General features: G+C 41.3%; 1 protein-coding gene across 7 annotated transcripts; it reads left to right on the forward strand.

Annotated features, from left to right (window-relative positions):
- The first annotated feature begins 11,582 nt into the window (after window positions 1-11,582).
- On the forward strand, window positions 11,583-109,104 carry LNPK (lunapark, ER junction formation factor). Of its 7 annotated transcripts, XM_089690462.1 has the most exons (14): window positions 11,643-11,726; window positions 31,007-31,058; window positions 42,882-42,955; window positions 51,531-51,572; window positions 63,451-63,638; window positions 71,894-71,952; window positions 73,958-73,998; window positions 81,016-81,099; window positions 82,280-82,334; window positions 95,498-95,722; window positions 100,128-100,233; window positions 102,404-102,474; window positions 105,767-105,934; window positions 108,129-109,104. In XM_089690462.1, exons 3-14 carry the CDS (start codon window positions 42,929-42,931, stop codon window positions 108,299-108,301), a joined length of 1,239 nt encoding a protein of 412 aa, XP_089546588.1. In that variant the 5' UTR covers window positions 11,643-11,726; window positions 31,007-31,058; window positions 42,882-42,928; the 3' UTR covers window positions 108,302-109,104. The 7 variants fall into 7 exon arrangements, with proteins under 7 accessions (XP_089546587.1, XP_089546588.1, XP_089546590.1 ...); XM_089690461.1 differs by lacking the exon at window positions 31,007-31,058 and having other exon boundaries at window positions 11,583-11,726; XM_089690464.1 differs by lacking the exons at window positions 11,643-11,726; window positions 31,007-31,058 and adding an exon at window positions 13,891-13,909.
- The last annotated feature ends 35,075 nt before the right edge of the window (window positions 109,105-144,179 follow it).

Below are 144,179 nucleotides of genomic sequence, written 5' to 3' on the forward strand. Positions count from 1 at the left end.
ATCCAAGATCAATACTTTATCCAAGATGGTAATTGCCAATGCTACCCCTGGCTGTGCCACCCCTAAGGAGGGCCTAAATTTATACTGAGTTGTTTGGGGGTATTGTCAATCATTTAGGAATGCATAGGAGAGACACATGGCTAGCAGGGCAAACTTCTCACACCAAAGGAGGACTACAAGAGACAACAAGAGCAGGAGGGCAGAGCTGTAAAGATTAGGATCAGCTCAAATTTGGGTTAGACAATAAGAGCAAAATAATCACCACAGTAATATGGACAAAGTTAAAGATTTTGGAAGCAGTAAGAATTACCAATAAGAACATTGATAGTTATGAATCAGCTTCAGTTAGAGGTGGGTTTTTAAAGCAGTACAGATTACCATATAGCACAGCAGGATGAATTAGTATTCATATATGGCATGGGCAATAGCACAGATGGATATTGCTCGCAGACATTTACCATATAATACAAAGGGTCTGGTATGTACTTTTTGGGTTCTTTTAATTTTTCTGTAGAATGTGTTATAGAAATAATTAAAAAAATAAATAAATATTGTAAGTTGCCGGCAAATGAGATCATTGCCAGCTTTTTTTTTTTTTTAAGCAGCTCAGCTCAAACACTTCTAAATGTCCCCCAAAATACATAGCAAACCTTTGGAGAGGTCTGTGTGCTGTTTTTTTTTTCAACCACTTCAAGTCCAGACACTTACCTCCTTCCTGTCCAGGCCAATTTTCAGCTTTCAATACTATCACACTTTGAATGACAATTGCACGGTCATGCAACACTGTACCCATATTTTTTAGCATTTTTTTGAGACAGATAAAACTTTATTTTGGCGGAATTTATTCACCACTGGGATTATTTTTTTTTGCTATATAAATTAAAGAGTCCAAACATTTTGAAAAAAGGGTTTTTCTTATAAAATTTTGCACATAAATAATCTCTTCATAAATCTTGGCCAAAATGTATTCAGTTATCTTTAGTAAAAAAAAACCCAAAAAAAACCACCCAAATTAGTTTATAGTCAAAAATTATAAATTTTCTAAATTTATTTGTTTATATTATTAATGTTGTTTTTAACATACTGTCACCCTAGCAGTACAGTGTCACCATAGTGACACTTGTGGGGGGTGATGAAGATTTTTTTTACACTGATTGCTTTTACACCCATAAAGGCTGTAAAAGCAAAAATTTCTCCTTCTCCAACTAGATTCTTGCAGTCATTGAGAAATACTGTGAGAGCTTGTCACATGGTACAAGGCTGTTGTGAATAGCCTTGTACCATGTGACCTCTGATCATTCACAGATTTCACTAGTAGTAAGCAATGTCAGCAAGTGACATCTTGCTTACTATTATTCATGTGATCACTGATTGGCCAATCAGTGGTCACATGATTGAGACCTCCAACAGGTCCTGTACAGCGATTGGTGTCCCAGGGAGCGCACACAGGCTGTAAATGTGGGTGCCATTTATGAACGGCAATCCGCTCCTGCACTGCTCCCATCTTGCCGTTTATGTACATGGGCCGGATGGGAAGTGGTTAAACAAAGACATGCTGTTTTCGGGAATTTAAAAAAAATGTTTTCTATGTAAATGTCAGTGCTGCTGCAGCACTCTGTACATCACAGAAAATCACACCTTCACAGGCAGAATAAGGACATTCCTAGGCATGTTATTTTAAGAATATAGGCAACTTTGTTGCAGATTATTTTTTTCATTGGTACATGTTCCCCAAGGGAGTCCCCCTCCCCCAATGATTTTTTTTTTTTTTTTTTTTTTTTTTTTTTTTTAACAACTGCTTCTCAATTAATACTAGTCATTCTCTGATTGGTCTAGTTGGAGATTGTGACATCACTGTCTCACCGCTCCATCTTGACCATCCAGGGAACACCTTACATTCATGGATAAAAGTGCAAGGTGTCCTGTGAATGGTAAGTGACCCCCCCCATGGTTACTAAGCAGCAGGGCCCTTGGCATGGGACCCTAAAGACAGCAAGGATCAATATAGTAGCAGCGACTACTAAAGGAATTTATAGTTTCTAGGGGGATCCTACAGGTACAGAATATGCATATACATACTTCCATTGTTCCAAGCTAGGCCAATGCAGCTATGCAATACAAAAGGATATCTGGACTTCAGCTCTACAAAAAAATGCATTATATTGCTGCATATCAATTTCTTGTAGTGTCTGCAGTAGTTCCCCCCCCCCCCCCTTTATTTTTCCTGGTGATCTGGCTAGTAATGTCTTTCCTGTCTTAGGGTGTCTCATCTTTGGAAGGAGGGGCAACAAAGATACCTTTGGAATGCAATATTGTAAGTCTGCAGAAGGGGGGGGGGGGGGAAGGGTTGTGTAGCGCTACCCCCAAAAGAGCCATCTGGTTATTTTGGTTTCACTGTTCTGCGCCTCGATTCCAAGAACACCCTCAGCTCCTCATGCACACCTAGTTGAATAAATCACTACCATAAAGTAAACTCACACAGATTGGAGTAAACCGTTATGAGGTTTATAGCAAACTTCAATGTGGCTTGAATTACACTGCATAAAACAGGCGCAGAGTCAGTTGTTACTTGTATTAGCTTTAAACAAGGTAAAAAAACGCTTATCACAGAGTCTCAGTATCAGCAGGCCTGCTTTTCAGAAACTAACCCAGCATCTTTAACCTGAGGTGGCTTTACAGTCCCCAATGAGCAATAAGAACTAACAAACAGGTAGACAAGCTCACTTCAGGCCCTCAGGACCTGATGGCAGGGAGGTAGCCTGAAATAAAAGCTCTTTACCTCGAAACCACCAATGTTCTCTTAAACATGGTGGCGATGAACATTCTGCGCATGATGGGGCCCAGTTGGTGCACAACGAGGGAAAGTGAATATTGGTCCTCTGAAGAACAATACAAAAAGAAAGAAAGAAAAGCACCCCCCCTGAAAGCAGCTTTAAGACACTGGTCACTAGTAGATCTAAAGCAACAAGATGTTAAGCTGGCAGAAGTGATTGTAGATGCAGGGTGGCTCCTCTATAGACTGCAAGACTATTGTCACAATAGGAAAAGATCACTTTAAAAAGGGGTCAGTTTGGCTTGTTGAATGGCTGTCCTGCTATCAGTGCTGCTAAGGCTGTGTCGAGGATAGCTGCAACCTCACTACAGTTGTGTTAGACTAGCAGATTTAGATGGACTTGACTAACAATTTGAAGCTGGACTTACACTAATATTTAAGCAGTTGAACCAGTTTTTCCACCTTTTAGGATAAGGTTTTACATAAAGTAAGAAGAGCTAATCCTCTCTCACTGTTACCTCTTCCCCCTGGGATAATGTCATATGACGTCCTGGGGTTTAAATGGTTGTACAGGAAGATGCCTGCAGCTACAGGAATCATGCCGGTATCAAAATTTTCAGCCGGCAAGTTTATTTGTCTTAGAAGTGAAAAAATGTCAACATCCACCATTTTATTCTCTATGGCCTCTACATTAAAAAAAACACAAAAAAAATTTATATATATATATATATATATATATATATATATATATATATATATATATATATATATATATATATATATATATATATATATATATATATATATATATATAATATGTTGGTGCTTCTAAGTAATTTTCTAGCTGTCACGGTCAGAGGGTAAGACCACCTGGGACTGTAACACAAGACCTAGTGGGCCAGTATAAACAGGAGCAGTGTGACCGCATTTAACACAGTGGTGTGTCAGAGTCACAGGATTAAGGAGCCACCAAGTCTTCACCAGAGCCACTGGAGATGTGGATGTTGCGCAGGCGTGACAGCCCCCAGGTTGTGGCTCTCTAACCAACCTGTATAGACACAGTGCAACCAAAATAGCACACTAGAAGGACATGGGGTGCACACAGCATACAAGGAGCCAAAGTAGCCAACTGCAGCAAGCTGGGAAGGGGCTGCAGGCCAAACAAACAAGAAAATGCTGTGAAGGACACACAGCAACAGGGAAGGAAGTAATCCAGGGTCAGAGAGCAAAGGGAATACAACTGTACAGCCAGGGTTAAAAACACTGAGAACAAAAGACAGGATCAAACACAAAAATATTGGAATACTCAAAGGCGGTGAACACCACAGGAGTCCAGCTTTTCATGAAGACACTGTGCTCCAACACTAACACACAGGTGCAAAGGATTAAAAATACCTAGGTTCAGGGCAGATAGGCAGGAACCCGAGCAACTGAGACAGGAGAAAAAAACCTGGTGCCGGATCGATGTGCATGGAAGCTTGACACTAGCAAAACAATGCTGATTTTTACATATATGTGAGAAGTGTCAGAATTGGCTTGGTATTGAAGTAGTTAACGTGTAATTAGTATAACTAACAAGCACCCTCGTATATCATTGAGAACTACAAGCCGTCAGCTGCAATGGCTGATGGTACTTGTCTATCCATTCACAGGACACTGAATGAATGACGAAGTTGTGTGGGTAGAGCCCTGCGCGGACATACTGTTTCTTTGTGCGTTCCAGTGCGGCGTGCTTTGGGTCACCCATTAATTTCAATAGGTTGCCGAATGCATGAAAATGCACAAAAAGTAGTGCATGTGCGATTTTTAAATCATACCGCACCAAACTGCAGTACCATGCGTTTTGGTTGTCACAAATGCATGGCGGTGCCATTAAGAGTTAATGGCACCTGTGCGTGTCTACAGAAAGCAGCGTGTTACTGTGAGGAAAACACACTTCCATGAATGTTCTTGCACTAAAACTAATATGAACAAGGCCTAACGGGTGTAAATAAAGGAAACAAGACCAAAAAAGAAAATAAATACAGTCACCACATCTAACAATTGGTAAGCTGAAATTTGAGAATTGTTTTTGGGTTTTATACAGCTTTTAAGTCAAACCATTCAAAATGAATGGGCTGCCAACACACTGCAACATGCTTAAAATTGCACATGACCCTCTTTCTACCTCTTCCGTGCTACAACGCAGGCGATTTTCCTCAGTGTGTTGGAGTGCATAGAGCTTTCTTTTGGTGGTATTTATTCACTACTGGGTTTTTTATTTTTTGCTAAAAAATAACACACACACACACACACACACACACACACACACACACTTTTGCAAATAATTGTTCTTCATAAATTTAGGCCAAAATGTATTCTGCTACATTTCTTTAGGGAAAATAACCCAAGTCAGTGTTTATTTTCTGTAGGAAAGTTAGAGTCCACAAACTATGGTATATACACAAGTGAAACTCAAAATATTAGAATATCGTGCAAAAGTTCATTTATTTTAGTAATGCAACTTAAAAAAAAGGTGAAAACTAATATATGAGAGAGTCATTAGATGCAAAGCAAGATAGTTCAAGCCGTGATTTGTCATAATTGTGATGATTATGGCTGACAGCTCATGAAAACCTCAAATCCACAATCTCAGAAAATTAGAATATTGTGAAAAGGTGCAATATTCTCTGCTCAAAGCATCCCACTCTAATCAGATAATTAAGCCATAACACCTGCAAAGGGTTCCTGAGCCTTTAAATGGTCTCTCAGTCTGGTTCAGTAGGAATCACAATCATGGGAAAGACTGCTGACCTGACAGTTGTGCAGAAAACCTTCATTGACACCCTCCATAAGGAGGGAAAGCCTCAAAAAGGTAATTGCAAAAGAAGTTGGATGTTCCCAAAGTGCTGTATCAAAGCACATTAATAGAAAGTTATGTGGAAGGGAAAAGTGTGGAAGAAAAAAAGGTGCACAAGCAGCAGGGATGACCGCAGCCTGGACAGGATTGTCAGGAAAAGGCCATTCAAAAGTGTTGGGGACTTTTGACAAGGAGTGGACTGAGGCTGGAGTCAGTGCATCAAGAGCCACCACACACAGATGGATCCTGGACATGGGCTTCAAATGTCGTATTCCATATTCAAAGCATCTAACCTGGGCTAAAGAAAAACAGACCTGGTCTGTTGCTCAGCGCTCCAAAGTCCTCTTTTCTGATGAGAGCAACGTTTGCATCTCATTTGGAAACCAAAGACCCAGAGTGTCACGCTCTGGGTCAGGTTCAGAGACCAGTTGCTACAGCAGTTGTAAGGCTTACCTGAAACCAGCAGGATTGGTACACCAGCGGCCCACCCTGGGAACGATGCAGGCTCACCTGAGGTGCGGGGTCTAAGCATCCACCAGTCTTCCCCAGAGCTCCTAATGGTGGAGATGGATTTGGCTACGTGTGAATGCCAGGTCGCAGAGCTCAGGATCACCCCACCAGGGAATGAGTAGGCTGGAAACCAAAAGCGGATCAAACAGTTCAGGGATCAAACAGAAGTGGAGTCAATCACAAGCCAAGGGTTGGTCACCAATGGTAGTAGATAGGATGAGGCAGAATCATAGTCAGTAGCAAGCCAAAGGTCAGTAACATAGATGACGCCGGCAGCAGGACCAGTAAGCAGGATATTGGCTGGTAAAACACAATCTGGCAACCAGGAAGTGCAGAGACATGGCTTTTATAGGAAGTTCATGGGAGGAGCAAGGAGTTCAAGACAAAACAGGGCAAAGGCAGGATCATCCAAAGAATTGTCAAGGGAGCTGTACAGCATTCCAGGTGGCTCAGTGAGAAGAAACACAGTCTCTCACTGCAGAAGGCCCAGGTTCAATTCCAGGCTCTGACACAGAGTATGGAGAAAGAATGGAGAAGCACACACTGCAAGATGCTTGAAGTCCAGTGTGAATTTTCCACAGTCTGTGTTGATTTGGGGAGTCATGTCATCTGCTGGTGTTGGTCCACTGTGCTTCAATATGTCAAGGCAGCCACCTACCAGGAGATTTTGGAGCACTTCATGCTTCCTTCTGCAGACGAGCTTTATGGGGATGCTGACTTCATTTTCCAGCAGGACTTGGCACCTGCCCACACTGCCAAAAGCACCAAAAGCTGGTTCAAAGACCGTGGGATTACTGTGCATGATTGCCAGCAAACTCGCCTGACCTGAACCCCATAGAGAATCTATGGGGCATTGCCAAGAGAAAGATGAGATACATGAGACCGAACAATGCAGAAGAGCTGAAGGCCGCTATTGAAGCATCCTGGTCTTCCATAACACCTCAGCAGTGCCACAGGCTGATAGCTTCCATGCCACGCCGCATTGAGGCAGTAAATGCTGCAAAAGGGGCCCACACCAAGTACTGAGTACATATGCATGCTTTACTTTTCAGAGGTCCGATATTGTTCTATGTACAATCCTTGTTTTATTGATTGCATGTAATCTAATTTTCTGAGATTGTGGATTTGGGGTTTTCATAAACTGTAAACCATAATCATCACAATTATGACAAATCAGGCTTGAACTATCTTGCTTTGCATGTAATGAGTCTATCTCATATATTAGTTTCACCTTTTAAGTTGCATTACTGAAATAAATGAACTTTTGCACGATATTCTAATTTTTCGAGTTTCACCTGTATATGAAAATCGATCAGTCCTGATGCACTGACATCCTATCTCATTTTTTGAGGCCCTAAAATGCCAGGACAGTACAATTACCCCCCAAATAACCCCTTTTTGGAAAGTAGACAGTCCAAGGTATTTAGTAAGAGGCATGGCGAGTTTTTGAAGTTGTCTTTTTTGTTGTAATGTTTTGGAAAATGAAGTACAACGTCATTATATACAGTGGGGATCGAACGTTTGGGCACCCCAGCTAAAAATTTGTATTAATGTGCATAAAGAAGCCAAGGAAAGATGGAAAAATCTCCAAAAGCATCAAATTACAGATCAGACATTCTTATAATATGTCAACAAAAGTTAGATTTTATTTCCATCATTTACACTTTCAAAATAACCGAAAACAAAAAAATGGCGTCTGCAAAAGTTTGGGCACCCTGCAGAGTTAATATCTTGTACTGCCCCCTTTGGCAAGTATCATAGCTTGTACACGCTTTTTGTAGCCAGCCAAGAGTCTTTCAATTCTTGTTTGAGGTATCTTTGCCCATTATTCCTTACAAAAGTCTTCCAGTTCTTTGAGATTTCTGGGCTGTCTGTCACGCACTGCTCTTTTAAGGTCTATCCATAGATTTTCAATTATGTTGAGGTCAGGAGATTGTGAAGGCCATGGCAAAACCTTCAGTTTACGCCTCTTGATGTAATCCCCCATGGATTTCGAGGTGTATTTAGGATCATTATCCATTTGTAGAAGCCATCCTCTCTTTAACTTCAGCTTTTTCACAGATGGCATCAAGTTACCATCCAAAATTTGCTGAAATTTTATTGAATCCATTTTTCCTTCTACTCGTGAGATGTTCCCTGTGCCACTGGCTGCAACACAACCCCAAAGCATGATTGATCCAACCCCATGCTTAACAGTTGGACAGAGGTTCTTTTCATTAAATTCTGTGCCCCTTCTTCTCCAAACGTACCTTTGCTCATTACGGCCAAAAAGTTCAATTTTAACCTCAGAACTTGTTTCCAAAATGCATCAGGCTTGTCTATATGTTCATTTGCAAAGTTCAAACGATGATTTTTGTGGTGAGGACGTAGAAGAGGTTTTCTTCTGATGACTCTTCTATGAAGACCATATTTGTACAAGTATCTCTTTATAGTGGAATAGTGTACCACAACTCCAGTGTCTGCCAGATCTTTCTGGAGGGATCGTGCAGTCAAACGTGGGTTTTGAATTGTTTTTCTCACAATCCTGCGAGCTGTTCTGTCTGATATTTTTCTTGGTCTTCCAGATCTTGCTTTAACTTCCACTGTTCCTGATGACTGCCATTTCTTAATTACATTCCGTACAGAGGTTATTAACATCTGAAAACGCTTTGCTATCTTCTTATAGCCTTCTCCAGCTTTGTGAGCGCCAACTATTTTCAGTTTCAGTTTTCTAGACAACTGCTTAGAAGAACCCATGGTGCTGATTGTTGGGGCAAGGTCAGATGAGTCTGGGCATTTGAAACCTTTGAGATTGACATCACCTGGTCTTCCCAGACGATGATTGGGAATAATTCATGACACTGGCAGGTCTCAGCTTTGCAAAGGGGGCAGTGCATGCTATAAACTCTGCAGGGTGCCCAAACTTTTGCAGCCACCATTTTTTTGTTTTCTGTTATTTTGAAAGTGTAAATGATGGAAATAAAATCTAACTTTTGTTGACATATTATAAGAATGTGTAATCTGTAATTTGATGCCTTTTGGAGATTTTTCCATTTTTCCTTGGCTTCTTTATGCACATTAATATAAATTTTTAGCTGGGGTGCCCAAACTTTCGATCCCCACTGTACCTGGTGTGGCTGTGATCAGGGACACTGACTAGTGACAGTACAAAAAAAAAACCCTAAGAATTTTTCTTTCAATTGTTTTTTTAACACACTGTGACCAGAGCAATACAATGTTACCATAATAACATGGTACTACTCTGGGGAAGTGATCAGTATTTGTTTTGTTTTTTTTTTACACAATATGATTGCTTATAGCAATGAATTTCACTTTTACAGGAAAGCATTTTACTGAATAAAATTGATTCATTCAGTTTTTGTTGTAATCACATGATAAAGATAGGCTGTGATTGGCCCTGTCTGCACCATGTGATCACTGTGACCAATCACAGCTAACACCACAATCGTAACATTGAATGGCATAAATTTAAGCCATTGTTTTCAATTGTCTGTGATTGGTCACAGCGATCACATGGTATTGACAGCGGGCCAGTACTCTGATCAGTCATTGACTGTGTCCAGTGGACACAGCCAGTGACAGATCGAGCCCGTATGCGAGGTTTATTCTGGGAGTACGTCATATGACATCCACGCGGAACGACTAAAGTCTCACCCAGCCATCAATTTGGTATAGGCCGGGCAGGAAGTGGTAAATATGATTTCTTTCTCAATCTGCAGAGCTGTAATTTTCTGTTAAAATCAATATGGCAACCTGGAGGCTTCTGCACATAGCTGGTGTGCAGAACTTCCTCAGAAATGTCATTTCCTGCATATGTGACTGGCTCCCAGTCTTTCCCCCAAAGTCTGCACTAAGATACAAGTCACATGTTAGGCATGCTATGCAAAAACAATGTTATTTTTGGTGAGATACTCCCAAAGGGTTGATCATTTCTGAAGGGATGCTGACCCTGCAGCTTTCCTCTGCAAGAACCACCCTGCAGTGTATCAGCTGATATGTAATGACAATCACTCCCATTCAAAGTCACTCTGCACACAACAGCTTTTTCTTCAGAGCAGAAACAGGTTTGTTAAAAAAAACCCTGCAATGTACATTGATCACCCAGAGGGGATTTTTTTCTTAAAGTGGAGTTCCAGTAAGTTTTGTGTTTATCAAAAGTTAGCAGCTAGAAAAACTGTAACAAACACACACCCACCTGTCCCTGGGTCCAGCGATGTGCTCACCTGCGCTGTCCCTTCTCTGCCTCTTCTCTCCCCGGCATCTTCAGTGTTGGCACATGGCTGACAACTTGTGGCTTCACAGCCGGGTGCCCACTGTGCATGCGTGAGTCGCATTAGTCTTCTGGGACCTGTGAAGGGACCCAGGAGACTGCAGGAGCTGAATATCTGGCTCACTTCGCCATGGCGAACTGAGCTGGAAGTGGGAGCGGGTACCTATCAAAAACAGGTGTCCGCCCCCCTCCCCTCCAAAAGGTGCCAAATATGGCAGTGGAGGGGGGGAGGCAAATAAGCAGAGATTCCACTTTTGAGTGGAACTCCGCTTTAAGAAAAGTGGAGTTACTTTTTAAGGCTGTACTCATGCCTGTGCGTTCCAGGAATGTGTGCAGAAACACGTTTCAGGAATGTGCAAAAAATTATTTATTAATGGCACCACAAAACAGCTAGCAAATGTGCAGTAAAAAATGTATGTGGCTCAATGCTGGAAATGGATTAGGAGCTTCTTTTGGCGTGTTGGTTGAGCATAGCGCAGCCATTGGAAATTAAAAAAAAATGCAATGCAGTGGTGTGAATGGGGCCTAAGCAGGGGCGGACTGACCATTTGGAAACTCGGGCACTGCCCGAGGGCCTGGGGTCAGTAGGGGGCCCCATGAGATGCCCCTGGTACCTTTTTCATAGGCTTTTTTGAGTTTGGGCAAGGACAAAGGGGCCCCATGATCCCCTATTGCACGGGGGCCCCATGAGTTGCCAGTCCGCCCCTGGGCCTAAGGCTTCATTCACAACCACCACAACACATTTGTCAGTTTTGCTATGCCGAAGGTCCCAGTCACAGTGCAGCATTTCCATAGAACAATATAGACAGACGAGTAATCTGAAAAGCGAGAAGCTTCCAGCATCGACCTTCACATCTCTTGTGACAAAACACGCATTTTCTGGCCATATTTGGTATGTCATTAATAATGGCATCACATTCACGATTCGCATTCTTTTTTGCACGTTCATGTGTGAATGCAGCCTAAAGCCAAAACTATACTCGGGAAGTAGACTTTGTTTCTTCATGTTCTCCTAACACAGTCTTTCCATCCTATTAGCGGCACCCCGCCCTCGCCTCTCCTGTCACACGCTCTGACTGATCGCCTCATACCAGGTCACGTGTGATCACGGCTTCTCCCCCTTTTCCCGCCTATTTCAAAAGCGCCACGTCACGAGGGGAAGCCGCATCACGCTTAGTTCGGGTCTCGCTCTCTGATTGGCGGCTACTTCTCGGTGTGTGCCCAACGTGTGACGTGCTGTGTCAGCTGTAGGGGCGGGGCTGAGCGCTCCAGTGTTGGTGAATTAGTGTGTGGTGGAGGTGCGGGAGGAGGCGGCTGTGCTGAAGGCGCGGCAGGTAATGCACGCTCCGCTGTGACGGTGGGAATGTGGAGCCGTGTGCTCGGTGTGCGGCTTCCTGGGAATGGTGTGACTGACTCCTAACATCCCCACCCGGCCCAGTGACAGCATGGCCGCCCCTTGTCCTCATGTCACGGCTGCTGTATTATTGTGTCTGTGAAGTGTTCCCTCTCCTCAGTGTTTCTTGGTGCAGTAGATGTTGGTGCTTGGCGGCCGTCCACTGCTGCAGGGGGTGGCCAACACCAGGGAGGGGCCCTGATTGTGCGTGCCGTGGTGCATGCTGGGACTTGTAGTTGCTCCACCTTTCTTTGGCCACAGAAACTCCCTTTGATGGACGTCCTGTATGTTCCAGCCAGTATTCAGCACTCCTGCTGTATGTGGGTGCTGGGGTGGGCTGTACCCCACAAGGCTGCTCTGGATTCTGCGTGGGGCTTAGTGTTACATTTCATATCCCACAGTTATGCCTGCTGTCCGTGTTCTTGTATGGAAGGGTGTCCAGTTCTCTTTAGATTGCTTCCTTTGTGTGAAACCCCTGCTGTTCCTGCCAGTTCCTCTGCTTTCCTATCAAAAACTGACCACACTAAGCAGGAGAGCACAGCATGGTCAGTTTTCTGGCTGTGCCTGAGAACTCGGCCTACTCTGCTCTGATGATCAGACATATACTGACATTCCACCCCCCTTTCCCAGAACAGACATTCACTGGGAAGACCAGTGTACTGCTTCTAATCCCCCAGTTTTCTGAGCTGCTTTTTCAGCTGGGAGCAGAGGGTATGTGTGAGAGAGAGAGATATATTGCCTTTCATTTAAATTTTAACCACTTGCCCTCCAGAGGATTTACCCCCCCCAGGCCACTTTTTGCAACATGGCGCTGTGTTCCTTTTAACTGACAATTGCACGGTCATGCAGCGCTGCACCCAAATTAAATTTCCCACAAATAGCATTCGTTCAGTGGTATTTGCCTGTGCGTTTATTTTTTGTGCTATAAACAAAAACTGGCAATTTTGAGAAAAAAACTATTTTTGACTTTTTGCTATTAAACCTGTCCAGTAAAATAAAAAAAAATCTAATTGTTATAAATTTGGGTCAAAATGTATTCTGCGACATGTCTTTGCTAAAAAAAAAAAAAAAAAAATCCCAATACGTGAAAATTAATTGGTTTACATGAAAGTTTATAACGTTTACAAATGGCGGTATATTACTGGGATTTTTTATTTTTACTAGTAATGGTGGTGATCAGCAACTTATAGTGGGACTGTGGTGGGCATTCTGACACTGGGGGGGGAACTGATTTGGTATCATTGACTTCCCCAGTGACACCAATACATTGATCTGTGCTAATTAATAACACTGTCACTGTACTAATGGCACTGAGCAGGAATGGGTTAATTGTGTGCTGTTGTACTACTTGGGCTGTGTCTGTGTGCTTCACTGTAAGCACACTGCATTGTATGACTTCTAAGCAGAGCCATGCAAAGCAGTGTGCAGGAGCTGACAGATCTGTATTCTTTACATAGAGGTCTCTCCCCTGTCAGAGATACTCGGTGATCACTGGGTGCCGACGAGCAATCATCGGCCGGGACCTGGTGATTGACAGCCAAGGCCGCGAACGGCAGCACAGGTCGGGCGTGTGCACGCCCCCTACCTGGAACTGCAGAATTGTGTGTTTATATATATATATATATATATATATATATATATATATATATATAGTGATTTTGCGCAACCGTGCCGCCCTGTAGCAGTATTTCTGCTATAGGGTGGAGGGAAAGTAGTTAAACCAAATGGGTTGTTTTGGGTGAAGGGTTCACATATACTTTAAAGTGGTTGTAAACCTAAACACAAGTCAACCTATCTTACAGTTGAATAGATTTTTACATTTACTAAGCATTTGAGCTTAGTTTTGTATGTTGAAGCAATCCCCTTCTCCAGAAATACCCCTGCTCTTCTGAACAGAATAAATCCGACACAAGCAGAAAAATGGTGTCACCACTCCTCTTCTCCTTTGAGTGATAGGCTGTGCTGCAGATGAGACCAGCATGAGCCTCCTTGTATTATACTGCAAAGTGATGGGGGATTGGGTGTCCTCTCCCTGCTGGTCTCTGCCCTTACAAGATTGAGAACTCGGCACCAGTGATATATGACATAGATCGGCATCACTTCAGTAATGCTGTACTTATCTAGGTGAGTCTGCTGACAGCCGATTATTGTCCTGCTATATTCATAGCACCTATCTTGTGAATTGCTGTTTACAGAGTTTTACATGAGAATGTTTCCTGGTCCACATTACCACTTCAGGTTGCAGGATTCCTAGGTTTTTTTTAACATTAACCCCTTCCTACCAGCTTTCTCCTGATTAGCACAGATCGTGCACTGTCAGCAGAGCTGACAGTCACTGTCACCTGTTTATTCCACTGAATGCACTCATGCTCGTAGGCATAGAGATGTCACCTGTGCATGTTCTCGAGCCGAGGCTGGGGGATTGTGTGACATCACATCTCCGCCTAATATTCTATGGTCCTAAGCCACGCCCACAGATCAGGAGTTCTTGAAGGGCTGAGACAAGCTAAGGGAGTCTTTTTTTCTGAGGTACACTCACAGCTGTATGTATGTTTACAGTAAAACGTAATCAGTTATGGCAAAAAGTGTATGTGTGTTTGTGTGTGTGTGTATGTATGTATGTATGTGTGTATATATATATATATATATATTTCTCACTTTAAGCTGCCCACTCGGAGATCAAAATTCACCTGGTTTGGAAGGGATCAGCCAAATTTCAATCCACATAGGGCCAGGGTGGCTGTACTGAATTTGATCTACCGATTGACTTTTGTACAACAGTCCTGTGGGATGGTTGCCAGTTTCGGCAGTGCTGGTGGTTATATCCGGCAGTGTTGATCAGTGTATTTTGATGGTGGGGAAATCTCTACAGTGTCGAATACAGTAGCTTGGTGCGAGGATTGAGTGTGTGGATGGGGAAATCAGATTTCTTTTTTTTTTTTTCTTTTCATATAACCTGCTGGTTAAATGCAAAAAACTGATTAATGTATGGGCTGCCTAAGTGCTCCTCCTCCTGACTATCCTGATGTGGATTTCCTGCACAGCACACAAAGCTCCCCCGAGACTTGAGGTGGAGGGGCAGCTCGAGACATTAGCCTAGTATGCTTGCATGTGAGGAAGGGACCTTAGGGTTACTGTGCACACTACAGTCTGACCATACAATCTTTGTACAATCAGCTATGTGTAACTAACAATGTTTAACCACTTATTATTATTATTATTATTCAGTATTTATAAAGCGCCAATAGTTCGCTCAGCGCTGTACATTACAAAGGGGGACAGAACATGTGACAGAACAATACCAATACAATGCAAAACATGAGGGGATCGAGGGCCCTGCTCTTTCAAGCTTACAATCTAGGAGGGAGGGGATGGTGGCACAGGAGGAGATAGCTGTGGGGGATGGAGTGGTAGGAAGAGTGGAGGAGGTCGGCAAGTTAGCAGGGGGCGGGGTAGGCTTCCCTGAAGAGATGGGTTTTCAGGGTGCGCCTAAAGGAGAGGAGAGTAGGTGATAATCTGATGGGTTGGGGCAGGGAGTTCCAGAGGATGGGTGACACCCTGGAGAAGTCCTGGAGGCGGGCATGGGAGGAGGAGACCAGGGAACTAGAGAGAAGGAGGTCTTGTGAGGAGCGGAGTGTGCGTGCTGGGCGGTACTTGGATATTAGGTCAGTGATGTAGTTCGGGGCAGTATGGTGGACAGCTTTGTACGTCAGTGTTAGGATTTTGAATTTGATCCGTTGCGCAATCGGAAGCCAGTGGAGGGATTGGCAGAGGGGGGTGGCGGAAACGGAGCGGTTGGAAAGGTGAATGAGTCTGGCAGCCGTATTCAGGATGGACTGAAGCGGGGATAGCCAGCGGCGAGGCAGGCCAGTGAGGAGGGAGTTGCAGTAGTCGAGTCGCGATATGATGAGGGAGTGGATGAGCTGTTTAGTGGTTTCTGGAGTTAGGAACGTGCGGATTTTGGCGATGTTGCGGAGGTGGAGTCTGCATGAGTTTGTTAAAGAGTGGACTTGGGGCTGGAAGGATAGGTTGGAGTCCAAAATGACACCAAGTACTCTGGCCTGCGGGGCGGGTTTGATGGTGGCGTTGTTGGACATGATGGAGAAGTCAATGGGGGGTGGTGTCCGGGCTGGAGGGAAGACAAGAAACTCGGTTTTGGAGAGGTTCAGTTTAAGGAAGTGGAGCGACATCCAGTCTGATATGTCGCTCAACAGGTGTGTGATTCGGGCGGAGACCGAGGGGGTGAGGTGGGGGGTTGAGAGATAGATTTGTGTGTCGTCGGCATAGAGGTGGTAGTTGAAGCCGTGAGAGTGTATGAGTTGGCCAAGGGAGGAGGTGTAGATGGAGAAGAGAAGGGGCCCGAGGACAGAGCCTTGGGGGACCCCAACAGAGAGGGGGAGTGAGAGGGAGGTGGTGGCATTATAGGTAACGCTGAAAGAGCGTTGTGACAGGTAGGATGAGAGCCAGGAGAGAGCAGAATCTCTGAGGCCGAGGGAGTGTAGTTTTTTGAGGAGGAGGGGGTGGTCGACTGTGTCAAAGGCCGCAGAGAGGTCAAGGAGTAGGAGCACTGAATAGTGGCCATTAGCTTTGGCGGTTAGCAGGTCGTTGGAGAGTTTGAGTAAGGCAGTTTCGGTGGAGTGTAGGGGACGGAAGCCGGACTGTAGGGGATCGAGGAGGTTGTTGTCGTTGAGGTGAGAGCATAGGCGGGCGTAGACTAGGCGCTCGAGGAGTTTAGATGTAAATGGGAGCAGGGAGATGGGTCTGAGGTTGTTCGGGTCATTGGGGTCCAGGGAGGGCTTTTTAAGTATGGGGGTGATGTGTGCATGTTTCAGAGGGGAAGGGAAAGTGCCGGAGGAGAGGGAGAGATTGAAGATGTGGGTGAGGGAGCGTAGGATGGAGGGGGAGGGAGGTTGTAGGAGTTGTGTGGGGATAGGGTCAAGGGGGCAGGTGGTGAGGCGGGCATCAGAGAGGATCTTGGAGACTTCTTCGATGGTAGTAAGGTCAAAGGTGCGGAGTGTTGGGGGAGCTTCAGTATGAGGAATGTAGGGTGGGGTGGGAGAGGAGGTCAGAGCAGTGGTGGGGCCGTGGGAGAGGGGTGTAGAGGGGGTAGCTGAGTGAGGGGGAAGGGGGTTGGAGGGAGTTTGAGCAGCGACGAAGTCCCTGTGGGTTATGTCGAGGGGGAGGGGGGATGAGGGGGTAGCTGTGTGAGAGGGGACGGGTTGAGAAGGCGTGTGAGTTGCGGCAATGTCCTTGCGAATTGTGTCAATCTTGTTTTTGAAGTGATTGGCAATCTCAAGGGCAGTGAGTGAGGTGCTGGGTGGAGGTGGGGGTGGCGAGAGTAGAGAGTTGAAGGTGGAGAAGAGTCGGCGAGGATTGGAGGAGAGGGCCTTGATGAGGGTCAGGAAGTAGGCTTGTTTGGCAGTATGGAGGAAGGAGGTGTAGGTGTGGAAGGCAGATTTGTATCGGGTGAAGGCTTGTTGGGATTTGGTTTTGCGCCATAGTCGCTCCAGGGCACGACTGTGTCGTTTGAGGGTTTTGGTGTGATCAGTCTGCCAGGGCTGGAGCGGTCGGGGTCTGATGTTGCGTGTGGTTAAAGGCGCTAGTGAGTCAAGGGCTGTTGACAGCGCATTGTTGTAGGCGGTCATAGCCAAGTCGGGGCAGGACAGGGGGAGGATGCGGTCATGGAGTTGATCAACTGCGGAGTGGAGGGAGGCAGGGTTAAGGTTGCGGAGGTTACGGCTGGTAGTAGTGTGACATTTGGAGGGGTAGGCGTTGGAGGATGAGGAGATAGAGAAGGTGATCAGGTTGTGGTCAGAGAGAGGGAAGGGGGTGTTAGTGAGGTTGTGGGGAGCGCAGCGGTTGGAGAAGACAAGATCAAGGATATTACCGTCGGAGTGGGTGGTGGATTGTATGCACTGTTTGATGACACCGCGTAGCAGATGTACTGCTACAGGGCAGCTGGACTGTGCAAAATCATGTAAATATATGTGTTTTTGCATTTCCGGGTAGGGGGCGCGCATGCCACCCTAGCCGCGCTACACTTGGCTCCTGTGGATGTCAGTCACTGGGTCCTGGCCACCTATTCCCGGCCGAAACTCGATTTATCATCAGTGAAGCTGAGAGGGGAGAGATCTGTGTGTAAACATAGGTCTCTTTCCTGTCAGCATGGACGCTCTGCTTTCTATCTCTGCACAGCAGAGAGAAAGCCGCAGGTCTCCCTAGTAAAACAGCACACACTTTTCACAGTAAAACACAAACGGCACACTGTTAACCCTTTGATCACCCCAGATGTTAACCCCTTTCTGCCCAGTGTCATTAGTACAGTGTCAGTGCTTTTTATTAGCACTGATCACTGTATTAGTGTTAGTGGCAGTTAGTCAGTTCCCACCCAGGTTCAGAATCTCTGCCACATTCCCACAGTCCTGCTATCAGTGGCTGATCGCCGCCAAAAAAAAATACAGAATACATTTTGGTTTAAATTTATGAAGAAATTTTATTTTAAATTTTTTTTTTTTTTACATTGGATATGTTTTATAGCAAAATGTCATAGTAGTTTTTGAAACTTGTCAGTATTTTTGTTAATAGTGCAAAAAATAAAACCTGCAGAGGTGATAAAATACTACTGAAGGAGAGCTCTATTTGTGGGAAAAAATAACATTTATGTACATTATTGCATGTTCCAGGCAATTGTCAGGTAAAGTAACGCAGCGCCGTATCACAAAAAATGGCCTGGTCAGGAAGGGGGTCAATCTTCTGAAGGGCAAGTAGTTAAAGGGATTCTAAAAGGTTGTAATTTTATTTTTAAACAAACAAGTTATACTTATCTGCTCTATGCAATGGTTTTGCACAGAGCAGCCCCATTGAGCTTTTTTATTTGGTCCTCTTTCCCCCCCCCCCCCATGCTGAGTGCCCCCAGTAGCAAGACCCTTGCTGTGGGGGCATTCAAGCTATCTCACTCCTGAGCTGTACTCCTGTGAAAGGACACTGTCAACACACAGAGCCTGGCTTGGCCCTGCCCACGCTGTCTTACCATTGGGTCATTGGGCCAATGGCTACTGCTTTCATGCACATAGCTTGATCGAGATGTGGCTCACTTAAGTATAGGGGGGACTGGGGAGCTGCACCCAGAAGGTTTTCTTGCCTTAACGCATAGAATGTATTAAGGTAAAAAAAAAAAACGCTTTAAATCTAAAGTTTGAGCCCCAGGTGGACTAGATGCTTATTTGCTGGAGAAGAGCACAGGCTTATATCCAGTCCCACTGCTGTTAGCCTGTCACATGAGAGGCTGCTAGCAACTATGACTGGACCGTGCACAAGCAATACTTCTATTTTTGGGACAGTATGCACCCAAGGATGAATGCCCAGAACACAAACATCTTACATTCTAGGCATTTTTCCTTGGGGGCATACTGTCCTAAGTGAAGTATCTCTAGGTGCCACTGTTCCACCCTATATCCAGCAGTCTGCCAAACACTTAGAGGCTGCTGAGGCTGGACAGTGCACCTAGTGGTCCTTTAGGGCAGTATGTGTCCAGGATCAAATGCTTGAAACTCAAGAAGTTTTGTGTTTTCCAAGCATTCGTAATTAGGTGCTTACTGCCCCAAATGGAAGTATTGTAAGGTGCACTGTCCTGTCAGAGCAGCTGTCAGTCTCTTTGTTTCTCAGACTACTGGCAGAGGGGCTGGATGGTGCACCTATGCCTTCCACCCGTAGCTAAACATCAGAGCCACATGCGACAGGGTTAAATGCTCAATGTGCATAGGGCCTTAGGTATGGCAATTTTTCCAAAGTTAGTGTTTCAACTTGGACCATTTTAAGCGTGTTTATGCCATACCTGTAGGATCACTGTGGTGGGCACCGCTGCTTCATTGATTTGCTCTAGCTTCCAGGTCTCGTGCAGAGATACTGCCCTGCTGCTTACTGAACACGGGAGGTTGCTCGTTTGGTGCAAGCGCCCTTTAGAGAATGCATTTTCATTTTCTCATGCAAGGCATTCTCTGATTGAAGGAGGTAATGAGGCAAAGTGGTGAAGTCACGTTCTCTGTGTGGCAGTGGTGTGGTCCTGTAAGCTTGACCAACGGGTGTGGGGGGAAAAAAAAAAAAAAAAAAACTACTTGTCCAAGGGACTAAATCTGGGTCACAATCTACTTGTCCTGTTAGATTAAAAAAAACAGCTGTATTTAAATCTGAGGTACTTTTTAGGAATTTCTGGGGCTTCAGAAAATGAAAAGGGCTTTATGTTGACTTTTAATATTTTTAACATTGCGATGTTTATCTCCTACTTGCCTCTCTGCCTGTCTTCAGCACCGCACCCAGGGACTAGCAGGGAGGGGAGAAACCTTGCAGTGTGACAAGCACCTATTGGGTGTTCGGTAGGAAAGGGGAGTGTTGGGTTCTCTTAACACTCAGCAGAAGCGCATCTGCTGAGCGAGTAAATTAGGTGCTGGCCCCAATGAGAAAAATAAGAAATAATAAATGCACATTTTTTTGCAGGTGAAAAAAAGTGCACTTAATTTTATTTATTTTTTTAAATTTTTTTGTTAGCCTGGAAAGCTCCTAAAGTGACAGCTGGTACAGGGAACCTCTCCCCATACTGCTATCACACTGAGGGCTCGGATAGCCGAGCTGCAGCAGGAGCGTGTTGCATGTTCCCAAAGGTGAACTTATTTTTTTATCCCTTTCGCTGCAAGGGCCCTTTTTTGCGTTTTTTGCACATGTGTACAAAAAAAAATTGCATTAGGCCTGAAGATTACATAAACCCAGAAAACGTATATTTTCTGAAGGCAGACACCATAGAGAATAAAATGGCAATAGTTCCAATTTTTTATGCCACACGATATTACTGCAAAGGTCTAGGAAATGCAACATTTCAGTAAAAAACACACTTGAGGTAATTTTAGGGCACAAAAAGGCAAATTACGCATTGTTTTGCTAAAATATAAAAGATGAGGTTGCACTGAGTAAATGGATACCCAACATGTCAAACTTTAGGAAATGGCAACAAACTGTAGTATCCTATATCTTTGATAGGTCATGAGTTTAGTGTTATGGAGGAGATATTGGTGCAAGAATTATTGCTCTTGATCCGGTGTGTGCATTGATATGTACCACGTGTATCACGATTAACAGTTTTACAGAGACTCACTGATGTGAGCGTTTATGTTTGTGGGGGAGACCTCAATTTTTTTTCTGGAGAGGGTGGGGGGATGTGCTTGGGTGTAACTTTGTCCTCCTATGTTTCAAAAAAAATTTTTTTTTCGTTGTAAAAAATGACAAAGTCCCCTACGTGATGATTTTTAGTAACAGGTTCTCTTTGCAACATCTAAGGTCTAAAAGACCCTGCATGTCTCCCCTGTGCTCCATTGAATGTAATGCAATGCAGATCGCACTGGTTGGGAGTCTGGCAATTGCAGCGCATCGAAGCAATCAGGTTGCAGCATTCAGATGGTTGTGCTGCCAACTAGACCCTGCTGCTTACCCGCAGGGCTAAGTATTAAAAAATAAATAAATTCTGTCCGGAACTACATGTCCTGGCTGTTGGGTGGTATAAACTGCACATCCCTGACCAATGTAACTATTGTCAATTTTCCATAATCCTTCTTCAAAATGAAGAAAAACTGCCTCACATACCCCATTCATGGCCATCACCATATCACCCATGTGAATGTAACCTTAACCACTTCCTGTCTGCCCTGTAGCAGATATACTGCTACAGGGCGGCACGGGTGCGCAAAATCACGTGTGTGTATGTGTGTGTGTATATGTATGTGTGTGTGTGTGTGTGTGTGTGTGTGTGTGTGTGTGTGTGTGTGTGTGTGTGTGTGTGCGTGTGTGTGTATATATGTATATATGTGTGATTTTACATTTCTGGGTAGGGGGCGCGTGCCCTACGCGCTCCGCCATTCGTGGCAATAGCTATTAATCACCCTGTCCCGGCTGGAGATTACTCACTGGTCCCCAGTGATTGCCGAGGATCTTTGCCGGGGTGGGCAGGCAGGGGAGAACTGTTAGTAGACAAAATAGTTCTCCCTGTCAGCTCGTGCACACTGCTTTGAATGGCCGTGTGCTTACAGTGAAGAAACAGACACAGCCCCACAGTAAAACACCCCCAGCACACAGTTAACCCTTTGATTTCCCCACATGTTAACCCCTTCCTGCCCAGTGCCATTAGTGCAGTGTCAGTGCTTTTTATTAGCACTGATCACTGTATTGGTGTCACAGGGGATGTCAGTGACACCAAGTCAGTTCCCCCCAGTGTCAGCATGCCTGCCGCAGTCCCGCTATAAGTCGCTGATCGCCCCATTACTAGTAAAAATTATAAAAAAAAACCCCCGCATATACTGCCATTTGTAAACGCTATAACTTTCACGTAAACCAATTAAATTACACGTATTGGTTTTTTTTTTTTTTTTTTAGCAAAGACGTAGCAGAATACATTTTGGCCTAAATTTATGACAAAATTTTGACTTTTTTTAACCACTTCCCGTCCGGCCCATGTATATAAACGGCTGGACGGTGACAGTGCAGGGTTGGGTGGCCGTTTATAAACGGCCTCCCCGCCCCCTGCTTGTGTGTGCTCCCTGGGAACGCACAGCACTGCGATCCGGACACAGTGGAACACCGGTCGTCATACGGGACCTCTGTGCGAGGTCTCGATCATGTGATCACTGATTGGCCAATCAGTGATCACATGCAGAGTAGTAAGCAAGATGTCACTTCTGACATCATTGCTTACTATGTGTGAAATCTGTGAATGGTCACAGAGATCACATGGTACAGGGCTATTCACAACAGCCTTGTGCCAGGTGACAAGCTGTGACCAATCACAGCTCACAGTATTTCTCAATGGCTGCAAGAGTGCAGCCAGAGAGAAGGAGAAATGATTGTTTTTACAGCCTTTACCAGTGTAAAAAACAAAAAAAAAAAAAAAAAATCTTCATCAACCCCCACAAGTAGTGTGGTGACACTGTACTGCTAGGGTGACAGTATGTAAGTTTAAAAAAAAAAAAACATAAATATTAAAAGTAACTTTTTTTTAAAAAAAAAATTATTTTTGGTTATAAGCTAATTTGGGTTATATATTTTTTTTTTAATTTTTTTTTTTTTTACTACTAAAGATAACTGAATAAATTTTGGCCAAGATTTATGATGAAATATTTATTTGCAAAATTTTATAAGAAAAACATTTTTTTTTTCAAACTTTTTGGACTTTCATTTATATAGCAAAAAAATAAAAATCCCAGTGGTGAATAAATACAACCAAAATGAAGTTTTATCAGTCTCAAAAAAAATGCTAAAAAACTCATATGGGTACAGTATTGCATGATTGCGCAATTGTCATTTAAAGTGTGATAGCGCTGAAAGCTGAAAATTGGCCTGGACAGGAAGGGAGTAAAAGTGTCCCGACTGGAAGTGGTTAATAGCGCAAAAAATAAAACACGCAAGCGATCAAATACCACCGAAAGCTCAATTTGTGGGGGAGAAAATGATGTAAATTTCATTTGGGTCAGCGTTGCATGACCGTGCAATTGTCAAAGTAACGCAGCGCTGTATTGCAAAAATTGGCCTGGTCAGGAAGGGGAGGGGGGGGGGGTAAATCTTCTGGAGGGCAAGTGGTTAAAGCTAAATTCTACTATGAGTCAATATTGTCTAAATACATGAGGTGTTTGTATTCTTTTATTTCTTCCAGACCTGTGCAGTGATTCAATGTAAGGAAGCTGCCTCTGTGCAGGAGCATGCTGTAATAAAGACCAGTCACTGCTGCTGTTTCTCCTTGTGCCGAGTAACTTCCCCTATATCTGCCCCCTTCCTGTAACTTTCTGCTGGCAGCCTGTAGTGGGTGGAGCTTTTGGGTCCCTCCCCCAGTGTTGCTCTCTGCACTGGCTGCTATTTTTACAAGGTAATACCTGCATTTGCAAAGGTATTTGGCACACACAGTGAATTTATATTATTTGTGGTTAAGGGATATGTTTAGGAGAGTTTTTGTGCCTGGATATTGGCTTTAGGTAATCAAGAAAGATGTGCATCCTGGATTGATGGGTCTGGAGTGAATTTTGAAGTCTGACAGTTTGGCTTCCTGTATCATGTCAATGTTCTAGCCCTGTTTCTGACCGATTAGCAAGCTGCCTTCTGTTGAGGCACATCCATCAAGTTAATACCACAAGAAGAGTGAGGGAGATGACCGTTTGTTGGTGATCTTTTGGATTCTATTTTGGATTGATCTGTGTCTTGAATAGGACTTTGACATTGACAGTAAGTATGAGATCTTCACAATCCTGAAAGACCAGCTGCTTACATCAGTCTCTGGCTACCGTTTGCTATGCACTTCTATGGATTGCCTGCATTTAATTATGGTTCTAATTGGATATTGAAAAACAGAAATGGCATGTATGTGGTCTTCATATGGCTTTCTATTTTTCCCATGCAAAACATCAGAACAGGTTGGATTTTGTTATGTTTTGATAATTTTTTTTAAATGGACTAGGTAGAAGTTCAGTTGCAAGGATGTGTTCTGTTTAGTGTAATCTGCATCCTGACAGTGTTGATGCTTTCAGATAACAAGAAGGAAAGAAAAATGTACGCTGTCAGATAAGAAGGAAAGAAAACGAACAGTCTAGCCTTGTAACCAGTGTAACGTTGTTGCCTTTTGTAATTTCTTAGCTGTATTTAGAAGCTGTTCCTAAAGAGAACTGAGCCTGGCATTGCTTTATGAATGACCTCCTTTACCTTATGAGTAGATCAGATATCGGTGGAGGAATGAGTTTTGCGATCTATAAATAGAAATGAAATGCTAAGAATGTGCCTTGTACTAAAATGACTAAAGTGAGTATACATTCAGATTATGTTGGGAGCTTAAAATGTCACTAAGGCTTTATGCACACTGCCTTCTATTGATGCTTTTTTTTGTTTTTCTGCAGGAGTTTAGCAGCATAGTAAAAAGCTGCATTTTTGCATGCTCGTTCACATGTTTGTGTATTCCTGTGTCTAGCGTCAATACATTGTATTGGCTTAATTTTGGTCATTAGAATGCATTAACTTGGGGACATGCCTAGTGTGTATGCCTGTTTAGGTGCTTTTTGAGCTTTTTTTTGTTTAACTAGTTGCTGACCGCAGATAGCCGAATGACGGCTTCACTGCGGCCGGCCAGTTCTGGGTGGACGTCATATGACGTCCCCCCAGAACGCGCTCTCCTGCGCGCCCCAGGGGGCGCGCACCCAGCAATCTCCGTGATCGCTGTGCCCTACGGACACAGCTGATCACGTGATGTGGTAAAAGGCCGATCCCAGAGGCCTTTTACCACGTGATCAGCGGTGTCCAATGACACGCTGATCACAGGGAAATGCAAGTGTCGGTTCTCGGCTGCACTTTCCTCACACTGTCAGATCGTGAGGAAAGTACTGCCGAGAACCGGCAGTTGTCACAGCGGGGATCGGCACCGATCATCAGGACACTGATGATCAGTGCCCTGATGATCGGTGCCCAGCAGTGCCACCCGCAAGTTCCGCCCACCTGTGCCCAGCAGTGCGCCCACTAGCTCCGCCCACCTGTGCCCAGCAGATCACCCACCTGTGCCACTCTGCAGTGTGTCACACCTGTGCCCAGAAGTGCCACCCACCTGTGCCCACCCACCTGTGCCACCAGTCAGTGCCGCCAGTCAGTGCCGCCAGTCAGTGCCGCCAGTCAGTGCCGCCAGTCAGTGCCGCCAGTCAGTGCCGCCAGTCAGTGCCGCCAGTCAGTGCCCAGCAGTGATGCCAGTCAGTGCCGTCTATCAGTACCCATAATCAGTGCCGCCTATCAGTGCCGCCTATCAGTGCCGCCTATCAGTACCCATAATCAGTGCCGCCTCATCAGTGCCGCCTCATCAGTGTTGCCTCATCAGTGTTGCCTCATCAGTGTTGCCTCATCAGTGTTGCCTCATCAGTGTTGCCTCATCAGTGTTGCCTCATCAGTGTTGCCTCATCAGTGTTGCCTCATCAGTGTTGCCTCATCAGTGTTGCCTCATCAGTGTTGCCTCATCAGTGTTGCCTCATCAGTGTTGCCTCATCAGTGTTGCCTCATCAGTGTTGCCTCATCAGTGTTGCCTCATCAGTGTTGCCTCATCAGTGTTGCCTCATCAGTGTTGCCTCATCAGTGTTGCCTCATCAGTGTTGCCTCATCAGTGTTGCCTCATCAGTGTTGCCTCATCAGTGCCGCCTCATCAGTGTTGCCTCATCAGTGCCCATCAGTGAAGGAGAAAAAATACCTGTTTGAAAAATTTTATAATAGAAACAAAGAAAAAAATTTTTTTTTTCAAATTTTTGCACATTTTTTTTTTTATAGCGCAAAAAGTAAAGCGCCCAGTGGCAATTAAATACCACCAAAAGAAAGCTCTATTTGTGAGAAAAAAATGATCAAAATTTCATATGGGTACAATGTTGCATGACCGCGCAATTGTCAATCAAAGTGCGGCAGCGCTGAAAGCTGAAAATTGGCCTGGTAAGGAAGGGGGTATAAGTGCCTGGTAGGCAAGTGGTTAAAAGGTACTCTAGTGGATGCACAAGCGACTTTTTTTTTTTTTTTTTTCCTAACTCGACCCTTGTGTGCATGGACACACGTTATCTTTTGGGCCGTTTTTAAGACCAAAATAAGAGACCGCTCAAATGCCTGTAAAAGCAGCATTTTTGAGCTCAAGTGTGCATGAGGCTCAATTCATTCAATCAATACATCTGTTTACCTTTTTACTTGTAATGCTGATAGTGCACCTAGAAAATTCACTTCATCAATCGATCCTTCTGTTATCAGGGTGGCTATGTTGGGTTTATATCTCGGTATTGGTATGCTGCTGCCTTAAGAGTTCCCTTCACTGGAACTAAGGGACCAAGACCAACCCCTGAAAAACAACCCCACACTATAATCCCCCTCCGCCAAACTTTACACTTGGCACAATGCAGTCAGACAAGTATTGTTCTCCTGCCAACTGCCAAACCCTGACATGTCCATCAGATTGCCAGGCAGAGAAGCAAGATTTGTCACTCCAGAGAACATGTCTCCACTGCTCTAGAGTCCAGTGGCGGCATGCTTTACACCACTGCATCCGCCGCTTTGCATTGCACTTGGTGATATAAGGCTTGGATGCAGCTGCTCGGCCATGGAAACCGATTCCATGAAGCTCTCTACGCACTGTTGTGCTAATCTGAAGGCCACTTGACTCCGCTATTGACTTTCGGACAGTTGGTGACTTCTGCGCACTGTGCGCTTCAATATGCGCTGACCCTGCTCTGTTATTTTTACGTGGCCTACCACTTAGTGGTATTATAACAAAGTGGAAGCAAATAGGAACAACAGCAACTCAGCCACAAAAAGTTGATAGTTGAATATTTAGTAGCAAGGACATTTCATGGATGGATAACCTATCACGGTACCACTCTTCAAATCACTGAGCTCCTGAGAGCGACCCATTCTTTCACAAATGTTTGTAGAAGCAGTCTGCATGTCTAGGTGCTTGATTTTATACACCTGTGGCCATGGAAGTGATTGAAACACCTGCATCCAATGATTTGGAGGGATGTCCCAATACTTTTGGCAATATAGTGTAGGAGCGAGCTAAAAAGTTAGAAGCCAATTTTTTAATTATTAGCCTAGCATGGGTTGTCAGCGCCTGGGGCAAGGCAGCTTTTGGGGACAAGCTTCCCGTGATGTGATTTGCCGTGCGAAAGTCACATCAAGACTGCACCGTGTTTTAGGTACCATTGAAAATAATTACACCTGAACCTTTTTGTTTTGCATAAGCAGAGATTCTGCTGTGATCTCAAAACACCCAGGTGTGAATGGAGCTGCCCTGATTCACACACATGCTAACCTGGATATGTTTTCAAACTTAGATTTGCATGGCAGGCTAGATAATGTATTCCTATTAAGGTGGTTCACACAGATGTGATCCACACGCTTTGCATTATGAGTGCCCTTACAAAAAGGGTCCTGTACGTGTTTGTAGTGGTGCCTTCCAGACTCGCAAGTGATAGTGGCATGCCGAGATAAATGTTTACATAGGATTGATATGAGCTTTTGCATTGAAGTCAATGGGAGGCAGTTGGAGAGAGAGAGATGGAAAAATTGCACATGTACTGAAATTACACAGAAACTGGAATGACATTGCGGTTTTTCTGTACACGTGTGCACCCAGATGCCAGGACACAGTTTCTTTAACCGCTTCCCAACTGCCCTATAGTAGAAATACTGCTACAGGGTGGCATGAGTGTGCAAAATCACATGTATATACATGATTTTGCAGTTCCGGGTAGGGGGTGCGCACCCTACCCGTGCCGCCATTCGCTGTCGCGGCAGTCAATCACTGGGTTTTGGCCAGTAATTACTCGCAGGTGCCTGGTTATTTCCGACAGTCACCGACTGGGAGGAAGACTGTTTTGTTTACCAACAGTTCTCCTCCCTGTCAGCTTGGGCACACTGCTCTGGATGGCTGTGCAGTACAGCGTTATCATATAACTGGCATGGCGGTGATCAGGGACACTGACTGGTGACAGTATGGGGAAAAATTTTTTTTTTTCACTTTTTATTTATTTATTTTTTATTAGTGTGTTTCAACTTTCGCAGCCAGATTGGGATAACTCCTAATTTGTGTTTCCATTCACTTAGCATATCTTAAAATATTTAAAAATTGCTGCTTAATTACTTTCTGTTTTCTTAAAAATTCACAATGAAGTTTTCCCCTGCTATAAATTGTTAGTGATTTCTAAAGACTTATTTTTTTTTTTCTTTTTTTTAATTAATAACAAAAATTTTATATTTACCTGCCTGGCATTGCACAGAGCAGCCCTGACCCTCTTCTGGCTCCTACAACCCCCACTTGCTCCAATAGCTAGGTGCTTGCTATGTGTGCACTTTTGTGTGCTTACTCCTGAGCCCCACCCTCGCTTCCGCCTCACTGGCTGTGATTGATGGCTCCTGCTGCTGTCTGTGAACCAATGAGGAGGCAGAGAAGCTGGGACAGCAGCCACTCTTAAGCACATCACTGGATTGTGATTGTGCTCAGGAAAGTCAGACTCGGATGTGGAAATTTATGAAAAAAAACTTTGTCTAGGGATTAAATCTTGTCCCACATAATCTACTTTTCCAGATCTATATAAAAAAAAAAAAACAACAAACCAAAACTGTTTAAATCTGAGGTGCTTTTAGGCATGTCTGGGGCTTTGATGACTTAAACATAAAATTTTTTTAACATTGTGCTATATATCTCCTCCTCACCTCCCTGCCTGTCTACAGCACCGCACCTGGGTACTAGCAGGGAGGAGAGAGACCTTGCAGTGTAATGAGCACCAATTGGTTGCTCCTCCAGAAAAGGGGCGTGTTGGGCCCTTTCGCTTCCAGAGCAGTTTTTGTGTTTTTTGCACACGTTTAAAACATCATTTTAGGCCTGAAGATTACATAAAACCGCTAAACATTATGTATTTTCTGAAAGCAGAGACCCTACAGAATAAAATAGTGGTAGTTCCAATTTTTCATGTCGCACAACATTAGTGCAACATTTCAGTAAAAAAATTAATTAATTTTAGGGCACAAAAAAGCAATAAATTACCCTTTATTGTAAAATCTAAAATATCAGGTTGCATCGAGTAAATATCCAACATGTTGAACCTTAAATTTACGTGCTTTCGTGAAATGGCAACAAACTTCAGTACCCTATATCTGCTATAGGTGACGCTTTTAAAGCCCTTAAAGGTCATCAGTATAGTGTTACAGAGGAGGTCTTGTGCTTGAATTATTGCTCTCATTCTGGCGTGTGTGGCGGTATGCAACGTGTATTGCAATCAACGTTTTCATGCGTATGTACCCCAGCATGTACTTTTACATTTGTATGTATGGAGGGAGCTCAATTTTTTTTTTCTGTTTGAGGGGATGTGATGTGTTTTTACTTTGTCTCCTATGTGATGATTTTTGGTGACAGGTTCTCAGACATCCAGGGTCTCTAAAAAAGAAAAACCCCAATATATCTCCTCTTAATGTAATGCAGTGTACATCGTACTGTATTACATTCTTTCTGGCCTCAATGGCTGGGAAATCTGAATGAGGACCCAGAAGTGATGTCATAACGTCACTTACGAGTCAGGACAGGAAAGGAAGTGAACGTGTCTGCTCTCCTCCCACCCCTCTAGTTGTCGGCGCACGCTGAACCAGTCCCGGGCCCACAGATGGGCAAGTGGAGCCCGGGAGCCATAGCGGGCAGAGGGAGGTTCGCACGGGAGGGAGCGGAGGCCGGCATCTTAGTTGGCTGTGTGAAAGCAATTGGGTGGCAACGTAGCCCACCAAATGCTTTCACGTGACAGGTGAGCCCTGCTGCTTGCCTGTAGCAGGGCTGAAGTTTTGGGGGAAAAAAAAAAACTACCTGCCCGTAACTACATGTCCCGGGTATCGGGCTATACAAATTCAACATACCTGTAGGTATTGGGGCAGCTGAGAATAGAATGCTTGAAGGTAAAAACCTTCAGGCTTTACAACTACATTACTCTAGGTTCACACCTATGCAAACTGCGTTTGAGCAGTTTCTGGACTGAGTTTTGTTTTGTGTTTTTTGCACCTGTTTGCCTAGCAGCAAGAAAAAAATGAAAAGAAGAAAAAAAGTCATCAGATTTAAAATGCAAAACGTGGCAAAAACGCATTAAACCCCCCCCCCCACAAAAACACACTACTTGCTTTTCTGCAGTGTTTCCATTGAAGTCTAGAACCAAAACCACAACTTTTTGCCTTCAAAAAAAGTTCCTGACCCTTTCCAAAAAACGCACCCAGTGAAAACGCAGAGATGTGAACAAGTCCCATAGGAAATCATGTTAAATGGGACTGTACTGCGTTTCTGCAAAAAGCTGCAGAAACTGCTGTGCAGAAACGGGACATGTTCACATCTCTGCGTTTTCACCTGATGAGTTTTTTTTAGAAAGGGTCAGGGACTTTTTTATTTGAATGCATAAAGTTGTGTTTTTGGTTCTAGACTTTAGTGTAAACGCTGCAGAAAAGCATGTAGTGTGTTTTTTTGCTGCATTTAAAGCTGCCTAGCAACAAGAAAAAATTTAAAGAAAAATAAAATCGTCAAACGTAGGTGCAAAAACGCAATACTTAAAACTCTGCAGAAACTGCTCAAATGCAGTCTGCATAGGTGTGAACCTAGCCTTAAGGAAGGGGCTGGGGAGTTAATGTTTACCATAATTCGCCCTGTTTGTACTGTGCTCATAGATCTCATCAGTTTACGGTCTGTCCATACACCTTCCAAGAAACAACTTGAAAGGTAAGAAATATATTTTTAAAAAGATTATTTTTAAGCATGCTGTGTGAATAGGAACATATAACAGTGGAGTTCTCTCAAATTTGACTGCAAAAGTGCAAATACACTTTAAGGATCCATTATGTGTTTTCAGAGCTAATGACGAAATTCTTGTAATGAGAATTTGTTGTGCAGAGTGGCATACCCACAAATACGTAGTGAAGTCTGGTGCTGTGCCACATTGAAGTCCATGCAGATTACAGCTTAGTTTTGGTGCTGATTCTGCAGTTTTTCTGTTCAGTATATGGTTCTGCTAATATAATTTGACATTTTGTGATCATGCCTCTTTGTAGGGGGAAAAATACAAAACGCTCTCCCTACTTTGTACCCTGCATAGTAACCCAGTCAGAGTAAAATGTGGGTTTGTGATTCAAAAGAGCACACTCTGATGTGAGAGCTGCCTGTATTTAGCCACACTGCAGAATTGTAAATCTGAAACCCAGGAACTGATGAAAGTGACATGCACTAGCAAATTAAACTGAGTTTGACTTTGGCATGCAAACAGGGTTGCTATAGGGGCACTCGAGCAGGCATGCTCCCGAGTTCACGGCTCTGTGTCTATTCACACAGAGCCCCTGCCTCTTCCCTCTTCTGATTGGCACACTGGCTCAGGTAGTCAATCACAGCCAATCAGGAGTGAGGGTCCCCGTAGCACCGAAGCTGTTGTGGACATTGCTGAATCAGGATGGGACTCGGGTAAGTGTTAGGTGGGGCTGCTACAATACACAAAGTAAAAACTTTGACCCTTTAGAACCACTTTAATTTTAGTTGCCTAAAAATAAAAACTATTCAAATGACTAAAATACGACTTTGGCTACTATCACACTTTTTACTGCGCTTTCTGAGCATTTTTAAAGGCCACGTGACTTGAAATCTGCACCAAAAATGCTTCTCAGAGGTGCTTTTGAGGTGCTTTTCATTTATTTCAATGGGAAGAGGTGTGTTTTTTTTTTTTTTTTTTTTTTTTTTTTAACTGACCTGCAAGCAGGAGTTTGCCAAAATTGACACTGCACAACCTCATAAGACTAAGTAGGGGGTATCTACTAAGCTGCTGAAAGGAGAAAAAAAAGGCTTTTTACTCCAGGATCAGGAGTATGAGTGTGGAAATTCTAGAAAAATGCTTAAATAATGCATTGCACTTTAACTAATCCCATTAGATTTCCGTCAGCTAAAATGTACTGGAGATTTTAGTCTACGGCTAAAACAATTCAGATGACTAACATAGGACTACAGTAAAATAGCATTTGGTGTCAAAATTAACCATTAGCCGCCCGGCCAATGGCCGTTTGGCGGCTTCAAAAGTGTCTCTGCACTCCGGGTGCATGCCATTTGGCGTGCTCCCGCACATGCGCAGTTTGCGCTAATGCAGAGCGGCGCAGCAGTGCGATCTGTCACCGGCCGTGCACCTCGGACACGGCCGATGACAGATCCGAGTACCGGCTCCCGTTGCTGGTACCATGTGACCTGCTGTGACCAATCACAGCAGACCTGCTGTGACCAATCACAGCAGGTCACATGACAGTTGTATACAATGGATGGCTTCATTCATGATGCCATCCATTGTATACTAGTGCCTAGCTGTGAATGGTCACAGCTAATCACATGCACATGTCATGTGATTAGCTGTGACCAAATCACAGCTAAGCACACAAAAAAAAAAAAAAAAAAAAAATACTGATCACTTCCCCGAAGTAGTACAATGTTACTATGGTAACATTGTACTACTTTGGTCATAGTAAAATATGAAAAAAATCTTAATGTAATAAAAAATTAAATATAATAAAAAAATATATATTTTTTTCATACTGTCACCAGTCAGTGTCCCTGTTCACCGCCATGCCAGTTATGACGCTGTACTGCACTGGTGACAGTATGTAAAAAAAAATAGTGAAAATAATTTTTTTAATTTATTCATTTTCCGAAAAATTATGACAAAAAAATACAACTTCAAAAAACTCGCCATGCCTCTTATGAAGTACGTCGGACTGTCTACTCTGCAAAAAGGGGTCATTTGGGGATATCTTTACTATTCTGACATTCTTGGACCTCAAGAAATTAGATTGGCTGTCAGTACTTCAGGACTGATCAATATTCAGATCTATACCATAGTTTGTGAACTCTATAACTTTCCTACAAACTAAAAAATACATCCTAATTTGGGTTATTTTCACCAAAGACATGTAGCAGAATACATCTCGGCCTAAATTTATGAAGAACAATTATTTATTTGTAAACATTTATAACAGAAACAAAGAAAAATGTGTGTTTTTTTTCAAAATTTTTGGTATTTTTTTGCTAATTTAGCAAAAAATAAAAACCCCAGCGGTGATTAAATACCACCAAAAGAAAGCTCTAGTTGTGTGAAGAAAATGATAAAATTTTAGTTTGGGTACAGTGTTGTATGACCGCGCAATTGTCATTCAAAGTGTGAGAGTGCTGAAACCTGAAAAATGGCCTGGCCAGGAAGGTGTAAAATTGCACAGTATTGAAACGCTTAACACTGCGTGCAAACTCACCAGTTACTGTAAACACCTATCCTGCATGTTCATGAGGGAAATAAGTATTTGATCCCCTATCCAGCAGGATTTCTGGCTACCAGGTGTCTTTCATACAGGTAACAAGCTGAGATTAGAAGCAGTCTCTTAAAGGGAGCGCTGCTAATCTCATTTTGTTACCTGTATAAAAGACACCTGTCCACAGGAGCAATCAAACAATCAGATTCCAAACTCTCCACCATGGCAAAGACCAAAGAGCTTTCCAAGGATGTCAGGGACAAGATTGTAGACCTACACAAGGCTGGACTGGGCTACAAAACTTGGTGAGAAGGTGACAACAGTTGGTGCAATCATTTGCAAATGGAAGAAACCCAAAACTGTCGGTCTCCCTAGGTCTGATGCACCATGCAAGATCTCACCTCGTGGAGTGTCAGTGATCATGAGAACAGTGCGGAATCATCCCAGAACTACACGTGAGGATCTTGTCAATGATCTCCAGGCAGCTGGGACCACAGTTGCCAAGAAAACAATTGGTAACGCAATACGCCGACAAGGATTTAAATCCTGCAGTGCCCGCAAGGTCCCTCTGCTCAAGAAAGCACATGTCCAGGCCCGTCTGAAGTTTGCCCCTGAACATCTGAATGATGCAGAGGAGGACTGGTTGAAAGTGTTGTGGTTAATTGAGACCAAAATGGAGCTCTTTGGCATCAACTCAACTCGCCGTGTTTGGAGGAGGAGGAGGAATGCTGCCTATGACCCCAAGAACACCATCCCAACTGTCAAACATGGTGGTGCAAACCTTCTGCTTTGGGGGTGTTTTTCTGCGAAGGGGACAGGACAACTGCACCTCATCAAAGGGATGACGGACGGGGCAATGTACTGTCAAATCTTAGGTGAGAACCTTCTTCCCTCAGCCAGGGTAATGAAAATGGGTCATGGATGGGTGTTTCAGCATGACAATGACCCAAAACACACGACCAAGGCAGCAAAGGAGTGGCTCAAGAAGAAGCATATTAAGGTCCGGGAGTGGCCTAGCCAGTCTCCAGACCTTAATCTGATTGAAAATCTGTGGAGGGAGTTGAAAGTTCAAGTTGCCAAACATCAGCCACCAAACCTTAATGACTTGGAGAGGATCTGCCAAGAGGAGTGTGCCAAAATCCTCAATCTCATGTTTAGAGAATTTTTGCAGACCTGTTCTTTGCCCTTAGTGGGCAAAGCAGTTGGTTTGCCTTAAAGTTAAACCAAAGTTCACTTGGTCAGGATAGGCTCCTGGCATAATGTGCAAGTGTCTGTCCTCAGCTTGGTGCCGAGAACTACCTAGTACTCCTGGGTGTAGGAAAGGCATGTAACTGCACTGGGTCAGTCAACCTGGGCAGACAGTTCAAAGCCCTGTCATTGCTTCACCTCATTGCCTACATAGGGCTTTTTCATTTCTTTCCAGAGGTTGGACCAAACTGTAGAGAAGCAAAGGCCATGGGCTGAGTTCAGTAGGGCTGTGATCTTTCCATTCAGAAGAGATCAGATGATCAAATCCAGACTTGTCACATAACTAGCATAGAAGTGTGATCATATGCAATACTGCAAAAATACACTATAATAAAGTGCTTAATACCTGTTGTAACGGTGCATTAAAGGACTGTGCAATGGAACAACTCCATATAATCCATCCTACATAGGCTATATGGAGTTGTTCCATTGCACATTTATTTAATGCACATTATAATAATGCACATTGATATTGCAGCAAATGTTTAGCACTTTATTGGTGTTTTTACAGTATTGCCTATGATAGCACTTTTATTGTATATTTTGGTTGCACATGATTGCATATGGCTTGATTTGATGCTTAGCACTTTATAGTGCAGCATCGAGTTTAAACTGTAATACACTGATTAAAAAAATTATTCCTTTAATTTTATTGGAGCAGAGTATAGCATCAAACTCCTGGGATATTGATCTGGTCAGTTAAATAGCAGAATAGGTTGTTAATCAGTTTCAGCTGCTTTGATGTTAATGAAATTAACAGGTGCACTAGATGGGCAACAATGAGACGACCCCCAAAACAGGAATGGTTTTATAGGTGGAGGCCACTGACCTTTTTCCTTACTCCCATCTTTTCTGATGGTTTTTCACTAGTTTTGCATTTGGCTAGGATCAGTGTCACTACTGCTAGCATGAGGCGATACCTGGACCCTACAGAGGTTGCACAGGCAGTCCAACTCCTCCAGGATGGCACATCAATATGTGCCATTGCCAGAAGGTTTGCTCTGTCTCCCAGCACAGTCTCAAGAGCATGGAGGAGATTCCAGGAGATAGGCAGTTACTCTAGGAGAGCTGGACAGGGCCGTAGAAGGTCCTTAACCCATCAGCAGAACCGGTATCTGCTCCTTTGTGCAAGGAGGAACTGGAGGAGCACTGCCAGAGCCCTACAAAATGATCTCCAGCAGGCCACTGGTGTGAATGTTGTCTTTTACCAAACAATCAGAGACAGACTTCATGAGGGTGGCTTGAGGGCCCGTCGTCCTCTTGTGGGCCTTGTGCTCACTGTCTGGCACCATAGAGCTTGATTGGCATTTGCCATTGAACACCAGAATTGGCAGGTACGCCACTTGCGCCATGTGTTTTTCACAGATGAGAGCAGGTTCACCCTGAGCATGTGACTGACGTGAAAGGGTCTGGAGAAGCCGTGGAGAATGTTATGCTGCCTGTAGCATCAGTCAGCATGACCGTTTTGGTGGTTGGTCAGTGATGGTCTAGGGAGGCTTATCCATGGAGGGACACAGACCTCTACAGGCTAGACAATGACACCCTGGCCGCCAGACTGCCATTCGGTATCGGGATGACATCCTTGGACCCATTGTCAGACCCTACGCTGGTGCAGTGGGTCCTGGGTTCCTCCTGGTGCACAACAATGCCCGGCCTCATGTGGCGCAAGTATGCAGGCAGTTACTGGAAGATGAAGGAATTGATACCATTGAATTGCCCCCACGCTCTCTTGACCTAAATCCAATGGAACACTTCTGGGATGTCATGTTTCCGTCCATCCAACATCGCCAGGTTACACCTCAGACTGTCTGAGCTCAGTGGTGCCCTGGTCCAGATCTGGAAGGAAATACCCTAGGACACCATCCGTTGTCTCGTAAGGAACATGCCCCGACGTTGTCAGGCATGCATACAAGCACGTGGGGGCCATACAAACTGAGTACTGTTTTTGAGTTGCTGCAATTAAATTTCAGCAAAATGGACTAGCCTGCTGCATAATTTTTTTCACTTTGATTTTCAGGGTGTCTGAATTCAGTCCTCTGTAGGTTGATAATTTCCATTAAACGATGGGGCATCCTTACGTTCCTAACACATTACCCACCCAGTCCATATCAGTATAGATATCTAGCATATTTTTCCCCATTGAGATCTTTTGTATTTTCAAAGTGTTCCTGTAAAAACGTTTTTAGCAGTGTATATTGGTACTATTGTCCATGAGGACAATAGGAGGTGCTTAGCTGTAGTTTAGTGATTGGAATACCATCCATAAGTGCATCGTTTGATTATCTAATTGTTCGCGTGGAAGAAGGTACAGACCAGTAACTTCAGGAAAAGTAGTAATGTAATTATTATAGCTTTTTAAGTATCAACTGCAGCAAGACTATTAGTGTAGCTCTAGGTTAACACTTTACACTAAGGTGTCCGTTTATGAACCAGCAGTAATAGATCGCTGCTCAGTTCTCCGGCATTCTCGGAGAACACAGTTCTCCTGTGAATGCAGTTTATGAAGCAGTTTATGAAGCAGTTCTCCAAACGAAGGGAGAACGGTCTCCAAACGCTGGAGAACGGTGTACAAACTCTGAAAAACGGCTCATTTTACTATAATCTCACGAGATTACAGTAAAAGATCAGTTTACTAAACAGAGGTAAATTATCTCTGCTTAGTTTTCGGTCCCTCTGATTCTCCAGCTCTGGGCTGGAGAATCTGGAGGGAGAACACAGATCTCCAGTGAACGGCTGACATGATCTCCTGAGTGTTATAAACTGTGAATGACCAGAGAATAGCTGAGATCCGTTGAATCGCAGCTATTCTCTGTGTCATAAAAGGACACCTAAGTGGGTTAGTTACCTCTTAATGTATCGGTACCTCTGTGACTCTAAACAAAAACTGTTTGAGCTTCACAAAGTTAGAATTTATAGCTAAGCTGCCATTTGAAAATGGCTGGCATCCAAGACCAGTGAAAGAAATGAACAACATGTGAGGAGCACAAAACCATCCATTCCCTACATTGACAGGTTGACATTTGGACAAAGGCAATGGAAGCTTTTAAAACTCTTAATGATGGTGGGTTTCTCTAATGATAAAACCGGCAATCTTGTGGAATGCTTTGTCTGATTGCTTTGACTAGACATATAACTAAGGAATATAAGGACATGACCCTGTGATGTAACTGAGTGCCTCATGAAGGTCCTTTACGATATTTCTCTTAAGACCCCAGTCACACTGGGTGTGACTTGGCATGTGATTTGCATGCCATGCGACTTGCCAATTGCATGACAAGTCGCACCCTCTTTGTCGCAATTACAGCGGTCATATTGGTGCGGTTCTGACTTGGTCAGAGCGCCACCGATTTAAAAAATTAGTGCATGCACTACTTTTGGTGCGATTTGCATTAGACATCTGTCAGATGTCTTGCAAATAGCAATGACATCCTGACTTTCAAATCGTGCAACTTACAGTGAAGTCAGGATCGATGTGACTGGGGTATTATAGAAAATTAAAGTCAAATGGAGTTGTCTATTAAACAGGATAAGGTACCTCAGTTGTTGTCCTTAGTCCTAGGATTCAGAAATATTTGAAACTTATGAACAGAGGAGTGCGAAATGGAGCTTTAATCCCCCAAAGAACTGAGCTATTCTTGAAGAATGGCACAAATATGTGGCTAATCCACCGTGTGTGTGTGTGTTTGCTTTCCCCACTCTCTACTTGTCTTAGGCATTGGTGACTAGTATTTATGGCCATGGTGTTCAACCTGAAGCACATTGATGCGGCATCAGAGTAGCTGTTTTTCTTTGTGTTTGGGAATCTTCTATATACAGCAAACCCTTCTGCTATGGGATAGAAGAAAGTAACTTGCAGGACCAAAGCCTTCCTCAGAATTCATGTAAAAACTAGTCCTGGAAATTTGATCTGATCTGTTATTCAGATCTTGACCAGTGACTATTAAGCTGATCTGAAGGCATTCAAGCTCTGTACTAGACTGTTTTATCTCCACTTCTCTGTTTAAAGCACTTGTGTATTGTGTGGTAATATGGCTATGTAGTCTGATAGGCACCAAATCTATTGCTCTCAGTAACTCTTGCTGAGCTGATCTGGAATAAGTCTGTGTGAGGACACTTGATGAGAGGGCTGTTACTCAGGAAAACAGTAGTATGAGCGCTAGAAGTAGCATTTTTACAGAGCGGAAAAGGTCTGTTAAAGCATTTCCAGGCAAAACAAATTATAACATGCTGGGTTACAGAATGATTACAGTCACATACCTTTCATCCTTTTATTAGACTTTAGGAGGTCTCATGGATCAGCAGTGATGTACGGAAAGTACCAGAATAGCTAATGAAGTCTTTGAAAACTGAACGCCAGTGGTTTCTGGGCTTTCAGGGTCCACAGTTTGTTGTAAAGAGCAATGATGATGAATACAGATTTAACCTTTCCAGGCTGCAAATTGCAACTTTGAATCCTGGAGAGAAGATTAAAAACCAGTGTGTCTGTCTGGTTCTTAATCATGTAATCACCATAATTTGCCGATTTATAGTAATTTAAGGAAAACTTTACTACAACAAGTTCAAATTGCTGACATAGCTTCTTTTTCTATTTTAATGTGTTTATTCCTTTTCATAGAGAAGTACATAAAATATAGGTAGATGCAAAACACTGTCTGTATTTCTCAAACAATGTACTGTTAGACAGGCCATAGATTCATAAAATTTCTTTCCTGCAGCCACAGTTTGCTAGAAAGAAAATTGTTTTTTTTTTTTCCCTCCAATCAACAGCGGGTGGGATCCCTCCTTTCAGAGGTATCGTGTTATGCTGTAAGGGATCCTTCCTGACCGGCAAAGCACAATGAATACTACTAGCGGCTATAGCTGCCAGCAGTAATTGCATCTGAAAAAAAATCTTGATAGGTTGGTTGTGCTGAAGTTGATTGACGGATTGCCTTCAAGTACAACCTGCCTGCCCATAGATCAAATATCAGCTGGTTCCAACTGAACTGGCTGAGATTCGATCCATCTGTGGCCAGCTTTAGCCTCCGACTGATAATGGGTAGGCAGAGACTACCTAGAGAATAGCGAGCAGTGAGATAAAATGAATCTGTCCTCAAATCAGTAAATGGGGCCACTGGGACCTACTGTAGTCGCTTTTTATGCTGGGCTTTACCAGTATGTAAAGGAAGACCTGTCCTTCCCTTTTCTCCATAGCAAAGAACAATTGGTACCCAGTTTCAGATGGATTTTCCTTCAGTTTGGAAATTTTGAATAAATTCTTCCTTGTTCTCACGCAATAGTTGCAGATGTCTTAGATTGGGATTTCTCAACAACCAGTGTTCTACCTCTGGTCACTGTTGTAACAGATTTACATGTCATTGGAGTACTGTTGGTTAGGTATCAGCCCAATGGTGTTCTTAGAGTTCTGGATCCTGACTCTACCCTGTAGTGGCCTGGAACTTGAGGAGCAGTCGCAAAGCCAGCAGCAGCAGGGATGAAAGGAGAAACTCATGCCTACTAGATCTGCTATCTATTCTGATTTTGACATATGGCCAGTCTTAAAAGAACTAGTAGGAGTTTTTTTCTATCTTGTGTTTTCTTATCTTAATATGTGAAAAGCTAGTCCAGCAATTCATTTAAAAAAAGAAAAATAAAATTATTTTTTGTGCATTCCACATATATGTATGCCCCCAAGGAGGCACTCCTTTAGATTAAATAGAAATTATTTTATTTTGTGGATTAAACCTATTTAGGTATTTTGTTTTAACATCCACCTTAAACTAACCAAATGATGTGTTGATGTGCTAACTTGTTTGCTCTATAGACTAAACACTCATTCACATGTTTTCTTTGTAAAATTACCTTAAGTTGGCAAGGGGAAGAAAAATATATTTATATACATAACTAAATCTTGGTAATGGTGATTGGTCCGGTCACAACTACCCCTGGATGTAAAGGGGTTTGTATTTGCTGTGGCATTCTGACACTCTGAGTTTTATTGTACAGATTGATAACTAACTGATAAAACTTTAATGTAGTGTTTTCCAAACCTCTCTTCACATTCTTTTGCAGGTAACATCACATGGCTGTTTGTTGTGTTTTTTTTTTTTTTTTTTTTCTTGCATTGTTTTTAGTCAGTTCTCAAGTGATGCAGTGCTGTACAAAAGCTTTAGGTAGTTGTGAAAAAAATTCTATAAATTTTAAGAATACTTTCAGAAATAGAAGTGTTTTAGTTTATTGTTATTAACAAAATGGAACGTAAATGAACGGAAGAGAAATCCAAATCACTATTTGCCTTCACAATGGCATCAATTCTTCTAGGCACACTTGCACACAGTTTTTGAAGGAACTCTACGGGTGGGTTGTTCCAAATATCTTTGAGAACTAACCACATATCTTCTGTGGATGTAGGCTGCTGCAGATCTTCCTCTGTCATGTAATCCCATACAGACTTGATGTTGCGATCAGGGCTCTGTGGGGCTCACTTCCAGGACTCCTACTTTATGCTGAAGATCATTCTTAATGGCATTGGCCATATGTTTGGGGTTGTTGTCCTGCTGCAGTATAAATTTGAGGCCAGTCACATGCCTCCTTGATGGTATGGCATGATGGATAATTAGCTGCCTGTATTTCTCAGCAATGAGCACACATTGGTTCTGACCAAATCTCCAACTCAATTTGCAGAAATGCAGCCCCAAACTTGCAAGGAACCTCCCATCATGCTTTACTGTTGCCTGCAGGCACTCATTGTATTGCTCTCCAGCCCTTCGGTGAACAAGCTGCCTCCTGCTACAGCCAAATATTTAAAATTTTGACTCATCAGTCCAGGGCACCTGCTGCCCCAATTCCTATATTATCATGCATAGTTGAGTCGCTTAGCCCCCCCCTCTAAGTTAGTTAACCATGTCTACTTTGCTTATCAGATGACTGTTTTCCGGATACTGTATATGCTGTCATAACCTTTGATGCTGTACATCGCGACACGGCAAATAGATTGGCAACTTCAGTCAGAGGTCCCAGCTAACTGGGCAACAACAATTTGCCCTCCTTTGAAGCTCAGTGATCTGACACAACACCGTGTTACTAGCAGCGCACACAGTGAATTATTATGAAAGTGAGGCTTCCCACCTGTTAGCTAGGTGTCTTATCACACAGCAGAAGCAAAAGAATGTAACATCACTTCCAATGCGAAACGTCACTTTCACACATGAAAATCATGTAGCGTTTCCATTTTTTAAATTATTGTTTCACTCACTTTTTTTCAACTGCATTTTAAGTTGGGTTTCAGGAAGGTAAAAAAGATAAATAAGGTTTACCCATCCGACTTGTGTAAATTTAAGAGAATCGGGCTGTCCTTGTCAAAGATTCTAAATTTGACCACCTGAAATGGATTGGGCTTTCTTACTAATGAACAGTACAGCATTTTGTTCCCGTGTCTAGAGCCAATCACTTGCAAGTAATCGCTGCATGAGGGATTACATGTGAGTGGCTGTGATTAGTTGCAAAAAGCAGCCTCCCTTTGCTTTTAATGGAACTGCCTCTCGCAGCTAATCACAGGAATCCCCTCTGGGATTCTCACATTTAATCACAGGCATGGTGCATTCACAGGTGTAAATCTACCCTTAATCAGCAGTTTGATATGATCAAAAAGGCACCAACCTGACGCTGTAAAGAAATAACTGAATGCTCTGCAATGAAACAAGGTTTTTGGTAATATAGGGCCTGTTAACACTATGGCGTTGCAGTAAATGCTCCCATTACAACACACTTTACCACAACGCATGATATATGTGTTGATTTAAAGGCCTGCACTGTGTGGTGTTTGGTTTTTTTTTTATTTTCTTCCAGTGCACAAAAGCATTGCCGTGTGTATTGCAGTACGTGTCCTTCATACCGCACCAGTGCATTTAATGGGCAATGCAGCAATGTACGCATTTCTGCAACGTCATGTTAATACTACATTTTCCTGTTCTCTAAATGCTAATTGTGTAGCACTGTAATTTTTGACTGTATTTACACTGACAATATTTGTCCATTTTGATTTTAGCTGTGAAACGGACTGCTGGTTACTCAGGATTTGGCCTGTGTTCCATAATGGGTGCACTTTTTTCCAGGTGGAAGGTAAGCCTAAACTGTTATTTATATTTTTGGAAAAATCCAAAGCTGTAAACTATACTGTCTGTCTAGTTTCTGTATACTCTGATTTAAAAGAGTTGTTTCTTAGGCCTTGTTCACACGTGGTGATTTGATCCATGGCCCATGCAGGCCTGTGTTCACCACCACACCTGAGCATCCCCATATCGGCACTCCCATAGCTCTCAAGTGGGACACATCGGCTGCACGGTCACAGCCGCTAATGTGACATCTGTGTGCACCTTGGGTGTGTTTTGAAGCTGTGCACCCGCATGGATGTCATATTGGGAGCAGTGGCTGTGTTCGTGCAGCCACTGCATCTCGGTAAACAGCTTTTTTTTTTTTTTTTTTTTTGTATGCAAACAATGCAAGTACTGGGATTTCACCTCAGGGATGTGCAATTTGTATTGCCTGACGCACAGGATATGTAGTTCCGGGTGCCAAGCAGGTTGTTTTTGTCAGGTGGGAGCATTTGAGTGGCTCCACTGCCGCTTGATTGCTTGCATGTAGACAGGGAGGGCTGCAAGAGATCAGCAGCACTGAGATGTAACAAGGGATGAAGAAAAGTAGTATATTTGTTTCATTGAGGGACACCGTCATTTTATGTAATTTTAATAAGTGCAAAAAAAGTTTTATCCTGTCAGAAATCTCATCATCTGATAATATCCTGTTCTCTATTAACATTATTCCCAGCTGTCTTTGAAATACAACACACCCCTTAAAACAAGGAAGCTGGCTACTCCGTAACGTCCATTACAACAATTCTTTATTGGTTACATGGCAGGACACAGCAGTAACATGCTAACGTGTTTGGGCCAAAGCCTTACTCGTAGCATCATATACAAAATAATGCAGCCACCAACAGCTAAGGCTGGTAACTGCAATATATTACATTTTTTTTTTTTTTTTTCTTTTTTCCCCTTTAAGTTCAGATATAATTTTAAGATGCCCTGTATAAAGTATTGAGGTTTGTTAGGTTATGTTGCGGCCTTCAGGAGATTAGACACTGGCAAAGCTGCAAGGACAGCCCAGGAGAGAACTGCCAACTCCTAGTCTTGTGTGTGGGTTTTTTTTTTTTTTTCCCCCTCCCTCTTCATGTCCTAGAAGAATGGACATCTTCACTCTGAAAGAATAAAAACCTATTTTTTCTTTTATCAAAATTCTTTGTCTTGTAAGTTTCTTCAGTGTTGTAGGACCAGAAAGGGCTTATTTTGCAGCTCTGTGTTGCCATGGAAGGCTTACTTGGAACCTGCTGAGGATAGTCAGGGCTTGCCTTTGATGTATTCTTTGGCAATGAGCTCTGTTAAAGGCAATTTACATGTGTGCAGTGTGTGCGGCAGCCGTGTCCAGGGTCGTGGTGCACCTGTCTGGTGGAACCCTGTCCCCTTTTTCTGTTTTCCCTTGTGTGCCTGTTGGGAACTTCAAGGCCTTTTTGAGGATTTATTCTCTGGTGAGTTGGGCTTTTTCCTTATTTTCACCATGCTTTTGCATTTTTATCCTAGCTTTTGCTCCCCCTAAAGTTAAATTACAGGGCTCTGACTGACCCTTTTTGGTTGCATGGCTAGCGGCAGGAAGGGGTAGCTGCACTAGATTTGGTAGCCTTTCTTGATACTCCCACCTCTTCATGGAGGGTCATTTGAGTTGGCAGCCTTTCTAATGCTATACAACGACAAGGTTGTCCTGAGGCCTAAAGCCTATCTTCTCTATAAAGTGCCTTCCGCCTAATGGCCTCAACCAGGATATTGTCCTACTCTGAAATCTCTCAAGGATATTTGGCTCCACTGTGTTGACGTGGTACCATGCGTTGAATCTACCTCTAGACTACATCCTCTTGTAGACACTCAGCATCTCTATACATGTATCCTAAGGGTTCCTGCAGGGGCTTCTTCTCACTCCACTGTTGCTAAGTGCAATAGACAAGTTTCCAAACTGCGGGCCGGATGCAGCTTTTTTTCTGGCCCTTGGGGCACATTTCCTCCAACTGATATGGGGTACCGTTCCTCCCACTGACACAAATGAGGCAAAATTCATTTTAGTTATATAAATGGGGCACTATTTTGTCCTACTGACCACAGATGCTATGTACAGTTGTGTTCTTAAGTTTGCATACCCTTGGAGAATTAGTTATAGTATATCATGTTTTCTTTAACAAGTAATATACTATAACCAGAGTGAGCAGGCAAAACAGTGGTTAAATGCCAACCACAGCACTGGAGTTCTTCCTGTGCCTGTGTGGGTTTCCTCCGGGTATTCCTGTTTCTTCCCACGCTCCAAAAGACCTACTGGTAGGTTAATTGGCTCTTGTCTAAATTGACTCTAGTATGTGCATGTATGAATGTGAGTTAGGGACCTTATATTGTACGCTTCTTGAGGGTTAGGGACTGATGTGAATGTACAATATATTAAAAAGCGCTGTGTAAATTGCTGTCGCTATAAAAGTACCTGTAATAAATAAAAACATATTTCTTTTCTTACATAATTGTATTTTTTTTTTTCTCTAGAGCAGCCTTTATTTCACCTGAGGTTCTGTGGATTTTTCTTTGTATCCCGAAAAGTTCTTCTGGCAGTTGACTGCGATCTTTCTTGGTCTACCCGACCTTGACTTGGATTCAAGAGATTCTCAAATTTTCCACTTAAGTGATTGAACAGTACTGACTGGCCTATTTAAGGCTTTGGATATCTTTTTATATCCTATCTTTATAAAGTTCCATTACCTTGTTATGCTGGTCTTTTGGCAGTTCTTTTGTGCTCCACATGGCTCAGTATCTAGCCTGCTCAGTGCATCCGCATGAGGGCTAACAAATTCATTGTCTAAATATACACACACTAATTGCAATTTAGGAAGCCACAGATGTGGGAAATTTAACAGTTTAATTGCCATTTTAACTTCTGTGTCACCTTGTGTGTCTGTACTGAGATAAAACATTCCAGGGTATGTAAACTTTTTTGGCCATTTGGGTGACTTTCTGTTATGATTTAAAGAAGAGCCAAACAACTATGATAATGGCTTTATACAACCCGATCATAAATAAAGACCAGTTTTTTGGCATGATCAGTCATATTTTCAATATGCATACCAAAATTCACAATTTCTGCCAGGGTATGCAAACTTTTGGGCTAAACAAATTTTTTCACTCCTAACAAGAATGAGTCAATGTCTAACCCACTGATGCCGGGGCATTTTCTACTCCTGCCTGCCCTCTTCAGGTGCACTCTACTAGATTTTTTTTTTTTTTTTTTTTATGCTTGGTGAGGTCTTCAGCATCAGGCATCTGTTTCTCAGATTTGCAAGACTGCCACCCAGTCCTCTGTTCACTTTTATGTTTAAGTTTTATCAGGTGGATGTTCAGAACTTTATTAGGCGTAAGGTAGACATCTAATGGTCATCTATGCACATGACTTGGTACTCAATGACCCAAATTCATCTTTGCAAGAAGACTTAAGCCTTCTTTCCCACATTATCCGCCTTATGAGTGAGCTGGGCCAAATCACTGATTTTGTCCATTGACCCTGAGGTACGAACGCTGGCTGATCTGCAGCTTCCACTCTGGACTGATACTATTTGATCTTGGTATCCGTATTTCCTTTGACATAAAGCAGTTTTGTGCGCTAAATCTGCTCCCACTGTTAACAAATGCTAAGTTGAAACTTAAAGCGTGGCATAGTTTTCCCTTGTCCGATTGGCAAAATTTAGTTAAAATGAAAATATTGCCTTTCATTTTTATATGTACTGTCACTCCCCTAAAATATCTTTGAGAAATTAATGCGAAACTCACTGCATTTTTCTGGGTGTGCACCCTCCCACATTTCGCTTAATTCTCTGCCGACCATGGACTCTAGGGGGCTTGGCTTGCCCGGATTTGTAGTCCTATTACCCTCGCTCCTATGCTCATTGGGTGACTGTGGATGATTCAGATGCCTCTGCGGTACTGGAAACAGCCTCACTGGGATCCTGTGAGACCTTGCGGAATCTCCATTGTTTATATCTAGAGGAGTTAAATCCCCTTTTCCTCTTAACCATCCTCTGAGAGCGGTAGTTGAGGCCTGGCTCATGTTCCATCCCTGGTGATTTAGGGGGTTTGGAAAGTTGGTCCCCCAACACTCCTATGGCTCTATGGCTGAACCCTATGTTGCCAGAATTTTATTCCGGACCTCTCAATCCCATCTGTTCATGGGATTAAGCTTCTGGCACATACCTGTGAAGGCAGTATTTTAAAGACTAAATATAGGCAACTCCTGTTGTAATTCCCTGAGGTGGTGAGCGGTCAGTGCCCTGGCTTGTAGTGTCCTAGCACTCGAGCAAGCATATATGTGAAAGAAAGCTGGCAGCACAATCTTCCACAAACGACGAAGGCTAAATGCTGAAACTCATAAGGCTTGTATTTTGTACCACACTTGGATTAATAAACTAATTTTATTGCGGAAGATTGAGCTGCCGGCTTTCTTTCATCTACTTGGTATTATAAAGAAGTTTTACATGCTTCAGTTGCAATTTCACCTCCATAACTCCTATTTCTTCTGGTTCCTACAACTGTCATGCATACTTTGTTCAGTTCGGGCCTCTCCATTGATCCTTACCTCCTCCACAATGGAGACTTTACTAGGAGACCATGACCTTACTAGGTCACATTTGAATAGGTACAATTCCAACCGTCCAGTACATGATGGCTTGGAGCGCCTACAAAACTGCTTGATGGGTGGGGGTGCCGGGCTTGGGAATACTCTACCTTACAATTGGTTTCAGTGAGAGATTGATCCAGTTTAATATTCTCCACCGGATCAATCTTACTCCCCGAAAACTAATTAAGACATACCTGTCTATTTCCCATTTACTGGCACTGTAGGAGCGAGGAAGCTAATTTTATTCACATGTTCAGGGATTGCCCACAATTGCAACAATGTTACAGTTCAATCCACTTTGTCTCTGCTGACTATCTCTGTGCCTTTGCAGATTACTGTCTTCTGGGTCTTGTGGACTTGCTAGCCTTCGTGTAAGCAGCCAGGACCTTACTGAGCAAACTTTTTTTTTTTTTTTATGCATAGAAGGCTATAATTTTGAAAAGGAAATCACTACCCGTACCATCTCTGGATTTCTGGAGAGATCTCTGGTAAATTTGATGATCCCTCTATATAAAGCTTTGTATCTTTCTAGGGTTGTCCTAAGAAGTTTAATAAAGTGTGGGTTCTCTGGATTAACTCAATTGATGCATCTGATTCCCATAGAGGGTCTTAAGAAATCTATGGTTTCTTTAACCATGTAGATATATCTAATGTCTGGGATATTTGTCTGTTGTGTGTTGGGTGAGTCTAGGTTGGCTGCTTCTCCGGGGGTAATGTATGTACTTCTTGGTTTCCCTTCACCCTCCAGGATTCTTTTGAGTTGTTAGATGACACCCCTTGATTCTCTCATGTGTATCCCCTGTTACTTCTGTTGTACTTGTACTTTCAGGCCTTGGTATGCCCAATAGGCCCTGTTTTGTACACTGAAGCTACCTGGGGATGGGAGGAGTTATATAGGGGATGTTGTTGCAGCTTTTTTTTTTTTCCCCGTGTCCTATCACCTTGAGGTAGCTAGGTGCATATAACCAATGGTTAAGGTAAAGATCCGGTGTCCTGTACTGCATCCAAGAGACCTTTTACTGGCAAGTCTAAATTCCACATATATGCAGTGGGGAAAATAATTTTGATCCCCTGCAGATTTTGTAAGTTTGCCCACTTACAAAGAAATGAAGGGTCTATAATTTTTATCTGAGGTGTATTGTAAATGATGGGGATGGAATATTACCCACAAATCCAGGAAAAATACATGGTACAAATGTTATAAACAGAGTTGCAGTTCAGTGAGTAAAATAAGTATTTGATCCCCAAGGAAAACATGACTTGGTATTTGGTGGAGAAACCCTTGTTGGCAAGCACTGAGGCGAAACATTTCTTGTAGTTGGTTACCAGAGTTGCACACATCTCAGAAGGGATTTTGGTCCACTCTTCTTTACAGCTCTTCTCTAAATCCTTTAAGGTTTCTTGGCTGTCGCTTGGCAACTCAAGTTTCAGCTCCCTCCATGATTTTTCTATAGAATTAAGGTCTGGAGACTGGCTAGGCCACTCCATGACCTTAATGTGCTTCTTCTTAAGCTGCCACTCCTTTGTTGTCTTGGCAGTAGGTTTTAGGTCATTGTCATGCTGGAAGACCCATCTACGACCCATCTTCAGTGTTCTGGCTGAGGAAAGAAGGTTCTCATCCAGCATCCAGCAAAGTCAGCCTGTACCTTTTTAGCAGAGAAATGGCCCCAAAGCATAATTTTTTCCACCTCTGTGCTTGACTGTAGGGATTGTGTTCTTGTGGTCATAGTCAGCATTTTTCTTCCTCTAAACACGGCGAGTCAAGTTAATGCCAAAGAGCTCAATTTTGGTCTTATCTGACCACAGCACTTTCTCCCAATCCTTCTCTGAATCATTTCGATGTTCATTGGCAAACTTCAGATGGGCTTGTACATGTGCCTTCTTGAGGAGAGGGGGACTTTGCGGGCGTTGCAGGATTTCAATCCATGGCGGCGTATTGTTACCGATGGTTTGTTTGGTGACTGGTCCCAACTGCCTTGAGATCATTCACAAGCTCCTCCTGTGTAGTTCTGGGCTGATCTCACTTTTCCCATGATCATCCTTGCCCCATGAGGTGAATTCTTGCATGGAGTTCCAGACCGAGGGCAATTGATGGTTATTTTGTATTTCTTCCATTTGCGAATTATCGCTCCAGGAGTTGTCTTCTTCTCACCAAGCTTCTTGCTGATGGTCTTGTAGCCTATTCCAGCCTTGTGCATGTTAATCTTATCACTGATGTCCGTTGACAGCTCTTTGGTCTTGCCCATGGTGGTGAGGTTTGAATGGAAGAAAGGCTCTGTGTTCAGGTGTCTTTTATACACATAGTGAGTTGTCGATAGGAGCACCTTCTTAAAATGACAGGACTAATCTGTGTACCACATGAGCACATGGCCAGTCTATGGGAGCCAGAATTGTTTTTGGTAGGGGACCAAATTTTTTTTTTTTTTTTTTACCTTGCTGAACTGCAACTCAATTTATAACATTTTATATAATGCATTTTTCTGGATTTTTGGTTGATATTCTGTCTATTATTTTAAAATGCATCTATGATCAGTTATAGACCCTTCATTTCTTTGAAAGTGGATGCATAAGCAAGCTGGAAGTCATTCAGTTAGGGTTTGTTACAGGTTTATTTTATACTGAGCATGTGGCTAAAATGCATTAGTAGTGGTTACCTTCACTGAATGCTTACAGTGAGGATTGTACTTGTTGGCTTTTCACTGCACATTATATTTTGTGGGAAGCAAAAATAGTTCAGTTTTGGACTTGACAGTCTAGCAGTTTTCCCACTGTTTGTTGCACTCGATATGTCTTTTTGGCAAATTCCAGACAGGATTTGATGTGTGTATTTTTCAACAGTCGCTGCCTTCTAACCAGTCTTTTGAGAATGCCCACCTTTTGTGTTGTGTTTTGACAGCATTCTGTACTCAGTCATGTTTGTACCATATTCTTCCTCTTATTTGCACCTGGAGATTTTCATGTCTCTTCTGCAATAAATACCCTGGCTGTTCACAATTTTTTTTAATTTTTAAATTTTTTTTTTATTATTTTATTTGGATCGGGTTTACCTACACCTTTTTGCTGGACAGCTTGGTCTGTTAAAGTAATTTGAAAAAACAGACTTTGTGGCTAATTTACCAGGTCAAAGTAAAGGGGGCTAAAACAAACGAATGCAGCCACGACATTGAAGGATTGGGAAACCACAATTTATTAGATCTTTGTTTTTAAGTTTTAGATGCGCTTTAATTTGAATTACCCAGGTTTGTGATTTGGTTTGCTTTGTATGCATGGGTTTTAATATAGGTAAATGTCTTGCATTAGGCATAACTAAGCTAGTGTTTTCCTGAAAATAACAAATGATTTGTATTTAGGAATTGCTAATTCTTGAAGTAATTCAATTAAAAATCTCCAAATTGGGACACAGATGGGAGGAAAAAAAATTGACCTTCTGCAGCAAATGGAATTTTTAGCTGCATGATAAAATCACTGTGTATGTTGCCAGAGTAAGTCCTGTGGCTAGTTTGCCATCAGTTTAGATGGTAGAGGCAATTGTTCAAGAAGACCACATGCACACTGAGTGTTTAGCCCCTGTGCGTCCAATCCCAGTTTTGGTTGCCCAGGAGGCACAGATGCAATGTTTAACCCCGTTGTCTGCAGTCTGCCAAAGTCTGTTAGGCTGGAATGCGCAGGGCCCTAAACGAGAGTACTACTTGGGTAATGTTCAGCCCTGGCCAGTTGCAGTGTATTCCAATCTGCAACAAACTGACAACTGCACACATCAGGCTCCGATGCTGCACCTGTGCCTCCCAGTTGCACCTAAAATTCAGGGACTAGATGCACACAGGCTCAATACCGTGTGTGTCCATATATTTTGATTATCTGTGGTCAGTTACCTTCCCCCTCCACTCCTTTTACCATTTGAACAAATGTGTACTTTAATGACTTTCTATTTTACCATTAACAGGCAAAGCCCTCCACCATTGAAGTTTTGGAAAACATGGAAAAGGTACTGTTACGTTTTGCTGAAAATACATTTCAGAGTAAATGTGCCAAATTTATATTGCACATGGGAATAACATTTTGTATTTAAACTGGTTTTCCACTTTTTTTGATTCTTGAAGCCCAGCTCCTGACAACTAAAAAATGTATCCCCTGCGGTAGGGCTGTGCTTGCACTGCAAGGGTTAATTGCTCATTCAACAATTTACTTACCCCATCCTTTGCAGGCCCCTGCAGCTAGACCAGGCCCCTTCAGCATTTCCTCCCCAAGCTCTAGGCAGGCCATCTTTTAATATTGATTGGACCCTGGGCAAACATCTTCTTGGGCAATTCCCCCCCCACCCCCACCCCATGCAAGTTCACTCTCCACCTGCTCTGAGAAATGCAATATATAGCAGCTAGACTCAAAATCGGTTTTAGATCAGGCAGCAATTGTAATTGGTTGCTGGAGGTTACAGCATATCGTTACAGCTCACTTACTGTTTGATAGAGGTTTCAGCACACATTGTCTTCCTGATTAGTTGCTGGAGGTTGTAGCACATGATCTCTGCTTGCTGATTACTTGCTAGAAATTACTGCACATCACTATTGCTCACTGGTTGCTTGAAGTCTCTGCATGTCATTACTGTTCCCGGGTTGCTAGCAGTTACTGCTCACTGGTTGCTGTTGGTTACTGTGTATCCTTACCACTTATTTATTGTTAGAGGTTACAGCGTATCATTACAGCTCACTGGTTGCTGAAGGTTACAGCACATAATTTCCTCACTGCCTGCACACCATGGACTGGGAAGGTGAGGGGACCCACTAATACAAAAACTCCTAGGATTTCTAGGTCTCCTGGAATCTGTGCCTGTGCCATATGAAAGCAAGCCGCTATTTACATATCAATGCAACTGCCCGCCTCTGTTTCCATAGGAATGCTGGTTATTTACATGTGAATGCTGACATGTAAGCATAAGTGAGGGCCAGCGCTTCACACTGAGATATCTGGACACTGTGCAGGACAAAGACTTCAAGGGAGAAGGGAATGTAAACTGGGATAGTTAAGTATAGGGCAGCTGCTTTGGTCCCCACAACAATGACTGGGCCCAGGGCAGCTGCCCCTTTTTGCCTCTCCTTAGACGGTCCTGGCTATAGGGAATTAGGATCCTTGTGTCATCAAGGATAAAGCGGGGCCCATAGATCTGCATTAACCAATACACGCCTGGCCAATGGCAAAAAAGCGGCTGGAAAAATGTATTGGATTTCCGAGTGAACGCCAAATGGCATCCTCCCGCACTTTTTGCGCTTGCAGAGCTGCGCAATCTGTCACCGGCCGTGTACCACGGACACGGCCGATGACAGATCTGAGTATCGGCCCCATTGCCGGTACCATGTGACCTGCTGTGACCAATCGCAGCAGGTCACATGACAGTTGTATACAATGGATGGCTTCATTCATGCCATCCATTGTATACTACTGCCTAGCTGTGAATGGTCACAGCTAATCACATGCACATGTCATGTGATTAGCTGTGGCCAAATCACAGGTAAGCACAAAAAAAAAACCCTGAATGAATCAATGTCATTCAGGTAAATGCTTGCGTATAGCAAAGTAATTCTTTGCTATAAGCAAATTGTGTAAAAAAAAAAAAAAAAAAAAAAAAAAAAAAATCACTTTCTCAAAGTAGTACAATGTTACTATGGTAACATTGTACTACTTTGGACATAGTGAATTATGATAAAAAAGAAAAAAAGTAATAAAATAAAAAAAAATATATATATATTGTTTTTCATACTGTCACCAGTCAGTGTCCCTGATCACCGCCATGCCAGTTATATGAAGATGCTGTACTGCACTGGTGACAGTATGTGTTAAAAAAAAAAAAAAAAAATTATGACAAAAAAAATACAACTTCAAAAAACTCGCCATGCCTCTTATGAAGTACGTCGGACTGTCTACTCTGCAAAAAGGGGTAATTTGGTGGATATCTGTACTGTTCTGACATTCTTGGACCTCAAGAAATTAGATTGGCCATCAGTACTTCAGGATTGATCAATATTAAGATCTATACCATAGTTTGTGAACTCTATAACTTTCCTACAAACTAAAAAATACATCCTGATTTGGGTTATTTTCACCAAAGACATGTAGTAGAATACATCTTGGCCTAAATTTATGAAGAACAATTATTTATTTGCAAACTTTTATAACCGAAACAAAGAAAAACGTGTTTTTTTTTTTTTAAAAAATTTTCGGTCTTTTTTTGGTAATTTAGCAAAAAAATAAAATCCCCAGCGGTGATTAAATGCCACCAAAAGAAAGCTTTAGTTGTGACTAAAATGATAAAATTTTAGTTTGAATGACAATTGCGCGGTCATACAGCATTGTACCCAAAGTGTGAGAGCGCTGAAACCTGGAAAATGGCCTGGGCAGGAAGGTGTAAAATTGCCCGGTATTCAAATGGTTAAACATGTTGATACCCAGGGACCGTCTACCACTGGAACACCATCTGCTGGGGATGCATATGATCAGGTAACTTCAAAGTTTTTTTCCTTTCCCTTAGACAGGCAAAATGAGCTGTTAACCCTTGCTGTGTGGATGCAACCCTACTGCAAGGGATAATTTTAAATTGTCCTGGAGTTGGACTTTAAAATCTTTCACACACACCTTTGGATGGTTGGGGCTTGACATTTTATAGAAAAGTCAGAGTTGTATATGATGTGAAACATTTGAATGAGCCATCAGATAAGTGAGAAATCCTTCAGTTGCATTCTAGTTTCAACTATTATGTTCTATAAATGGCCTTTTTTGATTAGGTTGTAATTAGGAGTAAAATAACAGAGCACTCCACCTCCTTATCTTTACTGCCTCTATGTAGTCTACATCTAGATGGACAATAGCCTTGTCTAGGACCACCTCCAGCCTTTTATAAGAGAAAAGCAAATGTACCCTAGCTGTCTTAAGTGCTTATCCTCCTTTTAATCTAGTATGTGTATATTAGACACTGAATTTGTCTTCATATCAGCTCTCTGTAATGTCCTGCACAGTACCACTATGACTTCAGGAAATTAGGGGGGTCTGCAGTGTGACACAGGTAAAATATGGAACTGTGTACTGTTGCATAATGACAGCACTTTACTACTGATCCTTTCTCCAATAATTAGGCTGGAGGTGTGTACCTGGCTATGCTGCCTGGCAGTGGTTTCTAAATTGCAAGATTTGCATTTGTTTGGCTAAACATTTGATGGGTGAATCTTTTCCCTGTATGTTTCAACTGTGTGCTGTGTGGATAAAGGATACTCCTTTTTTTAAAATTGAAAGTGTACTAGAAAATAAAGCTGAAAATCTGCAAATAATTCTTGGGTCTTAACAGTCTCCGTATAGCATGTCAATTTGCATAATGACAGCGCTCAACAATATATGTAAACAATGACTTGTACAGTGTCCAAATATAACTTCAACGGTGCAATACTTCCACCTCCGTACTAAATATTCCTCATTAAAATGCTCTATGTCCTATAAATTGACCCCTTGCTTAAAAAACACTGGTGACCTGTGCCCCCTCCTTCATCCACACTCACCAGACATGTACTCCCTGTTATGGCGTAAGAGTCAAATGTGCTTCTCTGGTGAGGGAAGTCCCCTTGTTGATCTCCAACCTCCTTCAGGATGCTCCTACTCATTCAACGATATGACGTGGATAGAAACGGATAAGTGTGGGTAGCACCTCTAGCAATAAAATTTAGAAGGATACAAGGGAACCCTCCCTAGTGTAGCTTTATTAAAACAAAGAAGAAAATTGCACTTGCATATATAATTATGACCACTTTGAACAAGAAATGGCTGGGCATGCTGCTGGTTTGTGTGCGGTCCACGGACTTGAAGCTCTGTCGCTGGAAGATATCCCTCATACATACATACATACATACAGTGGGGATCGAAAGTTTGGGCACCCCAGCTAAAAATTTTTATTAATGTGCATAAAGAAGCCAAGGAAAGATGGAAAAATCTCAAAAGGCATCAAATTACAGATTAGACATTCTTATAATATGTCAACAAAAGTTAGATTTTATTTCCATCATTTACACTTTCAAAATAACCGAAAACAAAAAAATGGCGTCTGCAAAAGTTTGGGCACCCTGCAGAGTTAATATCTTGTACTGCCCCCTGTGGCAAGTATCACAGCTTGTAAACGCTTTTTGTAGCCAGCCAAGAGTCTTTCAATTCTTGTTTGAGGTATCTTTGCCCATTCTTCCTTACAAAAGTCTTCCAGTTCTTTGAGATTTCTGGGCTGTCTGTCACGCACTGCTCTTTTAAGGTCTATCCATAGATTTTCAATTATGTTGAGGTCAGGAGATTGTGAAGGCCATGGCAAAACCTTCAGTTTACGCCTCTTGATGTAATCCCCCGTGGATTTTGAGGTGTGTTTAGGATCATTATCCATTTGTAGAAGCCATCCTCTCTTTAACTTCAGCTTTTTCACAGATGGCATCAAGTTACCATCCAAAATTTGCTGAAATTTTATTGAATCCATTTTTCCTTCTACTCGTGAGATGTTCCCTGTGCCACTGGCTGCAACACAACCCCAAAGCATGATTGATCCAACCCCATGCTTAACAGTTGGACAGAGGTTCTTTTCATTCAATTCTGTGCCCCTTCTTCTCCAAACGTACCTTTGCTCATTCCGGCCAAAAAGTTCAATTTTAACCTCATCGGTCCACAGAACTTGTTTCCAAAATGCATCAGGCTTGTCTATATGTTCATTTGCAAAGTTCAAACGATGATTTTTGTGGTGAGGACGTAGAAGAGGTTTTCTTCTGATGACTCTTCCATGAAGACTATATTTGTACAAGTATCTCTTTATAGTGGAATAGTGTACCACAACTCCAGTGTCAGCCAGATCTTTCTGGAGGGATCGTGCAGTCAAACGTGGGTTTTGAATTGTTTTTCTCACAATACTGCAAGCTGTTCTGTCTGATATTTTTCTTGGTCTTCCAGATCTTCCTTTTAACTTCCACTGTTCCTGATGACTGCCACTTCTTAATTACATTCCGAACAGAGGATATTGACATCTGAAACCGCTTTGCTCTCTTCTTATAGCCTTCTCCAGCTTTGTGAGCGCCAACTATTTTCAGTTTCAGTGTTCTAGACAACTGCTTAGAAGAACCCATGGTGCTGATTGTTGGGGCAAGGTCAGATGAGTCTGGGCATTTGAAACCTTTGAGATTGACATCACCTGGTCTTCCCAGACGATGATTGAGAACAATCCATGACACTGGCAGGTCTCAGCTTGGCAAAGGGGGCAGTGCATGCTATAAATTCTGCAGGGTGCCCAAACTTTTGGAGACGCCATTTTTTTGTTTTCTGTTATTTTGAAAGTGTAAATGATGGAAATAAAATCTAACTTTTGTTGACATATTATAAGAATGTCTAATCTGTAATTTGATGCCTTTTTGGAGATTTTTTTCCATCTTTCCTTGGCTTCTTTATGCACATTAATACAAATTTTTAGCTGGGGTGCCCAAACTTTCGATCCCCACTGTACATACATACATACATAATAAATGAGTACACCCCAACAGATTTGTCAGCCTTTTACTTTCCTTTCAGAATCAACATTTTCTATGGGACACTATTCTACAAAATACTCCCACAAATGCGTGCCATTGACTAACTGCAAACAAGATTTGTTAATTTGCGCACAAAGTATTTTTGAAGACATTCATTCAAGACCATGTTGTAAAAATGAATACACCCCAATGAAAGTCTAGGATTTTGTTATCTAAAATTTTAGCTTTGCTCCTTAATTAACAAGAACTCAAAACTGCTGGTGCGTCTAAATATTAAACAGGTGTTCAGCAGACAGCATGAAATAGGAAGGGGTTTTCTTTGTCAAGTAACTACCTTTTGTAATCAGCTGTCAGCAATGGCACCACATTCAAGAGAAATGTCACAAGGCCCAAGAAAGAAAGAGAAAATAATTTCTTTACACAATCAGCAAAGATTTACTTATCTGTCAGAATACTTTAGCAAAAGTGATACAAAAATTTAACAAAGATGGAACTGCAACCATCTAACAGACGTGTACAGGCTGTTCAGAGAGTTAACACCTTCACAGGAGCGTCTTCTGATGAGAAGGGTTAAAGGAAATCGCCATGCAAGTTCACTGCAGTTGGCTAAAGAAGTAATCAAACAGGACCTGATTGTTTCCCATGACACAATACGACATACACTGCAGAGAAATGTCATGCATAAGTGCTGTCCATGAAGGAAGCCTAGCATTTACTAGAGCTCATGCTGAAAAAGACTACTGGGACTCTACTCTGGCTTAATGAGACCAATATAGATGTTTTTGGAACTGATGGCTTCAAAACTGTATGGCGTTGCAAAGGTGAGTACAAAGAAAATGCATGATGCCTACAGTGAAACATGGTGGTGGCAGTGTCCTCCTGTGGGGTGCATGAGTGCTGCTCGTGTCGGGGAGCTGGATTTAATTGATATTCTCATGAATTCACAGATGTACTGCTCTATATTGAGCTAAATGGTTAGCACTTCCGCCTGGCAGTACTTTTGTCTGTTCGAATCCCAACCACGGCACCACCTGCCTGGAGTTTGCATGTTCTCCCTATGCCTGCATGGTTTTTCCGCCAGGTTCTCCAGTTTCCTCCCACACTCCAAAGACCTGCTGGTAGGTTAATTGGATCCTGTCTAAATTGGTCCTAGTATGTTTATGAATGTAAGTTAAGGACCTTAGATTGTACGCTCCTTGAGGGTTAGGGACTGATGGGAATATGCAACTTATACATAAAGCGCTGTGTAAATTGACGGCACTGTATAAGTAAAAGGAATCCGTGAGCGCTTAAGATCAGCAGCAGATGCACTAAAAAGGAACCAAAACCTTCAATGGCATATAAGATTAAAAAGTGCAGCGCTATAAAATGTTTAAAAAGATAAACATTTGTGCGTATAGTCCATAATGTGCAAAAACACTGTAAATAAAGTGCTCTCATATAACATATATACACACACATTTTTATGCATATATTGATAAGTAAATGGATGAAAGTCCATGTGATGGTGAAATTCTGACATCAGTTAGTAATGTTACGTGAAGATCCGTGCTCAGGTGATCTCAAATACATTCCATGTGACAATCTGTTCGGTGAAGTGCAGGGGATATAGTAAAAATGCGCACTCACCAGATGCACATTATAAATACGCAATTTTTATAGGTGGTGTAATCTGCCAGAGGTGCCTTTTTTAAGATGGAACGGATGTGCAGCCTGGAAATAGAATCTCCCTCCCCTCTGGATCCTGTGCTGCTCTGCAGCTGTCCTTCACATGGGGCTCTGAAATTTATCAGCTCAATGTAGAGCCAAGAAAGAGGGTGCCCATAGTGTAGTATTTCAAGATTTATTGCATTAAAAGTATTAGTATCATCCACGTGGAGAAAATAGCAAGCATAAAACAAAAAATACAGACAATTTAGTGTAACGCTCTCTAACTCAAACCGTGATTAGAATCTCCAATGGAGAATTATTATGTGCCAAATGGTGAAACAGTGAAAACGAACAACTCAAAATAGTTAAATACTAAATGACACAAAAAAATGACCACAACACAATGTTAGATATATAGTGAAAACACTAATGTGCCCCCAACACTGGGAGATATAACCTACACAAAAAGTGACAAAATAGTGCTCCGTGTCCACCCACTCATATCAAAATACCAGTAAAAATCAAAACATGGTGAATATAATCTAAATAACTCATACAAAAAAAAAATATGTATAATGTGACACCAGTGTCCACAACAATAAGTTAAAAACATGCAGGTGATTATTGTGCGGTGTAGCCTCTGGTGATGACTCCACACACAGCTAGAATGGCTCCTCACCTCCTTCCTGTGACCCTAAAAGGGCCTACAGGCCTATTGGATCACTCCTGGATCCTCCTAGGTCAAAACGTATCCTCCAGAGAATTTCAAACCAGCAGACACCGCATATGTCATCCAGACCAGGGACCAGCTCGATTTCCCCTTTCTTAAATGGCTCTAATCAGTATGACCAGCTCTCAAGTAATCCATAAAGAGAGCGAACCTCCATAGCGTGATACCGTTTTATTAAGCAGTAAAATCAAATGTAACCATAACACTCACATTGATGATCATATTGTACATAGCCTTTAGAACCTCATGTATGGGTGTACTTGCATGGGTTCTTCTGGGAGTCCAAAGATGGCGTCCGCGCCGGAAGTGACATCACCTACGCGTTGCGTCACTGCTCACGTGACTTCATAAGGGTAACATCATTGGTCAACCATACTTATATAGGGAAGCAATCTGACCAGTCAAGTTAGTGGGTGGACTTACGGCGGCCATTTTCCCGTACCGCAATGATATTCTATCCTACCGCTGTACCAACCACTCTGCTTATTCTAATATACTTGGATAAGCGAAAAAAACATAGAGACTAAAAACCTTATTGGGATCCTTATGAGCAAAGAATGTCCCTATATAATCTAATATGCTCCTCCAATAAACAGTGGCCATTTTTACTGAAGCCCACAGGGATGGCTATTAACATATATTATATACAAAGGATGAAACCAACTAACTTAAACAAAACATATATCAGTTAAAACCCAAAACTGTAAACCACAATGGCTAATATAATTAACCATAACATTAAAATAAACTTTAATATATATAAAATCACTATATAACCCCTACTATATTGCACATCTCATACTAAAATCTCCATACCAACCAATAAGCATAAGACCTTCTGTCTGAGACCATATATACTAACAGTAACCAGGATAACTGATACTAAATAAACTATCGAACATTGTGTTGTGGTAATTGTGTCATTTAGTATTTAACCATTTTGAGTTGTTTGTTTTCACTGTTTCACCATTTGGCACATTATAATTCTCCGTTGGAGATTCTAATCACGGTTTGTGTTAGAGAGCGCTATACCAATTGTCTGTATTTTTTTAGGTAATAAGGTGCAGGTGTTAGCAGCTTATATAGGGTTATTAGGTCTGAGCGCAGGAGGTTTTCCCTTACATAAGCATAAATCAAAGCTGTGTAATATTGCACTGACCAGCCACACTCTAAGATGGCCGCCGGACCTTCATGAGGCTCCAGTGGCGTGACGTCACGGCGTACGGCTCCTCTGTGTTTCGTGCCACGCATGTTATCAAAAGGGGTGTGCCTGTACATATATATATATTTATATTATAAAAATTTGGCCCACCCTTTTGCAGCTATAATGTTTTGACCGGTTTTTCAGAAGTGCATTTGAGAGGTCAAGCGCTGATGTCGGATGAGAAGGCCTGGCTTGCCGTTTCCTTTCTAATTCATCCCAAAGGTGTTCTTTCGGGTTGAGGTCAGGACTCTGTGCAGGCCATTCAAGTTCCTCCACCCCAAACTTGCTTATCCACGGACCTTTCTTTTTGGACCTTGCATTGTGTACTCGTGCGCAGTCCTGTTGGAACAGGATAGCGCCATCCCCAAACTGTTCCCACAAAGTCTGGAGCATGAAATTGTCCAAAATGTCTTGGTATGCTGTCGCTATAAGAGTTACCTTCACTGGAACTAAGGGGCCAAGCCCAACACCGAAAAACATCCCCCACACCATAATCCCCCCTCCACCAAACTGTACACTTGGCACAATGCAGTCAGGCAAGTACCATTCTCCTGGCAACTGCCAAACCCAGACATGCCCATTGGATTGCCAGACAAGGAGCGTGATTTGTCAATCCAGAGAACACCTTTGCACTGCTCTGGAGTCCAGTGGCGATGTGCTTTACACCACTGCATCTGACGCTTCAGAATGTGCTGACCCCGCTCTCATTTTACGTGGCCTACCACTTTGTGGCTGAGTTGTTTTCAGTTGCTTCCACTTTGTTATAATACCACTAACAATTTACCGTGGACGATTCAGTAGCAAGAAAATTTCATGGATGGACATTGCACAGGTGGCAACCTATCACGGTACCATGCTTGAATTCACTGAGCTCCTGAGAGCGACCAGTTCTTTCACAAATGTTTGTAGAAGCAGTCTGCATGTCTAGGTGCTTGATTTTATCACCTGTTGCCATGGAGGTGATTGGAACACCAGAATCCAATGATTTAAAGGGGTGTCCTGATACTTTTGGCAATATAGTGTGTGGTGATTTTTGCTCTCGTGTAAAATATTCAGTATGTAGGCTTACTGATCAACTCAATGAATATCAAATGATGTGGTAAATATCAACTCATGTAAGATATAATGAAGGTGAAAAAGTCTTAGACCTCATATTAATGTAAGAATTCAACCAAACATGTAAAGCTCCAATATAATCTATTTGTTTTGCACACCACATGCTGTTTTTTTATCTTGCCTCTTAGATTCCACCTCCCATGTACAATATTTGTAAATGTAAAACACTCCCCAGATCTATAACCTCTTATGTCAAAGTAGCTCATAAATGCCAAAATCAGTGATTTGAAAGACCACCATGCACCACACTCCTTTCATATTCCTCCAGCCCAGACTCTGTATTATGACCCAGTCCTCTGGTTATGCTGCAATTCGAATAAAAGTACAATCAATCTCCATAGTGCAGTAAGTTAAAGCTCTGTTAGTAAAAGGGTATAGCACTCATTTTAAAACCACTGCTTCGGTTATTGTATTTAGGCGCATATACCATCTTGTATAAATACCCCCAATACTTCTGAGTTCCCTGCATGTCTGACATGTCTACCCTCAATACATTTCATCACGGGGTCTTCAGGAGACTGTTATGTAGTGTAATTTCGTAACATTTAACTTGCTGGCTTTCTGATAATTGCTTGGATGTTAACCCAGTGCAAGAAAATGTCAGAACACCTGATCTGTGTACTTGTTAAAAAAAAAAAAAAAAAAAAAAAATGCATTCAAAGCACACATTTTACTTTGCAATTGTCATGTAATTGATAAACGGTACGAAAACAGATAAAGGTGAATTCATACCAGACTTTCTCCCCAAACCCATATCCCCAGGGTTCCCACTGTGCTTGCCTATGTGGATACCGACTTGTCAGCACCCCTGCAGCTGTCCAGTGGTCAGATTTGAAATCCCTGCTCTTTCCTCGTCTGCTTCAGTGCTTCCAGGATGGACCATATGGATATTCTGTTTGGTCAGCGCTGTCTCGTGACAGCATTGGCCCATCAGAATCAGTCTGGTCCCTTGTTGGAAGCACTGACAGAGCAGGGATTTAAAATCTCCTGATTGTGGGGATGCTGACAACTTGGTAACCCTGGAGGTAAGTACAGCGGGAACTGGGGGGTGTTTGTTCACCTTTGCATTCTTTCTATAAAGGTGAACTAACCCTTTAAGTAATATCCTTATGTTTTTGTAGTAAGGGGTTCTTGAAAACTGGTTTACTATTAATGACTCTGCAAATTGCAAAACTTGTTTTTGGTTGTGGATAGAAATTGAAAGGAATTAGAACACCTGTCAATTTTTATTGCTGTCTGTGGCCCTGTTGGGGAGAGTCACAAAAATCCCTTTGTGCTTTTTACTGTTCTCACCGGGAGTAAAACAAAATCCCAAATTTTGGGTTGACACCAAAACGATAATGGAGAAATCTTTCTAAGGGGACACTAGTTCTGGTGACACCCTGAAATTCTTTCACTTTGGTGGGATTTCCTCTCACTTTGTTTTGGTTATAGGACAGGAAGTAAAGGGAAATCTCCAATGGAATGAAGATGGCAAAAGAAAAAAACTGATGGGTTATAACCCTCTAATCTATCCAAAATGGGGGAAGATTGTTTTAGCTTTACTTTAATCTGTCTCTTTACAACTGGTTTTAACTGTTTTGAAACTGATACATGTTGCAGTGGTTTTAAAGTTCAAAATCTTTCATTGTAGGAAATTCGGTCCCTGGAAGAGTTTCAGGATAAAAATCAGAAGCTGAGGAAGATTTGGGTTGGAAGGCTGCTTTTGTATTCCACCATTTTGTACCTTATGACTTGTCTTCTTGTTTACAAATGGTACTTTCCTGATGGATTGCCAGCAAGACTCCTGGTTTTTATTACATTTCTGCTTTTTCCAGCATTGTAAGTTTGTTTTGTCTTCTAATTTCATGGTTTGTGTTTTTTGCACGGACAAAACCACCACTTGCAAATTATCAGGTATTTTACTAAAAAAAAAACTAAGCAAAAAAACCCTAAAGTCTCATTTGCTTTGCAAACTCAGAGTGAATTCATATTTGTTCATGCAGAGGTCACTTTATTATCAGTGGAAAAAGTATAAAATTCTGGGATAAACACTTGTATGTGCCACAATGCATATTTTTTGACAACAGAAATCTGACTGAATAATGTACAACCAGATTATAAAGTGCAGTAAATTGAGGGATGCATATTTTGTGTTGGTTTTAAGCTAGCCATAGATGTATTGAAATTCAGTTTGTTCAGCGGGGACCTGATGAATTTCTACCCATCTATGGACATTACCATTTCCTTTCATGAGAAGTTAATCTGTTGATCGACTTTTCATGAACAGTCTTGTTGGAAATTTTTTGCTGTGTTCAGCGCATGCGGTCATCAGCTGAAGTGCTGATCACTGTATTCTGACAGTGGGGGAATGCCGCCGTCAGAATACAGTGAGCGGATTCCTGCATCAACATGGAATGTGTGGATGGGGAAGTCAATTTTAGTGTGTGTGTGTGTGTGTGTGTGTGTGTGTGTGTGTGTGTGTGTGTGTGTGTGTGTGTGTGTGTGGTTTTAGCCTGCTGACTGAACACAAAAAAAAAAAAAAACCCTATAGCTTGTATGGCCAACTGTGTGGGATTTCAAATCTGTTTCACGAAGCACACTGCTTTGTATGGCTCTGCTATTACAGGCACACAGTTAACTCTTTGATCACCCCAGATGTTATCCCCTTCCTGCCCAATGCCATCAGTACAGTGTCAATGCTTTTTATTATCTGATCACTGTATTGGTGTCACTGGGGATGTCAGTGACACAGTCAGTTCCCCCCAGTGTCAGAATGCCTGCCACAGTCCCACTATAAGTCAATGATTGCCGCTATTACTAGTAAAAAATTTTTTTAAATATATATACTGCCATTTGTAAACACTTTAACTTTCACGTAAAGCAATTAATTTACACGCATTGGGATTTTTTTTTTGTTTAGCAAAGACATGTAGCAGAATACATTTTGGCCTAAATTTATCTTGATTTTTAAAATTTTTTACTTGACGTGTTTAATAGCAAAAAATCAAATATATAATATATATTTTTTCTTTTAGTGTAAAAAATAAACGCACAGGTGGTCAAATACCACTGAAAGAAAGCTATTTGTGGAGGGAAAAAAGTAAATAAATTCGATGCAGCATTACATGACTGTGCAATTGTCAGTTAAAGTAACGCAGCGCCGTATCGCAACAAATGGCCTGGTCAAGGAGTGTTAAATCCTCTGGAGGGCAAGTGATAAGGATCCTGTGGACCACTTGGTGCTATTGGTTGCCTATGTTTTGTTTACCAGTGCTGGTTTGGCATGCCTCCAACCACCAACTAGTGTTTACAAATGAGTGGGCCAAGCCCATTTGCAATGTCTGTGCACAGGACAGGTTTGGCGGTTTATCTACTGCACTATGTTTATCATGGCCAGTTCAGCTCCATGGACTGGGTTGGCAGTGGCACTTTCGGATGTTTTCTGAGGGGGCCACAACTCTTCGACAAGATTTGTATGTAAATATGGTGGACCAGTTGGTTCTGGGGCCCTGCGCGCGCGTGTGTGTGAGATGTGACCTTGGTGACGGCTCCATTGCTCTCCAGGCCTTCCACCTCTACCAAGGTACATCGGTGGGTGTTGTTTTTTTTTGTTTTGTTTAGTTTTGCTGTTTTTGTTGGTTTGACTAGCTGTCCATAAAGTCATGGCACCTGTATTTATGGTGATCCCTGGGATGACATCCTCTAGAACCTTCCTGCTTTACGGTCTCTGGTTTTGACAGCACACCTCTTGAAAACACAGGGCTAGGGGGGTTGTTGGATTCAGTGGTCCCTTTATATTTTTATGTAAGGCAAATCTACCTCCAAGACTTTCACATTGCACCTGGAAGGTTTAAATAGTCTGGTGCATTACTCTGGGTTCCCATTCATGCATCTTCTCGGTGGCTCAGGCTTTTGCTTTCCCCCTACAGGGTGTTGATTGAAAGCTTGCCTTCAGTACCATTACGGGTCAGCTTCTGCTCCGGCAATTTTCCCTCAGGGTCCTCTAGCCACAAACTCTTTGCCTTGTACCTTTTGACCATGGGGTTCATCTAGTGGCTCCCCCTGTGCTTTCTCCATTGCCACTATGTGGGACCCGAACTTGGTTCTTTTGGTCCTACAGCTCCCTTTGTTTTGAGGGCGCTAGGGTTACTCCCCCACTTGTGCCGCTTTATACTAGGGGGTGTTCAAGCCAAACCTGGACTCTTGAGGTTTTTATATAATTAGAGAACAATTGAAACTGCATCTATTTTTAGACTTACAGTATCTCACAGAAGTGAGTACACCCCTCACATTTTGTAAATATTTTATTATAGTTTCATGTGACAGCACTGAAGGGATGACACTTTGCTACAATGTAAAGTAGTGAGTGTATGGCTTGTATAACAGTGTAAATTTGCTGTCCCCTCAAAATAACTCAACACACAGCCATTAATGTCTTAACCGCTGGCAACAAAAGTGAGTACACCCCTAAGTAAAAATGTCCAAATTGGGCCCAAAGTGTCAATATTTTATGTGGCCATTATTTTCCAGCACTACCTTAATCCTCTTGGGCATGGAGTTCACCAGAGCTTCACAGGTTGCCACTGGAGTCCTCTTCCACTCCTCCATGACGACATCACGGAGCTGGTGGATGTTGGAGACCTTGCGCTCCTCCACCTTCCATTTGAGGATGCCCCACAGATGGTCAATAGGGTTTAGGTCTGGAGACTTGCTTGGCCAGTCCATCTTCACCCTCAGCTTCTTTAGCAAGGCAGTGGTAGTCTTGGAGGTGTGTTTGGGGTTATGTTGGAATACTGCCCTGCGGCCCAGTCTCCGAAGTTAGGGGGATCATGCTCTGCTTCAGTATGTCACAGTACATGTTAGCATTCATGGTTCCCTCAATGAACTGTAGCTCCCCAGTGCCGGCAGCACTCATGCAGCCCCAGACCATGACACTCCCACCACCATGCTTGACTGTAGGCAAGACGCACTTTTCTTTGTACTCCTCACCTTGTTGCCGCCACACACACACTTGACACCATCTGAACCAAATAAGTTTCTCTTGGTCTCATCAGACCACAGGACATGGTTCCAGTAATCCATGTCCTTAGTCTTTGTCTTCAGCAAACTGTTTGTGGGCTTTCTTGTTCATCATCTTTAGAAGAGGCTTCCTTCTGGGAGGACAGCCATGCAGACCAATTTGATACAATGTGCGGCGTATGGTCTGAGCACTGACAGGCTGACCCCCCACCCCTTCAACCTCTGCAGCAATGCTGGCAGCACTTATACGTCTATTTCCCAAAGACAACCTCTAGATATGATGCCGAGTACGTGCACTCAACTTCTTTGGTCGACCATGACGAGGCCTGTTCTGAGTGGAACCTGTCCTGTTAAATCTTTGTATGGTCTTGTCCACCCTGCTGCAGCTCAGTTTCAGGGTCTTGGCAATCTTCTTATAGCCTAGGCCATCTTTATGTAGAGCAACAATTCTTTTTTTCAGATCCTCAGAGTTCTTTGCAATGAGGTGCCATGTTGAACTTCCAGTGACCAGTAGGAGTGAGTGAGCATTAGAACACCAAATTTAACACACCTGCTCATTCACACCTGAGACCTAACACTGAGTCACATGACACCGGGGAGGGAAAATGGTTAATTGGGCGCAATTTGGACACTTTCACTTAGGGGTGTACTCACTTTTGTTGCCATCGGATTAGACATTAATGGCCGTGTGAATTATTTTGAGGGGACACCAAATTTACACTGTTATACAAGCTGTACACTCACTACTTAACTTTGTAGCAAAGTGTCATTTCTTCATTGTTGTCACATGACAAACCTAGAATAAAAAATTTACAAAAATGTGAGGGGTGTACTCACTCCTGTGAGATACTGTGTGTGTGTAAATAATTTCGTATGTGTAAGGGAAAAAGCAGTAGCCAATTGGTTCATATGCTGACAAAAAGCAGAGTGACTGAGAAATGAGCTAATTTGTGCTGCAACTGCTCTTACTGACCTGTCACAAATAGGGGCTGGTCCAGAACAGTATCTGCTCAGAGGGAGTGGGTTGGCTGATGCTGTCCATGAGACTTGGGCCATCTTGTAATGGAAAAGTATTGTGGAGAAAAGCTCTGGGTTAAAATCGAATAAAGCAACAGCTGCTTTTTATTTGATCTTTTATTGGGCTATCCATTTTTATCTTGTTTTGGCTGGAGTTTTTTTCTTTTTAAGAATCCTTAGAGAACTGACCACATGAGTTCTAATGGCTTCCAGTTATCTTTTACTGAAGAATGTGAAGACTGCCATTACTAACCTACTTTTGTGAATGCTAATTTTCTTTGGCTTCAATTTCCAATGACTCGGCACAAGCATTATACAGGTTGGGACTCTTGATCAGCATAGTTGTTTGGGATTAGTAACTCAAGAACTGAAGTTACTGCAGCATGATCTGATGTTTACTCTAAGACCTAGTGCACACCACAAAAGTCCTCCGGAACAGTTTTGCATGCTTTTCTGCATGTTCTTTAATGGGTTTTTGATACGTTTCCAGATGCTTTTAATCTCTTGTGGTTTTGTCGTGTGTTTTTCAATTCCAGGAAAATAAAACACTGGAACGCACTGCGTTGGTGTGAACTATGCCATTAGAACCCATATAACATACTTTCCATGCTTTTTTGATGCAGAAAAAAAGCATTGCGCTGCATACAGTGTAAAGTGTCCACAAGGGCATCAAAAACCCACCAGATCCCAGTACCGCGAAAACAGGAAAAGGAAGCATAGAAAAATCATTGACTTTATGAAAATTAAAGATTTTATAATTGAAATAACCCCAAAAAAGGAGGGAAAAGAGCATCTGAAACGCATCCAGAAATTCATCAAAAACTCACTGGAATGTGTTAAAGTGCATGCAGAAACTCATCCGGAAGGGGTGTGGAGAATTGTTTGTGGTGTGAACTGGCCTTAACAAGAAGTGGGAGGCAATAATAGTACCCTGGTTAAGAAATATCTTTTGGTTTATGAATACTTTCAGATAACGGACTTGCTTAGAACTGAAGAATAATTATTGTACAGGGTTTATACAACAAAAACACCATATGTATTGATCCTTTTTATTTACCAGTGTTACTCAATATTATTGCATTTAATGAATAAAGGTGAAGACCACCACTTGAAGTATTATCTATATATTATATACTTACATTTTTGTCCTTTTTTTTTTTTTTAATGCAGTTTGTGATTGTAATATGTGAATGATGGTGACACCCCCTCAAGAGAATTTAACATGAAATTACATTATATAAATGGTAGTGATCCCTCCAAAATTTAGGAAAAAATATAAAGTTGCATTGTATTAGTAATGGTGGCTCCCCTTCAACAAGGATGCAATATCCATGTAAATACCCCTTTAAAACGCAATATTGAATAGAACATAAACCATATTTCACTAACACAATAGACAAAATCAATAACTTTGCAAGCATATATTGTATTGTGGTTAAGTGGAAACAGGAGTCGGAGGTTCCCATTATTCATTGGTGCAATCTGTGAATGATGTGAGACCTGCTCAAGGGAATCCTAAATATGCAGTTAGCATGTGTAAACGGTAGCGTCACCTCCAAAGATTACGTTTTATATAGTTGCAATATATTAGTCATGGTGGGACTACCTTCAAGAGGATGCAATATATCTGTGTGACACCCCTTAAAACACAATATTGAATATAGTAGAAGCACCACTCCACTTCCTACTGATAATAAAAACAATAACTTGTGCCAATGAATAAGGCCAATTGCACTCAGGCGTACTCATTTACTGATGTTTATGCTCAGAATCTTGTCGACAGATCCTGAGCAAAGTGTTCCGTAAAGATCTTGTATAAACACGCGTAAAGGTGCGTAAGCGCATAGACTAGTACATTTCATCTTCATTGTCAGTTTTTAACTTCCCTAGTGGTATTCCCGAGTGTAGCTCGGGGTAAAGTTTCAGCACCACAAGGGGTAACCCCGAGCTACACTCAAGAATACACTGCAGCATTGCTCCGGGATCTCTTCTTCACTTACCTTGTCCTGCGCTCCCGCGATGTCCCTCCTGCAGTGTCCCCGGCAATGTCCTCCGGCCGATGCCGGCATCAGTCTTCTGGGTTCCGTTCCCTATGACGTCAGGACGTACGGGGGACGGAACGGCGGGAAATTTAAAAATGAAAAAGTGACATTCACTAAATACACTAAAATCACATAGTAAAACATTACTGTATCAAAGCATTTCACATACATTTTGTCCTGTGCCCTGCCTGTATTTTTACCGTTCTTTCTGCCTGGAAACTGGGAAATGTCCATGGCGTCCAAAAAGTGTCCCTTTTTAGGTCAAAAGAGGTTTTAGACCAACTAGAGAACAGCGATAGTAAATTAGAACCACGTGCAGAATTGAGTGATGATTCGTGGGGAAATTTGTCACCAGACACTGAAAACGATTTTGCGACTTTGCTCAGCGATGTGGTGCTTTGTTTCGTCGAACTTTGCGCTCTGTTTCAAATTTCAGTGTTTTTGGTTTGATTATATTATTGAATTAAATATAAATTCTAATTTAATAATCATAAAAATATAATACGATTTCGTTTTTCAAATTTTAACATACCCAGGATATTTACTAGACTCTTGTTCGGACAGATTTCAGTGAGTTTTATTCCTAAAAATTCCGGGCATATAATAAAAAAAAAACAAAAAACATATTTCCATGCAAAAAAATGTACCGCTTTGAGCACAGAAATACTGACATAATCAGATCGCTAGGGAGGCTACTATACTCATTTATACTCACATAAACATGCCTATAGATGTGTAAATGTGTGTATAAATTACTGCACTGAAATGTAACATTTTCTATTTGTTTTATGGCTCTATACTCATCACTCTTACTGATCTTTACTCTGCCGTGTGGATTATTCCATAGACCATAATCCATTTCATTTTTTAAAAAGTGGTGTGGTTTTTTTTTTTTTTTTGTTTTACTCCCATGTGCATGAGACCGAATGGTGGCAACCTCCATACTTGAATCCAGCCTAAATGTAAAAGTCCTCAAATCTTCTATCCTCCATGCAGCAAATATTTTGGTTGCAAAAGACCATGTGGTGTCGTTCTCCATATGCGCCAATGCTCACCTTCATGTCCTATATTGGAAGATTTTAAAAGTGCTTTTCCCTCGTCTAAGTGGGATCCATCTCTGTAGCTATCTAGTTATCTCCAGATGTGTCCAGTTGGGTTCACTCACATTACGATTTCTCATGAACTTTTTTTAATTTTCAAACGCACACAAAAAGAACCAATACAAGGCCATTATGCTTATTGTTAAAAACACCAGTATTAAAAGCCTCAAAATAATTACTCACATTTTTATATGCACTAGAATCCAGTGCACAACAGAATATATGCCTGTGTAACATTAATTTGCCCTATTAAGGGCTAACGGATCGGCTTCACCTCACTGGAAGTGTAGGGCAGCCCTTCCGATCAACTTGATGTCACTGTTGTGATCTGTTTTGCCATGGTCACATAATTTTCTCAAGGTTTTATAGTCTATTCAATATTGCATTTTAAGGGCTGTTTACAGATATATTAAATCCTTGTTGAGGGGCAGCCACCATTACTAATACACTGCAACTTTATAATTTTTTTTTCAAATTTTTGGAGGTGTCACTACTGTTTATACATTGCAGTTGCATATTTGAGTGTCTTGAAACCGTGTCACCATCATTCACACTTTGCAATCGTGTACTGCACAATTTATTTTAAAGTTGCAATAGTTGGAAAGAATACATAATACTGTAAGTGGCGGGCTCCACCTTTTTTATTCAATGCAACAATATTGAGTCACATGTAATTCTGCACTTCCTTATTTACCAATGTGTTTTATTATCTTGGTGTGGGAACACGTGGATGCTTGCAGCAACCCAATTCTGTGTAGAGTTTGTCTATTTAACAGGTTTCACTTTGTTTACTGTGGTTGTGCAGTAGTTAATACATTTTAAGCATTGTATAATGACAACAATTTGGGCCCTGCTCATTGGTGTGCAATCTAAAGACTTTTTTTTTTTTTCTTTCCGCTCTTAATTACTTTAACAGAATATGGGGTGCAAGAACGGTGCTCATCATATGGTTTGCCAGACGTACTGAAAGGAATAGTAAGTTTATTAGCACAGCACTGTGCTTTACATATGTTACATTCACATCTGCCCCTGCCCTCAAAGAGCTTACCATGTAAGGTCACTAACTTGCACTTAGTAATGTAACAGCAAGTAACCAATTTGTGAGCTTGCCCCCTCCAATGCAAATAGTTTTCACATTGCATTCCAGAAAACTGAATACTACCTCCTAATTGGGGGGGGGGGGGGGGAAGGGTTAATTACCTTTTTTCCCAAGTTAAATTAACATGTAATTGTGGGACATCTTGTAAGTTTATGAATTATTTTTTTTTTTTTTGTGTATTTCCACTTTTACAGCCACGTTGGGATAACACCTGCTTTATATTTGTTGTGTGTTCCTATTCACAGAGCACAAAAAAAAAATAATTGCCGCTTACCTTCTTTTAGATGTGCTTTTCCAGCAGCCTAGGTATCTGGGCTTATTGGTGCTGGGTTTGCCATAATTATATTAATTCATTATCGGTTATAAACTAGATCTAAACATGGTCTGTTCTAATGGTTAAATATTGAGAAGCTGGGATTCTGCATTTGTATGTTAATGAGTGCAACATTGGCCTGTCCTAGGCTTTTCCATTGCAACAGACTCGCACTACACTTGTGTTGTAACACCTTCCTAAGAAAGGTCTAAAACGTAAGATATGGTGAAACGTTTTCTATATATGTATGCTACATGAATGGGAGCATACGAGTGCGTGTTCTCCCTACACTCACTGTTGGTGCACCTGAAATTTTGGTCACATTTGCTTTCATTGTTCCGGTCTCAAAGTAAATCTAAAGTAAGATCATGCACCTAGAAATGCCTGCTATTACCTTTTGAACTCTGCTCGGTGCTTCTGGAGACCTCTAGCTATCAGTGTGCACTGATGGCTCTATTTTGGCTGCTGGTATGCTCTTGATGCTGGTCTTGTGGGTGGAGTTAAGCAGTCATGCTATCTGAATGGAGCAAATGCCAATTTTGCAGTTTATTGGGTGCAGTTTGCTTTGCAGCTATTTTTGATAGAATCCCCAGACTGCACTGCCTAAGCGAATAACTTAAAGGAATGTGGCAGCACTGGATGAGATTTATAGTGGTTTTCTCAAGACTTCTGAATCTTTAGTGATCTCTGATGGCTTGTCGATGCTCCTAGGCTGCTCAGTCCCTGGAGGTAATGGGCAGGGTGCTGGTTCCTCAAGCTTGAAACTTTTTTTTTTTTGTGTGTGTGTGGGCAGCGAGGAGTGTCCCTTCATTGAAGAGTCATTTACATGAAAAGTTTGGCTCCATACTTAGTAAAAAACAAAATGCAGCCAGTGATTTGGGGAATTAAAGCACCCACCTTTCTTTGTTCTTTTGTGAGACTATCAGGCATGTTCCATGGAAGTACTAGGGAGACTGGTTCAGGGTCTTTAAGTTTCAGCACAATGTGAGGGCTGAAATGCTCCTTTTTGGTATGATGAGTTTCTGTAAATCATGTTGTGTTGGCATGTTGCAATGCTATTCATTATGAATAGTCCCGCAATGTGCTAAGGCTTTTGCAGCTATAACATGTATTGCAGCGCATCTCAAGGCATGGTAACTTCTTGTTTGTCAAAGTGTTTTTGGTCTGTTTTTGTTCATTGGCAGCCCATTTAAAATGCAGTGGGGTGCCTTAATGTGACACATGTTAGCACAACATGCATGTAATAACACAACGTCCAAAAATGGCAAAGCGTGAATCCAGCCTCTGTTTGTTTGTTCCTGAATTGCCACATGGGTACTTGCTGTGGGTCAGTGACTCAGAGGGGTGCGATTTTTGTTTTTTACTTTTTTGACCGTTCTCCTTTAAACATAACTTTCTCTAGTATATCTTCATCTTGAAGTCCTTTCTAGCACTGCATGAACTAGACCTTTTTTGTGGCCCTTTCCCCTATATGCCATAAGTTGATAACCACTGTTCTAACATTCAACCTGACCTGCTATTTTTTATTTGGAGAATTGAGCTGTAGTCCTTGTTTTGGTTTTTTGCAGATGAGGCACTGGAAGAGTTAAAAGCACAGAAGAAAAAGATTGTAAGTAGACTTTACTTGAACTATGTGTACTTTGCTACATATTGAAAACAGTCTGTGTAGTTCAGTAGAATATTCTATTTTCATGACACATCTAAGAGGTAATAAGACTTGGAAAATTGAGAGTCCCAATCAATATCTATGTTGATACACAGGCAGTAGTGTTCATTATTATTTTTTTTTTTTAATTAACTGTCCTTAAAGTGTTACTAAACCCACAACCGTAAAATCGGCCTGTATATGCAGTAAAACATGCTTGTTATACTCACTGTGGAACCTAAGGGGTTAATCATCTGCATTGTGTAAAAAAGTTGTTTGATCCTGTCTTCTTTGATCCTTCCCTTCTGCCACAGTCCCGAACCACTGCTGATACTACAGAGTCGTAGGAGGCACTCAAAGAATAAATACTCTACACATGCTAAGTTTGGTGTGTATTGATAGAGGGTGCATGTGATCAGCACAGGGCCAATCAACCATGTCCAGAGGGTCAGGGGTCATGCAGCCTTCTAGGACAGTCAGAGGAGAATGAAAACTCCTATAGGATTAACTAGTGCTCAGCTGAACACTGATAGAAGTCACAAGACTGCTCTAACTGCTGATGAGGAAAGGTGATTTTAGCAGTTTATATTTACTAAGATAATTGCATTTCCATGTTCTGTGTACTGTGGGAGATTAGATATAAAACAAAATATAGAAGACCGTGTTACTAAACTCAGGACCCTGCATTCACTATGTCTTATGTTTTAAGGTTACATACCACCTTTATTCTGTCCTAGTACGTAAAAACTGCATTGTATTAAGACATCCCAATTGAGGTTTTTTTTTTTTTTTTTTTTTTTTACACACAATGCAGTGTTCATATAGTTTGCATTGTTGGTCTTGGTGCTCCCATGAAGAAAATGTAATGAAAGTTTTTGCTTACATTAGGTTTCCCGTGTGCTGTAACTTGTACAGTTTGGGAAAACAATTGAGGTGAGTGTGAGAGAGATACCTTTACATGCACATGAACTTTATAGACATCCCAATTTTAGTCCATAGGTTTCAATATTGAGTTGGCCCTCCCTTTGCAGCTATAACAGCTTCAGCTCTTCTGGGAAGGCTGTCCAAAAGGTTTAGGAGTGTGTCTATGGGAATGTTTTGACATTTTTTCCAGAAGCGCATTTGTGAGGTTGGGCACTGATTGTCTGGCAAGGAGGCCTGGCTCGCAGTCTCCACTCTAATCCATCCCAAAGGTGTTCTATCAGGTTGAGGTCAGGACTCTGTGCAGGCCAGTCAAGTTCCTCCACCCCAAACTCGCTCATCAATGTGGTGTGTGTGTTTTTTTTTTTTTTTTTTTTTTTTATGGACCATGCTTTGTGCAAAGTCATGTTGGAACAGGAGGGGCCATCCCCAAACGGTTACCACAAAGTTGGGAGCATGAACTTGTCCCAAATGTCTTGGTGACACCTTAAGAGTTCCCTAAGGGGCCAAGCCCAACCCCTGAAAAACAACCCCGCACCATAATCCCCCCATTCACCAAACTTTACACTTGGAACAGTCAAGCAAGTACCGTTCTCCTGGCAACCGCCAAACCCAGACATGTCCTTTGGATTGCCAGATAGAGAAGTGTGATTCGTCACTCCAGAAAACACGTCTCCACTACTCTAGAGTCCAGAGGCTTGGATGCAGCTGCTTGGCCATGGAAACCCATTCCAAGAAGTTCTCTACCCACTGTTGTGCTAATCTGAAGGCCACACTTAAAGTGTGGAGAACTTTAACAGGGGTGTGGAAATTTTTGAAAAAACTATGTGTCCAGGGACTAAATCGGGCCCCAATCTACTTGTCCATCATGACAATCTACTTGTCCTGAGTAGAAAATTTTTTTTAACCAAAACCGTATTTAAATCTCAGGTGTTTTAAGGAATGTCTGGGGCTTTTAAAATCAAAAGGGGCTTTATGGTGACTTAAACGTTAAATATTTTTAACATTTCACTGTTTCTCCTCACCTCCCTGTTCCAGCACCACACCCAGAGAACAGCAGGGAGGAGAGAGACCTTGCAGTGTAATGAGCACTGATGATTGGTGCTCGTCTAGAAAGGCATGTCGGACTTATCCTTAAATCCCTTTCGCTGCCAGAGCTGTTTGTGTGTTTTTTTTTTTTTTTTTTATCTGCACATGTTTAAAAAAATCATATAAGGCCTGAAGATTAAACAAAACCCCCAAACATTATATATTTTCTGAAAGCAGAGACCCTAGAAAATAAAATTAGTGGTAGTTCCAGTTTTTTATGTCACACGATATCACAAAATTTCAGTAAAAATTACTCAAGTTAACTTTAGGGCACAAAAAACAAATAATCCATTTTTTTTTTTTTTTAATGTAAAATGTAAAAGATGAGGTTGCATCGAGTAAATATCCAACATGTCAAACCTTAAATTTGCGCTTGTGAAATGGCAACAAACTTTAGTACTCTATTTTCTATAGATGACACTTATAAAGCCCATTATAGGTCATTAGTATAGTGTTCCGGAGGTCTGTTGCTAGAATTTTTGCCCTCATTCTGGCGTGCGTGGTCACATGTAACACATAATCGTAGGCGCCCCAGCCTGTGCATTTACGTTTGTGCATATATGTAGGGTGGAGGGTCTCAAATGTTTTTTTTGGGGGGGGGGGGGGGGGTTAAAAAGTCCACTATGTGGTGTGGTGGGTTTTTTTTTTTTTTTTTTGTGACAGGTTCTCTGCAGACAGTTGGTGACTAATGTGCACTTCAGCATGTGCTGACCCTGCTCTGTCATTTTACGTGGCACAGTTGCTGCTGTTCCCAGTTGCTTCCACTTCTAATACCACTAACAGTTGACCGTGGAATATTTTAGTAGCAAGGAAATTTCATGGATTGACCATTGTCCGTGATAAGTGGCAACCTATCACGGTACCACGCTGGAATTCACTGAGCTCCTGAGAGCGACTCCTTCACCAATGTTTGTAGAAGCAGACTGCATGCCTAGGTGCTTGATTTTATATACCTGTGGCCATGGAGGTGATTGGAATGCCTGAATCCAATGATTTGGAGGGGGGTATTCCAATACTTTTGGCAATATAGTGTGTGTAAATTATTTATATAATTTTTTTTTTTCTATTTAGGATGTCCTATTATGGTCTCATTGCTGGGTTAATGGGATAATCGATTACATTTAAATTTCTACATATCCCTATTTTAAATGTGCATTCCGCTTTTCTCTAACATCACTGTGGTTCTTTGATTATACAAGATGAACAGCCCTAAAGCACATATTCTTGAATGCAGTACATTCCTGGTTAATACTCACTTTCCAGTTCCAGAGATTGCCTATAGCTGCAACCAGTATGAAACAAAAATTTTCACTGTGCCAAATGTTGCTCTAGTAACCAATCACTTAAAAGGTATGTTACGAAAGTTTTAGTAGCCTCTAACTTTCTAGATGATCTGCTTGTAAAGCTATTCATGTGTGTGTAAATTTTAGAACATCTCTTCAATGCAAACATTGTACCATTTGGGGTGTAAAATGCGCAGTGACAGAGAAAATGGGGGAGACTGCTCAAAATGACATCCCAGCTTGTTGGAAAACCTGCTCTTGCAGTCTCTTTCTGGAAATATCACTACTAATCACTTCATTCACAGGACAGTTGACTATCTGACAGGTATCTGCCATCATTTAAAGAAAAACTAAAAATAAGAGCGATATCTTGCAACTTCACTGTGCTCCTTCTAAAAAAAAATTACAAAATGTTCCTTTTACACCAGTCATATGATCATTTTGTTAAAATCAAGGTGAGGCATCAGTGGCAAGTGACATTCTATAGTCCTTCTACCCACGAGGGAGTGACTTCAGCCAGTGAGGTAGTAATGCAAACAGTCTGAGTATTTTCTCTCCACTGCTTGCACACTGGAGTTATATCTGCCCAGCTTCATTTTTGGCATTTTATAGATACAGGAAATGAGCCAAGAGTGTGCCTTGTACTGCGCATGCATCACAGGCAGTGTACCCAAAATAAAACAAAAGTGCTAAGGGGAAGAGGAACATATTATATGGTTGGAGACACTTGTCTGTTCTAAAACCGTCCACCACATAGTTTTTTTAATTTAGAGATTGCAGTTCCATTTTAATCACCTGCTGACCTCCTGAAGGATGGCCATACACTGTTGTATGGGAACCTTCACTGTGATGGCTGTCCTTACTGGTTCTCTTTTATCCATTAGATTGTTGCTGTAATCTTTAAAATAAATCTACTCGTACAAATGATTTTGCAGTTGTGTACTAGGATGCCACAGCTCCAAGCACTGCTTCAAGGAGTCTAGCAAAAGGAAATGAAATAAAGATTTTTCAGCCCTAATGGAAAATGAAGCTTTAACCTTTAAAGACAAGCAGGCAAGTTTCCGAAATGTTTTCCTCTTATTGAGTTTTCACAGCATTTGGAGCAAGCTAATTGCTTCTGCTAATAAATAATCTACAATCGATGCTGACAGCAGTTAATTGGCACCGAGACTTTATTCAGCAAAGCGCTTGGCTAACGACCTTCTTTAAATTAATAGCATTAAATGGTACAAGGAAATAAATCTGAGGAATTGCCTGTCATTTGCTGTCATGTCTAATAACTTCCGATAATGATGGCTGATAGATTTTTGCAGATTCCATTATTGAAGTTGCTGCATGTAATTATTCTCCTCATTATATGTAAACAATTAGCAACATTTGGTGTTTCCTTGCAATAAAGCCGTTAAATACCAGCGATACATTTCTATCCTTTCGTTTTTAAGAGCTCAAGTAGCAGAAGATAAGGGAAAGAAGTACTGATGGGCTTTACGTGAGGTGGCTGTTGAGCACTCATTATCTTTACACTCGTTATCTCTGCTAATAGATTACCTAGACTTGACAGTTTTGCGCTGAGGCAGAGCTTGATTGGCTTTTGGAAGTGCATTAATGCAATTTGTTTTGCTGTGAAAAGATACTCCTCCATTATGAACAATATGTACTGATCACAAAACTTGACCAGGCCTTTCAAATGTTTTCCCTGTGCATCTTTGCAGTCTTAAAATGATTCTAAAGGCATGAAGGTTTTTTTGCCTTAATGCATTCTATGCATTATATAAAAAAAAAAGAGCCCCTTTTGAGCGCAGCTCCCCTCCTATACTTATCTGAGCCTGATCTTGATCCAGCACTATGCACAAGGGCAGTGGCTCTCTTCTCTCTCCCTCCTCATTCGCTCAGAGACAGCAGTGGGAACCATAGTCTCCTGCCACTGTCAATCACAGCCAGTGAGGTGGGAGTGCGGGGCCAAGTTGTGCACTCTGTGGACACACAAAACCAGCTCAGGAGCGAGCTTCCACAAATGCCGCAATAACTAGATGCTTGCTATGGTGGGCAGTTGGTGAGGGAAGAAAGGCAGGCGTGATGGTGGGGGACCCAAGAAGAGGAGGATTGGGACTGCGCTGTGCAAAACAATTGCACAGGGCAGGTAAGTATGACAGGTTTTTTATTTTAAAGAAAAAATATGGGTTTATATTTACTTTAAGATCTGGGTGGCTAACTGTTGCAAATTTGAACTTTACTGTAGATCACTCCACAGCACTATTGATCCCTTGATGCAAAAGGCATTACCACTGACTAATAGTGAGGTTTCAAAATGTAAGCTGGCAGTCTATCTCCCCCCCCCCCCCCCCTTTTTTTTTTTTTTTTTTATTAGCCTGAAAATAAAAAACGCAGATTTGCACGTGATGGATGAATGCTCCATGCTGTGCTGTTGGATTGACAGCGGGCACTGCTCTGCTGTCAGCACACTGATCAACACTGCAGCCCTTAATCAAACTAAAAAAATGTTCCTACATTCCCTATTGACAGAAAAGTGGGACTGGCCAAAGATAAATGGAAACTCGGCCAGTTTCTGATGAACCAGCCAAATTGTTTTCATCCATCGATGGCCAGCTTAAAGGATGAGTTCTCCTTTTTCAACACCTGCATTCAGGCTTCCTGTCAGTATGTAACTGACTGCCTGTAAGAGTAGACAGCTTACAGAGAGTCTACAAGAGCCCTGCTTAAAACACATCCATTTTTTTTTTTTTTTTTTTTTGGGGTACGGAAGGAATGAAACCCCTCGTTGGTTTGCACTGTGCCCCAAGACTTTCTGGAGAGATTTCCCTTATTGTCAGTGATGATGGTTTCACAGGCAGCAATAGAAACTTTACACGGATCCCCATTTTGTATACCTATAAGAAAGTATTACGTTTTATGCTGAAATCACCTACGTATGGCCATCTTGTTTAAGTCTTCTGAACATGTTTGGGTTTATTTTGAAGATGCATAAAATAAAACTGCATTTTTACAGGATCTTATGTGCTATAAAAACTGAGTGTTTGAAAACTTGAAAGTTAGTGTTCCTAAACCCAGGACCCTTCATTCGGTATATCTGGTCTCCTACGGTTCAGAATACATGGAAATGCAATTATTTTCAGTAAATATAAATTGCTAAACACCTTTTCTCATAAACATTTGGAGCAGTCTTGACTTCTATCAGCGTCCAGCCGAGCACTGGTTAAATCTTGTAGGAGGAGTTTTCATTTTGCTCTAGGAGGATGCAGAACCTCTGACTTCTCTCTGGAAAGTGCTGATGGGCCCTGTGCTGATCACATGCCCTCTCCCAAGAAGAAGAAAGGATCAAACAGCATTTTTGCACAATGCAAAGTATTCACTCCTTAGGTTTATACCAAGTATGCTTTACTGCATATACAGACTGATTTTACTGTTGTGGGTTTATTAACACTGTAACTGGTCATCAGTTTGGTTTTAGGAAAACAATGTAAAAGCCAGATATTGTTATGGCATGCAGAAACTGTCCCTGCTGCCTAAAGTTGACCCTGCTTCCTTGGAAGGAATCTGTTTTGTGACGTTTTCGGTTTATGTTGTGCAGTAACTGATCTTTGCATTTGCTTGATTTTCTTAAGAGACTTTAAATTTAGCAAGTATGTAATATATATATTTTCAATCTCACTGTAATGTTGAATTGCAGCTTGAAGAAGTAATGGAGAAAGAAACTTACAAGACTGCCAAACAGATTCTGGAAAGGTTTGATCCAGACTCAAAGAAGTCCAAGGTAAGCACATATAATTTGCTGCAAGCTAAACTGTGTCATAAGAAACGTTTGCTGTGTTAAGCTGATTTGATTTCAATAAATCTGGGACTATTAACATGACTTTTTTTTTTTTTTTTTTTTTTTTTTTTGTTTGTTTTTTTGTTCTTGGTGTTGTCTACAGTAAACCGTGCAGGCATAATTTTTATAAAACATGTATGTCCTCATTTATCCCTTTTTGTTCAAGTTTAAATAAAGAAAAACTCCCCTGCTGTCCCATACATCAGTCATATTCATATTCAATTCAATATTCTAATAGTTAAATATAACACTCCCCTCCCACCAGGCTGACAGTGCCCCTTGTACTCATTCTCCAGAGTGAGGGTACTCTAATACATGAGGTGTTACTGGTCAGATCACCAGGTGAAAACAGAGGGATGAAAGCCTAAAAGTACTAATGCATCCACCACATTTTGTGGTAAATTGCAATATATTACAGTTTTGTTTTTGGGTTTAATACCGCTTTAAAGCGGAACTCTGGCCTCCCCCAACCTTGTTATAATTCCATTTGTACCCCCCTAAATTTTTGTTCAAATGATGCTTCAGGACCAAGTTTATCTTCTGCTTACTACAGACAGGGCCCCCATTAAGGTATCCATGTCACTGCCTGTGCAAGCAGATGGGTTTTAAGCTGACAAGTCCTCAGTCATACATTGATCTGTTTGGGGACAATGAATTGTTGAATGTTATAGGTATTGTCAATAAAATGTCATAAGTATTTGTCACTAAAAAAAATTCCAGTATCTGCATTGCTACAGTTCGTGGTTATTTTTTACCTAAATCCTTGGCATCTGTACACTTGATTTGTATTTCCTGGCTGAGTCTTCACAGTAAATGGAAGACTGCTGGATTTGGCACCCACAGTACTGAGCTGCTGCAGACTGTGTGGCCTAAATCTGAAATCTAAATCTTACTACTCACAAGACAGGTAAGTTTATACATATTCTAATACCTCTACCTATGTTCCTACAGCTGCCGAATGCACTCCCGATTGTATAAAAAACAAAGTTTAGTTAATCTTTTTGAGCCTGGGGTGTACTGTTAACAATCTGGGAGTTTTGCTATGTGGCCTTATCTAGAAAGTGATTTGGGCTGCCATCTGACTAAAATGTTTTTTTTTTGTTTTTGTTTTTTTTTGTATCAGGAACTTGAGGTCCCTTCTGCTGCTGCTTCTCCTAATACTCCAAGACCAGGCCAAGGTACTGAATTTTTTTTTTTTTTTTTTTTGGAAGCTATAGGAAAACATGATTTTTGGCTAGTGCATTCTGTGGTACTAAGGCTGGCCATACATTATAAAATTATCTGCAGATTTTTGGTTTAGATTTACCAAAAACCATATAATAGGAGGACAAACCTAAACAACACTTTCAGTTGTATCCAATTAGGCAGGCCCTTGCACTACATAGTTGAAGGTAAATCTAAAGGAAATTGGGCAGAAAATCTGCAGATAATTGTATAATGTATGGCCAGCCTTAGGGAGACAAATCCTCTTTTATTGTTAGGAATTGTTAGGTGTGGCTAGATGTTGATGAGCTGCAGGTGTGTATAAATTTGCAGATTTGAATTGCATTTGAATTCTGGAGCAGTGCAGAAGTGTTTGTCACTCCATCAGAAGAAACTGACGTGGTCTTCACTGGCGGAGTTATTGAGTGTGGGGGGAGCAAACTGTGTGTGTATATGTGTGTGTATATGTGTGTGTATATGTGTGTGTATATGTGTGTGTATATGTGTGTGTATATGTATGTGTGTGTATATGTATGTGTGTGTATGTATGTGTATATATATATATATGTGTGTGTGTGTGTGTGTGTGTGTATATATATATGTATGTGTGTATGTGTGTGTGTGTGTGTGTGTGTGTGTGTGTGTGTGTGTGTATGTATATATATAAAATTCAATTTTTTTTTTTTTTAAATTAGAGGCCATAGTTCTACTTTTAGGGCCAGTTCACACAACATGCAGTCCAGTGTTTTTTTGTTTTTTTTTCTCTGCATCAAACTCCTTGATAGTAGGTTACTTGGTTTCCAATGGCATAGTTCACACCAGTGTGGTGAGTTCCAGAAAGAAAATAGAACATGCTGCATTTTTTTTCTAAACTACTGGAATGCAGTAAAATGCATCATGAATGCACCAAAAACTTACCGGACTGCACATGTCCTTAAGTTGAAGAAAAAGGAGAACAAAATGAACTGTACACGTTAATAGACCCCAGCTCTCTCCATAAAACGCATCTGTCATGGCCCATGGTATCACAAGAGATATGTTCATCCCTTGTGATGGCAATAGTTGATTAAAAAAAAAAAAAAAAAGTGCTTTACCTCTGCTTCCTTCTGGATGGGTACAACCTCAGTAAAACCTTAGCTGCACCCAAATCCCATGCTGTGGGGACAGCCTGTAATGTGGCTTCTGACACTGGATCTTGCATGAGTGGCTCACCTTGGCACTCTAGTTGAGTTAGATGTAGGGTGCTATACAGATCCACGGTTATAGAGCCCAGTCCCTGAAGACCACAAGGCTTGGGTTTTATATATAGTCCAACATTGTGGACCAGCAAGAGAGGGTCACCCAGTCTCTGACTGGTAACAAGTGAAACAGAACCATGTTTGGAACACAATGAAAATATTTTAAACTTTGTGCTAAAATTCACTGAGCTCAGTCTCTGGTGGATGGCCAGGTGTGCACCTGGTCACACTTTACCCACTGCTTTTGCCTACCGCCTTTATACGGTACTCATGCGCTTCCTCCTGCCCTTTCACCATTAGAATTTGTTGCAGGAAAGTCTACACACCTTCTTTCTGGAAGTGCTTACTCCAGTGACCCTACTCTACTCTGAGTACTGTACAGGGGAAAACCCTCACTTGTCGCTGTGGTGGAGACCAGGTGAAGGGGGAGCCAATTCTAAACAGGCAAACCTTTGCTTTGCGCAAACAGCTGGCAGGCAGTATATTTTGCCAAATTCCACTCAAGGACTCCCCAGCTCAACATTTTTGTCAGCATGGATAAAGCAAACTTTCATTTAACTTACCCATGCTCAACCATTGTTTTAATGGACCACCACTTCAGCTCTGACAATGGAAAAACTTTTCTTTCCCTACAACTGAAATTTTCTTACAACAGAAACTGGGCTGTCAAGCTGGGGAGGAGTCTTCCAATCCTTAACAGATCAGGGAATAGGGTCAGGATGGGAAATCAAACTCCACTTCAACATCTTAGCTCTCACAGCAGTCAGGTTGTCTCTCCAGCACTGGACCCACCTCCTAAAGGGATACTCAATTCAGATGCAGTCCAACAATGCCACCACATCAACCATAAAGGGAACACACACAGCCTGGCTGCGTTGAAGGAAACAAACCAGATTCTCTCATGGACTGAAACCTGCTGCCAAGGGATCTCTTCATTCCCCGGAGTGGACAAATGGCAGGCTAATTACTTCAGCCGCCACTGCCTGGACCAAAGAAAATGGTCGTCTTATACAGATGTGTTCAGTCTGATATGCCAATTATCCAGGTGTGGACATCCTAACCTCCAGATACAAGCAACCTCTGTGGCCATACCCAGGGATCTTCTAGCACTGGCCTCAGGTGCTCTAAATTTCCCTTGGTCTCACTGCAGCCTAATCTTTGACTTCTCTTTACTAAGAATTCTGCCTTTCCTGCTCTGTAAAGTAGTGCAAGAGAGGAAAACTGTGATTCTACTTGCATGAAACTGGACACACACAACCTGATACACACGTACTCAGACTTCTAGCAATCATCCCTGGTCTCTTCCCAACAGTCCCGACCTGCTAATTCAAGGCACCCACCCTGCTTCAGTCTCTGACTTCAACAGCATGACTGTGGAAACTCCGGGTCCTAAAGGACAGAGAGCTTTGAGTCTGACTCCTACCTTGCTGAAAGCAAGAAAGGCCACCTCCAAGAAGACTGTATTGTACCTGGGAATCTTATATTGCCTGGTGCAAGCACAGTCAATTTGGTCCCAGAGATTACTCTGTGCCTCACATTCTGGCCTTTCTGCAAACGAGTATTGACAAGTATCTAGCCCATAGCACCCCAAAAGAACAAGTGTTGGCCTTATCCATCCTTTTCTAATGGGCGTGGGCTTCTCGCTCCCTTATGAAATCCTTTTCTTTTACAAAGAATTTTATTGTAGAGTAAGCAAAGTTAAACAGTCATACGACAGACAGATGTAATGACCGACCATAATAAATTGTACGATGTAATTGAGTACTAGTATAAATCATATATTGGAAAAAATGTGAGCTTTATCTCGTAATAAAAAATGCCCTGAGGGAGAAGACGATCAGGGGGTAGGAAAGAGACAACTAACATTCTTTGAAGGTCAATGAAATTGTAGACTCTAAAAGGGGTTTTTGCTACATCTACAGATAGAAAACATGAATTACTAAACTTTGGGCTCATGAAAAAAAATCCAAGTTGCATAAGTAGCAGTACATATGTATCACATAAAACAATAAGCCCATTTATTAGGACATGGATAAGAACAGATTAGACAGAAGAATAGAAAGAAACATTCAATGAAAAGACACGAACAAAGAAGAGAGAGAGAGAAAAAAAAGAGGGGAGGGGGCCCCAAGAGAATCACAGTAGAATCCATCCTCACATTGACAGAAGGGACTGGTCGAATCTTGATGGTTGAGCTATATCCAGCCAGGGACGCCATATCCGCAGAAATTTGGGATGGGTATCCAACAAAATGGCCGTCAGTTTTTCATTAACCATTATAAAATTCATCCGATTTTTGACAGCCTCAAAGCTAAGAAGAGGGGTCTTCCAAGCCCTCGCAATTGTCAATTTAGTAGCCACAAATAAGTGAGTTGCCAGCTGCCGTTCAGGGCGGAGAAGACCCTCCAGTGGTTTAAATAGAAGTGCTTCATACGGGTTACGTTTAATATCTGTGTGAAACATAGTGCGGAGGAGGGCATACACCCTAATCCATAATCTGCTTACTTTAGGACAAGTCCACCAGATATGAGCCATGGTACCCAATTGTTGGCATCCCCGAAAACAAACTGGTGAATATGTAGGGATGAAACTGGCCAGACAAGCAGGCGTGTAGTACCATCGGTAAAGAATTTTGTATGCATTCTCAAGAATGACATTCCTAGAACATTTAGATAATGTTTGGGTCATGGTCCGCCAATCCTATTGATCCAAAGACCCCCCTAATTCAGACTGCCAACGCTGATGATAGGAACGAACCGGGGGAGTTCTATAAGAAATAATAGAAGAGTAAATCGGGGAAATCAAACCCGGAGCATGGGGTCTGTGTCTGCACTGGCTTTCAAAAGGGGACAAACGATAGGGTCCCGAATGCGTGCGTATTAGTGTATTGACAAAGTGACGGAGTTGAAGATATCCAAAGTGTTCCCGCAGGGGAATATTATAAGAAGAACGCAGAGTTTCAAAAGTAAGTATTCGAGTGGGAGTTAAGAGCGAATGTACGTCGTAGAACCCATGCGTCTGCCACCAGATAAACTGCCTGGGATTTTCCCGGCCTGGAGGGAATAGCGGGTTATGCAACAGACGTAACAACGGCAGGTGGGCAGAAATAAGGCCAGCAGAATACTTAATAGAGTCCCAAAGACGGAGCGAGAGCGTCAACGTCGGGCTAAGAGTAGACGGACGTAAAGAAGTAGGAAGCCACGGTAAGGAGGAGAGTGGTATCGGATGGGAGTCCATCATATCTACAACAGCCCACAAGGGAAAATGATGAGAAGCATGGATATGAGCCAAAGGAGCAATATTGGCTGCCAGATAGTAAGACTGGAGATTTGGGACAGATAACCCACCCTCACTCTTTCGCGCAAATAAAATGTTTACTAATTCTGGGACGAGAAGAACTCCAGATAAAGGACAAAAGCTTTCGCTGGTGGATACGCAGAATATGCGAAGGTACTGGAATTGGTAAAACACGAAATAAGTACAGTAGTTTAGGAAGATAGGTCATACGGATCGCATTTATTCTGCCGAACCATGAAAGCGGAAAGTGAGACCCGGAGGTCAATAGCTCAGTCAGCTCCTGAAAGGCAGTGGGAAAATTAGCCTGGTACAATCCATCATATGTCGGCGTGAGCTTAATTCCTAAATATGGTAAGGCCGAAAGCCACTGGAAAGGGAACGATTGTTTCAAAGTCGTCAAAAGTGCTGGTGAGAGGGTAACCGACATAGCTTTTGATTTGGCCGGATTGACGTGAAGACCCGAAAGACTTGCAAATCAATCGAGAACTGCGAGTAAATTAGGTAGAGTAACCCCCGGATTTAAAATTGACAATAGTATATCGTCGGCAAAAAGAGACAATTTATGTTGAGAGCCTGCCACATCAATCCCATGAAATCCATTTCAAGGTGTTTCTCATGTTGGGCTCCCTTTCAGCACCCTGTGCTTCCCAAGATTCTTTAATTTGGTACTCTGCTCTGCAGAAACCACCATTTGAACTAATCAGGGATGTTCCCCCTAGAGCTTCACATGCCTAATGTGTCTGAAATGGCATACTTATACTTAATATTAAGGTTGTTGGATTTGTAGGTTGATCTTGGGCCTAATTTCTTCCAAAGGTGGTTTCGGTGTTCTATTAATTAATGGATAATGAGGACATTGTATAACATCCTTGTGCCCTGCTCCTAAGCATCCAAAGGAAGTCACCCTACATTGCCTGGATGTAGCTGGAGCCATTAGAGTGCACCTAAAAGCTACTGCTTCCATTAGACAGATTCCTTCTTTTTTACTCTTGGGACATCGCAAGGGGCACCCTGCTTCAAAATCTACAATTGCACAGTGGATGAGGAACTTGATTGCTAGAGCTTATGCTCCTAAACAAAAGCTGTCTCCTGCACTGTTGGGTGCTCACTCCTCCAGCTCTTTAGGAGTATCCTGGGCTGATAGATACCAAGCCTCTGTTGCCCAACTATGTAAAGCTGCCACTTGGCCTTCTGTTTATACTTTCTCAGTTTTACCAGGTGGAGATCCAGTCTTCTACAGAAGCAGCTTTTGGCCACAAGGTTCTTGCAGTGGCAATCTGAGCTTGGGTCTTTGACCCCTGTTTTTTGGGCCTATTGGCACAGTTCCGTTTTTGCTTCCTTGTTGGACACCCTTTGTATTCATTGCCTGAGGATGTTCCATGATGTATGAATAACTTGTCTGTTTCCTGTACTATATGACTAAGATGGGAGGAATTCTAGTTTACCTGTAAATTCTAAATCTTGGAAAGTAGGACACAGGCCACCCTCCCTAACCTCTCCGTTGTTACTCTGCATTTTTTGCTACAAACCTGAACTTATCAAAAGCCTGCCAGTGCACAATAGCCTGCAGGTAAGAACTTCTAACACATGGTGTATGAATACATTGCCTGTGTCCTGTACGCTAAGATATGACATTTACAGGCAAGTCAATTTTTTTTTAAAGATAGAACTGAACAATTAATTACATCCAGCAGATTGACTTTTTCATGTTAAGATTTAAGTCTTTCTCTGTCTCATGCTAAACCTCATCCCTAATCATGCAACTGTGAAATGCTAGAAACACCACTAACCACTTTAATTCATTTTTAAAAATATTTGTATTTAAGAAAAAACTGTACTTAATTGCTGGTCGTTTGTGAATGCTGCATAAATGTATAGCACAAGGCTTAGTAGATAGCTGATTTGGCAGGAAGAGTGGTCACAATGACTAAAGTTAATCAGGGATTCTTGGCTGCATGAGTCAACTTTACAAAAGGGGAAGTGTGACGTGTTTTATTTACATTGCTCCAAAACATTAAAGAAACACTTTTTAATCAGAGTATAGCATCAAGTCAATTAAACTTGTGGGATATTGATCTGGTCAATTAAATTTAAACAACCTCCTCTGCTACTTAACTAACACCAAAGCAGCTGAAACTAATTAACAGGTGCACTAGATTGGCAACAATGAGATAACCCCCAAAACAGGAATGGTTTTACAGGTGGAGGCCACTGACATTTTTTTTCTTTACTCCTTTTCTGACTGTTTTTCACTAGTTTTTGCATTTGCCTAGGACAGTGTCACTACTGGTAGCATGAGGAGATACCTGGACCCTAAAGAGGTTGCACAGGCAGTCCAACTCCTTCAGGATAGCACATCAATACATGCCATTGCCAGAAGGTTTGCTGTCTCCCAGCACAGTCTCAAGAGCATGGAGGAGATTCCAGGAGACAGGCAGTTATCTAGTAGAGCTTGACAGGACCGTAGAAGGTCCTTAACCCATCAGCAGCACCGGTATCTGCTCCTTTTATGCAAGGAGGAACCGGATGAGCACTGACCAGAGCCCTACAAAATGACCACCTGCAAGCCTCTGGCGTGAATGTCTTTCCAAACAATCAAACAGACTTCATGAGGGTGGCCTGAGGGCCCGCGTCCTCTAGTGGCCCTGTTTTCACTGCCCGGCACCATAGAGCTGGATTGGCATTTGCCATTGAACACCAGAATTGGCAGGTCTGCCACTGGTGCCCTATGCTTTTCAGATGACAGTAGGTTAACCCTGAGTACATGTGAAAGGTTCTGGACAAGCTGGGGAGAACGTTATGCTGCCTGTAACATTCAGCATGACCGTTTTGGTGGTTGGTCAGTGATGGTCTGGGGAGGCATATCCATGGAGGGATGCACAGACCTCTACAGGCTAGACGATGACACCCTGACTGCCATTAGGTTTCGGGGTGCAGTGGGTCCTAGGTTCCTTTTTGGTGCATGAGAATGCCTGGCCTCGTGGCAAGAGTATGCAGGCAGTTCCTGGAGGATGAAGGAATTGATACTATTGAATGGCCCCCACGCTTGCCTGACCTAAATCCAATAGAACACCTCTGAGATCATGTTTTGGTCCATCCGACATCACCAGGTTACACCTCAGACAGTCCTGGAGCTCAGTGATGCCCTGGTCCAGATCTGGGAGGAAATACCCAGGATGCCATACGTCATCTCAGGAGCATGCGCCGATGCTGTCAGTAGTTTGTATGGCCCCCATGTGCTTGTATGCATGCCTGAGTACCATTTTGAATTTCTGCAATGAAATTTCATCAATATGGACCAGCTTGCTGCATCATTTTTTTCACTTTGATTTTTGAGGTGTTTTTGAATTCAGTCCTCTCTGTAGGTTGATAATTTTAATTTCCATGAAATGATGTGGCATCCTTACATTCCTAACACATTACCCAGTCCATATCAGTATAGATGTCCAGCATATTTTTCCCCTTTGAGCTCTGATGTGTTTTCAAAAGTGTTCCTTTAATTTTTTTGAGCAGTGTAAGTTCTGCTGGACCTAATTGCGAACATATTGCAGTAAAAATTCATTTCATTTTAACCAGGGGGGAAAATGTTCCCGAAAAAAAGAACTATTCTGTAATCTTCTCTTGTACTGTTTGTGATTTTATTTGGCTAAATTACTGTAGTTTATCATGTTAGAAATGTTGTATCAAGAGCTAGTGACAAATTTTCAATTATGAAACTGCCTCATAATACACTTTTTTTTTTTTTTTTTTTTTTTTTTTAGTGAAGGGCTCTGACTTGTTCCCAAAGACTTATTTGGCCACCTTTTTTATTTTATTTATTTTTTTAATAAGGACTTCATATATTTGAGCAAAACAAAATATAACTTTTTTTTTTTTTTTTTTCCCCTTATGGGTAGACTTACCCATAATCTTACTGAGGGCCTGTTATGACTACATCAATAAGCCATTATTTTATGACCACCCACCTAATATTTAGTAAGTCCTCTGCAAAAACAGCACTGACCTGTCAAGACATGTCTGACTGAAGGTATCTTGTGGTATCTGGCACAAGCCACTAATAGATCCTTTTAAATCCTGTAAATTGGAAGGTGGGGCCTTCATGGATCAGAATTGTTTTTCTAGCAATTTGTATTGAGATCTAGAGAATTTTGAGGCCAAATCAACACCTCAAACTCATTGTGTTCGTCTAGCCATTTTGCGGTGTGGTACTGCTCGTTATCCTGCTAGGAGGCCACTGCCGACACAGTGTAGTAATCATTCTGCCTTGGCTTGAGAGGCCTTGGGCTGCATAGTAAGGGGAAGGTTTTCCCCTGAGTATTCATGTAACAGTACTTGGTAAAGCTGTTTTTACTTGTTAGAAGATCTGTATGTTGTTGAAAGTTGGGTATATGTTATACCAAAACATACTAGCTGATCCTTATTGTCATATTGGTTTAAAATTGGCTATATATTATGGAATATCTCGCCTCTTAGCAATGTGCAGTACTGTGTACACCTCTGACATTGATCAATACTATATGCTTTTGTTTAAACTTATAAATATTTAATCAGGGAATACTGTTTTTGTGATAGTGTACTTGGCCAGCAGCAATATTTAGGTAGGTGGTACGTGTCAAATAAAATTTACATGAAGGCAGGACCTAAGGTTTCCCAGCAGAACATTGACCAAAGCATCACACTGCCTCCACCAGTTTGCCTTCTACCAACACTACATCCTGGTGCCATCTCTTTCCTGAGTAAATGATGTGCGCACACACCTGGTCATCCACAAAATGTAAAAGACGTGATTCATCAGACCAGACCAACTTCCATTTGCTCTGCTGTCCAGTTCTCATTGCATTCATTTTTGGCTGTGGACATGGCTCGGCATGGGCACCCTGAATGGTTTATAGCTATGCAGCCTCATACACAAACTGATGCCTATTTTTTTTTTTTCTACTTTTAACATGTCAACTTTAGGGACATGTTTAATTGGTGCGCAATATATCCCACCGACTTTCAGATACCATTGTAACGAGATGATCAATGTTATAACTTAACCTGTCAGTGGTCATAAAGTTATTGCTGATTGGTGTACATCATAATGGCTTTTTAAAATGACTTACAACGGACACAGAGGAACATCCTGTATTTTGTGCCCCTTGTCTCTATAGTCAACGTTGTCTTACAGGTGTTAGGCTGGTGTTCCCTTGCAATTAAAACATTTAAACTTGGTTGAATATCTTTCTGGTTTACATGTTGTGTCCTGAAACACTTTCCTGCTTAACATTTGATACATGTACATACTTGACAGTTAATTATGTTCTGCAAAAAAAGTCCTCTAGCTGGCATGTATACAGCCTCTTCAACCGTACCATATGTGACTCCACCAGAGTTAATGCAGCTAAATTGCAGACCCATCATACATGCATATACCTTTTTGTAAGAAAAGTTGTTTTTAGCAAATGCTTTTTTTTTTTTTTTTCCTGGACATTTCCCAGCAATAAAGTAAATTGTGTTTCCCTGAAACGGAATATTGTAGGGCTATCTTCTAACAAACTTGTAATAAGCTATCTACTTTTAAAATTTCATATGGGATAGTAGGGACAAATGTCCCTACAAATAAAGGTCTTCCACCAAATACTGTTCATTTTGATTAAAATATAAGGCTAATAGGGATACTTAGTTTATGCTGTGAGGCTCTCCTGACAGTCTTACCCTAGCAACCTCACTGCTTCTGTATCTTTGGAAATTTGAAAGCTGCCCAATTTGGTCAAATGGGATGAATGTGGGTGATTGTGTAGGGGTCATCCGCAAACAGATTGCAGGAGGAACCCCACTGAACACCATTTCTGTAGCAGAGCTGTAGGCCCTGTTCACATCTGAGCGACTCAGAATCGCACCAGAATTATGGCAAAACATTTGTGTTTGGGTGGTATTCATTCTTAATGGCACATTGAATGTTCCATTTAAAAGCAGATGTTTTGCCACATACACCATTGTGCCAATCACACATCTAAAAACGCACCACCATTGACTCCAAAAAGGGCCCAGGAGATACTTTGGCACATTTTTGGAGCTGAAATCAGGCCATTCAATTGAATGGTGTCTCTCCCAGAAAAACAAAAAATACTCTTTAGCATCGCGAGATGTGACTGTGTCCTGAAGGTAAATATACTGTAGTTTTTTGTTAATAGCTTCTCTTTAGAGCTAGGAGCACACAGGTGAATTTTTTAGTAACTGTTGTGCTACAAAAATCACTAGCAATTAATCGCAAAGAATGGCGTTCAACTGCTGCTCATATGGAACAAATGGCTCTCCATGGAATGTAGCTTTAAATGGGCGTTCAATTGGCAGATCTCCTACACCACACCAAAAAATTGTTTGCATCAGTTTGCGTTAATCTTTTTTAAACCTCAGGTGTCCAGATAATTTTTCTATCCACTTTTACCATCTTTTGTTATAATTTTATTTTTCTTACACTTTTGACAGTCTGTAAATACCCCTTAAACCATACCAGCACAGAGTAAAAAGATGGTGCAGACGATTTTTTTTTATTTTTTTTTTAATATATGGTGAGATAATTGCGCAAATGTTTTTTCAAATCCTTTTTTATCACAAACACATTGCTAAAAAAATTCATACTAAATCTAAAAATTAAAATTGTTTTGAGTTAACAAATGTTTGTAAATTAGGTCTTTTCTGCTTTCTAAATTGTGAAAATTATGCACAACACAGTTGCATAGAGCAGTTTGCACAATCTGGAGGTAGACTTCTTACGCATTGTGGTAACATGTGCGTCAGATAACACTGCCATACACAGTTGAATAAATGTAATTTTAAAAAAGCATCATGTATGGCCAACCAACAGCCTGTCTGCCCCTGCTCACTTCATCATCTTTATGGTCTTTGGAGCATCCATGAGCTTTCACTAGAAGGGTAGGCAGTTGATTTAAGTCTTGGCTGACCAGCTGCAAGCAATTCTGTTCAGCTGTGAGCCTTACATCAGTGGCAGCGAAAGTGTTATCACTGGTTTTGTAGAATGTGCAAAGTCTGAAGCAGTCAATTTTAGGTAGAATACTCGTTCTGGAGTAAACCTACTGTAGGTCTATACTCAAGGGGAAAAAAAAAAAAAAAGTATACAAAAACCCTCAAAACAAACCAAAATTAAGAAATAAAAACAAAATACACTAAAACATGTTAAACACACACACACCACGGGCAGACTTGATGGTCTTTTTTTCTGCTGAGACTTTTCCAGGTTTGTGTAAATTATGAAAGGCTTTACAATCAAAAACCCATCTATAACATAGCCTCAGGGTCACAGAATGTCAGCTTTCAAAACATTATTTTGCTTATTGAAATACACCTAAAGATTTTTAATCAAAAGTGCACAAAACCTGTGTGGAGAGGGGATATGCTATCAGTAGGGTCCTTAGGAGTAAAGATTTGGAAGAATTCAAAATGAGAGGCCTATTGAAATGATTCATTTTGTTGCCTTCCATAGCTTACAAATATCCAAAGGTGCCGGCACAATATATACACCGATCATCCATAAAGTTATGACCATCCAATATTGAGTAGTTCCCATTTTTGCCACCAAAATTACCCTGACCCGTTGAGGCATAGATGCTACTGAACATCTGAAAGTATGCTGTGGTATCTGGCACCAATCTATCTGTAGCCTATCCTTTTCAGCCTTCATTGGTGGGACTAATTTTCCCAACACATCCCACAGATGCTTGACTCGATTGAGGAAAATGACTTGGCCTTCAAATTCTTCAGATCTCAAACCATTCTTGAACCAATTTTTGCAGGGTGCATTATCCTGCTGAAGGAGGCCACTGCCGTCAAGGAATACAGTTTCCGTAAAGGGGTGTACTTGGTCAGCATGGGCAATCTGTTCACTTTTGGTGACTATTGGTCATAAAGTTATGGCTGATCGATGCGAGGGACAGATTTTCTCTTAAGAGAAACTTTACTATTAACTACTGATTTGAGCTACATTTTTTCAATAGACCAGAAAAAAAAAAAACCTTCCGAAATGTAAAGTCAAGGCTGCTGCACCTTCCATTTATAATCAAAAATTAGAAGTTTATGCCCATTGATGGACTTCTGGCTTATGGCTTATGTGACACTTAGGACCATGGTACAGTCAGTTGCATCTTTTTACACACACCAGATGAATCTGTTTTGGAGCAAATTGAATTGACCTATAAAAAAAACTACTACTTTTTGGCCATGCTTGGTGGCCCACATGCAGCCTTGGACAGCTAGTTGGCCATTATCACCAGTTGTGAAATGTTACATTTAATGAAAGTTTAAACATGATATTCACTTCCAGTAGTGTTGCAGACCCTTTCTGGGGTTAATAGACTCACTATGAACTCTAAAAAGGCTTATCGGGAACTTTGAGGCAGCACCTTGCAGCTCAGTTAATGACTTTCTTTTCTAATTCAGCAATGCCATGATTTGGCACCTCCTTGTTTTCATGTACTATTTTTTTTTCCACCTCCTGTCCTCTTCTTATGACAAGGTTTATAATGTTACTTGAGCTCTATTACTTGTTTTCAGCAGGGTGTAATGAATCATTAAATGTCTCCTATTGTACATACTTCCCTTAGATCTACGCCAGAGGACGGCAGCTCAAAGGAACTTAAGTGTGTCTACCCCTGTAAACCCCAACCAGGGATCTCCACAAGTTCCAGGGCTGCTGGCGGCAACTCCAGGTCTTCAAAGGGACACCTCAGCTCCTGGCGGACCCCCTGAGCGAAATGTTCAGCCAGGATTACAGTCAACCCTCGTACAGAGACGCCCTGGAACGCCTTCCCCTGCCATATCTGGAATGGGTAAACAGAGCACTTACTGTTATTTACAGTTTATATAGTTTTCTCTGGTTACCAATAAACTGGGTAATATTCAGACACCATGGAAATGGCATTTCATTTGGAAATAGGAGCACAGTTATCTGATTAAGCAGGAGTTCCATATTCAATTAGCCATAACTCTTTACAGCTGGCACCTTGTGATACTGAAGCCTATTGCTAGAGCTCGTTTAACTGTTATGGCTTCTTTGTTTAAATGGCAGTAAAACTTTGCAGTATTCTGTAGTCAACGATATACAACATACCTTTTTTTACAGCCCTGGGTTTAGGAAAGCTTCAGATTTATATGGATCCGTTATACAGGCAAACACGTCTAGAATATATTTTCGAACTTTACTAATACCTGCAGTTTTTAACACTTTTTTTTTTTTTTTTCCCCCCCTGTTCTTTATTAGATCAGATTAAGTAAGCCTGCTTAAATAGCCTGTAGAAACTAATCAAATATCTGTCTGGTTAGATTGCAAATGTGGGCAATGGCTTATGAATGAATGTTTTAGCAGTTTTTTTTTTTTTTTTTTTTTTTTTTGTATGTGTGTGGTGGTGTAAAATGTTTTTACTTTATTGGCATGTTTACTTACTGCTGGAGCCAGCAGTTATGCTTAATTAGTCTGAAAAGAGCTGGTAATCAAATGTTGCTTCCTACAGCAAAGTAAATCTGTGAATGATGGATTTGAATTGGCCAATAGCTCTCTGGTGTATTTACAACGGAATAGAATGGATGGATCAAGTTGGATTTTTTTCTGGCCGATTTTGCTATTTTGGGATAAAGTTGGTTCAAGGGCAGTCCATTCAGTGCAAAAGTTGCATTATTAGCTTCTGGTGAACATACGTATTTTTGCACCAAGAGAATCGGTTCTTCTGAGCTTTATATGATATTTTCTTATATTTTAATAATTTTGGTTGCACCTACTGCACATTTAAATCTTGGGTGCTATACAGCTGGTGTATTTATATGCTTGAGAAATTACATGGCAAAGGCATAAGATTGGGACTTTATAGTTAATGGCACTATTCATATGTCTACAAGCAATACTGGAACAGCAGGGAAAAAATGCAGAGCTTACAGCTCATCATAGATTACACATGCAGTTTTAAATGCTTTTATGTGCAGCAAAAATTCAAGTATGAATAGGTCTTTATCACATTGCACTGGATCAAAATTAGTAACTAAAGCCAAGAATGTAAAGTATAGCAGGATGGTAAGCCTATACATTATCGTTTAGTGCAGTCACAGCAGTATCTCATGTACCACCCTTTTCAGATGATCACGTGCTTGTCCTTTATAGTAGGGACTGTGGGTGTGTTGCAGTGACACTTGGAATGCTACAAATCCCAGTGAGCTTTGCTGTGCCTCTCGTGGCTGCAGGTGGATATTGGCAGCCAGCTCTAATCCAGAGGTCACTTCTCTCACCAGCAGCTGTGAAGAACTTCAATGAACTGCTGTCACTGAAAGGGATGGGGGGAGGGTCTGGCTGTGATGCCATTTAATGTGAGGGTGACCAGCCTCATCCTGCTAGGTGACTACGCTGAGCTGACGGCAGAGTAAAAGGCTGCAATATCACACAGCTCTGCGCTTGTGACTGCTCCGGGGAAAGGGTGACAAACTTGTTTTAAATCTAGAAGCCAGCTTTTTTTTTTTTTTTTGCATAGCGTGAGTGCCTAGGGCAAGGCAACTTTTGTTCGACAAGCTTCATGCGATGCAATTTCCCACGCAGCAATCACAGCAAAACCACTGTGTTTTAGGTACCATTTGAAAATGACACTTGGACCTGCATTTTACGATCACAGCGCCTCTGCCACAATCCCAAAACCCCCAAATGTGAATGGAGCCGCCCTGGTTCACACACACATGCGATTCTGGATGCATTTTCAAACAGACTTGCCTAACAGGCTAGGTTTTGTGTTCCTATTGAAATGGTTCACACAGATGCGATCCACATGCATTGTGTTTCGAGTGCCATTATGGAAAGGGTCTTGTGAAGGTTTGTAGCGGTGTGTTCCAGACTCGCATGTGATGGTGGTATGCAGAGATAGGTGTTCACATAGGATTGCTATCGATAGGTGTTTTTGCATTGAAGTCAATGGGAGGCGTTTTTGCATTGAAGTCAGTCGGAGGCAATTTGTGAACCCAGGCATCAGGACGCAATTTCTAGCCACCATGGCGACCTGGTGCCTGTGATTTGTTAAGCCCTGGGTGATGGTGCTGTAGGTCCCCAGACAGCTTACATTGTTGTTACTCTAAAGCAAGAAGGCAAGTTTCAGCCATTTTACTGGCAAGATCAAGTGGTATGTTTTGCAGTGTAGAAAATGACAATAGAAAGCATTGCACTGTTTTGGTGTTTCATTGCTTTCTTCACTTTTTTTTTTTTTTTTTTTTTTTTAAACAATTTTACGTTACAGCATGGCTTGAGAGTCTGGTTGCTAAGAAAAGTGGAAGCTTATAGTGTTCTGTAAACCAAATCATTTTGCCATGTGATCTGTCTGCCTGATTTCAGATGCAACAATTTCACTGTCTGTCCTGTGCATTTAAATGACAGTTTGTGAATTGGCCAATTTCCAACGTACAGTTTCTGCCAAAAATGAATTGAAAGCTAGTGCTAGATAAGGTGTGTGTGTTGCAGACATGGGGTTACAAAGTAACCAAGTTGTCAGACTGCAGTTGTGGAAATGGATGTGTGACTGCTTTGCTTATCCATTGTTGATGTCTGGCCACTTACTGTGAGCTGAGCAGCTGGAATGCTTGTCCATCTCCAAGGCCGAGTAGCAGATGCCAGTTTATTAAATCACACACTCAGGTTTGCCAGACTAAGATGACTGGGTAAATCTTTAGTATATGCAATCGTCATTTGTACTGAATTGTGACAGAATATGAAACTGCTGACATCCTTTACACACAGGTTTTATATGCATGTTAATCATGAACATTTTCTAATTTTGCTAACTATTCGCAGTATAAATCTGGAACCATCATTGTGAATGTGTTGCAGATCAACAAATAGAGCTCATTTATAAAATAAAATGGCTTTGTTCATATCACACTATTTTGTGGAAGGAAAAATCAATTCCACCCTTGTTCGCTACTGTGTTCCCATATGTTGGAAAATTAATAACCAGCAGGTAGTTGAGAGAGTGCCAACCCAACAGAAATGACCATTCGTCCAGCAATGATTGCTTTGATGTTTATATTAATTACTGTTGTTGGTAACAGCGTGAGCAGCAAGATGCATGGCTGGAGAGGCCCATGACTCTTTCTAATGAAAGAAATGGCTACAGGGTGGAAAATTGCTTAAACCACTGGGTCACGCTATAGCACTGTGGTGATTTTTGTAGCAAAACTAGTATGTATATTCGTGTGTGTGTGTGTGTGTGTGTGTATATATATATATATATATATATATATATATATATATATATATATATATATATATATATATATATATATATATATATATATATATATAATATGCCTCTTTAAAATTTAAGACCGTTTCCAATCACTGCTGGTGTCTGAAAATGCCCAAACATAACTATTAATGCAGGTAAAAAAACTACATCCTCCATTTGAAAACTATCCTTTTTATGTTGTCTCAGTTCTGATTATCAACATGTGCAGCAATTTTAATCTAGCCTCTCTCCATCTGCTACTGGCAGTGTAGCAAAGTGGTATGATTTGTTTGAAAAGGTATCTTGTTGTAGATTGCATATCAGCTGAAATACAGGTAAAAGTAGTAAAGACTAGTACACACTATCAGAAAATCGTACAAAAATACTACTTTCAAAGTGATCCTATCTGATTGTACACAGCTTTTGACCGAAATTGATTGAAGGGACAAGCACAAAAATTTCTTGTACACTACCAGATCCTACAATGTTTTCTTTTTAATCAGGGTGATGGCTAGTCAAGTGCACATAAAAAAAAAAAAAAAACTACCTCCATAGTTTGGTGTAAGGCCAATTATTAAAGATTTTAAAGGATAATCTCACCTTTGGAAAATGTTACATGTTCCACCCATTTTTAGGGTGGAATATGTAACCTGTTCCCATAGCCGGGCCCCCCCGCAGAGTTCTGTGAATGAGTGCCTACAAGTCCTGACAGCCTTAGGGGCTGTGGGCTTGTAGTTTTCAATGAACTACCACAGTGCTGTGGCTCGCCATGGTAGTTCATTGAAGCTTCCTGACAGTATATCTCCTTGCTTGTACATCCCATCTACTGATTGGTGTAATGCTTTACAGACTTCTTTGGACAAAAATTTTTACCTGCAAAAAAATATGCATTTATTATTTTTGTCAAAAAGGTGAACTTATCCTTTAAATGCATGTACCTTTTAAATTTTAATGATAAAACCATTTATATTTGTGATCTTTCTAGCTATTCATCCACCAGGACCTTCACTGGCAAGACCAATTCTCCCACGAGAGAGGGGTGCCCTGGATAGAGTCATTGAATATCTGGTCGGAGATGGTCCTCAGAACAGGTAATGGCATCTAACAGAGTAACGTAAAGGGTATTTTTCATTTAGGTCTTCCTTTTTACTCCTTGACATTGTCTCCCATTTAAACCTATAATGAAATGCCAAAATGACTTTAGAGCTATAATGATGTATTAAATGGCAAAGGCTTGAGAGTATGAACACTGTTCATGTAGGGCGAAAGTCATTTCAAGATCTCCCTTATGGCCAACTTGTATAAAACCTTAAGGTGGGTCTATACTTGAAATTTTTCCAACAAGTCCGTTTGTGAAACGTCAATTGTTTTATTTTTTTTTTTTTTTGTCAGCGGAGGAGTCCTCACTGTCCTACAAGCTTATCTAGTTTACTTCATTCTGTGGAATTCTGTTAGTGATGTAGATGAAGTAAGAAACTGCATTGATTTGGCATTTGCACCATCCATGGTTATGTGAATTTTAGGACTGTCCGAATGCCTTCAGCACCAGTGTAAAAATGTTTCTGCCAGGTCTAGAATCAAAACGAAGAGTTGGTAACCTAATAACCAATATCGTTGTTTTGTGTGTGACCAGCTATGGTTTTGCAAGCCCTAATTGTGTTTTTCATGCAATGTTTTGAAAGAAATTGTTAAGACAACATGAAACTATTGTATATGCATAACACAAGGCAAATTTAAATGTAAAAAAAAAATACTGGATCTATATTGGCATACATATTAGATTTCATGGATCATTAATACTTATAATAGCATTTCTATACCCATTAAATAAGCTGCAAATGTGTTAGTCAAGCAGTCATTAATTTGATCATCATTAAAATGGGGAGTGAATGAAATATAATCATGGCATTAAGAGAGTAAAGCTTAATAGCTTTTAAAATATGCTTTTGGGAGATGGAAAAAGATAGTAAGAGTAATATCTCAGATTCCTCTGATGAACATGAAAATGAGGATTGCGTTTTAATTCATTGCATTAGATTTTGTCATTTGTGTGCAGTAGTGTTCCACCTTCTTCCAACAATCCGTGCTTGACTGGAAGTCAGTTAAATGTAGCTGAAGGCATAGACTTAGATCTTGTTGAAGCTGCAGAACAAAATCATATCCAGGTTGTGCTCCGTAGGCTTCCCCACTTTTGTGGGAATAGACTGAATCACATCTGCTCAAACATGGTTACCCTACATTACTTCAGGGATGCTTGAGGAACTCCAGGGAAACCTCATGCACAGGTTGTGTTTATTAATTGAATCTCTAGGCAAATGTTTCTTCAATCAGGCTAAGAACACAATGTCATGAGGCAAGTACTGCTTCTTGCCTCAGGCTGTGCTCTTGAGCCGAGAGAAGGCACAGCAATTATGTTGATCTGTAGGGTACATGACTTGTATTTTGGCATTGCTGTGCTCCCTGTAAAGCTTTGGCTCTGTAATCTCTTGTAACAGCACATAGTTGTAGTATAGTTCAGTCTTAACTAATAGAGGCCATTTTAGAAATCTCAGGCGCCAAAACATGTAACAGCCCCTGCCAATAGATCAGTGAAAGGGGATGTCTGACTGGTTACTGACTGAAGTATACGTGTATCTGGTTAATCTGTTTTGTGGCATTTTCTTTATTGATATTGGTCTTCTTTCTAGAACTGTTTAGAGTACTGCCTTGGAGAGCTCAAATCAACTGGACTTGCTCAGACTTTTCTTCTTCCCCTTATTTTGTGTGTGTTTTTTTTTTTCTTATCAGATCTTTATTTGTTGTAAAAAAAGAAATTGTGTTCTAAACAACGCACGTCGTGTGCGCAGCACACTACAGTATTACAAAAACAATGGTCATACAATGAAAAATCCACAACATGTGGACATATGACTTACAATAAGTTAAACCAATAAACCAACTATTGTGTGGTTTTTAAATTGGTTGGTTATTTTTGGATTGTCTGAGACCATTCTTGGCTTTAGATCAAATTTCCAAATGAAGCAGTAGGCTAAAGTGAATGAGGGGGAAATCTTCGAGTGTCACACCTACTTAATTCCAGAAAAAGATTGTATAGCCCTTATGTTTTTCATGCTACTCATGTATAATGACCAATTTGTTGTGGCTAGGACAACCAACACTGATTCGGGTGATATATTTTTTCATTTTATATCAGTTTTATGTGTTTGAAGCTTTTTATTATGACTGTGCATTTAGTGTTAAAATAAAATTTTGTTTATAAAGGTATGCCCTGATCTGCCAGCAATGTTTTTCTCATAATGGCATGGCACTCAAGGAAGAATTTGAATATGTTGGTGAGTATTCTGCACCATTTAATTGTGACTGTGTAGACTTGTGGTAGCAACCATTTTTGTGTAAATTGAGATTTTCCTCAATATAGCTTTTATTTCAAAATGCAGCTTTTATTTTCGAAATGAGAATTGATGCTGAAAGTTTTGAATTTAAATTCTATCTTTTTTTGGCTACTTTAAAGTGGTTGTAAACCTTTAGAACGAAATGGATTGCTCATTTTTTTTAATGCATAGTGTGTACTGGCCTTGATCCTAAGCAGCAGACAAAAGTTACACTATCTGCATGAATCACCTCTGACAGTCTGTGCGGACACCAGGCAATCCCAGGAAATGGCCACAGGCACACAGCAGGTGATTGACACCTTAGCTGTGCATGTTTCCCAATGAGGCTGTGTAGATGGATGTGTCCATATTTTCCATCCAGGTCTCAGATTACACTCGGCTCTCTGTTCTATGCTGTGGAGTATGTAACAGATCCACGTGCTCTGCCTTTTGGAACTTTAGAAATGCTGTGTGGTATGGGAGCACAGCTACCAGTGCATTGGCCTGAGGGGAGAACAGCACTGGACTCCATGCACTGGTATGTATTTACATACAGGAACAATTACTGAGGAATGCAAAAACTGCTAGGTAGGAGTTGCGTTCCTTTTAGACGAAGATTCTTCATGAAACAGTCAAACTGCATTTGAAGGGGTTTGGAGTTTTTTTCTAAAATTTTGGCTAGAGTAGGAAAAGGTAAAACCCCTAGCTAATCATTTTCTGCTTTTGTGCCCTAATCTGCCCCTTTTGTGCTCTAATCTCCATTCACATGCACAGAATCTTATGACTATAAGGCTTGGACAGCTGAAGCTGCCTGTAAAAGGTGCCTTGCATGTATGTCTTTCCAAGGAAAATGTCTGATTAATTGGTCAAATGCCTCACGAAGCAGAGGTCACAGATGGAAAGGCTTTACTTCCACAGCAGAAGGTCCCAAAACCATCCTCAGTAGCCCCTAGCTCCACTAAATACAGAGCACCTGTCTGCTCTAATCATGCTTCAGCTTCTGATCCTAAGTTCTGCCCATCCTTTCAACAAAAGGCTTGGTCCACCAAGACTTTCCCAATGCCCTCTTCATATTTAATTAAGGGGCACCCTCTCCCAGAGTAGAGGGGACATTTTAGTTTTTCTGGGTCACAGATGTCCCAGACCTGTGTGTTCATTTTGTACCCCTTTGAAAACACCAATTGAAGTTCAAAACTCTACCAGCTCACAGTCTTTTAAACCAACCAAAAACTGCCCAAGGACAATTAGATTTGAAGAATGCCCTGAACCACCCTTTTCTGAATGCCCTAAACCACCCCTTGTCTCGAGGAGTTGTGCAGTATATCCACAAGACCAGTTCAAGGAATTCTACTCAAACCTGTTCATGGTGCTAAGATCGATAGGGATATTTGTTCTATTCTGGATTTTAAACCCCTAACCAAATTCCAAAATTTCACATGGAATCCGTAAAGTTAGTTATTGCCCTCTGCAACAAAGGGAATACATAGCATCTGTGAACATCAAGATGCCGATCAACATGTTCCCCACAAGCTACCTAGACCCTTAGCCAAAAAGGCTAGACATTCTTTGGAAATCAGAAAATATCCACAGGACAATTCACATGCTCCAGACCTTTTGGCTGATCAGTTTCGATAACTGTTCTCTAGCCTTCCTTTTCTTGAATACTTGGGTCTGGTCCTGGACACATCCCAAGAAGTCTTTTTCCAAGAAAAGATGTTCTTTTCTTAAGAGCACCTGCTTGAAAATCGAAATATAAGCAACATCCCACATTTGAGATTCTCCATGAGTGTTCTAGGCTTAATATTAGCCACCTTCAAGGCAGTACCATTTACCCAATTACATTCAAGTATTCTCCAACAAAAAAATCTTGTAAACCTGGAAAAAGCAGACTCATTCTCTTGATTTTTCCTATGCTCCCATCCAGCCAAGCAAGGAATTTGCCTTTCTTGGAGATCAATCACCACATCAGCCCCAACGGTGGGTAAGTTCCTTCCTTCCCTCCCCATCACTGAAAAGCAGATGCAGGTCTTTTAGGATGAAAGGCTCAGGAAGGATTGTTCAATCTTGAACAGTCCAAAGAACATAATTTAGGAAGTAGAGCTCCCCACCAACAGTTTGGAGCCTAGAGCAGTCAGATTGGCCCTGCAGCACTGGATACCCCTTCTAAAAGGGCACCTATCTGGGTGCAATCAGTGTTGGTCAATATAGGCCACTTCTACGTCAAGAGGGCACCATGAGCGTGGCTGCCTACATGGAAGTGAACCAGTTCATCTCTTCAGCACAAACTTGCTGTCCAGCGATCTGTGGTCACACATCCCAGGATTGGACAACCTGGAAAGCAGATTATATAAACTGCCATCAGCTGCTTCAGGAGGAATAGGCCCTTTATCCAGATGTCTTCAGTCTGGTATGCCAAAAATGGGTGATTCTGGATGTGGACATCCTAGCCTGTATATTCAACAACAAGCTACCTCTTTGTTAAAATAACCAGAGATCCTGTACGCTAGCCTCAGATGCCTTGAAAATCCCTTGCTCCCAATTCAGGCATAATTTATGGATTCCTTCCAATGCAAATCCTAACTTGTCTGCTCAAGAAAGAGTAAGTAAGGGAAGCAGTGATTCTAATTGCACCCTACCTCACCATTCCACAATGGACACAATTTGATTGTAAGAACTCACATTCTCAGAAATCTCCTCCTGTGCCTTTACACCCATTTTACCAGATCAGCAGGAGTGTTTTAGGCATTTCATCACCAAGCCTTTGTAGCCCAGTTGTGTGGAGTCACCATTTTTTGTCTTTTTTACCTTTTTCAAAATTTTCCAGGTTGACCGTACAGGACACCCTCCATTCCATTTTATGGCTTGCTCTCCATTGTTTGCTACAGAAGTGAAGCATTGTAGAGTAGGGTTATAGGAGAGGTGTCCGGGGGGGGTGTCCTCTAAAGCTTTGCCAGTGTTCAATTAAATTAAAAAAAAATTAATAAACTACATATGTAAACTCCCTTGGGCAGTATCCATTTATTCTAGCCCCTGCCACTGTCATTTGGATAGCTTGCTCTTCATATACACACAATATAAATGAAGGCTTGCAAAATTTAAAAACGTAATATACCTGAATGCTGTTATAGCATGTATTAACCGCATACATGTACAGTCCTTTTTTTTTTTTTTTTTTTTTTTTTTTAATAATTTTTTTCAAGCTTTTTGTTGCTGTACACTGGTGTGGAATGTCATACTCCTATTTTCTCTCCAGCATTTAGATGTGCATACTGCTATTTCCTTAACCCTGCAAGAAAAACGCGGCCACAAGCGCCACGGCTTCAAGAGCTGAGCCTAGAGAGGCCGCCAAAAATGGAGTCTCAGGAACCCACTAGCACTATGCAGGTTGCCTCAGATGAGCTTGAAAACAAAACTTCCTCAGGTATGATAAACTTTTTTTTTTTTTTTAATTGTGTTATCCAAAATTGTATCTAACGACTCAACCTCTGGAAGGTTTACATCTTTCATGACCAGGCTATTTTTGTTGTTCAGCATTGTGCTACTTTAAATGGCAGCTGTGAGGTCAACGCTGTATGCATATGAAACTTTAGATCCTTTTTTTTTTTGCAAATGGAACTTTCTTTAATATGCCAGGACAGTACAGATGCTCCCCAAATGACCCCATTTGGAAAGTACAGTCTGAGGTATTTAGTAAAAGAGGCATGGTGAGGTGTTTTTTAAAAAAATAAATAAAAAAAAATTGTATTTTATTTTTTTCACCATGCCATACAGCATCATGACTGGTGAAAAATATAGACAGAGATCTCACACACTTACTACTACTATGGTGGGGGGTATGGTTGTGTGTGTGTGTGTGTGTGTGTGTGTGTGTGTGTGTGTGTGTGTGTGTGTATGTATGTACATATGTGTGTGTGTATGTGTGTGTGTGTATATATATATATATATATATATATATATATATATATATATATATATATATATATATATATAGTGTGTGTGCGTATATACACACACACACACACACACACACACACACACACACACACACACATATTGTCTTGAAAGTATTTATACCCCTTGCAATTTTCCACATTTTGTCATGCTACAACCAAAAATGTAAGTGTATTTTATGTGATAGACCACAGGTGGGCGAATCTGTCCATAGGACAACTATTGTGCACTATGCCAATCTGGCCTTTATGGAGGAGTGTCAAGAAGAAAGCCATTGTTTAAAGAAAGCCATAAGAAGTTCTGTTTGCAGTTTGTGAGAAGCCATGTGGGGGACACAGCAAACGTGGAAGAAGGTGCTCTGGTCAGATACCAAAATTAAATATTTTTTTTTGGCCTAAAAGTAAAACGCTATGTGTGGCATAAAACTTAACACTGCAATCGCCCTGAACACACTATCCCCACCGTGAAACATGGTGGTGGCAGCATCATGTTGTGGGGATGCTTTTTTTCAGCAGGGACAGGGAAGCTGCTCAGAGCTGATGGGAAAATGGGTGCAGCCAAATACAGGGCAAAAAAGAAAACCTGTTAATCTGCAAAAGGCTTGAGACTGGGGCGGAGGTTCACCTTCTAGCAGGACAACGACCCTAAACATACAGCCAGACCAACAATGGAATGGTTTAGATCAAAGCATATTCTTGTTAAAATGTCAAAGTCCAGACCTAAATCCAATTGAGAATCTGTGGCAAGACTTGAAAATTGCTGTTCAGACTCTCTCCAACCAATCTGACAGAGCTTGAGCTATTTTGCAAAGAAAAATGGACAAAAATTTCACTCTAGATGTGCAAAGCTGGTAGAGACCTCCCCAAAAAGACTTGCAGCTGTAATTGCAGCAAAAGGTGGCTGAATACAAATGCACGTCACTTCTCAGATATTTATTTGAAAACCATTTACCATTTTCCCTCTCTCCATTTTGTGTTGGTCTCTCTCACAAAATCCCAATAAAATACATTTATGATTTTGGTTGTAACATGACAATGTGGAAAATGTCAAGGGGTATGAATAATTTTTCAAGGCACTGTGTGATGGAGAGATCACAATTACATGATCCCCCGGCTGCCTAAAACATCCAACTTTAGCGCAAAAAAAAAAAAAATCTAATGTTCACTAAAATTCTACGTAGAATATTTCATTGTTGCCTCCCCACCCCCCCCCCAAACAAAACTACCACTGTGTCCCTGTTGGATGATTTCTTCACATTTCCTTCCCAGGCTATTCACGTGCAACTGCTGCGTTTATTAAATGTGTTCTTCTCTGGAATTGTTTTCATATTCCTTTGGATGGTCCTCCAGAACTTAGTATAGTGGAGCTGGTTCCCTTGTTGATTTGTTCCAAAGAAGTGTACTCCAGGTGCAGAAATGTCAGGATGTTCAGCCCATAGTTTTCAAGTGGACCCTGGAAAAGAAGTGATCTCACAAAATGTGGGACAGATATGAAAACCTTGATTAACTATTTTCTGGAGTGCTCATTCAACAAATTAGGTGACTTTCTATGTTGGCTTAGGAAATTTTTGTTTTTTTAGGGCTTCATTTTTCACAATAAGATTCCCTTGTGTATGGGTAGCTTTAGATATTAAATGTCCTATGATTCTGGTTTTATGTTTTTAGATGCATCAGAGGAAGGAGAGACTCCAAGTCCTATAGAGGCAGAGGAAGATGTAGAAGATGAGGCTCCATGCGCTGACGACTTGCCTGTTGTAGCAGAAACCGATGAAACCCCAGAAAACGCAGCAAAGGCACCAACAAATGAAAGTGAAGATTCTTTTATGGAAACAGAGTGAATGTCATATGTGCCCTCATTGGATTATGGCAGCTTCCTTCTCACAAGTTGATTCTAGTGGGATCCCATGATTTACACACCATTTGAAAGTTATCTTAGCTCTGTTCACTATCAGAATGTTGTGCAACATTTATGAAATGTACTATCGTATAGCACGTGGGGATTTATACTAGACCTTTAAACAACCTTGTCCTGCTAGGGTTGGCCTAGATGTGCTGCTGGCCCGATCAACTAGCATGGAGAAAATGTACACAATCCTTTTTTTTTCTTTTTTCTTTTGAGTATTTTTAAGGTACTAAGCTTTCGGGTTTATTTATTTTTACATATTGTAGTGGAAAGGCTGGGAAATCTAGTTAAAAGGATTTTGTACCAGGGATGTAATTTTAAATTGCAAATGTATGTGAAATGTCTGGATGGAAATGTGGACCACTATTCTATACAAGTGTACACAAACACCTCCAAGCAAAATGTCTTTTATTAAATAAGGAGAACACTTAACAGTATTTTATAATGCAGATTCAGCAGAAAATGTCTACATGTCATTCTGGGACAGTACAGTCCAGCTACATGTATTTGCAGTTTGATTTCATGTTTACATAATGTAACATAGGAAGAGCTTTTATTGTACTTGAATAGTGAACTATATTTATACTTGTACAATGATGGTTCACAAGTCAGTTGTGCCTTTGTGTGTGTTTTTTTGTGTTACTTGTAAATAAAGTCAGATTTATTTAGCATGCGTGCTGAAAATTTAAAGAAAACATTTTCTATGTGGCTGCCAATAAAGTATGTGTTTTTAGCATACTATGATTGTTTTCAACTTTGGCTAGAACAGGTACAGGTGCACATTAAGGCCACAGAGCTAAATGCAGATTGGTGCAGGCACCTTGGTTTCTACACACATACTAAATCTACAACTCACCTGGCTTTCTTTTAATAAAAAAAAAAAAAAAAATGCTGTTGCAATGCAGGGAAAAGCAACCAGGTCTCTCCCTGATTAGTCTAGTGCAAACCTTTCTCTTCTCTCCTACCTATTGATTACAAATGGGGGGCCAGTAGAAAAGCAAGAGCAAGAACATGCAACTACATAGCAGCAGATGAACTAAATTTGGATGAACTACTTGTCTGTGGCCAGGGCAGCTATAGATGAACTACTTGTTGTCTGTGGCCAGGACAGCTATAGGTTTGCATTTTAAAGTCTAAATTTGGTTTAGATAAAGACTGGTTAGTTGACACCACCTTCCTTTTTTCTTTTAAACCATTTTTGCAGACGTTTCCTCATTTATAGTCATATTGAGAAATATTTAGGTTGTCAAACTGCTACATTTATCAAATTGCTTCAGAACTTTGTCACTGACCCAAAATTAATTATGCAAACCCAAGTTCTTTGACTTTAATGGCTGTGGGCATGTTTCGGGTCATTGAATACTGAATCATGAAGCAATTGGGTTACAAGAATATTCAGGCGTTTGTCAACGATGGCAACTAATAATTCTTAGTATGGGTTTTTGTTCATTCTGATCACATAAGCATCCTCTTATTTAAACTCGAAAGAGTAGGGCCCTCTTACCCTTCGTACGTTGTTTGTTATTGTTGTACTGTGCCATGTATTGTCCCCCCTATATTGTACAGCGCTGAGCAAACCCTTTGGCGCAATATAAACTCAATGTAATAATAACATAGTTTGCTTTAACCAGGTTTTTCAACAAATTATGCCACTGTCAGTTTCCCCTCAGGGGATTAGTTCTACTCTTTAAATTGGTAAAGCAGATCTATGGAAGCCATTTAAATGAGGTTGCATTACATCCGATGCTTTACTCTTCTCACATTCTATTTTCCTGCCTTTTGGTGCAGAAAGTGCAGATTATGGTATCCAGCCCCATAAGGAAACACTACATTAGGTCATACCGTTCTAAAAGTATAGTACAAAGTGGAACGTAGGCCTTGTGTGAGCTAGTATGGGATCATTTGGGGTCCTATACTGATTTGAGTGTGAGATTTGCTCTTCTACACAAATATTCGCAATCCTAACATGCAGCAAAGGAGAATTTGATTTTTTTGGTCATCATGAATATGATTACCTCATTTGTGTTACACTAGAGACTTTTTTTTTTTGCTTTATAAACATACTGATCCATAAACATTAAAGACATGTTAGAGAAAATTGCCGCATTCAGCAGATATCTCCGATGTGTCCCTTTTAGTAGATGCCAAATCTTATTCTCACTTAGGGGCAGTATACACAAGTAATATTTGTACTTGGAATAAGTTTGATATGTTTTCCTTCTCTGCTTTGCATCTGTACTGTATCTCCTCTGTTGCTGGATGAAACCCTGAATGACAAATAGAACAGGGGTTGACTGATCCTGCTCCCACTGGATACTTTCCCAGTCATAACCCTTGTTGTAAAGCTGACTGTGCTAACTTACAGACTTGTGGTGGAAGATTCATCTCCCAAGTGTAGTGGAGGTCCAATTTCTGGTGCATTGGCATATGTTGAACAGGACCCTCATAGGTGCCCATTGATCAAGAAGGCAACTCCTAGAAGCTACTCAACACTTACACAAAAGCATTGGCATCCAACCTGTTATAGCTTCTTTTAATGCTCCCCCTTTGCCTTCTGGATTATATTACTGCAGCCCAAGACTTCTCTTTTGGTTTCACATGCAAAACCTTCATTTGGCACTTTCAAGCATTGCCCATGGTTTCTAAAATTATCTCATCCTCTTGCAGCTGCCTTGTGTAAAATGTTTTTCATATTTACTGATCAGCGAGCATTCTTCAGCTGTCACATCCACAGTCTGCACTATGAAAGGAATCGTGTGGTTTGAACTTTGTATGTACAATATAAGATGTTATCACCAAGGACATCATGTGTGAATTGCCAGCCAGTACTTCATTATTTTTTTATTTTAAGGCAGTTAAGTTCAAAGAATGAAGTCCATGTGATGAATTAGATAGCAGTGTTGTGCTACTTAGGATGAATAAATTGTGGAATTGAAGCTTGAAACCGTAACATAAATAAAGGCAGGAGTTATATCTAGCTTTCATATTTTTTTTTTTTCTTTTCACAAGGCTGCTGCTGCACACATTCTGTAGATGTAGGCAATAGCAATGCCAAATAAGCGTTAGTTGCAGAAGAGCATCCAGTGTTTGTTATGTGGGCAATGTTACACCTATTCTGTGAAACTTTTCCTGATTGGGGGGGAGCAGTATAAGTAAATGGCTTAATACACCCGTCCTCTATTTTTCAGTTTAACTTCGCATTGTGGGCAAACTTGAACACTACAACAGGATGTAGTGTTCAAGTTTGCCCACAATGCGAAGTTAAACTGAAAAATACAGAAGGGTGTATTAAGCCTTTGACTGGCAATGTACTTTCCATCTCAGTGGTTGGGAACTGCTAGGTATGTGTGAAAACTGATCCCAATAGTATCCATCTTAACATGCCTTTTTAAAGTGTTAAATCCACAAGATTATTGGGCAGCTTTGTATGTTATTAGATACAAGGCAGGTTTCAGTTAAGCCAAAAGAAAATGGTCCTCTACAAAATTTCAAAGCCATATGAACACTGAATATTTATTACTGTAATGGAGTTGGGTTGCATATGCATTAATACATAAACTGCTCATTTAGGGATTAATTCCTGTGGAAAGGCATCAAGCATGGCGCTGTTGCACATTGGAACAGTGTGCAGGGCTTGTGTCGGGACTGCTGGAGATCTGGACTGCTGCACGTGTGAGAGTGGCCTGACTCTTCAATGTGCTGCCAGTATATGGTAGTTCAACTCTGCTGCTCTTGGCAACCAAAGCAATCAGTGCTTTGTTGCTCTTGCTGCTGCACTTGGCAAACAGCTTTTTGCTTTCATTACTGTAGGATATTGAAATCATGGCCATCTTTGTCCATGCTACTGTAGCCTTAAAGTGACCCTAAGCTATATCCTTATGCTCTAAAAATAATCCATACACATTCACTACTTGATTGCCCTGTAATCTATTTTTCATCAAGTCCTTTTTCTGCGCTTTTCTGCCTCCTAACCTTTACTGTGGGATCCCTAACCTCTGCCTTTTCCATTTGTTTGAAACAAGCAGTGCCAGTTAGTTGCGGTCATGTGCACTACACTATACACCCTACTAGGGCTGCTCCTAATGATTATTTTCATAATCAATTTGTCGATTTATTGTTTTGAGTAATCGGATGAAAACCTCAAACCGTGTGGTGTATCATTTAGATATGTAAAGTTTAAAAAAAAAAAATCTTGAATATATGCAGTGGTAAATATAAATAACCAGCTATATGGTTAGAGAACTAAATATCTAATCCACCCTGAGAATAGCAGGCAGAAGAGATATAATATATATACCACTGGAGATTGAATCTGGTACATATCAGAATTTGAGATCAAAATTTGTACATAAAGAAAACAAATTGGACAAAAACAAAATGCTTTTTCTGCAGATTTTAAGGCAGGATTGTAATCTATTATGAATGACAGAGTTCCTTATCATAGGCAGGATAGCTTTTATACAAGCTACCTGCGCCTGTTTCCTGTTAATTTTAGTAGCAGCAGTATGCTTTTTGTATCATCTGTCATGATGGGGTTCAAAAACGAAACAAATGGCCCTTCACAGTACAAAAACAGCAGATGAAAGTAATATTTATACAGTGTATATATATTGTGTGTGTATATGTGTGTATATATAGATAATGAATATATCCAAAAGTAGGATATACAGGGTATTTAGACATGAAGCTAAATGAAGGGTGGAGGGAGGATATAAATCTTTTATACCATATTAAAGTAGTACTAAAGGCTGAGACTGTTTTTGCATGGATATAATAATTTGAAATATAATGCACAATACTGGTAAACGTTTACGTTAAATTAACTTTTTGTTATTAAAAAAAGAGCATCAAATACATAAAAGTCTGAGAAAAGAACAAATAAGAATAACAAACTTCTCCCATGTATCCCAATTACCGCATATCACATTTTTCCCTACCCCATCCCTCCCCCCCAATTCCCTAAAACCACGCCACATTCCTAATTTCCAACCTTTATCATCATTCTCAGTCTGTATCTGTATTCCCTTCCTCCTATCCCCTTTTCTCTGTGGGCCATCCTTAAAAGCTGCCCCCAGTATTTATTAACTTATATTCCAAGTAGTTCCAAATATCTTTTAGTTGTTTTAAGGACCAACCACTTACGCCATGTTTTCTTAAATGTTTCCGTTTTATCCTCTTCAATATGATGTAACTTCTCCATCCTATAAATGTTATTTACTCTCTTTACCCAGTCATTCATGCTTGGGTCAGGGGCAAGCCACACTAACTAGATGGTATAATACCATATTCTTGCATAGTTTTATCAAAGATTCAAATTTTTAAAATAAATCCACAGGGCTCTCGGTATAGTAATCCCACATATTCTCTGGACACATGGTAATAACTTCCTTCCAGTATTCTTTGTGCATTCCCACCATATATGTGCCATCGTGCCCTCCCCCCCCCCCCCCCCCCACAACCTCTCCAACATAAAGGTGAAACCTCTGCTTGTTGTTTACAGTGAGGAACAGAAGTATTTGAACACCCTGCGATTTTGCAAGTTCTCCCACTTAGAAATCATGGAGGGGTCTAAAATTCACATTGTAGATGCATTCCCACTCAGACAGAATTTAAAAAAAAATTCAGGAAATCACATTATGATTTTTAAAGAATTTATTTGTCTTGCACTGGTGAACATAAGTATTTGAACACCTGAGAAAATCAGTGTTAATATTTGGTGCAGAAGCCTTTGTTTGCAATTACAGAGGTCAAATGTTTCCTGTAGTTCTTGGCCAGGTTTGCACACACTGCAACAGGGATTTTGGCCCACTCCTCCACACACATCTCTAGATCTGTCAGGTTTCTGGGCTGTCACTGAGCAACACGGTTTCAGCTCCCTCCAAAGATGTTCTATTGGATTTAGGTCTGGAGACTGGCTAGGCCACTCCAGAACCTTGATATGCTTCTTACGGAGCCACTCCTTGGTTATCCTGGCTGTGTGCTTCGGGTCGTTGCCATGTTGGAAGATCCAGCCACGACCCATCTTCAATGCTCTGACTGAGGGAAAGAGGGTGTTGCTCAAAATCTCACAATAAATGGCCCCATTCATCCTCTCCTTAATACAGTGCAGTCGTCCTGTCCCCTTTGCAGAAAAGCACCCCCAAAGCATGATGTTACCACCCCCATGCTTCACAGTAGGGATTGTGTTCTTGGGATGCAACTCATCCTTTTTCCTCCAAACATGACGAATGAAGTTTAGACCAAAAAGTGCTACTTTGGTCTCATCTGACCACATGACTTCCTCCCATGCCTTCTCTGGATCATCCAGTTGGTCATTGGCAAATTTCAGACGGGCCTGGACATGTGATGACTTGAGCAGGGGAACCTTCCGTGCAATGCATGATTTGAAACCTTGACGGCGTAGTGTTCTACTGACCGTGACCTTTGAAACTGTGGTCCAAGCTCTTTTCGTGTCATTGACCAGCTCCTCCCTTGTAGTTCTGGGCTGATTCCTCACCTTTCTTATCAGTGATACCCCACGAGGTGAGCTCTTGCATGGAGCCCCAGTCTGAGGGAGACTGACAGTCGTCTTTAGCCTCTTCCATTTTCTAACAATTGCTCCAACAGTTGATCTATTTTCACCAAGCTGCTTTGCAATTGCCCCATAGCCCTTTCCAGCCTTGTGGAGGTCCACAATTTTGTCTCTGGTGTCTTTTGAAGGTCTTGCCCTTGGTAGTAGTTGGCGTCTGACTGTGGAGTGGACAGGTGTCTTTAAAGAGCTCAGACAGGTGCTACTAAGTTAGATTAATGAGTGGAGTAGAAGTGGACTTTTTAAAGGCACAGCAACAGGTCTTTGAGAGTCAGAATTCTTGCTGTTTCTTAGGTGTTCAAATACTTCTGTTCAGCAGTGCAAGACAAATAAATTCTGTAAAAATCATACAATGTGATTTCCTGAATTTTTTTGTTAAATTCTGTCTCTCAGAGTGGGAATGCACCTACAATGTGAATTTCTGACCCCTCCATGATTTTTAAGTGGGAGAACTTGCAAAATCACAGGGTGTTCAAATACTTCTGTTCCTCACTGTATATGCTTTACTCGGTGTGATATACGATCTATCCATACATTTATAGATCACTTCCACTGTGCTCATGTTTGTTACCTCATGTGCTAATTTAAATAAATTATTCCTCTGTTGTTTGTTCAACTTTGATCCCAACTCCCGCTCCCACTTTTCCAAGAACTGGGGGGGGATCAGTACCTTCTATATCCATAAGGATCTTATATATCTTAGAGGTGCCCTGTTTTGGGGCTATAGCTACAATCAACAATTTCTCAAATGGGTACTGATCCTCCAACATCCTCAGTGGTTGTGGGAGTGTTGAAACAAAGTGAGCAAGTTGACCGTACTGCCACTCATCTAAAGTGAAAAATAAATCTTTTCTTTCCTTTAAATAAATAAAAAATGTGCAAATTCCCCTTACTCAATATCTTTTAAGCATATATTCTGATTTTTAATCCATTTCCCAGAGATCTTGTCCTTTCCTGGTGGGAAATACTCCGTTCCCACCAAGGGGATCATACTTTCTGTTTATGCAATCTATCCCAAATACTAAAAACTTTCTATGTCAGTGAACTAATGTTCCCATCTAATGTGCGAAACTTGTGTGGAACCCAAACCATCTTTCCTAACTGTCCCTTACTCAACATCTCTTCAATATTCACCCAGCCTTTCCTATGTGAATTAACCTCTTCACGCCGGCTGCACACAAAGGTATGGCCTCCCAGTGTCCGGGCCTAGACCCGGAGCAGCCGCACATTTGCCTTCTATTAAAAAAAAAAAAAAAAAAAAAAAAAATGTGCTGAGAGCGTGAGGCCTGCCCTACTCACGGAAAGGTCCCGGTCTCCTCTTTCGATTGGAACCTTTCCTGATCATGTGACTGCGGTCACATGATCCCTAAACCCTACCCGTCCCGGCTTCTGAAACTCTTAAAGGGCCGGGAGGCGCTGGTGTGAAGGGGTTAAATACCCAAACTATTTGTGAAAGTATCACTGCTTGGTAATAACTCTTAACTTTTTGCAACCCCAAACCCCCAATACCTTTTGCCCTACACAGTGTCTTGTGCCTAATTCTGTTTTTTTTTGTTTGCCCAGATAAACCTACTCATCTTCTGTATTATCCCAAAAAAGGATCCTGGTATATATATTGGAAGCATGTGGAACCTATACAAGAGTTTTGGCAATATCACCATCTTTACCAGGTTTATACGACCTATCCATGAAGCACCGCCTTTTGACAACCTCCCCAGTTCTTCTTTTATTTCATTTACTAATGGAATATAGTTTGCCTGATAAAGGGCTTTTATTAGGGGGTAAATTTTATTCCTAAATAACCTATTTCTTTTTCCTTCCACATAAATGGGAATTCTTTTTGTAAGTTTTGCCTCTCAGCTTTTGGTATATTAATATTTAAAATCTCTGACTGCCGGGTTTATTTTCAGGTTTGCTATCTCCCCATATTGTTTTAATAATTTCATTAAATTAGGCAACGTTATTCTAGGGTTTACTATATAAAACAACATATCGTCCGCATATGCTGCAACTTTTTGCTCCACTTGTCCAATCTTTATTCCTGCTATATCTGCATACTTCCTTACCCTCACTAGGACAGGCTCCAAGGATATAACAAACAGTAAAGGGGAGAGTGGACAACCCTGTCTGGTTCCAGTATACATTTTAAAGAACTGAGAAAGGGACCCATTAACCTTGACCTCCGCTGACGAGGTGCTATAAAGTCCTTTTATTCACTTCAACATTTTAGGCCCTAGACCCAATTTCTCTAACGTATCCATCATAAAGCCCCAGTTAACCCTATCAAAAACCTTTTCGGAATCTATTGACAGAAGTAATGCTGGCGATTTTTCTCTTTTTACCTTTTTAAGAGGAACAATGATCTCAAGCCATTATCTTTACCTTCCTTTCCAGGAATGAATCGTACCTGGTCCAGGTGTATCCACTCCAGCATCAGATCCTTTAGTCTAGTTGCCAGTACTTTAGCACACAGTTTAGTATCGACATTTAATAAAGATATTGGCCTTTAACTAGCACACTGTGTACTATCTTTCCCTTCTTTGAGTATGATCGTTATATGGGCCTGCAGAGATTCCTCTCTCATTTCCAGTCCTTCTTCTATTGCATTCATATAGCTACACATTTTGGGGACCAAAAGATCACTAAATGTTTTTATAATACCCCACCGTATATCTGTCCGGTCCTGGGCTCTTTCCTTTTAGCTTTATTTTTTAAGGCCAGATTAATTTCCTCTACAGTAATTGGTCTCTTTAGGGCCTCTAGTTTTTCTCCTGCTATTCTTGGCAGTTCCACTTCATTTAAATATTCTAGTCTGTTTTCCTTTATTCCTCCTCTTTTTCTTTTGATCTCTGAAACTCACATCATACAGATGACTAATATTTTTTAAACTTATTAGCGATATCGGTGGTGGAATATACCATTTCTCCGTTTATCATCCTTAATTTTTTCTATATATTTTTTGATTTCTTTTCCTTTACTTTCCTTACATAGTTACATAGTTAGTCCGGCTGAAAAAAGACAAAAGTCCATCCAGTTCATCCACAGAAAAAAAAAAAAAGTTATAATTCTATACCCACAGTTGATCCAGAGGAAGGCAAAAAAAACCCAGCAAAGCACGATCCAATTTGCACCTGCTGGGGAAAAAATTCCTTCCTGATCCCCCGAGAGGCAATTGGATATTCCCTGGATCAACTTTACTTATAAATGTTAGTATCCAGTTATATTCTTTGTATCTAAGAAAGAATCCAGTCTATTCCACATTTTCACAGCTCTTACTGTGAACAAACCGTGTTTGGAGATTACATTTCTTTTCCTCAAGAAGTAAAGAGTGCCCCCTTGTCCTCTATGTTGACCTCAGGGTGAATAGCTCTACACCGAGTTCACTATATGAACCACTGATGTATTTTTACATGTTGATCATATTCCCCCTTAATCTCCTCTTCTCAAGAGAGAATAAATTCAGTTCCTCTAATCTTTCCTCATAGCTGAGCTCCTCCATGCCTCGTATCAGTTTAGTTGCCCTTCTCTGTACTTTCTCCAAGTTCCCCAATGTTCTTTTTGTGAATTGGTGCCCAAAACTGAACTGCATATTCCAGATGAGGTATTACTAATGATTTGTACAGGGGTAAAATGATATCTCTCTCTCTCTGGAGTCTATACCTCTTTTAAAACGAGAGGATTTTGCTTGCTTTAGAAACCACAGCTTGGCATTGCATGCCATTATTAAGCTTCTGATCTACTAGAACCCCCAGATCCTTCTCCACCATTGATTCCCCCAGTTGTACCCCCCCTAGTATGTATGATGCATGCATATTCTTGACCCCCAAGTGCATAACCTTACATTTATCAACATTAAATCTCATTTGTCAAATAGTTGCCCAATTAAACAGTGCATTGATGTCTGCTTGTAAATTGGAGACATCCTGTAAGGACGTTATTCCACTGCACAGCTTGGTGTCATCTGCAAAGACTGAAATGTGATTTCTAATCTCAGACCCTCATCAGATATTTTCCAGGTCTGTTCCCCCACCGATATATTTCTTTTGAGACCCTATTAAATACCCTTCTTGACTTCTGTTCCATAAGATCTTTTAGCTCTTTCCTTTTAATGATTAACTTCTGATACACATCTGTACCGGTCGTCTTTTTATGCAATCATTCAGTCACTACGTTTATTTTTTTTTCCCTTGTTCTTTCTTTTTTTCTGCTCCCATTGAGATTATTATTATTATACAGGATTTATATAGTGCCAACAGTTTGCGCAGCGCTTTACAATATAAGGGAGATAGTACAATTACAATACATTTCAGTACAGAAGGAATAGGAGGGCCCTGCTCATGGAGCTTACAATCTAAAGGAAGGGGGAGGTGATACAAAAGGTGATAACTGCGGGGGATGATCTGGCGGAGGTGATTTAAGTACAGTTCTTAGGTGAAGGTGAGTTTTCAAAGATCGCCTAAAGGCAGACAGGGTGGGGGCTGACCAAACATGCTGTGGTAGGGATTTTCAGAGGATGGGAGAGGCTCTGGGGAAGTCCTGGAGGCGAGCGTGGGAGGAGGTGATGAGGGAGCCAGAGAGGAGGATATCATCGGAGGAGTGGAGTGGGCGATTTGGGCGGTATCTGTGGATGAGGTTGGTGATGTAGCTAGGGGCAGTGTTGTGAATGGCTTTGTAAGCTGTGGTTAGTATTTTGAATTTTATACGTTGGGTTAGTGGAAGCCAGTGGAGGGATTGGCAGAGAGGGGCAGCAGTCGCTGATCGGTTGGTAAGGTGTATGAGTCTAACAGCAGCATTCATAATAGACTGAAGGGGGGATAGCCTGTGTAACGGTAGACCAGTGAGGAGGGAGTTGCAGTAATCGAGGTGGGATATAACCAAGACGTGGATAAGTTGTTTTGTGGTGTCATTGGTCAGGAAGAGGCGGATTTTGGAAATGTTCCGGAGGTTCAGGCGGCAGGATTTAGCCAGTATTCCTCTAGTATAGGTTTTATGTACCTCCCAGACTGGCTGCTGATACTTCCTCTGTCTCATTAAGCTCGAAAAATTGCCCTATCTCCCCCCTTAATCTTTTTTCTAATTCAGGATCTTGACTAAGCATCTCATTTAATCTCCACCATGGTATTTTATCTTGGTCCTCACCCACCCAAAGCCTCATTGTGACGGGAGCATGATCTGAGATAGACATAACCTCTATATTGGCGCTAACTGACGACTCCAATTGTCTGTGTTCGATCATTATGTAATCCAATCTTGAATATAATCCATGTACAGGACAGAAGAAGGTATAATACTTTTCTCTTGGATGTTTAACTCTACATCTAACAATAAGTTGCTCCTGATAGAGAAGTTTCTTTAATGATTTTAAGTTCTCCCCTCTCTCCTCGTACAGGATGACGTATCCAACTGGGGAGCCATACACAAATTAAAGTCCCTGGCCACCACCAAATTACCCTTTATAAATTCAGCAAGTTCTCTTAACACTCCCTCCAGGAATGTTGCTGGATTTGTGTTTGAACAATAAACATTAGCCACAGTATAATCATCTCCTTGTAGTTTTCCCCTGAAAAATAGAAAACGGCCCTCTGGATCTTCCCTTTTCCCCTCCAATGTGAAGCTCACATTCTTTGACAGCTATATCACGACTTCTTTGGCCCTTTTGACTGGGAAGAAAAGTACTGCGATAACCGGCAAATGTGAGAGGACGGATTGGCACCGATCATCAGGGCACTGATGATCAGTGCCCAGCAGTGCGACCCAACTGTGCCCATCAGTGCCACCTACCAGTGCCCAGCAATACCCGCCATCAGTGCCCAGCAGTGCCGCCAGTCAATCCCACCCATCAGTGCCCATCATTGTTGCACATCAGTGCAGCAGCATCAACGCACATCAGTGAAGAAGAAAAATTACCTGTTTGCAAAATTTTATAATAGAAACAAAGAAAAAAAAGCTCTTTTTTTGTTTATAGCACAAAAAATAAAACACCCAGGGGCGATTAAATACCACCAAAAGAAAGCTCTATTTGTGTGAAAAAATGTATAAAAAGTTCATATGGGTACAGTGTTGCATGACAGCGCAATTGTCATTCAAAATGCGACAGTGCTGAAAGCTGAAAATTGGCCTGGACAGGAAGGGGGTAAAAGTGCTCGGTAGGCAATTGGTTAACTAGTTGCCGACCGCAGATAGCCAAATAACGGCTGCACTGCGGCCGGCCAGTTCTGGGAGGGCATCATATGATGTCCTCCCAGAACATGCTCTCCTACAGACACAGCTGATCACGTGATGTGGTAAAAGGCCAATCACAGTGGCCTTTTACCACGTGATCAGCCGTATCCAATGACACACTGATCACCGGGAAATGCAATTGCCGGTTCTCGGCTGCACTTTCCTCATACTGTCAGAGCGTGAGGAAAGTACTACCAAGAACCAGCAGTTGTCAGAGCAGGGATTGGCACTGATGATCAGTGCCCAGCAATGCTACCCACCTGTGCCACCACAATGTTGGCCAAGTGGCGGTGGAAAATCCACTTACCTTGGTTTGCTTTTCGAATTGATTTTAATAGTTAAAACAAACTCAAACATTTTGGACCCCTAACAGGAAAATAAAGCATTGATGCTGCTCTGTTTACTCAGGGTATATTTACCACAAGGAAAACAAGGCGTTTGCCTTGGGAAGCATTTTTCAGGGGGGCAAAGATGCTCCCCGGGGGAAGGGATGCTTGTTGTCCTGTGCTCTGCCTTCAGCCGCCGGTGAGGATATTGTAATCTATCTCCATGGGGCTCTTGTTACCCTCTAATCAGACAGCTGTCCTCAGTCTGATTCCCTTCCTTACTCTGGTCTCTCTATCGAATCTTCCTCTTATTTACCTAGGCAGGAAGTTTTTGCCACAATGTATGATTTCATGGACAATATATTGGTTCTTTGTAGAGCCCTTCCTGAGTTGCTTTCTTTCTGACGTTTGCTGCAGCCTTACTGCCTGAGGAGGCGGTAGACCCAGGAGTCAGACCAGGAAGAGATTCTTTCGGCTAAGATTTTATCCAAGCTTAACCACTCTTCTTCCAGAGCCATTTTTTTAGTTTATGCATATTTGTTAACCACTTGACCATAAGACCGGACTGTTATAGCCCCTCTCACTCTAGGCTATTAGTCATGCAACACAGTAACCAATTGACTTTTATATCCTTTTTGAGACTTTTGTGATATTACTCACTATTGGGTTTTTAATATTTTTTTTGCTATATAAAGGAAAAAAAAATGTTTTCTTGCTTTCTGTTATCCAATGTTGCAAATAATCTTTCTTCATAAGTTTAGTCCAAAATGTATTCGGTTACATTTCTTTGGTGAAAGAAAAACAAATCATTGTCCATTATTTAGTCTGTGTGAAAGTTTGAGTCTACAAACTATGGTGTATATAACTGAAAATTGATCAGCCCTGATGTTCTCATTTCTAAAATGTAAGGTCAGTACATATACCTCCAAAAAGACCCCCTTTTGCAAAGTAGACACACAAAGTATTTAGGAAGAGGCATAGCGAGTTTTCTGAAGTTGCCTAATTTTGCAACTTTGACATGTGTTAGTAAAACTGTACAAACTATTTTGTGTATCTCAGTGGATTATACCTTGGTTTTTTTTGGGACAAATTGGGCTTTCTTTTGGTGGTAAATGGCAAAGGATATCTCCTGATTTTTTTTAATTATTAATGGAAAACTGGGCCAAAATATAATTTTTTATAAAAAAATTAGCCGTATATTTCTTGCTATTACCATGATTTACCACTAGAGATGAGCGAATTATTCAAAAATTCGATTCGGCCGATTCGCCGAATTTGCGGGAGAAATTCGATTCGATGCGAATTTATTCGCTGCGAATTTAACTTATTAAAAGGGTTTCTAGGCTTCAGAGAGCCTTTATATTAGTGCAAAACACTGTACCTTTAATTTAAATGCCCTTGGAGTCTGCTGGGGAAGAGAAATAATACTGTCAGTCAGTATGACATGCAGATGAGTGCCGTCAATCTTAGAATCACCGCACACTTCACTCATTTGGGCAGTCACGGGGCACGACGAAGAAGAAGAAGAATGAAAAGAAGAAGAAGAAGAATGAAAAGAAGAAGAAGAAGAAGAAGAAAAAGAAGAATGAAAAGAAGAAGAAGAATGAAAAGAAGAAGAAGAAGAATGAAAAGAAGAAGAAGAATGAAAAGAAGAAGAAGAATGAAAAGAAAAAGAAGAAGAATGAAAAGAAGAATGAAAAGAAGAAGAAGAAGAAGAATGAAAAGAAGAAGAAGAAGAATGAAAAGAAGAAGAAGAAGAATGAAAAGAAGAATGAAAAGAAGAATGAAAAGAAGAAGAATGAAAAGAAGAAGAAGAATGAAAAGAAGAATGAGAAGAAGAATGAAAAAAAGAATGAGAAGAATGAAAAGAAGAATGAAAAGAAGAAGAATGAAAAGAAGAATGAGAAGAAGAATGAAAAGAAGAATGAAAAGAAGAATGAGAAGAATGAAAAGAAGAAGAAGAATGAAAAGAAGAATGAAAAGAAGAAGAAGAAGAATGAAAAGAAGAATGAAAAGAAGAAGAAGAATGAAAAGAAGAATGAGAAGAATGAAAAGAAGAATGAAAAGAAGAAGAAGAAGAATGAAAAGAAGAATGAAAAGAAGAAGAAGAAGAAGAATGAAAAGAAGAAGAAGAAGAATGAAAAGAGGAAATGAAAAGAAGAAGAAGAATGAAAAGAAGAAGAATGAAAAGAAGAAGAAGAAGAATGAAAAGAAGAATGAGAAGAGGAATGAAAAGAAGAATGAGAAGAATGAAAAGAAGAATGAAAAGAAGAAGAAGAAGAATGAAAAGAAGAAGAAGAAGAATGAAAAGAAGAAGAAGAAGAATGAAAAGAAGAAGAAGAAGAAGAATGAAAAGAAGAATGAAAAGAAGAAGAATGAAAAGAAGAAGAAGAAGAATGAAAAGAAGAAGAAGAATGAAAAGAAGAAGAATTCCAGTACAGCAAAAAGTGTATCTGCAGAGAGCTCCGCTAATTCTGACAGTTCTCTGACAGTTCCTTCACATTTACAGCGGTTGAAACATTGTATCTATTTATTTCCGAATAAAAACATCTGTATCCTAAATGGAAACAAATAGATACAATGTTTCAACCGCTGTAAATGAACTGTCAGAACTGTCAGAGAACTGTCAGAAATAGCGGAGCTCTCTGCAGTGACACTTTTTGCCGGCTGATCGGGGAAAATTCGATTCGTGCACCCGAAGTTTGCTAAAATTCGGATTCGGTGCGAATCAAATTTTTCCTAATATTCGAAACGAATTCCACTTCGCCAAGTTCGATTCGCTCATCTCTATTTACCACCAAAGAACAACCAAAAATAACTTCTGCTGCTCCTGATGATCGCCGCATGTGTATGTTGTTGTCTGTACCTGTAGTAGGGCCCAGAAACAATGGTGAGCTTTTTAATGCTGCCTAAAACACACTGACACAAAATGCTTTTTTTAAAAAATATTTAACCCAAAATATACTGACATGATCTTTGTCCCTGACCTCGACCCTAACACTAAGCCTGGCACTGACCTAGATCACATCTTCATTAAAAAAAATACAGTATATATAAATAGAGTGCTCAGCATAAATGAGTACACCCTTTTTAAAAAGTAATATTTTATTCAATATCTCAATGAACACAAGAACAATTTCCAAAATTTTGACAAAACTGAATTTTATAGAACATTTGTTTCGCTCATTGCATGAAAGTTAGGTTAATAATTTAACGTAGATTACAAAATCTTTAGTTTTACTCTTATACACAACAAAAACTACTCCATCTAGTATTTTGTATGACCTCCAGGATTTGTAAGGACAGCACTAAGTCTGCTAAGAAATGAACAAGTTGGGGTCATATTGCAACATCTATCTTTTTCCATTCTTCAAGAATTACCTCTTTTAGAGCCTGGATGCTGGATGGAGAGTGATGCCCAACTTGTCTTTTCAGAATTCCCTATAGGTGTTCGACTGGGTTCAGATCATACTTGGCCACTGAATCACTTTCACCCTGTTCTTAAGAAATGCAACAGTGTTCTTAGATGTGTGTTTTAGATCATTGTCATGTTGAAAAAGTGCACAACGACCAAGAGCATGGAGTGGTGGTGGCATATTATCTTTCAATATAGAGCAGTATATCTATGAATTCATGATACCATCAATGAAATGCAGCTCCCTGACACCAGCAGCACTCATTCAGCCCCACAGGACACTGCCACCACCATGTTTCACTGTAGGCATCCTCACCTTAGCAACGCCATACAGTTTTGAAGCCATCAGTTCCAACAGCATTTATCTTGGTCTCATCACTTCAGAGTACAGAGTCCCATTGGTCTTCTTTTTCTGCATGGGCCATGGCAAATTCTAGGTGGGCTTTTTTGTGCATGGGCTTTAGAAGAGGCTTCCTTCGTGGATGACACCCATGCATGCCATTCTTCTGCAGTGTACGTTGTATTTTGTCACGGGAAACAATCACCCCAGTTTTCTACTACTTTAGCTAGCTGCAGTGAACTTGTATGGTGATTTACTTTAACCCTTCTTATCAGAAGATGCTCCTGTTGAGGTGTTAGTTTCCGTGGATGGCCTGAACGACTCTGTGGGATGGTTGCAGTTCCATCTTCGGAAAATTTTTGTATCACTTTTGCTACAGTATTCTGACTGATAAGTAAAGCTTTACTGATCTTCTTGTAGCCTTCACCTTTCTCGTGTAAACAAATTATTTTCTTTCTCAGGCCTTGTGACATTTCTCTTCTATGTGGTGCCATTGCTGACAGCATGAAATGGGAAGGGGTTTTGTTTGTTAACCACTTGCCTACCGAGCACTTCTACCCCTTCCTGCCCAGGCCAATTTTCAGCTTTCGGTGCTCTTGCACTTTGAATGACAATTGCGCGGTCATGCAAAACTGTACCCATATGAAATTTTTATCAGTTTGTTCACACAAATAGAGCTTTCTTTTGGTGGTATTTAATTGCTGCTCGGTGTTTTATTTTTTGTGCTATAAACGAAAAAATTCAAAAAAAAAAAAAAAGTTTCTTTGATTTTATTATAAATTTTTTCAAACAGGTAATTTTTCTCCACTGATGTGCATTGATGAGGCTGCACTGATAGGCTGCACTGATAGGCGGCATTGATGAGGTGGCACGGATAGGCGGCACTGATAAGCTGGCACTGATGAGGCTGCACTGATATGCAAGAATGATGGGCACAGATGGGCACTGATGGGTGGCACTGCTGGGCACAGGTGGGTGGCACTGTTGGGCACTGATCATCAGGGCACTGATCATCAGTGCCGATCCGTCCTCTGACAATTTCCAGTTATCGGCAGTACTTTCCTCATGCTGTGACAGTGTGAGGAAAGTGCAGCCGATAACCGGCAACTGCATTTACCAGTGATCTGCTGTGTCATTGGACACAGCTGATCACGTGGTAGAAGGACGCTGTGATTGGCTTTTTACCACATCACATGATCAGCTGTGTCTGTAGGACACAGCAATCACGGAGATCATATGACACCCTCCCGGGACTGGATAACCGCGCTGTAGCCGTCATTTGGCTATAGAGCGGTTGCCAAGTGGTTAAGTAACGCCATTTTGTAATCAACTATCTGCTGGACACCTGTTTAATGAATAATTCTACTCACCTGTAGTTGAATTCTTGTTAATTAGGATTTTGTTGTCTAAAATTTAACTTTGCTCACAAGACTTTTATTGCGGTGTATTCATTTTTGCAACATGGTCTTGAATGAAGGAAAAATACTTTTTTGTGTGTGCAGATTAACAAATCTTGTTAGTAATCAAAGGCCCGCATTTGTGGGAGTATTTTGTAGTATAGTATCCATTAGAAAATGTTGACTCTGAAGGGAAAGGGGTTTCTGACAAATCTTTTGGGGTGTACTCAGTTATGCTGAGCACTGTATATACAGTGTGTATGTATGTATATTTACACACTTTTGTTTGTTTATATCTTCCACGCCTCCTCTTCTGCAAGAAGAGAAAGATACAATGTATCTTTCTCTTCATTCAGAAAAGGAAGTAAACACAAGGGCAGGCTCATCGTGACTATTCATTGCAATAGCCAATCACAGCATTGACCAGGTGACTCGGAAACGAGAGTCCCAGGTTCTGATGATTAGTACAAGACTCGGGACTCTGGTGAGAGCCCGGTCTCTGTGCTGGGAACACACAAAGTGAGATATGCATACAGTCAGGTCCATAAATATTGGGACATCGACACAATTCTAACATTTTTGGCTCTATACACCACCAGAATGGATTTGAAATGAAGCGAACAAGATGTGCTTTAACTGCAGACTGTCAGCTTTAATTTGAGGGTATTTACATCCAAATCAGGTGAACGGTGTAGGAATTACAACAGTTTGCATATGTGCCTCCCACTTGTTAAGGTTCCAAAAGTAATGGGACAATTGGCTTCTCAGTTGTTCCATGGCCAGGTGTGTGTTATTCTCTCATTATCCCAATTACAATGAGCAGATAAAAGGTCCAGAGTTCATTTCAAGTGTGCTATTTGCATTTGGAATCTCTTGCTGTCAACTCTCAAGATGAGATCCAAAGAGCTGTCACTATCAGTGAAGCAAGCCATCATTAGGCTGAAAAAACAAACCCATCAGAGCATGCTCTAAATGTTAGAATTGTGTCAATGTCCCAATATTTATGGACCTGACTGTATATGCGGCCCCCCATCTTGCAGAAATAGATTGTCTTTGTAGAGGACTCTCTTGTCTTAACAAGACACAATCAGTCCTTATAGACGATCATACTGTTCAAGGACTCGGTGGACAAACAGAGGCCCTCTTTAGGGCTATTTTTAACTTGGCATGCTACCTGCAGTTGCTTTTGTAGGTGTTTACCAGACCCTTACTACCTGGATCAAGCCCATGGCCTGAGTTCTCAGCACCATCTCAGCACCATCTTTAAGGCATTATAGTCTTTCCTTCTGTACCTTGAATTTTTCACCTGCATAAGATGTGCATTGATCATATAGTGTCATGGTGTAATTTGTTGTCCTGTGCGTACAACCTATGGTAGTGTAAATCTTCATATTCCAGTGTCAGAAATTTGTTGAAAAATTAAGTATACATCATGGCATTGCACAAAATAAAGCATGACCTCTGTAGTGTGAGAACTGCTTTTTCCTGTGAAGAAACAACATATCCCACAATCTCTGGGTCTCTCCGTCTAGTGCAGGTGAAAAAAATTTACAGAGCTTACCATGCTGGAAGAGCACATACTAACACTTGTGATGACACACAGAGAAAGGACAAGGTATGCACCAGATGCTGTGTGACTCAGAACAAGATGTTGCCTCTCCTTCTGGCGAATAGGGACAAGTTATGTGAATTCATGCATGGAAAGGGAATTGATCAGCCATGACACTATGAAATGTAAGCACAACATGTGAGCCTATCATTACAAGGTAAGCAAACAACACGGAAGTATGACCACACTAAATTAACAATTACAATTGAAAAGCGTGCAATGACTCTAACTGACACCTCACGATCAACTAAAGCTTCTAAAGCCCCCATACACACGTGCTGAATATCTACTGAAATCAGCCGTTACAGTAGAAATTGGTTGTCTTTCAGCCCATGTGTATAGCTGCTTGTCCAACAGAAGCCGATACCATGACCATCTTCTGTTAAACGTGCATGTTCAAAAACCTGCTGCCGATTGGCAGCCGATCAGCGCTTGCAGCCCAACCCAGCGGGTTGAACGAAGAAAAACTTTCCGTGAGTACCAGGCTTAACTCTAGCCTTTAGCTACTGCAGAAACAGTTTGGCAGATAAGCTTCACCAGATCTCCTGGATGAGTGAGCCTTCTCTCCATTCAAAATTCAGAGAATTATTTGGCTCAAATGATAATCAGTTGAACTGCTGTGCAATACACACCAAGAGTATCTGCTTTTTAAAGGTGAACACCTGTTTGGTCCCTCCTTGGATAAGTACATCAAGCAGATCACGTGGGGTAAAAATACCTCTCCCCACAAAAAATACTTCATACTTCTGATGCTAGGAAAAGTGTACATTGTCCTGTTCAGACCTCCAGCTCCAAGCCAGTCAGGAACAAACTTTCATCGGAAGACATCGTCCTCCAAGCCAGGCAAGTCTAGCTCCAAGCCCTCCTCTGTATCAAGGGGCAGTACTGCATGCTAGAGGCACATATTTGTCTATCTAGTCCCAGGAAACATAAGATGTCTGGGTTCAGAGTATGATTTCTAGCAGCTACATGCTGGAATTTGAGATTCTGCCTCCTCCCAGCTTTATGTTCTCAAATTTACAACTCCCTCTATAAGACGGGTGAATCTGATGTTCAACAGCTCCTCTTGCAGGGGATCATTACCTCAGACCCAAGCGAGAAACATTTTCAAGGTTTCTATTCAAACCTGTTTACAGTTGCCAAGCTGAATGGAGTTCAGCCCCTTCTGGATCTGATAATTCTCGACTTGTTTCTGCAGCTTCAAATTTTCTTCATGGAATCAGATTCTGGATTCAAGATATTAGGCTCTTCATCTGGAGGTGTTTCAAGCCCTCTGCCACAGATGGGGATGCTGGACTTGGATCTTCGGGAATACATATTAAACAGAAAAATGTACAGGTTTGTCTCCAGGTCCAGGGACCCTCGGACCTTCACAGTTGACACTTTGTGACGCCGTAGGGCCCTTTCCAGCTGATCTATACATTCTTTCTCTCCAGATTCTTCACCATCTGTTCTGCAGGATCAAGATGCATGTCATTCTTTTTGAACTGGACTGGCTAAGGAAGATGCGGTACTGGGACATACTCAAATACCTAATAAATCCTTTTTGTGGTACACATAAATCCCCAAAATTGTGTTTACATAAATCCACACTTAATTCTGTCTTAAAAAAATTAAATAAACCCAAAAGAATATCAAAATTATATATATAAGAATTATATATAAAAATTATATAAAATCGTGTTCAATAAACCCAAAGTGTCCAAGTTCCAAAAAAATTTTTTTCTTTCAATCCAATAAAGCAGAAATTGATTCTAAGACTCCATGATCACCTCAAAAAAATAGAAAAAAGAAAATTCATAGTGTATTACCCTTTTTAAATATGTATATATATACTTCACTCTGTGCACAACACAAAAACGAAAACACACACTCAAAATTATTTTGTGCAAAATAAATCCAATATATATCACAATCAAAATAGGTGAATAAAATTAAATAAATTAAATAAAACCCAAAACGTGAAAAAACGTGATCACTCCAATCACAAGTGAATAGTGATGCTAGGTACTAGTACCCTCTAAACTCCAGCCAAAAGTGATGCTAGGTACTTTTACCCTCTTGCAGTATTTTCAAGCATGAGCTGACATAGGAGATCCGTATCTCTCAATCCTTCATTTTCATAGGTTTTCCTCCCAACTCCTCATAAAAGCATAAAAAGGCTCTTTAGGCAGAATCCATAAAAATGGACAAATTTTAATAGTAACTCACATATAAAACAGGGATATCCAGCTTCACATATTCCTCTTTCAAGTTTCAGGTTGAAAAACTCATGTTTCCAACCAACATTTTGTTGCTGCACTCATTATTGATTCTTTATATTCCCCTGTAACTCTGTGGGGCTCTAACTGATTCTCTCAGCCATTCAGAGGCTGCGCTTCAAACTTATTAGGGTTATCTTCCTGTCTACCGTTACTTACAAGGTGGCTTTCCTTGTTGCTATCACCTCTGCATGAGGATTTATGAATTAACGTATTTATCCTGTAAAGAGCCTAAAGTGTCCTTTTTCCCTAAGGTGGTTTCCTCCTTCCATGTCAACCAGAACATTGTTCTTCCCTGCTTATGAATGACTCCAAAGCATCTCACAAAAATTTCTCTCAACTCTCTTGTTGTGGTACACGCTGTGATTGCCTACCTCTGGGATACAGCCTCTTTTAGACAATCTGATTCTCGTGTAGCACTACCCCCTTAGGAGTTGCTGAGTTTGGATGGGGTAAGTGGTATATGGGTTGCATAAGAGAATGGCAACTGAGGACAAATTTCCTGGAACTATATTGCAAGTCTTATGCACAAAAATCGTTATCTGGAGAGTTAGGCAGCATCTCCCAATGTACCTCTCTAACCCCAGATGCTCCTCAATCTGGCTGTATGGAGGAATCTCTGGACAGGGGATCCAGTAGTTATAGCTAGAAGGGCAATAGTCCCAGCTGCAGAGCGAGTTAGGTTTCCCACCCAAATGCTTCCTCCCTTTTCTGGTCCAGAGGTGTAGGAGTCCTCCTGTGCTGCTGTTGGGTTGGTGGCTGCTACGAGACCATTACGCTGGGTTGCTCCTTCCCTGCTGCCCAGTGGTCCTCTCTCAGGGGGCCAGTGTAGTCCACAGCTTTCCTCCTTTCCAGCATCACTCCTGGAGGCGACCCCATCCCTCCCAGGCTCCTGCTGAGCAGGCTCCCTTACCATTAAGGGTTGCCTTGGCCCCTGGCCAAGCCTCCTGTTGGGGATTGGCCAGGATCCCTCAAGAGTACAAGCCAGCCACTCCTCATATCCACCCACTGCCTCTAGACCTTCCTCCAAAGCTCCAGAGCCTCTCAGCCCTGGCCCAAATTTAACCTCCTGACTATCACACCCAGGCTGCTACGCAGCCCTCTTCTCTGACAATCGGGATTCTAGCTCTCCCTAGCTAAATAGGAGGGCGCTACACTCGCATCACTTTTGCTCAGTGTATCAGACAAGTCTTTGTTCGAGCTTATAGTCTAAAGCAGGGGTATCCAAACTTTCTAAACCAAGGGCCGGTTTATTGTGCTCCAGACTTTAAGGGGGCCAGAACATGGCCAATGGGAGAGAAAAAAAGTCCTGACATTAGTAGGATTAAACAATGTTCCTTCTTTAGTATTAGGGGAAATATCAGCGCCCCATCCTTGGTCTCAATGAGAAGAATAGTGCCCCATCCTTGGTATCAGAGGGAGGCATAGTGCCCCATCCTTGGTGTCAGTGGGAGGCTTAGTGCCCCATTGTTGGTGTTGGTGGGAGGCATGGTGCCCCATTATTGGTGTCAATGGGAGGAATTGTGCCCTATTATTGGTGTCAGTGGGAGAGATAATGCCTCATTGTTAGTATTGGTGGGAGGCATAGGGCCCCATTGTTGGTTTCAGTGGGAGGCATAGTGCCCCATTATTGGTGTCAATGGGAGGAATAGTGTCCCATTATTGGTGTCAACGGGAGGAATAGTGCCCCACTATTGGTGTTATTGGGAGGAATAGCGCCCCATTATTGGTGTCAGTGGGAGGAATAGTGCCCCATTGTTGGTGTTGGTGGAAGGCATGGTGCCCCATTATTGGTGTCAGTGGGAGGAATAGAGCCTCACTGTTGGTGTTAGTCCAGGAATTATTGCCCCGCTGTTGGGGTCAGTAGGAGGAATAGTGCCTTGTATTAATGGAAGGAGGGCTGGATAAAGGTATGCCAAGGGCCGCATTTGGCCCCTGGGCATCGGTTTGGAGAACACTGGTCTAAAGCCCATGTCCTATACTGTAAAATGTATTACTCGGTGCATCCTTGTATAAGATGTGATTTACCGAATGTTATGAGGGTTCTTAAAAGAGGTAGTATGAAACTTCATACTACCTTTCTGAACAGGAAAGCAAAGAGGGGTAGGGGAATTAAGTAATTTGACTTATTCATGTATTTGTTTTTTTTTATCTTTATTTTTCTCTGTATTTTTTAGTAAATCAGATAACGCTTCTCTGGAAGCACCTAGCTTCACTTGCTTACTGGATATTTAAAGCTAATTTCCAGGTATATATATATATATATATTTTTTTTTTTTATTGTACATATGCCATGCCTAGCATGTGGAAGCAAAGAATTACCATAGTAGCTGCTGCTAGTATGCTAGTACAGTGATTCTCATTGTAATTGTCTTTTGGGTCCTGTGCCAAGTTGCTGTCCTGCTGCAGTGTAACCAAAGGGGGTTACTTACTCGGCCCAGGCACCATTTAGAGGACACCTTGCATTTTTCTCAATTAATGCAAAGAATTTTCTAATTGGACAAGGTGGAGTAGTGATGCAGTGATGCCACAATCTCCGACTCATCCAATCTGAGAATGCTTTCCATTCTCTGAGAAAAATGAAAGGCTATCCCTGAATGGCACCTATGCTAAACAGGTGACCCCCTGTGGTTGTTATGCAGCAGGGCAGCCGCTCAGCACGAGACACGTAAGACAACCAGTATCACTGCAGTAGTATTGCAGTAAGTCTCCGTTTCCTCAGAGATTGGCCAAGAATTACATATGTATACTAACTTTAACTTCAGTCTAATTTAGGTACTGCTTCATCTCACAACAAAACAGCAAAGAAATCTAATTTAAAATTACATACATTTTATACTATAGGCTGGAGTTTTGCTTTATCTGTACTGTTATTTCAATGGTTGTCCATCTGATAATCTGCTTTAAGAAAAAAAGTGTGCGTATAAGTATACAGCCTATATATAATATTCTTTAATTATTTTAATACTGATGGTTTAAGTGTTTGTTTCAAATGTCTGACTGGATTAGGGGTAACTTTCTTGTACAATTGTGTTTATTGAACATTTTTCAACACAGAGAATGTGGGGATAATACCTCATAATGGTTTTCACATAACAAAATATACAAAAAAATTTTGAAGATGCCAAAGCTCAATAAAGGCTTTATTGAGATTAGGGGTAATTTTCACATCTACAAAAATGTGTTCATGCCACCTTGATGCAGTGCGTGATGTCTCGAATTTGATTTCTAAGATTACTTTAGACTTCATGATTAAAATGTTTGCACTGGTGATTGTTCTAGCACACCCTTATTGTAATGAATAGTATCTATAAATCCTTACAATGACACCTAACCTTGTCATTTCAAGCTAACTGACCCATTGCTAACTGAAACATCTGCTTCATTTTCAAGAATCTTTTCTTAAAAAAAAAAAAAAAATAAAAATCAATTTTCACTTGTACTATAGCTTGTTTAAAGATTGGCCACAATCAAATACTGCTCTTTTAAATTTGATCATATACGGTACAGAACTGTGACCTGTGATACATAGTAATATATCACATTGACATAGCCAATAAACTCAGCAATTACCTTTGTTACACCAGAGAATGCATCCTATGTGTTTAGCTACCGTTTTCTTAGATTATTAATTACACCAACTAAAAGGAGGATCTAATTCTTAAGGCATGTTTTAAATTTCACATTTTTTATCAGTGTATTTGACTTGAGGTAGTTCTTGAGGCTTGAGCTGTCTTGATTGTGTTAGGAATATTTCCATTTAATATATATGCAAAAAAAAAAAATCAGAGGTATTCTTATTTATGACCACATTTCTTGACAAATATATGGGTAATAAATATCTCTAGTATTACATTACCCAAGTTGTTCCAGACAAATACTCTACATATTGAAAATATAAAAAACACATTTTTATCCAATTAAATACTTTGAGGGGGCAGTGAAACAATACCCATTTATACAGTGTTCATTACCTTTTTTATTCTGCCATGACTGTATAACATCCAGCAGAGACAGAATAAGGCAGAATCGAAATCTGAAGACTAGTGATGAGCCAAACTACTCTGGGTTTGGCTCAAAAAGGGTTCAGCTGCCAAACCTAAACCCCATTGAAATCAGCCAAATCTGTCAAATTAAAAATGCCCATTTTCTGGTATAATAGGCAATGGGGTGTAAAAAAAAAAGAAAAGAAAAGCACGGGGGGGGGGGGGGGGGTGCACTGCCCTGGGGAACATGTATGAATACAATTTTTTTATTTTCAAATTCCATGCATTCGGGAGCAATGATTGAAACTGACATTTACAAAAGAAAAAGAGTTTTAAATTGCTGGCAAATGACATCTCTCTCCTGGCTTAAATGAAAAACCAGCACACAGACCCGACCAAAAAATAATTTGTGTAGTGTTGGGGGCCTTTGGAGGGGTGTGTTTTTTTTTCGTAAGTCGGCAATGACGTTTTATTTTCCTGCAATTTAGACTGTGTATTTTTCTTTCTTTGTAAATGTCACTGTTGCTGTAGAACATACTACAAGAATGGAAAAAAAATTGCATAGAGTCCCCTCCAAAATGCGTACCAGACCCTTTGGGGTTTATTTACTAAACCTGGTTGACTCAGAATCTTGGGCACCTGTGCATGGTAGCCAATCAGCTTCTAACCTTAGCATGTTCAGTTAAGCTTCAGCAATAAAACCTGGAAGCTGATTGGTTTTTATGCAGAAGTGGACAAGATTCTGAGTCAACCAGGTTTAGTAAATAAACCCCTTTGAGTCTGGTATGCATTTTTTGGGGGGGGAGGACTGTACACATTTTTTTTTCATTCTTGTTGTAGGATGTGCTTCTTGAGGTTCTCCAGGAAATCCTTACCAGACCCTTCACGTCTGGTACAGCTTTTAAGGGGGCTCCACGAAAAAAGAAAAACAAAAAAACCATGCCATGCCCTTAATCCAAGCATGCAGCTTGACTGGCCAGGAAAGGGGGGAATGAGTGTATGCCTCCCTTCCTGAACCATACCAGGCCACATGCCCCACACATGGAGGGGCCTTGCAGGGGGGAAGATTATCAGGTTCTGGAAGCCTCATTTAATAATAAGAGGGCCCAAAATAATGCCTCCCTATGTGAATGAATAGGGGTACATAATACCCCTACTCTTTAAAAAAAAATGTCACCTAGAAATAAAGACACCCAAACTTCTGGCAAGTCGTTTATTAAAAAAAAAAATCCTTAAAAAAATTCCCTCATTGTAAATCGATTGTCAATCATGATACCTGCCTCCTGCCAACTTGCCAAAAAAAAAACTGACCGACTGCATACGTTCCACCCGCTGCTTCCTTAGCAACCATTGACAGCAGGAAGCTGTCATGTTCATCCACACCAAACACCCTAAATGTTTGGAATTTGGATGAACATCCAAATAGCCAGTGTTTGGTCCCAAATTATGACTTAACACTGAGCTCATCCCTACTGGAGATTCTCTTCATGAGTAAGACCATTCGGGTTTTAGCATTGGGAGATACTTCTCTGTTTACACCACTAAGCACCTTTCAAATGTTCTGCCAGTGCTGGAATTACTACATTAAGGGTTAAGACTGAAGGACTAGGAAGGGGAGGGGATAGTAGTAACATCTTTGCTCAAATATGGCCATGGCTCTGGCCAGTGACATCAGTGGTTTGTAAAGACGCGGTGGGTGCAAGCACCCTCTGTCTCCTTAGCAGCCATTGACAGCTAGAATGTGGTAGGATCTGGGGTCCTTGGCCTCACGTTTCCCCTTTGAGAGGGAACATGTAAACCAGTGGTTGGTTAGAATGTGTAAGAATAGGTGGATTTTCTCAAAAGTGATCTCTTCACCACATGGGTAGGCCCTGTTTTGGAGTGGATGGAGCAAATGTCTGGACTTTTGTGCTTCAGTTGTAATGGGTTGCTACGAGCATCTTACCTTGTGTTTTGCATGGAACTGATGTTTGCACAGATGAGCAGAGCATCATAGCTGTGTGGTTGAGACACTTATGCGTCATTCAATGAATATCTAATGCAATTAACCTTCATGGGATATTATCTTATTGACTCTACTTCTCCACAGAGTGGTTGGAGGCTGTCGCTATTATCCCCTGAGGAAGTCATGTGACTCTGTGAGGCAACGTGTTGGGACATCACACCGCATACAGGAAGTTAGAGGGCCGCCATCTTGCATGAGACATTTCTCATTGACATACATGTAAACTGTTGTACACCAGACTTTGTGCACATTTTAAGCTGAGTTTTATACTTTTTGGCTGTTTTCAAAGAATAGTATTTGGTATATGGATAGCATTATCTATACTTTTCGTTTTTGAGCATTCCACACAAAACAACTGAAGGATTGCTGAGGATGGAGGTGGACTGAAGGATATCTGGACCAGATAGAGGGGAACAGCACTCTTTGCTTACAATACCCTACTTAAAGGGGAAAGCACATGAGACCTGATATTTATTGGGTCACATCCAAGGGTGAGAGTACTGGAATATTGGTGAATTGATTTGCACAATATTTTGGTACGATATTTTGGTATAAAATACAATGACATAAGTTATAAAGTATGAACAGCACAAGTAACAAGAGATTTACTTTATAATTGTTGAACTTTTATTAATATAATTTATGGACACATTTTGTTATTTGAGAGTCTTTTCCAAAAAATAAGAGGCACTTTGTTTGTATAATTTTTATTGTTTTCGCATAACACTGCATGGCACTGCTTTATACATAACTTTGGTTGGCACATGTGGAGTGTGGACAGCAGTATTGGGGCATATAACTATATAATATATATATATATATATATATATATATATATATATATATAAATAGATATATTTATATATTTCTTTTTTATTTATTTTTTTCAGTATTGTAATGAATTGATCAATTGCACACATTTTGTATATTGTATTTTTTATTATTTCACTAGAGATTGTAACAGTTACTAATACTGTAGTGATTGCGCTTAGGTTTTGCTGGTTTATTTTCAGGGTCATAGGCATATCTATTGTCTGGGGACTCTGGCTACTCAGCTTGTCTTACAGGAGTTCACTGGTACATCCACTCACATCGCTGTCACTGCATCTGCCTACCCCTCTACCCTGCCTGCAGCTTCAGTTTTGCTTCACTACCACAGGTACTATACTCCTGGCTGACTGCCTCCTCCCATTAACCTACTGCATTGCATTGCCCTCACTGTCTGATGTATCCCTCATCTTTCTGCAAACACCCCTCATTTCCCCTCATCCCCCAGGTTGCAGAATTAATTAAAACATCTGTCCCCATTAGCCACCATCAGTACACCAGCTACTACTTTAATAAAAATATTATTTTAGGATTTTTAATTATTTTTTAAGTAAAATGTTTTTGTTTTTTTTCGAGCCTTTTTGTTCGTTCATTAATATGTTGATCTGAGGTAAGCAGGGGATGGATATACATATGCTGACATCCATTTTCTCTGTGAATGAACACAGATCTGTTTTTTACATTTAGGAGATGGAGTAAAAACAGAACAGAGAAGAATGTTACATGTGTGACATTTTTATGCAGAGCAATGCACAAAAAAAAGTGTTACAAACTGTATCAGCGTTATGCAACATGCTGTTGTATATAGAATTCAATTAATTACTACCATTTAATAAATACCTCACTAGGAACTTATCACTGTGATAAGCACTGTAAAGTGTTTCAGCATTTGTTAAATGTACACCCTAATTCTTAGTTATCTTTTCTCCACACATCACAGTGATATCACTGCTAAAGAAAAGTTTTCAGCCTGTTTAGGAGTCCTTTTCACGGTGATGTACTGTGAGAAGCAGCTGTGAAATATTACTTTAATGTTAGGAGAAATGGCTGGAGAAAATGTAAGGAAGACTTTTCAAGGATGCACACAGGCATCCATGGGAGGAAACCTATAGGTGCACTTCTGTGCCTTTCACCACTTATTAAAACTTCTTATTATATTCTCTGCAATTATCACCAAGAATTCACAGTGAAGAGAGGGAACTACAGGTGAAACAACAAAAAAGACAACTTCAAAAACTCGCCATGCCTCTTACTAAATACCTTGGACTGTCTACTTTCCAAAAAGGGGTTATTTGGGGGGTATTTGTACTGTCCTGGCATTTTAGGGCCTCAAAAAATGAGATAGGATGTCAGTGCATCAGGACTGATCGATTTTCATATACAGGTGAAACTCGAAAAATTAGAATATCGTGCAAAAGTTCATTTATTTCAGTAATGCACCTTAAAAGGTGAAACTAATATATGAGATAGACTCATTACATGCAAAGCAAGATAGTTCAAGCTGTGATTTGTCATAATTGTGATGATTATGGCTTACAGCTCATGAAAACCCCAAATCCACAATCTCAGAAAATTAGAATATTACATGCAATCATGCATATGTACTCAGTACTTGGTTTGGGCCCCTTTTGCAGCAATTACTGCCTCAATGCGGCGTGGCATGGAAGCTATCAGCCTGTGGCATTGCTGAGGTGTTATGGAAGACCATGATGCTTCAATAGCGGCCTTCAGCTCTTCTGCATTGTCTCATGTCTCTCATCTTTCCCTTGGCAATGCCCCATAGATTCTCTATGGGGTTCAGGTCAGGCGAGTTTGCTGGCCAATCAAGCACAGTAATCCCACGGTCATTGAACCAGGTTTTGGTGCTTTTGGCAGTGTGGGCAGGTGCCAAGTCCTGCTGGAAAATGAAGTCAGCATCCCCATAAAGCTCGTCTGCTGAAGGAAGCATGAAGTGTTCCAAAATCTCCTGGTAGATTGCTGCGTTGACCCTGGACTTAATGAAGCACAGTGGACCAACAACAGCAGATGACATGGTTCCCCAAATCAACACAGACTGTGGAAACTTCACACTGGACTTTAAGCATCTTGCAGTTTGTGCCTCTCCATTCTTCCTCCTTACGCTGGGTCCTTGGTTTCCAAATGAGATGCAAACGTTGCTCTCATCAGAAAAGAGGACTTTGGACCACTGGGCAACAGACCAGGTCTGTTTTTCTTTAGCCCAGGTAAGAGGCTTCTGACTTTTTTTGTTGTTCAGGAGAGGCTTGACAAGAGGAATACAACATTTGAAGCCCATGTCCAGGATCCATCTGTGTGTGGTGGTTCTTGATGCACTGACTCCAACCTCAGTCCACTTCTTGTGAAAGTCCCCAACACTTTTGAATGGCCTTTTCCTGACAATCCTCTCCAGGCTGTGGTCTTCCCTGCTGCTTGTGCACCTTTTTCTTCCACACTTTTCCCTTCCACATAACTTTCTATTAATGGGCTTTGATACAGCACTTTGGGAACATCCAACTTCTTTTGCAATTACCTTTTGAAGTTTTCCCTCCTTATGGAGGGTGTCAGTGATGGTTTTCTGCACAACTGTCAGGTCAGCAGTCTTTCCCATGATTGTGACTCCTACTGAACCAGACTGAGAGACCATTTAATGGCTCAGGAACCTTTTGCAGGTGTTATGGCTTAATTAGCCGATTAGAGTGGGACACTTTGAGCCTAGAATATTGCACCTTTTCACAATATTCAAATTTTCTGAGATTGTGGATTTGGGGTTTTCATGAGCTGTAAGCCATAATCATCACAATTATGACAAATCACAGCTTGAACTATCTTGCTTTGCATGTAATGAGTCTATCTCATATATTAGTTTCACCTTTTCAGTTGCATTACTGAAATAAATCAACTTTTGCACGATATTCTAATTTTTTGAGTTTCACCTGTAGATGTTCCCTGTACCTTTTTTTTTACAAAGCAGGAGTGCTTTATCAGTAACAAGGATAGTACAGAATAAGCAATCCCATGTACAATATACAGTCAATACATATTGCCAAGTTGAAACAGGCTAGTAAAAACCCAACCATACAATGCATTAGAGCATAAACCATGCATGTTCATAAAGATAAAGACATTGAATCTTGGCTCAAATATACGTAATCTAAGGTGAAACCTGAGGAAGTATTGGTCTTCCACAAGGGGTGACTATGTGAGCATAGGAATAGGAAATGGTGGGAAAAGAACCATAAGGGTATCAAAAGAAAAAATAAAGAAAAGTAAAAAAGGAAAAGAGGAGGGGCAGGGGGAAGGAAGAGGGAATCAGAAGAATAGAAAATAGAGAGTTAGAGGTGAGATCTGTACCTCGAGGTCCAGGGGGACTACATCTTATCATACTTCCAGGGGCAGTCTCTATTGATAGAAGTGATGTTATACATTGGTAGAGCCGCATCCACCATGCCTTTCCAGGAGGACACCGTAGGGGGGGTCAAGGAGGTCCACTTTAGGAGGATTTCTTTTTTACTGTAGAATAGGAGAAAGGAGATCAACTATTTAGCATGTGTGGCAATGCCGATCAGGAGAGCCAGCTCCAGGAAAGCAGGGAGTGACAGCTGCAACCTAAGACTGATCAGTTCAAAAACTGCAGACCAGAAGCATGAAGATACTCAGACAGTCCCAAAACATATTGAAATACGACCCTGGATGACACATTGGGTCACATCATATGGAGCCTCATGGGAGTTTAGTATACCCTATGCAGGAATTTTACTTGGACCAACTTATCCCTAGAAGAAATTACCAGTTTAGGACCACCCTCCAAACAATCTTCCCAGCTCTCCTTATCCAGGGATGGAATATCATCTCTCCACATCCTCTCAAGCTTAAAGGAATAGTAAGTAGTAAGGAGTGTCCCATATAGTGTGGAAAGAGGTTTGTCAATGTCACGCTGGTTAAGCAGCTCTTCAGTCGGATCATCCTGGAGGAGGGGCAGCTGAGGGAACTGGGCCTTAATAGCGTGACGCAGTTGGTAGTATCGGAATTGCATACAGGCTGGCAGATGGAATTTACTGGAAAGTTGCATAAAGGACTGAAGTCCCCAGAGGGCATTATATCCACCAGAGTTTTAATGCCCTTGCATGCCCAGATTTGAGGGACTGGAATAGTACGAAACTGGGGAACGAAAGGATTGCCCCAATGGGATTGTGCAGGGGACCACTGATTTGGGATCAAAAAGTGACAACAACCCCCCCCCCCTCCAGGTGGCACTTGTTGGACCCAGAACGCTGTCAGAGGCTTTGGGATCCCTGTAATCAAATTCCCGAGATCAGCCAAGGAGACCAAATAAGCAGCCTACAAATATATAGCAGCACTGGATCTGTGGAAACTAACCAGGGCCAGCTTTCTCTACCTAGAAGGTAGCCCAAGGGTGGATTTAGCCAGGGCAACGTACCATTGCATATAAAGGAGCCCACACAAGTGTCGATCTCATGGCCAAATAGGGCAGTTCCAAAAAATATAGTTAAACTTAAGCAGGAGCATCATTTTAAAAAGATTAGTGCAGCAATTGGATTAAATGGAATAGCAGCCCAAGAAGAACATCACGATTTAAGAACTGACAGTGGTGGGAGAAGGTTACAGTCAAAATAATGGTGTAAGCCCTCAGCTATGTTAACCCCTAAATACTTAAACTTGTCCACCAAACACAATGGAGAGGGGCTTGCAGAGGCGACAGCTTGTTGATCAAAGCGAAAAAAGAAACAACCAATTAATTTGGATGCCTGAGAAGGACCCAAAGGTGTCAAAAATATGCAGCACAGCTGATAGGACCGGGCCTGCATCACTGAGATATAGTAAGTCATCTTTTCCTCTAACATCCCCACCCGTAGGCTCCGAACCTTAGGAGACCCCCGAACTAATATAGTCAGGGGCTCCAAGGCCAGAGTAAACAGGACAGGAGAGAATGGACAGGGTTGACGTGTGCCACAATACAGAGGAAACAAAGCGGAGAGCCAGTCATTGCTGTAGACTCTAGGAGCACAGTACAACAGCTGGTGTCAATGTAGGAATTTTGACCCAAACCCAAAACGAACCTCCCAAAGGTATATCTATTCAGCTCAGTCAAATGCCTTTTCAGTGTCCAATGAGGCAATGACCCAGGTATTCACATTATTATGAGATATAGATAGTTTAAGAAACAAGCTTCTGTTATTAATGTTAGTGCCCTTGCCTGGCATGAACCCAGTTTGGCGCACGTCAATGAAGTCCTCGATTTATCGGGCTTAGGCACCAGCACAATAACAGTCTCCACCATAGTCTCAAGTAAGGAAGTAAGGGAAGAAAGGTCAGCAAACAAAGTGGTAAGTTCAGAAGCTACAATCTCTACAAATTGTGAGTAGAATTCTGTCTGGAGGCTGTCAGCCCTGGGAGTCTTACTGCCCTGATACCTTCCAATTGCCTCCTGAACCTCCTCCAAGGTAATGTCTGCATCTAGCATGTTCCTATCAGAGTCATCCAGAGTGGGAAAAGAGAGTATATAGAAAACCAGTGAGGTCGGAGGGAAGAAAATTAATTCTAGAGGCATATAAAACTCCAGAAATCAAGCATTAATAAAGACGGGAGAAGCAAGCAACCTCCCCCCCATCCCTAATACTACCAATATGGGTCTGACTCTTAGCTAACCAAGCCAGCAATTTCCCTGAGGACGCCATGTGGCAAAACATGTAGCGGCTGTCTATGTGGTCGTCATATCCGGTATAGTAAGCAACGTCACTTCCGGTTCCTTGGAACGCACGCCAACCTCCAGGACATGGCACAGCTCAAGGACTACATTTTCCAGGGGAGGGCATTTAAATATCAAAGGGAGACTGGCAGGGGATAGAGAGCAGAGCGTAGGAGAGATGAGGAAGTGTGCTGATGACTGATGTGCTGAACTAGGCCATGGAGCCAGAGATGGAGAGGGAGAAGGTGCGGAAAGAGCCTATTGGTCGCCCGTCTTGCCTCGCTGTCCAGCAAGCCAATCTGTTAGCAGGAGACCTATTTGGGAAATGAAATCGGGACTGGAGAGTCTGTGTGGGGGCCCCCATCTGCCAGAAAAGCCATATCGTTATAATCTGCCGGATCACACTGATTGGGTGAGAGAGCCCAAAGTATCCACTAACTAAGAGAACACTGACAGTTTCATCACCCCAGCTATCTATCTACACATAGTTGTGAACATTATACATAGTTGCCCCAGGTTACGGCTTAGTTCTCACAGCCGCCACTGTTGGGATACATCTGCATTAGAATCTGATCATCTAAGGAGGACCACAGGACATACAGTTGCAAGCCAGAATACAGTGGTGCCAACTGAAACAACAAGTTATCTTTTTTGGCCTACTACTGTTACCTTTGGCCTTTGACATCTAGAGAGAGTTGTCCTTGCCCATAGACACTTGTCAATTGTTAACTTTCACTATTTCAAGTCTGCCTTTTATCTAGTGCTTTAAAGGGGACCATGCACTAATTTACTACCAGCAAAAGTAAAAGTGTTAAATCCTTCCTTGCCTCTTCATTATTTTTGTGTTGAGGAACTATCATTCTATACCTTAATTCAATTTCATAGCAACTGGGCCCCAACAAGCACACAAAAGACTCTATAGTATTCTTAAAGGGATCAATTATAAATGAGAGCTCTTTGCACTTTACATTTAATCCCTGTTGTCTAGTTCTGAGGACCCACAGTGAGCTTACCTGTTTGATAGTTGTTCTTGCTCACTGGGGATTCAATACTCTCCACAGATTGGAGGTGCTGGATTATTTCTGAAAGCAGGCCTGCTAACAGTTATGGGTATTTCACTGCAAATGCTGTTATTTTTACTTCAAATTGACA

The sequence above is a fragment of the Staurois parvus genome, unplaced genomic scaffold (genome assembly GCF_062004578.1).
Source record: "Staurois parvus isolate SC_StPar_1 unplaced genomic scaffold, SC_StPar_1.0 ptg000530l, whole genome shotgun sequence".
NCBI classification, from domain to species: Eukaryota; Metazoa; Chordata; class Amphibia; order Anura; family Ranidae; genus Staurois; species Staurois parvus.

What these genes read in the sequence shown, in the direction of transcription:
- LNPK (XM_089690459.1), top strand. An exon ending in TTTCTGCTTTTTCCAGCATT is followed by an intron (nt 63,639 to 71,893) that starts GTAAGTTTGTTT and finishes TTACTTTAACAG; the next exon opens with AATATGGGGTGCAAGAACGG. An exon ending in AAGCACAGAAGAAAAAGATT is followed by an intron (nt 73,999 to 81,015) that starts GTAAGTAGACTT and finishes GTTGAATTGCAG; the next exon opens with CTTGAAGAAGTAATGGAGAA.